Source organism: Xiphias gladius, chromosome 16, assembly GCF_016859285.1.
Source record: "Xiphias gladius isolate SHS-SW01 ecotype Sanya breed wild chromosome 16, ASM1685928v1, whole genome shotgun sequence".
NCBI classification, from domain to species: domain Eukaryota; kingdom Metazoa; phylum Chordata; class Actinopteri; order Istiophoriformes; family Xiphiidae; genus Xiphias; species Xiphias gladius.
Window position 1 is genome coordinate 25148024 of NC_053415.1, and position 144179 is coordinate 25292202.

At 45.0% G+C, this 144179-nt stretch overlaps 2 protein-coding genes across 4 annotated transcripts in view; both read right to left on the bottom strand.

The window, feature by feature from the left end:
* etv5a (ETS variant transcription factor 5a) overlaps positions 1-7925 on the bottom strand; it is an 11783-nt gene extending 3858 nt beyond the window's left edge. For both annotated transcript variants that reach the window (XM_040147599.1, XM_040147598.1), the window contains exons 1-9: positions 7778-7925; positions 5751-5888; positions 5475-5568; positions 5301-5348; positions 4821-4871; positions 2715-2838; positions 2267-2575; positions 1813-2135; positions 1-14 (exon numbers count right to left, since the gene is read on the bottom strand). The exon at positions 1-14 is cut by the window's left edge and continues 49 nt beyond it. In XM_040147599.1, the coding sequence (XP_040003533.1) occupies positions 1-14; positions 1813-2135; positions 2267-2575; positions 2715-2838; positions 4821-4871; positions 5301-5348; positions 5475-5568; positions 5751-5798 (1011 nt within the window). In that variant the 5' untranslated portion in view covers positions 5799-5888; positions 7778-7925. The remainder of the gene's footprint in view (positions 15-1812; positions 2136-2266; positions 2576-2714; positions 2839-4820; positions 4872-5300; positions 5349-5474; positions 5569-5750; positions 5889-7777) is intronic.
* A 13420-nt stretch (positions 7926-21345) lies between these two features.
* LOC120801074 (diacylglycerol kinase beta) lies at positions 21346-113757 on the bottom strand. 2 transcript variants are annotated; one of them, XM_040147596.1, is made up of 26 exons: positions 113607-113757; positions 113295-113521; positions 106310-106386; positions 100681-100701; positions 99722-99872; positions 96322-96588; positions 95056-95208; positions 94522-94571; positions 93999-94073; positions 92350-92469; positions 91454-91571; positions 90782-90870; positions 89938-90054; positions 88662-88760; positions 85075-85185; positions 84887-84960; positions 81959-82033; positions 77962-78047; positions 76640-76729; positions 71945-72105; positions 59524-59588; positions 49601-49691; positions 45031-45232; positions 28395-28515; positions 26189-26249; positions 21346-24921 (listed from the first exon to the last, which is right to left on the bottom strand). In XM_040147596.1, exons 2-26 carry the CDS (start codon positions 113359-113361, stop codon positions 24823-24825), a joined length of 2640 nt encoding a protein of 879 aa, XP_040003530.1. In that variant the 5' UTR covers positions 113362-113521; positions 113607-113757; the 3' UTR covers positions 21346-24822. The 2 variants fall into 2 exon arrangements, with proteins under 2 accessions (XP_040003530.1, XP_040003531.1); XM_040147597.1 differs by lacking the exon at positions 100681-100701 and having other exon boundaries at positions 113295-113757.
* Between the last annotated feature and the right edge of the window lie 30422 nt (positions 113758-144179).

Sequence of the window (144179 nt, forward strand, 5' to 3'; positions counted from 1 at the left end):
ACAGTTAGGCACTTCTGTAAACAAAGAAGATGGGTGTATAAATTTAGACCAGACATCCTCACTGTCATATCAAATGTGTAATACATAAAAATCCACCTCACAGCTGACAGATATATTTGGACCCCGGCCACTGTGCACAGAGATACATCATAGCTTTGATATTGTATCTGCAGTTCGTATGTTTATGGAGACATTCAGTCCAAGTTATATTAGTGTGTTAGGTCACATTGATAAATATGGAAATAAAAGGTCAAAACACACGGTGGCTGCTTTTCTTTCCAACCAATGGCCATGTTCATCTGGAGCACCAACAGCTGGGCTGAAAAATGCCCAACCCCCCCCGACACACACACCTAGCAAAGTGGACCAAAGCCCAGATCCGGGTACGCTGCACAGCACACAACATCACTTGCATTTCCGCCAAGCCCTTAAATGGGATTAGCACCATGGCTGCTGTATTAAATCTCAATGACAATCAAGTTATGCCAGTCTTCCTCCCTGAGGGGTCGAGGCCTGTCTTCTGTTTGCGGTGGCTCGACAGTGCATACCAACCCCCTCCACACCCATCCATTATTCTACAGTATTTCCTGTCTACTGATAAGACAACAACAGATCAATCTTGAGCAAGTCTTTCCTCAAGTCTCTGACTCTTCTTGTCCTCACTCAGGAAAGAGTCTGCAGGAAGTAATCGTCATTGTCTAGTCTTACCGTGCAGAAAAGGGAGGAGAAAAGAGAAAAGAGAGAGGGAATCAAGGAAAAACTTTAGAGACCCCCCCCCCTTTCAAACGCTAACCGTGCAGGGATTCAAACTGTGGCTTTATATGTGCACAAGTGGTCGTGGCGCTGTCTGTAAAGCAACGCCGGGGTAACAATAAGGTAGACGTTGGCACGCCGAACACGCACATCTTCCACCCATCTAGAGATGCGAGGCCTCTGTGACGTCGGTATTTAAAGGCCATAAGAAGCTAAGAGGATTTGTCATTACATCACTACCCAGCCAGCCGGTCATACAACAGCCAGAAAAAGAACGAGTGTATATGAGACTGAATGAGGGAGGAAAGAAAAAAACAAAAAAAAAAGGTTGCAGAGTTTCAGGAAGGGAGGATGTTAATGTAGCAGAGCAGGGACAACAGCTGGGTGCGTGGGCGTCGGGGTCAAACAATGCACTGACCGTGGCTCTGGCTTGTTTGATTTATACCATGTGAGTAAACAGCATTTCTGCTGCGACTGTCTGACGAGGCTTTTTGGAGAGAGCACCGGCACCACTGGGCCCCTTATGTATTCTTTAAAACCAAGCAGACAATTTCCACGCTCTTACAATCAATTTGCTGTGCCGCAGGGTCACTAAGTCCTCTGAGGGCGCTGGCCTAGATCTATTCCAGGTAGGCTCAGTGAAGAGGTTCTCTGCACCTGGCTGGATGACCCATTTACTTTTTGCCCTTGGAGGCTTACGCTGAGCTAAAAGACCCACTTTTACTTTACTGGCGTGACTCTGGAGGAATGATGCAGATTAGGCTTTGAGAGTGTGTGTTTGAGAAACGAGCACCTGTGTGTCCAACCCTCCGCTGCATGCTAAAACTCACGGGCATGTGTTAGTGCCCAGGACAAACATGGCCGAGTACATTCCTCACCCTCTGCCCGCTCTACTCGCTCTCAGGCCCGGACAATTACTTTCACACAGCTAGCAAGGGAGGGGGGCTGGAGCACGGAAAGAGACATGCAGGGAGCACCACAGGGACATTTGGGAGGTAATGCACTCTTCTCAAATTATTTTTTATGCACAAATACCCTTCTATAAGCCGTGCAACTCACCAGAATCAAAGCAGAAGTCACGGGGCTCCTGCTTGATGGCCATGGGGTGGAAAGCAGCCTGACCTGGAGGGCCCGGGTGTGTACCTGGGGGTCCCATGGTGGGAACGCCCTGCTCGGTATATCGTGGGTCAATGAGCTCTTGCTTGAAACCCTGGGGAGGCACGGCCACCAGTGGCTCCGACATCTGCCGGTGGTACGGTGGCCGCCCGTCGCGTGGCAGACTGTTGTTGTTGCCGCTGGGAGGCTGGGGCAGAAACCGGGGGCGCACTTGACTCTCTGATGGGGGGAAAGGTAGACATGGCTCTGACATCTGCCTCTGGAACCTTAGGATGGAGGACAAAGTTCCAAGACAATGTGATTAATGTCATCTATTCGGAAACAGTGCTCACAAACACACTTAAACGAAACGCCGAAAGCAAAAGTCCAACACCCAAATAAAGAGGTGTGTGCTCACCTGTGCTCAGGTGTGAAGTTGTTGGCATCCTGGCTGATGGGTGCACAGGGCACGGCGAAGGGCGGGCTGTGGCTGTGGCTGTGGACCGGGAGTGCTTGCTGGTTAGGAGGACCTACGCTCACTGTTATAGGCTGTTGTACGTGCACCGGACGCGGCCCCGGGGTGGGATTGGCTACATGGGGGTGAGGAGGGGGAGTCCGCTCACTCAGTGGGTGCGATCCTGCTGTGCTAGTGGGGCCGCAAGGAGAGACTGGCGTTGAGGGGGGGGTTAATGGCTTGAACCCTGGAGTGGGCTTCCTGTCGCAGGCACTGCGGATGAAAAGACGGGGCAAAGGTTGACGTGAGAAGTCGGAACTCCTTTAATCTGGGAGGGATCGTCAACACGCTAACTAGTGGCCGCTGTCGTGCTCTGGCTAGATTTCTATATATGTAACGACCCACTGCTTACCTGTAGCTGTAAAGGCACTTCTCTCCGTAGGGCATGGGACTCCTGTCCTGGCGACAGGGAGAGAGCTCTTTGGAGCGAGTCAGCTCTCGTTTGATCTTGGCTGGTGGCGGGCCATGAAACATCACTAGGATGAGGGAGACATAGAGAGAGACAAGACAATTGGGCACATCAGATAAACTCCAGATATCGCCTAATTGAAGCTATAAAAAAAAGAAAAGAAAAAGGCGCAGCAGTTGTCTTAACCGCATTCGGAACTGATGGATAAATGGATGCACGGATAGCGTCTGTGTATTCCCTCGACTGACAGAGCCACTTAGCAGCTATTTATCATCCGCCCTAATGACGGTCGACTCTGCGCTCTGAAAACAGCCATCTATCCACCACTGCTAGGTAGCATGATACTAACTGCGCTATACACACAAAAGCTATCAAACTCCTCATCTGATTCCCATTAGGGCAAGCAATACCAATACCCATGAATCAGTGTGGCTGTAATCTAATGGCGGTGAATGATTTTCTTCTCCCATGCTGTAACCATTAGACAGTAGCTGCAGTTTTCCGCGTATCAGTGGCAGTTTCCGGGGCGCCACATAATAGTCAGGCAGAAACTAGATCCCTGGGCACAGAGGAGCGGGAGCCAAATAAATCACCCAGGGTGCTGATGGACCTGAGCAGAGCTAACAATGAGCACGTGAGCTCCCATGTGTGCGCTGCGAAACCTAATGGCTTGGGTGAGACTCCTCGCACAGAGAGAAAAGTAAATAACGGGGAGATCAGGCATCTTTTCTTACTCTGTGCCGGTGCGGATTAACGAACAGTCACCCAGCACAAAACTGCTCTGCTGTACCACCTCAGCTGAACCATGCCCACAACTCCACTCGAGAGCAAATTGTGAATATGGTCCCGACCTGGGCAAGCCAAGGAGTGGTTCACCGTGGGATGTCCTGCTGATTGTAGCTCATATAGGGAGAATCTGGCAACAGCAGCAACTGCCAAACTCACCCCTCTGTATCTTACACACACCCACACACACAGTGCACTGACGGTACAAGGTCATGGACTACACCACAACAACACTTCACAGTGAGCTGGCTTCATACAGTATAAACCTACATATGTACACAACCTTGGATGGGGTACACACCCTCCGATGAAAAAAAACACACACATAGTAGTCAGTGCATCAAATCCAATAAAGTGATACAGCAGTGGAGGCTATTGGTCAGTTTGCAGCTCGCTGTGCCACATTAACCAAGATTTAAAAGCAGCCCTGACAAAGGGACACAACAACCACACCCTGTCTCCACCTCCTACGCATCAGACGAAAACATAAACTCAGAAAGGGAAAGGGGGGGGGCACATAAAATGCTCCATTGGGCATAGTTCAAATATATCCCCCGGCTGCAGCCTAAAGGCGATGTGCAGAGACAAACAAGAGGCTGCATGGAGCAGGCTGGAGGAGGCGGTGCAGGCAGTTTTGGGGACGTTAGTACTGGGGAGCAGAACTGAAACAGGCAGCTCCGAAGCTGCCCTATCCACTGGAATCCAGCCCACTTCAGCAGCAGGGCCTGAGTGCGGGAAAGTGTGAAATCAGATTAGGAGCTTGGCTCATGTGATGCCCCATGCCAATCGGCTGATTAAACTCAAAATGGAGGAGAGGGAGGGAGGGAGGGGAGAGCAGCCTTTCCCAGAGCTGTGTTTTGAAGAAGAAGAATGGTGTTTGTTCTCGGCAGGATGAAGAACTTCTGATAAAAGGAGGGGTGACCTGGACATCTTGTCAGGGACAGTAACTCGGAAAGAACAGGAGCAATTTCCTCCAAGGAAAAAGAAGCCTATTTAAGTCTTTTTGTGGTGAAAATTTCTGATGCAGCGCTGCTAAAAACACAGCTCCATCTCCATGCTGATTTGCCACTGTTATTTGAATCTCTGCCCAAATCAGGGCAGGAACCAGGCAGGAACCAGGCTGGGCGAAAACCCCCTAATCATGACCAAGATTGACTGGTATCAAAAAAAAAAAAAAAAAGAAAAGGCAGTTACAGAATCTGTTCAGGGGACACACGCAGACTCGCAATAATCAGAGATGAACAACGGAAATCAAGTACTCACAGCTATCTGACTGGAAATCTGGGACGAACTGTTCGTCATCAGGCACCTGGGCTGTGAAGATACAGGAGAAGAGTGAAGAGGTGTGAGAAAAATCAAAAACGGACCCCTTTTGATAGCTAACAAGCTACGTCTAGACAAGACAAGAGGGCTCTTGGTCAGCAGTTGCTCCCGCATAGGACTTTGCTCTTCTCCTGCTAATTGCTAACTCAAAAATGGTGATATTTCACATTCTTTTCAAGTTAATCTTTCATCTTAAAACTTGCCCAATTTCATCATGTTTGCCGTCTAGAAACAAAGGTCTGAGAGATTGACATTACAAAACACACCCTCCAGTGGCTGGAGGCAGTGGAGGGATATTAAAAGAAAAAGGCATAAACTTTAACAAAACCCAGTGCAGTGTTTTAATATATGGAGGAGGAAACATTAGCAGAAATTTTCACATATTAACTAAACTATTATTTAAAAAAATGTAGAAGTCACCTTCTGCAATCCAGATCTCTTGGAGCTGACTGAGGTCCTGGAAGAGTTCTGGAAATCAAAAAGTCAAGAGATTCTGAGTGCAGGTTCCGACCAATCCAACTCTACATCTACTTTACAAGTCAAAACAGGGTTGTTACAGGGATACACCTGGTTCGTCCGCGGCGGCGACATTACCTTCTGTGTCCTGGGCGAGTTCTGTGTCCACAAATTTCCTTTTCCTGTCGGCGAGTGGCCTGCTGTGAGACGATTCCTCCACGTGAGACTTGTGCTGTCGGGAAGACGAGAAGACGGGAGAAATGTCAGAACATCAACATAGGATGTCGCTGCACTCCCAGCGGACGGTGCCGACGGTATGCAACCGCACTGTAAAAGTACAGAGACCCACGGCGACCACATCCACATCGCAGAGCCGTGGGCTCGGAAGTGTGAGGACGTGGTGTGTCCACTTACACTGGGTGGGACCATAAATGGGACTTGCTGGTCGTAGAATCCGTCCATGTTATCCGGGCGACTGGGGGGGCTCCAATATTCGGGGGAGGGGGAGGTGTTCGCTTTAAAGCGACAGCGCCTGGGTCACCTTGTGGGTCACTGGCAAATAAAAGACCGGGAGAAGACTCATGCAGCGGGTGTCACGATATCAGTTTCATGCTTACACTACAAGAAACACTGCCCCCCCCCCAAAAAAAAGTCACTTTAAGTGTCTCTAAGTCACTTTAATGTCTTGATAAGCAGTGGGCAAAACTCTAAGTCCTCATCATGTACTACCAGTCCAAACTTGTTTTGTGGAACCTGAGTGTTTACCCGTCTGGGGGCACATTCACATTTCTTGTCATGTCTGAAGCCACACCGCGCGCCCGGCTCCACTACACGGCACAACCGGTCCTCATCGACCTCTTCCAGCCCCTTGTTTAACCAACAATCAGCCCCTTTGAACCGAGCCGTGCCGGGCCAGGGGGAAGCGGCGCAATGTAAACACACGGTCATTACGGAACGCATGTAACGCAGTTATATAAGCCGCGCTCAACTGTGCCATCTGTGGGCACTGCTTTCCACTATAATCAGCTTGGGGGATCTTGAGCAGAAGACTCGGAGAGAGGAGCCCATCTCAGCGGAGAGCCCTTGAGCGCGCTCCACGACGCAAATCCTCCCAAACGAGATAGAAAACAAGGGGCCAGTAACAGAGCTGATTAGTGTCTTATGGAGGCTTGAACCCCACTGCCGGTCGATTCAACTGGTGTTACACATGGCCGAGCCTGACCTCCTCGCCCCCACGCGGTTAGAAACACTGGGAACAAGACAGATAAACACGTACATAAAAATTTCCTTTGAACAACAATGGCAGAACATCGACCACTGCCCTCTACTCCCAGACCCCCCCCCCCCCTGCAGAGTGATATGACTCACTCCTCAGTCCCCGGTAATGGACGACGAATGGCTACTGGGCAATAATTACAGGCACCACTGGGGCAGAATCCGAATCCACTGTACCTGTCTACGTGTGGCAACACCAGCACCTCGGCCAGGAGTGGAGAGTTCACCTTGACAGTTTAATTGGATCTACACTGGCCCACTATTCAAACGAGGTGGGGGAGAATAGTGTACGACCCCAGGGACGGGAGATCCCGAAGCCCATGTATTCAAATATGAAGTAGAGTTACTTCGTTGTACTTAACAGCTACAGCATCGACCTGCTGATGAAGGGCGACTGCTGCGTAGACTATGGGAATATTATAATTGGGTTGGACCTCGGGAAAAACTAAAAAAATAAAAAAATACAACGTGCGAACCCACAAAGAACCGGTCAAAGTTCAGCACAAACTTAGAGTTAGACCGTATTTGTCTATTAAAAGGGTCTATTAATAAAATAAAATACAATAAAATAAAAAGGGTAAACAGTCAAACTGTGCGCTGCGTAGTTCAGGCCAACTTTTGTCACAGAATTAGCTATTTCTCGGTAGGACTTCTGCGTGCCGGCCGAAAACTGGGGGGCCGCCGCTGGGGGAGGAGGATCATCCGACCCCCCCCCCTCCCACCACCACCACCCCCACCCACTCCTCCTCCTCCCCCTCCCCGCCCTTCCCCCACCCATCCCTCCCTTGTTTTTCTCAATGAAGTGAAACTCGATCCGTGTGGAAACACAGACAGAGGGAAAAAAAAAAAAAAAAAAAAGCCCGTCCATTCATAAAAAAAAAAAAAAAATCACAAACAGTCGCCTGACCGCGCTGATAAGCCGAAGCCAACATCCACGCAGATAAATCAAGGGCTAGAAACAACACACGCCGGGGCATAACACGACACAAGGCGTCTAGTTCACGCAGGTAGGAGCCGATTTAAAATGGTTGCCAAAGTAAATATCTTTAAATAAGATGGCGTTGCGTTCGTTTGAACTCTAAAGAGAAAAAAGAAAAAAATGATCCAGCCACGACACGGCTTCACACGGGCAAGTTCTCTCGCCGAGGGAAACACTGCAGCTTTACCTCGTTTGCGTGTGTCTCCGTCCTGCGTAGCGAGAGAATGCGGTAGAAAAATATCCACAAAGAGCAAAAACAACGTGTCGACAGTCGCGTAGTCGTCTGCGCACTGACACCGCCGACGCGCCTCCTTCGACTCACAAAAACTCGACTGAGCTTTTTTCGTTAATGGCCCCGGTTCTGTTTGCCCCCCGCCCCCCCCGTCCTGGGCTCCGGCGGCAGGCGGAGGCGCGCCGCTAATTGGCGGCCCGGGCACGTCCGTCACGGCCACCGGCCAATGGCGTCTCCGCAGCTCATGAATTATGCACGGGGCTCGGCCTGGCCAATCGCAGCGCAACGGAGGCCCGTATTTATGAATGGCAGGATTTCATTCACACTTTTTTTTTTTTTTTTTTTTTTCTCGACCGCGGTGGCTTCGACGTGCTTGTTAAAGGGGCCAGCTGCGGTGGAAATGTACGAAAGGTCGAAAAAAACCTGCACAGAGACTTTCCCTGGACGCTAATGATGGACCGTTACACCGCGGGGACCAATTGGATTAGCTGTACTCAATCAACTGTGCTACTGGCTTTGACACACTCTACCTGACAGTGGTGGAAAGTACCTAAGTACATTCAGCCCCAGCACTGTAATTCAGTACAGTTCTTACCTACTTGTGCTTTAATCCGACTAATTCCGCTTTATGGCGTTTTACATTTCGGGGGGGGGATTACTGTACTTTATTCTCCACTACATCCATCTTTAAGGCTTTAGCTACTTTGCAGATGCCTGTCCGAATTTTTAACCGTTCCGCGATGCACCACCCGGCATAATAGGCTTGACCTTCGCAGAAGATCACGGGACTGCATTAAACTATCTGCAGCACGAAACGGTGGAGAAGTGACACGATACAAAGCAGCACAATGTCCATTTATCTTTAACCCAATCCAACTCATTAACCCCTGACACGGTACTTTGCTTCGTGCTGAGTGTACGAGGCGGGTGTCGCGACCGCGCTGCCGCGAAACTGCCGAAACGGTTCTACCGAACACACACACACACACACGACTGTATCGTCTGCATATACCTGAAAACCGGCCGCTGGCCTTGTTCCTTTTTTGCTCGGTTTTTTTTCTACTGGTCCGCAAACAGATTTTTCCATCCGTTAGTCACACGTGTTTTGCATGATTGTATATTTTAAGTCTATCTGTCAAAGCAAAACAAAAAAATAATTGCGTTAGCAGCGTTATCCACGCACAATCTGATTAGTTTACCCGTTGGAAGTGGAGATGATGAGATCAGTCAGTCCGTCCATCACTTTGGCCCAGAGCAGGATATCTGAGCAAACACAGGTCAGATGACCTTAAAATGCGTTATAGACGTTGACTGACCATGGAGCCCGGTAATTAACTCTGTCGACCGGCTGACCTTCCGTGTGGCGGCACCGTTTTTTATCATCCCGTTTCCACTGTTTTTATACCGTTTTGAACTTGCAGTGTGATCCCTGCTTCATACAGTTCATGCTTGTATTGTTTTATTTTATCACCACCATACAGATACACCCACTCACTCACACACGAACACACATACACACACACACACACACACACATTATATATATATACAGTTTGGATTTTTCCACATTTTATTTATTCATTTAACTCTTTATTCACTTTAAATATTTTATATATTATCTCTGTGGGGAAATCCTGAATTTTTTGGCCTTGAAGTGGAAACAATTATTACGATATTATTGTATATATGGAGTCTACCAATACTCGAATAAGCATCTGTTATGTGTTATTTTTAAAAACCTGTAAATGTAACTTCTGCCCAATGTTGCTAAAATACCTAAATTCCCAGAGGGGGCACCGAGAACATGTCTGCAGTCCTCAATAGCTTTGTTTAACCAACCCTTCGGTCCTTAATAATGTATCTCCTGAACCCATCGGTGGATATTCACGTTTCTGAGAAGATCAGCCCAAATGTTTTCTGTTGTCGCCGGTGGGCTGAAGATTTACTCTTGTACCCAAGCAAATGAAACTTTAATTCAGACATAGTTCATGGTGGCTTGGTACGAAGCGGCTTCCCAGAAGATAAACTACCTCCATTGTTTTTGGGCCATCAACTTTCCTCCAGCAGCAATCCCAACATCAGACGGTCGACTTTGTACACCAGACAGTCAATGGTGGAATGTACCTGAGTACATTTTCTCAAGTACTGTACATAAATTCAAATGTGAGGTACTTGTACTTCTCCTTTTGATACTACCTTATAATTCTGCTCCACTACATTTCAGGGGGTAGTAATTAATTATAAACAAAACTACCCAAAAGTATACAAAAGTAGAGCTGAAACAATTGGTCGACGAATGGATTGCGCTTAGATAAACAGAAAATTAACCAGCTACTTTTTTGATAATTGTTGCTCAGTCATTTTTCATGCAAGAATAATAAACATTTCGTGGCTCCGGCCTCTCGAATGTGACGATTTGATGCTCTTCCTTTTAATTATTTTAATCGTTTTAACTTATTTTCATGAACTTTGAACTTTGTGGTTTGTGACAAAACAAGCATTGTGACGATGTCTCTTAGGGCTCTGGGTAATTGTGAAGGGATTTATACGTAATGATGAAATCATTAGATGTAGTTCTATGCAGAGTATAGAGTACATTTTCCTGATTATACTTAAGTAACATTTTCAAAGCAGGTTTTTTCTTATTGCGACTGAGCGTTTTCACAGTGTGGTATTAGTACTTTTACTTAGGTAGAGGACAGAACGCTTCCTCCCCCACTGAGGACAAGTCACAACCTTTATAACGCTTGAATTTGCTGAGCACATTCATATTCACACACACACACACTCGTTCACAATGAGACCGTGACCCGTTTTTGGGTGTCGCCACAGTTTAAGGCACACCGCCGGTAGTGCTTTGAATAAAGGAACACAGTCGGTGTCAGTCTTTTGTGGCAAAGTGTCGAGCCTAAAAAAAAAAAATCTAATTCTAAACCCAGGACCAGCCTTGGCTGAGTCAGCGGTGGGAGCTAAAACAGATCTGCTGTGTGATACGCCACCTTCTTTCTTCAACTGTCGCCGTGTTAAAACGACAGTTTCAACCAGAAACCAGAGAGACATAAGATATTACCCTTCGTGCGCGCGTTTGCTCACAAATGTGTTTGCGAAGGAGCGGCTGTCGAAGCCCAAAGGTCAGAGGTCATAAATAAATAACCTTTGTCATTATCACCTCAGGGGCCGAATTAGGAACCCCTCATATAAACTCTGTATCACTGCAAACAAATTCCGGCAGCTGGTATGAAAACTGTAATCCCCGGCAAATCCCGGCAGCCTCGACGCAGAGCTGATGAGCCTGCTGCGGAGGCAATAATAGTAGGAACGGGCAACACACACATCTAGCTGTCGCATAGGGCACAGTGCCGTCTTCGCTGGTGTGTCACAGAGGTCCAAGGCCAAAGGCAAACAGCTTGTGTTTCAGGAGACGGGCTCCACTTAGAGACGTAGCTCTGAAAAATGTGGAGGTGAGAGGGTTTAAAAATATCCACCTTCAAATTCAATCGTACGTGTGCGCGAGGCATTAAATAGCCGGAGGACAGAGAGTATCTCGGTGAGACTATTTCAAAAGCCGCAGCCCGCAGGTTCACTGTACGCTGCACCTCCTCGTTTGTGCGGATGTGGTGGGTGGTCATTTGGAGGCGTGTGGAGAGAGAGCACATTGTGTTGCTGTTCTGACTCTTTCCTTAAATAAATGTGCCATATGCAAAGGGTGACACGCTGCTGGTGTGTATGCGCCGCATCGCTCTCTCTCTCTCTCTGGATGGCTGCGAGCGTGAGAGCGGAAGCCGCGAAGGCAGGGCAAGATTTAAGGCACCAATCTCCTGTTTCCTTGAAGACGACTAATGCAGGTTAGTGTGACACTGACGTAACAGCCAGATCAGCAGCGCTGCCTGGGTTCAGTGTGGGCTAATCCCGATACCAGGGATCCTTTTCTAGACCAGGTGAGAATGCGGCAAAAAAAACAAACGGCATTGGTGGAAGAAGTAGATCTTTTGTACGCTACATGTGAAAGTCACGCGCTTGAAATTTGACCTGAATAACTGAGTAAAAGTAGAAAAGTATTAGCATCAATTTATACTTTAAGTACCAAAAGTCAAAGTCAAAGTCATTCTCGTTATGCAGAATGGCCCATTTCAGAATATTACATAATTATCATCACTGGGTTACTGATGAAATAAAGTTAAAATCACTTTGAAGTTGCAGCTGGTATAAGTGGAACTAATTTCACCTCTTTATTTACTACTGGGTAACTCAAGAATTTCCCCTCGAGGAGCAATAAAGTCTTATCCCAACATAACCTGTAGTAATATGAATATAAAAATATTATCATATTTTTTATTATAATTCAGAATCTGCAAAGTAACTAGCAACTACAGTTATGAAATAAATGTTGTGGAAAAGGTGCAGTGTTGGCCTCTGAAATGCAGTGGAGTAGAAGAATAAAGTAGCTTAGAATGGAAATGCTCGAGTAAAGAACAAGTACGCCAAAGTTTACTTACAGTACGTGAGTTAATGTGCTTAGTTGCTTTCCAACACTGGCAAAAATAGGACGCCTTGAATCTCTGAACCACGATCCTTCTTGTACGTTCTAAGGCCACGCTGCCGGTCAGACAGTTGAACAAAGTCTTGAGGTTCAAAGTTCATTTTTTGCCCCTGGCAATTCTGCACATGTTGGCTTCAAAGAATACCCCAGAGATTTACACCTCTACATCACGCTCAATGCAACCACTGACAGTTCAGGCGGAGAGTGCGTGTGTGGGTTACGTGTGAAGCAGCTAACGCGGCCCGGCGCCTCTAGCGTAGAGCAAAGATGAGGAGCAGGCTACAAAGGTCTGGTAAGCTCACTTCCCTCTAACTCCACAACCCCAGACTTTGTTTTTTTTCATTTTCAAACAGACTTTGATGTGTGAAGTCGATGGAGTTCCCCTTTAAGAGCTGAGGTTCAAAGTTCATTGTTGATAGGACCGAAAACTCCAGAACGGCCTCTGCGCGGACTCTGCGGTGAGACCGTTTTTTATCGACTGCCTTTTTCAAGGAAAAGAATGAACTTTGACCCTCAACATTTTCGGCCGACATGGATGAGAAGTGCTCAGGAAAAAAATGAGGATTTCCACATCAGCGAGTCCCTGACGAAGACTCCGGGACAGCCGCTAAATGGACCCTGCGGTGAGGCTGTTCTTTAGTTTATCCCATCACTGAACCTGACCTTTAGTCTCGTCGGGGCTTAAATAACAGCCACCACGACGAAGCGCAAGTGAGTGAGACTATTATAACCGAGAGTCTGGGCAGTCTGTCCCAGCTTGCAAATGTCTGTCAAAATGCACATTTTAAAAAGAGTTAAAATGGGAAAGTGGTGCCTCTGGGCGCAGGATGCTCTCTCACTGAGGGACAAGATGTGACTTGCCTGCTATTAATAGCACTTTGGGAGATAATTCCTGCCTTGTTATCTTAGCAGCTGTACTCAACAAGCCTTGCCAAAGGCAGACTCTTCTGAGGCTCCGAGTTGTATAACCATGCTTTCTTTTATTATCTCTCTCTTGTCTCCCTCCCATTCTTAATTCAAAGCCTCCTTCTTCTTTGACATTTTCTTTCTTCTTCCCGATTCTTTCTTTCTCTCTCTCTCTCTCGCCCTAGCTCTGCAAAACACGAAGCACAGATGAGGCTGATAGTTTTGCAGGATTTTGGTCACAAAGGGAAGCATTGGACAAACGACAAATCTAACCTGGCGATGTCGCTAGAGGAAAAGGTCACACGCCGTGTGGGCAAAACGTTTTCAGCACATTTCGTTGCAGTCAATGTGATAGTCGAGACGTAGTTTACTCAAGAACAACAAATGTCCACCCGCTGGTGGCAACACACGAAGAGTCTGAGGTTTACCGAAGTGAAATTTCATGGCACTCCGTCGCGTAATTTTCAAGACATTTCACTTAAATTTCACTCACCCAAATTGCCGACCTCATGCTGGCGCTGCAGGAGAGGGCGACGGGTCACCAAAGTCCGTAGGATTCATCCTCTCAGGACCACGAAGGTCAACAGTACAGAAATAAATGACAATAAATACACATTTGTCCGTGGTGGAATGTAACTAAAATGAACTTAAGGTTGTGCATCTACTCTAGTACTGTACTTAAGTACAAATTTGAGGTACTTATACTTTACTCAAGTGTTTCCATTTCATGCTGCTACCTCCACTCCACCACAGCTCAGAGGGAGTTATTGTACTTTTTACTTCACTCCATATATCTGACAGCTGTATCATTTTTACTTTACGGAATAAAATTTTACATACAGAATGTCATCAGTTCATTATATAGCAGTATAATAATGAGTTTATAAAATACGATGCACTGTTAGAGATGAAACTTTCCCATAGTAAATTAAAATAGTTAGAAGTTGTTCAGCCTCAACCTACTACAACAGGGAAATTCTACTTACACATGACTTCAGTAATAATAATCTAATAATATAAGATATAATAGTATAACACTCACAAGGGCCATTTTTCTGCATGATGAGTACTTTTACCTTTGATACTTTTAGTACATTTAGCTGATAATACCCACAAACTTTTACTTAAGTGACAATTTACATGTAATCAATTGTTCTTGCAGCGTAGTTCTTCTATTTTTATTGAAGCAAAGGATCTAAACACTTTCTCCACCACCTGTCATGTCCAGCTCTGCTTCCTATGTCGTGTTTTCTTTGTTCTATTCAGTTGTGCCTTTCCGGTTTTATTTTGTGTCCATCGCCCTCGTTTCGTCTCGTTTCAGCTCGCCACTTCCTGCCCTCACGCGTAGCCTCCACTGTGATGGTCTGCCCCGCCCCTGATTTAGTGCACCTGTGCCTCATTTTCTCCCCGCTCCCAGTGTATTCAGTCTCCGTGCTCCTTTCCTCCCTGTGCCAGTTCGTCTTTGTTCCCTGCAACAAGCGTTCCTTTCTTCCTAGCGTCAGTGTTCTCCGGTGGAATCTATTCTGGTTTTTTTGACCTTGCCTTAGCCTAGCCTTCTGGTTTTGTCTGCCTGTTCCTGGTTGCCTACCCGTGTACCGAACCACTCTTCTCAGTAAAGACCTTGAGGGTTTTTTTTGGGATCCTTTTTTGTGCCTGAGTCGTCCATTTGAGTTGGGATTTTGGTTGTGATATTACTGACCTTTGTGAATTTGAAAATGTTTTATTCTTGTTGACAGTGAACCAGAAAAATTGTTGGTTCAGTTCTAATAGGTGTTTCTGTTGTTTTGGCCAACCCCCTGGACACTGGAGTCCAGTGAGAAAGCCTCACCTTTTTCTCAAAACCATTTTCTGATCCTGTGTTCACTCACTCGTCAAAGGTTTCCTCTCAGTCTGAATCCATCACACGTGTTGTCTGATGTGTTTGTCTTCAGCCGATCCATGAGGATAAAAAATAATCAGGTGTCTGTCTTTATCGGCCTACGCTAACAGACGTACGTAACACATTCGGATCATATCACAAGTGAGCGAATATATGTTGAAGCAGCTGTTCGTAGGTTCAAACCTAAGTGGAGTTTTATGCAGCCAAAAGTATATAGATTAGTTGTTACTAAAGATTTACACCCACTAACTGCCAGGCGTTCCTGTTACGTACTGTGAGTTAATTGAATCAACAGTAGCCCTTTCTGATGAAGCACAATTTACTCATGCTATATGGATCACTTAAAAGCCACTGATAAGAACAAGTTTTGGGTGGCCAGGTTGTGGAAAATCCTCCCCCCAGCACAACATTTTTCTAATCTTTTTAGCTCTTTTATTCATTAGTGAGACCTCTCCAATCGACTGTTTGACCACTGATCTTCTGGAAAAGATTTGCAGGACAGATGGACTGAAATCCATTTATAAACTGAGTATTAAAATGTCCAAATGCAGACTTTTGTTGATAACTGGCCCTCTCTGCTTTGCTTCTCAGCAAATTTGGTTTTATAAATATCAGCTCATCATCTCCTAAAGCCTTCCTGATAAATGATTTGATTCTTCAGCATAATCTGGATATGATTGGTTTATGTGAAACATGGCTCAAACCAAATGGTTTTTCTTACCGTTAAATGAAGCCTCCCCACCTGACTATATCGATGCCCATGTCGCTCGGTCCCCTAAACAAGGCGGGGACGTTGCCTGAATCTACAATTTACCCTCCACACTTGATATTACTTTTAATTCTTTTGAGGCTCTTCAATTAAAACCCTCTCCATCAGCTGCCAATGACTCTGTCCAGGACAACGGACTCCGACCATTCCGCCTTGTGGTGCCCTTTAGACCACCTGGCCCTCACTCACAGGTTTTAGAAGAATTCGGAGAGTTTATCTCAGACCTTGTTAATCATTTGGAAGATGTTCTAATCGTAGGTGAGTTCAGTATTCACCTGAATAAGGCCTGTGACCCTCTAGCTAAAACCTTTCCGGCACTCATTGCTACTTTTGGGTTCACCCAGTTTGTGCGTGGACCTGCTCACTGCAGTGGTAACGCGCTTGACCTACTTCTATAGTGGTTTCTGCCTGACTGTCTCGCCCTATCCCACCCGTGATGTCATCGCCACCTTATCAAATCTGAAGCGATAGCCTGTCCTCGTCACGTCGGTGCCGACGCATTTACCACTCGACACACTGGTCCGTCAACTTTAACCGCTCTTGGCGAGCGATTGCCGGTGATCCTGGCTCCTTTCACAGCAGCGACAGGCCCCGTTGAAGATTGTGCCAGTGACTCAAACACAGCTCTGTCTAGTGTCCTCGATTCAGTTGCACCTCTTACCACCAAAACCAGACTGTCAAAGAGGTCTACACCCTGGTTTACTGAAGAAACACGTGCCCTTGAGCAGGCCCGCGGGAGACTGGAGCGCAAATGGTGAAAATCTAAACTAGAAGCTTTCCACCTTCTAGTGGCACGAGTGTTTACTGAAATAAAAAGTGTGCTCTGTGCTAGAGCAGCATAATTCTCTCGCTTAATCAGAAAAAAATAAACATAATCCTAGATTTCTCTTTGACACTGTAGCCAAACTTCCTCAAAAGCAGCCGCCTCTCAACTGCTCGCCCTTTACAGCTCATGACTTTTTTTTTTCTGCAGTAAAATAGAATAGGTACAAAATTAACTCCAGCTTCTTCTGCAGAACCAGGTGAATATTACGCTGAATCCCAGATAGTCTCTGTTTAACAAATGTTGAGACTATACAGTATTCCCTCAAGCACATGAGCGTTGAGGCTGTGTGCCTCCCTCTCTGTCTCTCTCCTTATTTTCTCCTCCCTGTCCTCTCTTTTCAACCAGGCTCTCTGTGCAGGACCGTCGGCCGTCCTGGAACCTCTCTCCCTTCCCTGGCCGTTGGTGCCTCATTCCAGATGTTTGATGTTGGATCTAGACCTTCATCCGCCAGGAGTCCCAGCTTCCTCCTCGTCTCTCCCTCTCTCTCTCTCTCTCTGTCTCTCCTACTATTTCCTTCTCCTAAACGTGTGAATGATGTACCTGGTTTTGCCTCTTGAAGGTTTGTGTAGTCTGTTCTCTTTCCAGGTCTTGTTGGCAGAGAGGAGGTTGTTTGGCTCAGGTCTTTTGGCAGCACCCGGAAGTTGCTTGACGTCCTCCCCGAACATATTCTTCATTACTGTTTACAATCTATAATGTTGTCCTCCTGTTTGTCCACTCTGTAAATCTACTATGTTGCTCCGTTCTGTACAAACAACATCTACTGCATGTCTGTCCTTCCTGGAAGAAGGATCCTTCCTCGGTTGCTCTTCCTTTGGTTTTCTCCATTTTGTTCCGTTTGGGGAGATTTTTCTTGTCTGATTCAAGGGTCTAAGGACAGCGGGTGTCCTAATGTTTTGGTAATAACATGACTGTGTGTTATAAATGTGGGTAAACCATTAAAAAGTATTCAGGGTATCTCACTTTCTAATAAGTCATCAGGTTTGCATTTTTAAAACTTAGTAATTCATTAATAAACAGTCTTGGGTTTTTAGATTTCTAATGAACCATCAGCAAAAGTTAGTTTCCGGAAATCATAAATGTTATTAAAAAATGGGTTATACAGTCCATAAAGTCTGCAGTTGTAAATGTTAATGATCAGTTTATAAATGGATTTTGGTCCATTTGTCCTGCAGCTCTTTTCCAGAAGATCAGTGGTCAAACAGTCCATTGGAGAGGTCTCACTAATGAATCATAGAGCTATAGAGCTAAAGAGGATTTTCCACAATTGGGCAACCCAAAAGTTGTTCTTATCATTTGCTAATAAAATGATCCATAAAGCATTAGTAAAGGCTATAAACCCTTTAGGAAATGGTGCCTTATCAGGAAGCGGTGCCAAATTAATTTACAGCGCTAATGTTAGCATGCTAATATATGACCCCTGGTATGAGGTGTAAAAGAGGGAAGATCGTTTGCATATCTAAACTGAAACTTGATCAGAATGCTTTCCAATAATGGCGTAAAACTTTAAATTACGCTTCACACTGTTCATACTGTTGGTTAGGTTAGCTTCGTCAGACGTTTCCTGCTCACTCTCTATCAATACAACAAGGCCATCCGCACATTCACAAAGGATTGTCAGTCAAGTCTAATAAATCTTTTGGCCTCCTGAAAATGTTCATTTCGAAGGTTGTATTAAAGCTTTTGATCGTACAGCGACACAGATGTTTCCTAGCTATAGAGTTACACATTACCAAAGTCTTTACTATCTAGGATATTTCTTAAGTTTTACTGGTGCAACCTAATTCACTAAATCACTAGTTTGAAACTAGCTGGTAAACTAAGACTTTAGCCACAAGCTTAGCAAATAGCTGGTGCAACTCAGTCCTGTGGAACTGTACGGACTTCAACGGTCCAGGTCAAATCCAACCAGCCTAAGTACAAATCCAAAAAGCACCAGAGTCCGCCAGAATCTGCGGTTATTGATTTGTGTGATTAAAGCAAAATAAAGGGACAAAATGCATATTCAACCTCTTGTGTTTATTTGGTAAAATGTTCAGTCCATCAAAATGCCAATAGCTAACAAACAGTGAGGGTGACATACTGTAAAGACAGACACAGGGCAGACTGCAGAGGCTGGGCATATTGATTCCTCAACCTCTTTCATCCAATCAGGTCCTGGACAACACGGGGGACGGTCTGCCCTTGACCCTCTCCGGGCTGAGAGTCCCCCACCATACTGACCCTGAGGGGGGACAGAGGGCTCGTATCACAGACGTAGAGTTTATGAAACGGATAATTTGATTAACTGTCCTCTTGGTTATACAGTAGATTTTTCCTACTCGGTAATAATGCCCTGAAGCTGTGTGATGACGTTGCTGTTGCGATATGTAGGATCCGATTTTGTGAGTCGACTTCTACGATTTCACGATTTTATGTACATGTAGAGCAACAACACGCTGCTGGGGCTCTCTGCTGCATCTGTGCCTCTGATGTCGCTCAATACCGCTAATCAGTCCCAGGATGAAAACTGGATCACACTAGTCAGGGCTGCAGAGCCACCTTTGCCTCAGCGGAGGGGCAAAGGGTCGGGGGGAGTTGGCTGAGATAGCTCCGCATAGGGGGAGCAGATGAACAGAGACGGATGACTGTGATTATGATTCTGTTGATTAGCGAAAAAGTGCTGCTAAAAACGAACACAGAGTTGTGTGGTGGTAGAAATAAAATCCCACAGGAACCCAAGTGTTAAATATTGTACAGTAACTGTAATATTTAAAGGAATAGTTTGACATTTCAGGACATATGCTGATTGGCTTTTTGTTTTGTTTTTTCTTCTGAGAGTGGTTTGCCATCGCCACTCTCATGTTTAACGATGGTATCAATCTTCTTATCCAACTCTCTGCAAGAAAAACGAATAAACATATTTCCCCAAATGTCAAGCTATTCCCTGAAGGGGAAAAAACAAAGATTAATCTTGATTTACAAAAGCAGCTAATCTGGACGATGCATTTTCTTTGTTCTTGACGGTATACCCCGTAAAGATGTTTACAGTCTGACTACACTATATGTTGTGTGACAGAGAGAAATGTCTAAAATGTCACAGTGAGGCAGGTTTTACTGAATCAGAGTCCAAGTGCTTCTCTGTTGACTCGTACAAGGAGAAATCAGAGAGGCAGAAATACCTTCTCCATCAACAGTAACTTGACTAGTCTAGAGGGCAATGCGGCAAGTGCCATGTTTTGTTTCTTACATTAGGCTCTCCCTTATTGCAGCCGGAAATCCGTCTGGTAACTAGACATATAGCCCTCTGCTGAATGTGACAAGCCGGTTTCCCTTCACCGAGAGCTGTCGAACACCATTCTATAACACAAGAAATCTCAAACTGAAGGGAAAAGTAAACCAGGCTCCATGTTTTTTTGTGTTCAATTGTGAACAAATCACAAGAAAAGACCAAACCAACACCAAATTTATCTCACTTAACAAGTATTACCAAGGGAGCCAAAGCGTTGGTGATGAATCCTCTTTGCCACAAACTTACTTTTTATCCGAAAACTATTAAAAACGAGTAATGAGTCACACTCTTGCACTGGGTGACACGTTCCTTCATTACCATGACCACGGGCACTGTAGTTTTCTAGTCAATCCCACGTACACCGTCCTGCTGCCGCATATACTCAATGGAGCACCAAATGTGTATTAGTCCGCAGCTGAAAATAGTCCACAACAAATTTACCATTTACTCCTGTCAAAGAAATGTTTGTTAAAAACTACAGTGCCCAGCTATTTTAGGAAATTATTATTTTAGGAAATTATCTAAATATATGTGACCGGTTTTTACAGATTTGTATCCAGTCTGTGACAGGATAGTGGCCACATTAAAAAAAAACTACTGAGAGACACAGTAACAAATCATTGGCTTTGGTCTTTTTTCATGGGATTTGTTCCCTTATCTTTAAAGACAACTTGCCCTTAGGAATATCAGCCTGCAGATAAAGATGGACAAATATATCACATCCCTTGTTTGCTAATTAAGGTCAGTTCAGTGGCAGTAAATCGCATCAGTCCTTTACCATGACGGTAGCCAAACTCTGCTGTCAAGGGGTAGGACGACACAAAAATATCTTCACTGGGCTGCCGAGTATCGATGAAACTGTCCGCTCTTTGTTTGTCTAAACGCTGTGGGTCAGCTGTTGACGTCAGGGTTTGGTCGTTCTTTAGGGCGATACGTTACTAAAAATGACGCCACAGATAGTCGTCCACTCTATGCGCTGTGATGATTTCTATTTTTCTCTTGTCTTCTATGTGAGCACACAGTGGGTCCATTTGTTTGTTAAGGCAATTGATGACTTCAAAGGACAGGAATAGACATGAGTTGTGACACACATTGGAAATTCACTCAGACAGGCTCTGTGTGGGCGTCCATGTTGCTGCCCTTTGATCCAACAGTAAATCACAAATGGTTTTTGTAATGGTAGAAACTTCATGTGGGAATTCTTTCTTTTTTTTTTTCTTTTTCTTTTTGAATATAACAAGACGGCGTCTCTTCTGCCTTTTCTTTAACATGCTACCCAAAAAAAAAAAAAAAAAAAGGGAAATCCACAACAAATAAATATATCAGATAAATGGAATTTTTAAGCAAAGAAATAAGTTTGAAAAGTCTGATCCACGCTCTCCTCTTTTGTTCACTCTCCTTTTGTTTCAGCAGGCATGCGGTGATGTATGTTAACTTCAGATAAAATATTATAAACAAATATATACACTTGGTAATATAGCTGTCTAAAACCATTCTTTCAATAAATGTAAAGTTACTGTAAACATGCACTCTTTTACCACTGAGTTCTCTTGGCGCCCAGGCTCCATTAGGGACAGCTACAAATAAAGGATTATGATATGCTGTATTTTTCGTCTTCCGACATCCCACAATGTTGTTGTGGTATTAAGTCTGTGCCAGCTGTGTGAAATGGCATTGCGCTGGCGCGAAATGAGAGTGACCTGTAACTTTCGGTAACCTGAACTCCATCCCAGCTGATTTTTCATGCCGTCTGGAGGAACCCAAAATCAAACTGGACGTCCCGTCTGTTTACATGGGGCCTGGGTGCGAGAGCAATGATTCAGTGTGTTTTAAAGGGAATCAGGGCGCGAGAGGCGTCAAAGCCCGGCCCTGCAGTGGAGCTCAGTTCATACCATCAGAACATCTCACCAGTCTCACTCTGCCCCGCACCATTAACACATATATATTTCATCAGGGTGCAAAACAGTTTTCCACAAATGTCTAACTCACATTGCATACAGTTTATCTGAATTCCAGCGTTAACACGTTGACGTTCTCTTTAAGTTTTGCCTCTTTTCAGTCGTCAGCCTGCATTAATCAGATTTCCTTTAATTTTCTTGAGTGTTAAATTTCATCCTTCACCTCAGGATCAGTGTGTTTGACAAAATAATGTCAACTCAAGGTCTATGAACTAACTTTATGTACTACTTTTTTCAGAGCTTGCAGCAAAAGCCCGACTGATACTGAACTTTCTTTGCCCGATAGTGATATTTTTTAGAATATACATAAAATACACATTTTTGATAAGAATCCCTTAAATGAGTTTTTTCAAGATATGCGAGATATGAGACCTGCTAGGGTTGAAAAACAAATTTAGTGGACTAACTATGTAATGGAGACAGTGGTTTTAGCCCTGCATGGCTCCTGGGGCGGCAGTTTCACCACTTTGGTCCAGACTGAAATATCTCAGCAAATACTGAAAGCCTCGCCATGATGTTGTATAGACATTCACGTCACCAGAGGATAAATCCTTCTGAATTTGGTGATCCCCTGACTTACCCTCTAGCGCCACCTTCACATTCAGATTTGTCCATTTTGAGTGAAATATCTCAGCCGCTATTGATTGGATTGCCATGAAGTTTTGCGCGGACATTCATGTTCCTCTCAGGATGAATCGCAATTGCATAAATATGTGATATTAACCTTTCATCCAGCGCCAAACAAATACCTACGAAACTAATGACGTTGCCCATCAGCCTCAGCTGTTCGTTGTGTTTGGTGCGAATTAGCAAACATCTGCATGGTAACAATTCTAAACTAAGATGGTTAGTTTAGATTTCTTGCTTCTTATCGACCGACATTCGCCCACACCGATTTTTCTGCGATGGGCTGACCGATTCATTCGCCTACCTCCGAAAAAACCTGAGCGCCAGCTTCATCTGCTGACGAGGATCGCGTGCCGCCGTCGAAAGCCTCGAAAACAGCTCGTAAGTGGGCCTTGAGTTCAGATTATTTTGTCTGGCCGCCGAAATCCGGATCCAACCTAATCCGAATGAGACACAGTGGAAAACTGCCTTCAGAGAGCGACTGCAGCAGCTCTGCACAGAGAGGAATACTGATCTGAACCCCCTCTAAGCTAAAGTTTCCACATTAACAACGATAACATATTAAAAACACATGTGTGTACAGTATATTTGAGCTACACCTACTTCCCAGAAATATACATATACTCTGCCTGCACATACTGTATAATATAATTTGCCATATTTGTGGGGATAGCAATATGGATACATTCTTTATAAAACACTGAGCTAAGCTCCCTGGTCAACGGTTTCTGAATGCAGCATCTCCCACCTCCTGTGATGAAAACACAATCCCTCCCATGTTGTCTGTTTCCTATATTACCATCTCATCTTTATTTGGTAGTCAAACAAATCCTGGATGCATTTCGGTCCGCCGCTACCGGGATTTGCACTCTGACAGCACGCTTGACATTGTGAGTCGATGTTTGACACGGTAATTAGGCGTAGGGTTTCACTGGGGGAGAGACAGACCCTCCCTGAAATAGAGGGATAAATTTAGTTCCCCTGTCAATGCTCTGGTAAATAAAAACCCCGGGGGGCGGGGGTCTGCTCTTGTACCCTTGATGGGATTTATTTCAATCTTTGACCGACCATAACTGTCCTATGGCGTAAATTGTGCAGGAGCTGTTGTTGAATCAGTCTGGATGGTAGTGTTTGAGTGCACCCACCACAGAGGACAAATTAGTTTCTTAGGAAAGCGCAGATGAACGACTAATGTCTCCAATCTCTACTTTCAATCTAGACCCTGGTCAATTTATATGGCGATAACTGTGCACAACTGGACAGGCACTTCCTCTGCCTGAAGTCTACAGCCAGATCATCTACAGAGTCCGTAAATATGGTTTAAAGGATTGTTGTTTTTTTTTAAATATTTGTAGGTCAGTGACGCCAAGGGGGCTAAAATCATCCCCGTATGTTTCCACCCATTCCGGGCCAATGCCAGCCCCACTGGCGTCAACCCATAAACAAAATAAGTCAATAATGGATGAGGCTTTTCCACTCCTCTCCTCGGCTGCACCGTGTTGTCAGTCTGTGGGGAAGGCCCTGGAGCGAGCACGCTTACAAGCAGCCGCTGTTTCATTATTCATACAGGTGTTTTAACCAGGAGGTGGATCTTACTCTATTTACTCACCGGCCTTGTAAGCAGCCACGATTACTGCCATTACTGCCGCTCTCCTTTAACCCTTTTCTCTTTCCCATTGTAGTGTGTTTGGAGATCTTTCTTCCTCTACTGGCTCATCACACAACCTGCTTTCTTTTACCCTCCACCCCCTCACTATCGCCTTCCTCATGTCATTCAAGGGGCCGCGAGGGGAGGGAATCCCAGCAGCCAAAGTTGGGTTTAGCAGGCAGTGCAGTACTGGTATATGGCTAATTTTTTGGGGCAGGGGTGGCTTGGACTGAGAGACTGGACTGCTGCAGGTGGCTGAGACTAAATCCATGACTGGGACCCGGAGATTTGGAGACAAGACTACAGGATGACGGTTACACAGGAATAGGTCAGTGCTGTATGCTGAGAGTCAGGTTCCTTTGGGGATGAACTGTCTTTTAGGCATCCTGACTTTAGGAATGTTCCACTTGTCGGATGGGATCCTGTAAATGAACTTCCCACTTTCAAGCTCTACCTTGGAACAGTGTACCAGTCGTCTGATGGAGCTGCCCGTACAGTGGGAGGCATGTTTGGGTGCATATATGTACTGTATATGTGTGTGTTTCTGTGTTTTTTTTTTTGTGTGTGCATGCATGGGTCCTAGTCGCGGCTCCGGTTGCGTTTCTTGAAGAAAAAGAATGGTGTCTTCTGAGGCGGGCCCAGTAAAATGGGGACCTGGTTCTTGTGTGTGATCCTGACCTGTGAGAATCAGACAGAGAAGGGCGCGGTAAAGGTGACAGGTTTGCACAGCATTCTCACAGTCTGGACAGTCATCACTTCCTGGCTTTTCACAACAGACTGTTATAAAATCAGTCACTGCGACACTGCGAATAACCCACATAGCACAACAAAAAGCTCCGTATCTTCCACCCCCACGAAGGTTTACTAGGACAAAAATGAAAGATAGTTGAAATGCTCTGAGGATGAATAGATAATGGTTGATTTCTCCCCTTTTATATGAAGAACATAGCCAGGCTGTGACATTTGATGGCAGGACGGTGTGGGAGGTTGAGGCTGGGGGTGTGCAGGGGAGGAAGATGAACAAAAGAGCAGGGAAATGAGCCAAGACAGGACAAAAGCTGAGTAGCACTCAGCTTGCTCAGGCCTACAGCTGACTTTATCAGCTGTCGAAGATAAGCAGCTCTCCACTGGCATCCAGGGAATGCTTAGAGGACCCTACAGCCCCATCCTGACTAACACAGTGACGCCTGGTGCGGTGTTTACAGGTGAACTGACCACATCCAAATGGCATCAGTTCTCCTCTTATACTAGCTCTGGCTCCATACCCACCAGGGCGGTGACATTACATCGTCCGAATAGCCAGTTTTTGTAGCCGGCGGTCTGTCAGCCAAGGCCCGTGCCTTTGCCTGTCTCCTGACTAGCAATGCACCAGACCCCTAACCTCCCAGATGGGAGACCCCGGTGGTGGGGTGGGATGAGCCTGACCGGGCTTGACAGCTACAGGCTCAGCCGTCGGGGGCTTTCCTGCAAGTTGCCCTCCGAGGTGTGTCTCCAGGCCTGGTTTCCCTGATGTGGGCAAGGTCACTCCTGTCTGACACCGCCTATCCTTACTGATCTTTAAATGGCTCTGTGTTTGGCCCCTGAACTAAGATTTGCCCCGGGGCAACCCACCAGGAGCTTTTGCCCCGAACAGCGCTGCCCCCAGGGGTTGCAGGGGCATGCAAAACCCTCCAGCAAGAAAAGGCTATGTTCAGCATTAGCACTGCGATGGCACAGCGGATGTGCTCTGGCAAAAAACCCCGGCAACTGCTGTGCCTGTAGTACCGTATGTTATGTGCCGTGCTGGTATTGATTCTAACTGTGCTTCCCAAAACTGAACCGAAACCTATGAACTTGGTTATACAACACCAAAAGTCTTAACATGCAGGGGCCTCAGGGGCAACAGTTATATTTTCAGCGCAGTGACTGTGATTTAAAATGCTACAGCGGTGGTGTTCGGTCTCACTGTGCAGGGGGGCTGCATCCAGGGCTCGCCGTCAATCTGCATGGGAAGCCGCCGGGACGTCCTGCGAACAGAGAGCAGAGGGATGAGCAGGAGAGGTGGGGGGAGGGCGGAGAGACAGAGAGAGGGGGAGAGGGAGGGAGGGAGGGAGGGAGGGGGAGAGAGCATGGGGTGGGGTTGGAGGTTGTGAAGGTCAGATCACACACACCTCAGAGGCACGAGAGGCCTGTTCACACTGTCCCAGGACAGGGTCAAACACTGCACCGTTTGTTCCCATGAGACCCGTTCCCAGACAGGCCCCCACTCTTTAAACTCACAGACCCACTGTATATATACACAAACGCACACACACACACACACACGCACAAGTACAGACACACACGTACATACACACAGTCAAAGTTGATTTAAGACTTTCATGCATGCCTCTCCGGCTACAGAAACACAGTATGGGAGAATGACTGTGATGAATGCTCTTTTAATTCTGGTCTAGGAAAATATTAGGGGCAGTTTGCTGAACGAGCGAGAGAACAACTTGTAAATGTCACTTCTTCGGTACAGTAACTGGCGCGGTGCGGATGTTAAATGGGCCGCGTCTTGCAAGAGCAACAAAAATATCTGGACTAAAACCACTTTCTTTGAATAAAAAAAAAAAAAGTGTCAAGCCTCGAAGAGGGGGCCACGGTGAACTTGGACGTCTTTGACAGAATCGTATGGAACCTGAATGCAGCATCTAACACCAGCCCTGCCTCCTAGAAATGATGTTTCTATACAACTTAACTGCAACTGGCGGAAAAAAAAACACGTCGTCTGTGAATATTTTACTGATACGTTCGGCACCGACCTATTTGCGACTTGCTAAATATGTAAATTTACAACGTTTCCCCATTGCGTTCATATGCGATTACATTTTGTACAGAACGTATCTGCTGTTGCAATTTAGCCACATATAGGCATCACTTTTAGGAGACAGGGTTGCAAATACGCTTAACGTATCCAATCCCTTCTATTTTACTACTGTGTCAATTTGGGTCCGTTTTCAACCAACAGTCACAGGTAAATAACAAAACCTCAGAGACTCCCTTAAGATCAGTTTTGAGTGGGGACCTAAACAATGTTCGCTTCATGTAACTACAACCTGAAATTGAGATGAGAAACGTAACACGTACGTGACTTTGCTTCTGGCCGTGGGCATTTTTTTTTTGAATGTCACACCTCGATCTATCTCTCCCCATGTTTCCTGTCTCTCTCTGCACTTCCTTTAAATGTGCCCCAAATCTGGGCACCTTCTAAATCAGAATTAAAATCTCTGCTGTTCCCCTGTGCCTCTGACTGATTGGTTTCTCTGCTGCACTTTTATTTCCTTGTTGCATTTGGGGCAACCTACAACTTTATCTTCATCTATTTGCGTTTTATTTTTCATTTATGTATTTTATTTCATTTTACCTTTGTTTTTTATATCTCCTTTTCTACGGTCTTGATTGATTTTGTTCTGGTTTTTATGGCTTTTAAGTGTCGTTCGAATACTTTCCTTTCCTATGTAAAGCACTTTGAATTTCCTCTGTGCAAGCTGCCTTGCCTTTCATTTTGGTGCAAAAATGCCCAAAAAAAAATCATCTAAAAAGAATTAAATAAAAAGAATTAATATTTAACAGCTACAGCTGATATTTGCAATAACATAAAAAGCTAAAAATGAGAAACTTTCTACCTGGATGTTATTACTATTTGGTAATAAAAAAGCAAGGCAATATAAGAAATTTGTTTGCCTCAGAGTTTATAGTGAATCCATGTATTATCGAATCAGAATCCATCAGAACCCCATAGACAGATCATTTCTCATCCCGTGAATTTGAGTCAGTCCTCTGCTCTGGCAGCTCACTTAGTAAAGCATGAAGTCGATATGTATAATTTAACAGGTACGTGTGTGTTATCGTTCGGATACTGCAGGGATTTTAGCCTCCAACGCACAAAAACACTCTAAAGGAATACATTTTTGATCATACATGTAAAGAATGGAGGTGGATTCAGTTTGTGCAGTTTCCAGTTGGTTCACCAGAAGGACGCTAATAGGAGGAGAGGGTGGTGACATGAGACAGATGAAGGGAAGGATGGAGAACAGAGATCATAAGGTGACGGGGGGGAAGGGAGGAGGACGGATTGAATGTGAGGAAAAGACGGAGGAGTCCGCTGAGAGGCAGGAGGTTCTTACCTGATGGTGACGCTGGCACACTGAGCCAGTCTGCGTCCTGCACTCTTCAGTCCAGTGTAGATCTGTCCCATCTCTATCGCCCCTTCCAGGCCAACCACCTCCAACAGCTGGTCACTGAAGTCTGGATGGGGAAGGTTACAGAGAGAGTGTGTTAGAGAGATAAAGAAACACAGAGAGATGTTATGGGTTCAGTTACAGGCCCTCTGCTTGAACCAAACCTAAAAATAGAGGTAAAAGAGAAGGTTTTTATTTTTTGCACTAATGATAATCAGCATGTGTCAAATATGGAAAACAAGATGCACCATGATATTAAAGTCATTTTTCACAGTTATTTGGTGATTGAACACATACTTGCTGTCCTCTAGAGAAGGAAAACTTTGGACTATGACCTTCTCGGGCATGTATTTGACTTTTGAGCTGCTCTTCACACTGCTACTTTTGTTGTGTGTACAACTGAGCACAACACTGTGAATACCTTCGAGAAGAGACTGTGCGAAAGTGTCAGCTTTTATCCCCATTTATATGATTCATTGCTTCTCAGCCCTCTCTATGATGGCTGACCCCCCCCAGACTCTGAGTGTGGCCAATCAGAACAGCTATAAACACTTTCATGCATTTTTAGGACTTTGAGGGATACAAAAATGACTTGCAAAAAGGATTTTTTTGGCTCCCTTGGGGGCAGTGGAAACACAACACTGACACATCATAAACTTTTAAGTTGATATGATGAACTTGTTGGCAGACAGTTGCTTCTTTACACATCCAGCAGTTATGGAGCAACATGATCATTTGTTTGGAGTCGTGTTTTGGGCCAACTGATGAATCTAACTCCAAGATTCCCTCTCTTTTAGCTCTGTTTTTGGTCTCCACCGGCTCCTGAGGAGAATCTCTGGCCCTTTAGCTGCTAAATGCTCCACCATGTTCCTCACTTCTTCTCTGACTCTCTCTGTCTGCGAAAATGTCCTCCCCTAAAAAAGAACCCTATAGGTCGTCCGTGCAAGCAGCTTATTATGAACCATGGTTACGTTTTATTGTTAGGCGAGCTCTTGCGGTGGCAGTAGTTATTACACGGGGGCAAAGGAGGAAGTCGGGTGACATTGTTCAAAGAGCGACCAAGTCCACATAGGGAGGAGGTTGACAAAACACAGGTCTTGGTCCTGTTGACACGGGAAACCGCTGTTTACTGCGGTGTTAACGGCGCGTTTATTATTGTAACCATGACGACAAAGCTCCTCTAACCTTAATGAGGAACTTATTTTAACCCAAACCACGATCTTTCCTTAAACCTAACCAAGTAGTTTTTTGCCTAAACCTGACCGAACCGCGACCGTTCCCTAAGCCTAACCGTGTGTTTATTATTGTAGCCATGACAACGAAGGTCCGGTACACCTGCCGCCATAGGGGGGCACCATGTCATGAGGGGCTCCTGTGGGTTGCCTCGGAGGGTGGGCACAAAGGACCTATATGGTGGTACTGGTTGTAGGACTTGTTGCTGGCTGCTGTTTGCTGCTGAGCAGGTAGCGCACAGCGGGTTTTTACGGCTGCTTCTCCGAAAAAGCTGCCTGCCGCCGCCGAAAACGACACTATGAGAGTAAACCGGAACAGTTCAGATAAACTGAAGCTGTCATAGAGAAACTGAAACTCACTATAAATCTCCATATAACCGAGAGGAGCTGCAGATTCAAGTGGTAATTCTAGGCTCACCACTGCGGGAGACACCTTTCACATTGCCACATTGTTTTCAAATTGTCATCTGATAGTGTGTTATTATAAAAAATATTGATTATAGTTGCCTTATGTGCGGGGCAGTAAAGCCAGCTCCCCCAGCAACAAGCCTCTTTACCCCAACAGACACAAGCCCTTAACATTCTCTAAGACTGTAGGGGTAAACTGTCATTTTGGGATACTGTATTTACCTGGTTTAGTCACCGCACACATGCACACACACTCTCACCTTAACATAGGAGTAGGAAATAAAAACAACAACAGCGGAGGCGAGGAGTTGTTCAGTGTAATTCTGAGACTGTGAAACCTTTTAACAGGCTGTGCTGCCTCGTTATCTTCTAATCTATGAATCTCCCGTCGTGTTGTCGCTCTGTTTGAAAAGCGTGAGGCCTAATAGTCAATATTTACAGACATGATCTTAAAGGTCGGCGATGATGTCATCTGACATTTCCTTTTCAATGCGCTTCGGCTCATAAGTAACCTAATACGATTGAGCAGTGATGTGTCTGTGGGGCCCCTGCAACTTCACGGGTTTTACCAATGCTTTGCGGAGTGGACTTATTGGAGAGAATTCTGAGAAATGTTTCGTCCTCGCCGTCAGTGTGATAATTTTTGAGGCGCCTTGGCAGAATCCAATCTCATACCCACTCATACAACCGTGTTGGTGGCAAACCCGTCTGCACACATTCACCGCGGCCGTGTACGGATCCCATCCTGCCCAAACGTGGTGACAGGGACCAAGCTGGATGAGTTGACCGGGCTGACAAAGACTTTTACTTTGATGGTTATCATTAGATTTTTTCTTCCCATTCTTTTATTCTTAGCTTAGTTTTGATTGCTTTAGTTTGTTTTATCTGTATTTTTTAATTACTAGAGCTTCTCATTATTCTTACTTTTCTCTTTATTCTGACTATTGGACGGTTTGGTCTGGCACCAGACACAAAAACAGACCCTGAATTGAGTCAAATCTGGGGTTGCAGAGGCTGCTCTGAATCCCATTCTCCACTGCTAATCATGCAGATTAGTGTGGAGCTCTGAGACTTGATTAACTTATTCAGGCAGGCAGGCTGGTGCCAGTTGAACACCTAAACATATTCCAGTCCTTTCTCATGCAGGCAAGAGGAGCTGGGTTTCCCCCTGCTTGGCTTTCTGTCTTCACTCAGCACTGAGTCACAGACATCTCAAAATGTCAAACGAAAACTGACAATGACTTGTCTGAAAGTTCCCGTCCATTAAATCTGCAACTCTCCAAACTGTGGATGGTTTCTCATGATTGCATGTTCCTAACGTTGATGCCGGACGAAAAAAAAAAAAGCCCAGAGAATCTAGATAAATATGAAATATAATAGAGTCTGCTGGGTTTGATGGCTGTAGCAGAGTTTTATTTCAGTGCAGCAGGAGAAAACAAAGTCAAATTTGTGAGAGGCACCCGGGGAGCCGGTGAAACCATTCCCCCGAGGGTCTCGATTCCCCATCCAGCCCAGACGAGCCACGACCGGCAGCGCTGCCTGTTGTGACTGGAGCTACGGGCTGCAGCTCTGTCTGTCTCGTACAGAGTAAACAATGTTACTAATTTCCCAACGCCGTCGGACCTCGCTGCCCCCGTTGGCTCGGTTTCAAGCCACAAACAGCAAACTGTTGTGTGTTTTTCGCTTTGATCTGGGGAGGAGGCCCCACGCAACACAAGGCTCGGGACAAGGCTGACTCGTGACTTTTCACGTTCAGGAGAATTTCAGAAGAAAGGTACAGTACCTTAGCAATGTGGCATAAGCACAGACACAGTTTAAATGAGTGTTTCTTGCTCCTTTGTGCGTTGTAACTGTTGGAAACACATTTTGTGTTGTTGCCCATCAAATTTTGAATTATTGAACGTTTAAAAAAAAAAAATCCTCTCCTGATTGATTTGGAAAATTAGGTGTTCCCTCTTCCTCAGTTATTCTCTCGCTAGGCAAAGCAGTTGGGTCGCCTCGGCTCTAGCAAATGGTGGACATGCAGCTTGTCATAAAGGCGTGAGTGCGGACCTGCATGTGTGACATTTGAAAAGCGCTGCCATTTTTGTTCCCCGGCTTCAAAGACGATCAAGGTTTATAAAGGGAATAACTTTGCTGCTGCTGAGTCACTGGCACTCTTTAATATTTCAGATGACAATTCAAAAGAAAATGTCAGAGCAGAGTGAGGAACAAAAATTTTCAAATCAATCAAAGGCTGCACTAACACAGTTTTGTTAGTCCCCTTAAGAATGAAATGCTCGGGGCACATGCATCAGCACAGAGGAGCTCGAGAGGGAAAGAAATAAAATGCGACTTACTCTGCACCTCATTACATGAAGATGTGCACGTTAATATAAAAAGGCGAAGAAAACTATTTTTCAAACGTTAAAAATTACAGCCTGATATTAGTGCGATGATGTAACATGTTTCATATCTGCAGAGGCAGATTACATTAAACAACTCTTCGGGCTTCCGGTTCATGTGTTACTCGGAAGTTTGTTGGAGTGAATTACATTGAAAAGCTCGGATGAAATGAAGTATCTGCAGTTGTGGTGCATGTATATAAAAACCCTTACTGCTGTATTTTACAACGGTGGCTCCCCCTTTTTGGCATTTCAAAGCAGCACATAACCATTTGATCCACAAGTAAGTTTTTAGTTGTAGACTTTAAACCTGCGATTACTGATTTATTTGGCCGCTTGGCGGCAACAGAAACAAGCCGTAAACATACAGCAGACTTGTTGGCAAACACCCGCTTATTAACACATCCGGCTCGGCAACATTAGACTTCTTCTTTAGAAGTAATGTTTCCGGCCGACCGATGAACATAAGTCCAATGCCAACTCTCCCTCTCGTTCTGCTTTTGGTCTCCACCAGCTCCTGAGAAAAATACGTGGCTCTCCTGCCCCTACATGCTCCAAATGTACCGTATGTTCACCAGCTGGTCGCCGGTAACTCTGTCCAGTGCACAGTGGGTTTATCGGGGGCCCGCTGGAGACAGAAACAACAGAACAACCGGGAGATAATTCTCTGTGGGTTTGTCACTGCAAGTCACCCCTTTCCCATCCAATTGTTCATATGGCAATATTGTTAAGTGCAGCTTTGACTGTATGTTTTACCAGATATAAAAATCTAAATGCTGTTTCAGAGCTTTCTCCACACTGCCAAGGATAAAACTCGACGCTGGATCACTCATTCATTTAGATCCCGCAAATTCCAATTTCCACTGAGTCCGCACAACACTGGAATCGGCCTATCAAATGCAGTTTTTATTTGTGGGATTAAGTTCCCACCGGGCTGCTATTATCCCCAGATTACCAGAAAAAATACTCAGGACAAGATCTCAGTGTCCTAAATGGCAGCTACAGTCCCGATCACATGCGCATTATCCCGCGGCAGATACAGAAATGATGCCTCTCATACTGCATGCTGCTGCACAGGCACAGACACGTATTCGCCATATGCATCTCTCTGTCTCTGCAGAGCTTCCCGGGAAATAATCATAATAGGATTGGGCATCCATTAAGAAAAAAAGTGGACAGTTGGAGACGTGAGGATCAAGGGGAGGAGGGCGTGGTGGTGGTGGTGGTGGTGGTGCCAGTGACACAATGGATACACATGACAGATGGGGATTAAAATGAAGGCTGGACGTAAGGATGGATGCTGCAGTTGACACCTGGGAGTGTGTGAGTCTGTGGCCTGGTGCTGCTGGGTTTGAACGAGGAAGAGGTAAATATTTCCAGTGAGTGTTAACATGTCCTATTTTAGGATTTTAAAGCAGTACTATTCATATGTGCCTTTCCTGTAATATCAAATACATAAATCCTCCACCCTCGCACACCCACCCATACACCTCTACTTCCTCCGAACACCAAAAATGGGCATCCCGTCCTGCCCGCGTCCCGGCGTGAGAGCCCGATGGCAGCGTAGCCCACTGTGCTGGTTCTCACCTCACTGATGATTCCCGCCTCATCAGATCTCTGCGCCTCTGACTCTCAGGCAAACCGGCGCTGTTACTTCTCAGTGAGGTAGAGCTAAGAATAGACTAGAACAGCCTCTTACATAACGCAGCCACGGTGCATTCTGGGACGGGATGGCACTGGTTTGCCAAGCTGCACTATTTTCTCTGCTGGTTCTCTTCTCAGGCAACTCACTCATTATTTTGAACCACATCACGTTTCATATAGTGACTCGTGAGAATCTGTCTCAATACATTATTCCATTTCTGATATTTAAATATTCAGAATCTTTATCAAATACAAGACATATACATTCTGTGTTCTTATTAATTTACTTGTATCCTCTTAATTATGTCTCTTTTTATTCGATCACTCCTGTGTTTTCACTGAATCAAATCATCTCATCATTTCATCTCTCACTTTGTTCAGTGTTTGTTGTTTTTAAAAGTGCTCCATAAATTAACTGACTTCATTAAAACACGGTTTATTTACGATTACATCTCCATATAGTTAGATGTAAGAAACAAAAACTAGAAAGAGGAAGATGAACATATTGATCAAAGGACAAAGCTGGGGATATTCTATATTTTTGTTCCTGTCAACAGATCCCATGAAAAGACCAAAAACCAACAGTATGTTTGTCTGTTCAGTAATTTCTGACTTCTCTGCCCTGTCTGCAGCTCTCAGCCTCAAGCCCTCTGGTTCCTGCTGAAGACATACGTGTTCATGTACCGGTCACAAATACGTCGTCAAAATTTTTCCGCAACGATGAGAAGAATAATCTGCCGCTGCTTTGATAACTGATCAATCTTTAAAGCAATTTCTCATGCAAAAATGGCTTAAATGCTGTTTTCAACCTCTCAGATATGGAGATTTCTTGCTTCCCTCTGTTTGATATAATAAACTGAGGTTTTGGACAGTTGGTCAGACAAAACAAGACATTTAAAGATGTCATCTTGGACTGGGATCGACGTTATTTACCATTGTTATTATTATATTTAACAGACTCAGTGATTAATCATCAGCAGAGTAAGTGATAATGAAAATAATCGTTAGTTGCAGCCCCATATAAGACGTTTCCCACATCATCAGATATTCTTTTTGGATGGGGAGAGTGTTGCATTATGGTATGTTTGTAGCCTATATGTTTCTAGGCTAGAGAGTTTCTTTAAGTCCGTTTATAGTAGGTCTTTTAGGAGTTAGTCGGACTTAAAAGTGTTTAGGAAGTCCAGTTAAACCTACAAGAATTTCTGGCGGGTCCTGTAACAGGTTTTGCTGCCACAGGGGAAATAAATTCCTTACAAGTGAAAGCAAGTCGAGCGCGTCTCCCGGCGTCTTCATGACAGAGACAGATGATTCGGACTGGGGACTGAATCTTCTGTCAAGTAGCCCAGAATTACTGGCGTCACTGAATGTCACGATGGGGAGCTCAAAAAGCCTATTAGGAAAAATTATTCTGACTGCTTCAGGAGCCTGACAAGGGAGTGTGATTATGTGACAGGCGCACATAAACGCCAAGTTAATACTTAAATGGCAACATTTCATGTTGCACTTTAAAAAGAGACAAGGCTTCAAGCATGAGGACTCTCTTCTCCTTGGACTCATAATATCTCTGGGAAACTCCCCCGACAGGACTGGGCTGAAAGTCTGTTCTATCTTCACAAAAGCACTTTTTCAAAAACATCGCCAGGGTCGCCACATATCCAGGGTAATAACGGTAACTTCCTACGGGCGCTGGGCACGGTGCTTTTTTAAAACACGTCATTCAGACAGCAGGAAACAGTGACTTTGTTGGAGAATATTTCCGACCCCAGATGAATTCGCTTTCGGGGCTCTAGTGAGCATTTACCGCGCCGCGACACACCAGTCGTCGCAGTGAGGAATCGCGTCGCACGACGACAGCAGCAACAACTATGGAGCTCTATGGCACAGCGGAATGAGCCACAATACTCGATAGCAGGATGACAATAGCTGAACTACTAAAAGCTTAAAACATCAACAGCTTTATCCTTTATGATTTAAATTCAGCGAGGAGTTATTTATAACAAGACTTCAATTAGAAATTGAAAGATGAATTATAAATGCCCCCGAGGAATAGCTGCAGCTTTCATTGTGCATCGGCTCGAGGTGTCGTGCTATAATTATAAACAGGCATACTTGTGTATCCTTCCTCCGCCCACTTGCCCTCCCCTCCCTACCCACCCAACCGGCCTGTTATTGTCTCAGGGTGGCCAGAGTCATGGCAGATGGTCAAGAGGAACTGCGGCTCACCTCGCCAGCCCCGACGGAGGTAAAGGTACGGGGGAGAGCACTTGGCCATTCGACAAAGAACACTATGTTAGCATGATGCAGTACAAAAATACACCGCGCGCACCATGTCGCTGAAATTCTTGCATGGACCGCAAGCACCCAGATGGTGAATTTTTTTTTTTTTTTTTTGTCCAGAAACAAATCGTCATGAGGACTTTCCAGATGGGAGAAAACAATCATGGGAAAAAACACATCATCGTCCTGTTTAGTTTTCAAAGAAGCTTACATAAATTTCTCATGCCATCTTTTCCATTCCCATCCTCTTTGAAAGTAACTGGCCTCTTTAAGAGCTGCCATTTATTAACTCTGAGTAAATGTATCACTGGAGGGTCATCCACTCTCCCACCATCCACTGAGAGCGACTCGGCAGCTTCATACAAGAACTATTTGCAGCCACTCAGACCAGTGGGGGTGATTCAAAGTAATTATAGTCCGCTGCCGCTGTTGTGTGAGAAGAAAACAATATGCAGACTGTGGATGTGATCGAGCCCAAAATAGCCTCCTTCACTCGTGTGTCACGGCTTGACTGATGTCGGGGAGGGTGGACAGGGAGGTTTTGTGGGCCTCGGGAGGGCAGGGAAGGAAGAGTGAGAGAGGGCAAGGTGAGGGGAGGGGGAGGAAGCTGGGGGTGTGATGGGTGGAAGAGGAGAGGGAGGAGAAGGTGGACTGAGCGTCAGACGAGCGGGGAAAGAAAACAAATGAGTCACGAAGGGGAGACAGAACCTACCTGAAAAAGCAGCGCCAGCGTTCTGCCAGTGTTGCGCGAGGTTATCTGAAACTCAATTACTCATTAAAAATGGGTTTACGCTACTTTACTAATGACCCTTCAGCACGAGTAAAAGGCGTGCAAGCGCAATCCAAGGTACTTTCCTACGACTCCAGTAGAAATGGAAAAGAAGTTACCGTGGTTTAGTGAGCTGACTATTTACTGGGCATCCACAGCTAAAGTAGCTTAGCCCCTGTGACCGATGATTTGATTCCTTTTTTTCAGGAACAAGTAGCGGAAGGGATTCCGATTCGCGAATCTCTAACTAACGCGTTCAATCTAACCCCCGAAACAAGCGTTGTTGGGGTTGGCCTGTTTGCTGTCTTTTCAGGGGTTAGACGAAGGAAGGCTGATATCTTTCTCGTCTCCGGCCCCGGGACGTGTTTGCATGGCACAGGGGGCTGGAGCCGTGGAGAGGTGGCTGGCCAATGCCAAAAGAGGAGGTATATAAACCTTCCAGCCAATCCAGAGTTGGCTGTTTACATGTTGCATGTTCTTACCGGGCTAGCTAGCCGCCGGTTTCGCTACGTTCAGAACAGCGCTGTAGCTAACGATTACGGTTATAATTTCCCACGGATCAAGGTGACGCCTTGAAATGTCTTGTTTTGACCGGTCAAAAACCCAAAGATATTCAGTTTACTATCGTGTCACCAAATAAATAAATAAATAAATAAAATCCTAACATTTGAGAGGAAAAAAAACATCAAATATTTGACTGTTTTTCTCTGAAATAAAAGACTAAAACGATTAAGGAGTGATCAAAATAGCTGCTGATTAATCTCATGTTCGACTAATCAAGTAACGATTAATCGTTGCTGTTTTTTATATTTAATATTGACATTTAACTTTCTTTCTTGCCTAGCTTAACTGAGCCTTCACACAGTGTCGCCTAGTTTTTAGTATCCTTTTATTTGTGCGCCTGATGTTTTACTGTCCCGTCTGAAACTTGTGATGCTGCCTTCACGGGCAGGACTCCCCTGACAAAGAGGTTGCTAGAAGGTTGGAATTTCGAGATTTCGGCTAGGTGTTTCCGGGTTATCCGTCACTGCCAAAGTACTGCGCACTCAAGATCCTCCCAACGTCAGCTGACCAAGTCACAATGCCCCCTTACTCCGACGTCCCAGTCCCCAGGAGTGCTGCGTGGTCACATCCGCTTTATTTCTGTGCATCCTTTCCTGCTACATCCACCGCAGGAAGTTGAGGAAATCTGATCCAGGAGCAGGGAGGAAATAAACAGGGGCGGGGAGAGATGGCGCAGAGATAAAAGTCGGGGAGGAGCAGGGTGATGGGATGGGCAGACACCGGGGCCTTCGCACGTGAATCCTGTTCCCGTCAGCTGCTCTTGCCCTCGCTGTGATTTCCTCTGAACCTTTGCAGTGTTATCTGTCTTCACCCAGCTGACAGCGCTGGACTTGTGGCTCCGCTTCATTTCAGACGGGTTGACTATTTCTCCCCACCGCCGCTCAATCGGAACACCTCAAGCTTTAATGTGCACTCTAAGATTTTTCCTTGTCCCATTTACTGAGTGTAATTACCACCATGGAGTCAGAGCAGCAGGCACGCCGGACGACTTAGGGACACAGGGAGGCACATTTCAGGACGCAGTCTGTGTCTGATGTTAGGAGTTTCTCCCCTCACCTGATATGTAAATCAGGTGACTGCTTCCCAGCTAACTGTCTCCTCGCCAATTAACAAAATGCTCAAAAACGATAGAGAGAGTAATGATACAAATAAACTTCACTGCTTTCCTTCTTAATAAAGAATATGTTGCCCAATGGCTCTTGGATGATTTCGGGGGGGCTAACATAAGCCAGTAATTTCACTTGGTCCCTATTTTATTGTTGTGACTCGTGTTGCTCGGTATTAAAGCGGGCGTCGACCTTCTCCCAGCAGGGTGGTGGCGAGAACGGCTTCTTCTGACTATCTCACCTGAGCCCATTTGAACCTGACTTGCCTCAGTTCTTTTCCCTCTTTACTTGACCTGAGGCTGAATTTTTTAAAAGGTGCGTTCAGGTGACTTTTTTTTTTATTAATTGTTTGTTTTGGGGGGTGTTTAATGCCTTCATCAGACAGAGACGGTAGAGAGATGGCGGGGAGTGAAAGGGGAGAGATTGGGAGTGGACATGAGCCGGGGACCTCATGGCTCTGTCGCCTTAACCCCCGACCCACCGGGGGAATTTTAAAGGTTTCCATAATTGCACGATTCGCTCTGGGCAGTGTGAACTCTGTCAAAAAAACCAGAGGAAAATATTTCGTCTTGAGCCAAAAAAAATTCCATTAATCTTAAAGGTTTATAATTGTAATCCATGAACGTACAGGGTCAAAAAGATAACTGCTAAAATTAATGCATCTGTCTGCAGCCATGTCTCCTACTGTGGGCGCAGCTGGTATATAATCAGAAAACTGATCTTGAATGAAAAATACTGTACATTAGTAAACACTTCTACCTGCTTACAACTACATTATGTAAGCAGATATAATTAAAACATTTAATAAGCCATTTATCTAATGTTTATATAGTGCTTATAAATGCTAAATAGGTGGATTTAAAGTGAAGAGATACCGAAAAGAAAGTGACGTGGAGTGAAATAAGAAAAAGAACTTTGAGTTTCGTGGTAAGTTTTGAGATCCAACAGAGTCTGGGACACACACACACACACACACACACACACACACACACAACTGGTGTGTGAAGGTTGTTGTGAAGGTTTGTTGTGATTGAACATGGACTGCAACACTCGGGCATTTAATTTTAAAAAGGCAAAAAAATTCGCTTTGTCATTCAGTCTCACAGAGGATTAGCAAGAGCTGTTGTTTAAACCAGGCGTAAGATGCAATGTTTAAATTTCAATGACTCAAGTGATTCTATTACGGTTATAAGTCACTATCGACTGTCGCCGTGTGTCTGTCTCAGTTGTCGTTTCTGTCCATGCAGAACGAAAGCCAGAGCAGAAACACAGTGACTCAGAGGACTGGAGTTTCAGCGCTGAGGTCACAAGTGCCTTGGGCTTCTTTCACTCTCTCTGGGTAACCCTGGCTGATTGCATTATCTGCAGCAAATGGATTTAAAAGCTTGAGTTTATTGTGCCAGAGAAAGCAACTGCCATAAACAATTAGTCGTATGATAAACATGCAGGCACGCATTCACACAGACGGAGGCACGCTTCTACACACACACACACACACACACACACACACACATGCACGGAGGCACGGAGGAACAGGGGCACATAAATGCATACCTATCACTGTTTCTCCCTGAAACTAGAGCACTCGTCTCCGAGTCCTGTTACCAAATAGCGTTAGCAGGAGAAGCTAATTTAATGAGAGTTCAGTCCTGAGGGACAACTCCGGAAAACAAAGATTCCATCACACACAGTCAAACATGCATAATGTGAACGCGGCCACACAAAAAACATTTGCATGCATGCATGCGCGCGTGTGAAAAGTGTTAAAAACATCTGGCTCAACGTGTCTTTTCGTCTTAACGTCGAGGGATGAGTAATGTGGGAAAAACAATATTGCAATAATAGATAGTAGGATGAGATGCCGGGTGAATATGAGATAATAATCATCTGTGATGTGACTCTCTGTAACTGTTATTTGAACACCATCAAATATAAATCCCTGCATGTTGCAACTTGTCCAAAACAAGTGCAATGTTGTGAGTAAACTTACGCAAAACATCTGCAACTGTTGTTGCCACTGTGTCAGAGAAGTGATGATTCAACTGCGGGGTTTGTAGGCTGTGGTGTAGTTGTGTCGGACTGGATTGAATCGTATTTTTGCTCCTGCGAAGATATCAGTTACACAGTTATTCGTTTTTCGATTCATCAGTTTTAAATCAAGGTTTATAAAAACGTGGAAAATACCACCGAAACATAAACACCCACATGGACCAAATGCTTGTTTTGTCCAAACATCAGTCCGAGACCGTGTGTTTATCATCGTCACCATGACAACGAAGGTCGTCCAACCTCAAGGAAGGACTCGTTTTAACCCCGAACCTAAGCAAACCATGAGCGCTCCACGACCTCAACCGCGTGTTTATTGGTGTTACCGTGACGACAAAGGTCAGGGGCGTCTGCTGCTGGTACCCAAGCCGCCTATATGGTCTTTTAGGTTGGAGGACCTGTTGAGAAGCAAACACGTCACTTTGGGGCTTTTGCTGGAACGACTGACGCCGTTTCACACGACCGCTAGATGTCGCTTGGCAATAAAATGTAACAATGGGTCACTGTAAGCTGCTCACACAAACGGGTGGTTTTTATGGCGGGAAAGTCTCGGACGAGGCTCCGTTTATGAAGAGGTACAGTCCTTCAACAGCGAACACACATAAAACGGAAAGTGTCTGATCTGAGGAGTTCCTCCTCCTCCTCCTCCTCCTGTGCCTTCCTCGTCTCCTGTCTTTTGCTCTCTCCCCCCTCCGGTCTGCGCTTGAGTACAGCCCTGAGATCTCCATGGAAACAAGGTTTAGTTCAGTCAGCAGAGATGTAGAGACAAAGTGAAGCGAAAGAGACAGAAGAGGGGTGAGTCGGGTGAACAGCCGATACCAGTGCCCCTCCTTCACCTTGCTGACGCCAGGCTCGAAGTGGCGCCCGGTGTCCACCAGCCATCCAGCCACGGGCCCATCAGTCTGGCCCATCAAGAGTCGCTCTCATGGCGTCTGTCCATAAAGCCTTTGAAAAATCTGTCTCCCGGTGTTTCATGGCCCCATCTTGATGCTTCCACTGGTGAGTGTTGTTCAGTGGAGGTCGCGTTTCAGCCTTCTTCGCCTCGGCCATGTGCTCTGAGCGCCTGACACTTGGCTCTCCCGGACACTCCAGTCAGGCTGCAGCCCTGGAATATGGCGGAACCGCAGGATAATGGTTCCTGGTAGCGTCACGTTCAATTCTGAGGTCTTCTGCAGTCAGTTTGCACCGTTTCTTCTTCATGCAGTTTTTTTGCGACGCTGTTGACTTTTCGCAACAAAACGTTCGCTTGTCCGGCGGTCACGCCTCAATAGTCTCGCTATTTCTAGACTGTGCCTCCGTCTGAAGGCATTTTTACAATTTTTGACTTTTCAGTGTCAGTTAAATCTCTCTTTTGGCCCATTTTACCCAAGGTTATGATGCTGCCTAGTAATTATGCACTTTAGGCCAAACTCCCGCTCATTACACAAATACATATCACCTGAAAAGGATTAAATCCAATAAGCATTCAAGTTTATAGATATAAGTGCATAGAAATAATGATAAGGTCAGAATTCTCGCTCACAGAGGTGCACGCCGTGTCCGACTGTGTCCTGAGGCGGAGTAGTGCTCTTTGTGACGAGTAAACTGACCTTTAGATGTACAGTAGCAGCGGATAAACTCAACACTCAGGTAGCGAGCATGCACAGCGTCTATCCACTGATGTCACACACACTGCTGAAATGTCACCGTCCAGGCCGACACGACCGTCAAGGCCTCCCAAAAATCAGTCATTTCTGACGCGGACTGGACTTTCTTAACGAGGGGAACAGCAGGAGCAGAGCTGTGACGCCACCGTCCGACGTGCGTGTTCCGAGTTCGCATCTGTAATTTCAAAGACGTGCGCGTTAATGAGCACCTGCTCCAAAATGTTGGTGTCTGCCACATACGGCGATTAAAAACCAAAGCACCGAGAATCCGAAGGGGGCCAGCTGCGACGGGGTGCGTCGAATGACGAGCAGATGGATAGCACCCATCGGCCGCAACATTAAAACCAGTTGCCCATTTCTAATGTTGTGTCTGATCAGAGTCCAGAGCAACAGTATACAAACATTGTAGAATATATTATATAAAACATGTACGCAGCCGGTCCTTATGGGAATAAGTACCAACTCAGGTACCTTTCCGTCGTCTGAGTTCCTGTATTCGCCGCATCAAACTTACAAATGGAAAAGTGTTGATTTTGGAAACGGCGTCCATTAAAAGTTTGCTCTCTGCTGGAGAGAACAACCTTATCAAGAACGCTTACTTATTTCTACAAGTACAAAGTCAATTTTGAGACGGTTATTGCTGTACGGGAAAGTGAAGGGCAGGTAACACTTTAAATCACATTTACTTGGAGTCTGCACTTGTGCTATTTCAGTATGAAGCACGAACGAGCCGCTGCCACACATCAAGCCGCCACTAAAGGGGTCAGACCCAAGGGGTTTATGTCCCAAGAACTCTTTTATTGTAAGCTTGATTTAATATCACATCACTGAATATGTTCTATATGTGTTTCCCACAGTTTTATTATAGTGGAGGTGCAGTGATTGCTCCAATTAACGTCTATAAAAAAAAAAAAAAAGACTAAAATAAAACCCACATACTGTGCTTTCACGAATGTAAACGTGGAGACAAATGGCTCAGTCCGTGGGTCGAAACGGGTCGAGCGAAAAAAAAAAAAAAAAAAGCAAAACACCCGGCAGTTAGTTCGAAGTTTAATAATCACTAGCTGGACAAGCCTTATACTTAATGCAGTTGGTCGTGAGTTGAAGTTAGTTTAAAGTTCTTGACCACTGACCAGCTCGACTTGTATTAATGTCAGAAAGATTCACGTCTTGACTGCGGCACTGTCTCCAATAGGAGACCGGCTCAAACAGAGACCGGCTTCATATACACGTATAAATCTGATCTGCGGCTCTCTTCATTTATTTACCGAACATCCTCCTCCCGTTTCCTCTCTAACGCACGGCGCTGGAGGCCGTTTCGTGGCATTCCTCAACGTTTGGTGGTTGTCTTAGTCCCTAAATACCGGTCCTGCCGGCACTTCCTGTCTCCAGGGACACGCGGATGACAGAGAGTGGCAAACGTCAGGGCCCAGTGGAGGCGGACGGACGGCACAAAACACGAGAGTGTTCAAGTCTGACATCCTAAAAAACTCTGCTCACGTGGCATCACGACACTGTGACACGGCTGTACAGCACTGAATTTATCTGGTTTATATATTTTTCGTGTATCATCGTAGAAAAGGCATCAAAATCGTTGTCAACACAACAATACAGACAGGAAACAAGGATGGAGACCCCTTTTAAACTAATTCATTCATTTATTAAATATAGAAACAAGGTCAAGGTGTTTTATCCTGTGTTGTCTCCCCACAGGTGAACGCACTCATGCACGATCTCGTAAATTCAAGTGCCGATTAAAAAAAACCAAAGATATGTAAATTTATTTTCCAGTATACTAATGATTAACACGTGGTCTCCCATGAAAAACGGAAAATATGTTTTTCAGCCGAGTGTTAATTATAATATAGCCTCCGTGATGCACTGTGGATTAAAGGCAAAGGCACTGAGACACTCGGCATTTCTCGACTGGAAAAACCCAGATGAAGATGATGTTTTTTTATCCACACAAATTAAGTCAGTGCTCTTCAGTGCCTTCATCCTGGCTGCATCGAAGTTTAGTTTCACGGCGACGGTCGCGACAAAAGGCTCACTTTTTAAAATGTGATGCCCAACGGCACCCCACCTGGGGGTCGGGATCCCAGGTTAAATCTGAGGGGTCATAAGTTGAATGAAAGGACGGAAAATCAAAAAGAGAGGAAAAAAAAAAACCTTTCGTTGGCCTATCAAATCCATTTTAAGTGCACGTTGCTGGCAGATTATATCGTAATGTGACTGCTGAGAAATGCTCAACTGTTTAATAAAACCCCTGTGCCAGTATTATAAACTACTGTGCAGTGTTTTTGCATCAAACACGCCTTTAAATGCATTCATCTGTTTCTCCAACTGGAATTCCCGCATCGTATTTCATGCAGTGTAGCCCCACCAAGTTTTATTTTGGACCAGGTAGCTGGTGTGTCCAGGTGTGTCCAATTCCTGAATTTTCCTTTTCCTTTTCCTCCCTCAACACCTTGGAAGGTGCGTCCTTCACCTCTCTGCACCGACTCACCTTGCATGCAAAACTTGAGCTCTTTAGCGTCTGTGACGGTGCTGGCCGGCATCCTCTCCGGGACCTTCTTGCTCATTCGGTTGTAGTTCCTCCTCTTCTTCGTCTCGCCCCACAGGTTGGAGCCGCCGTGCATGCTGGGAATGTTGAGCACGGCGATGCCCTCCAGGGAGGTGTTGCTGAGGTCCAAGATGATCCCGTCGCACTGGGTGGAAAATTAGGATGGGAGACAAAGAACAGCCTGCTTATCACTGACCCACAAAGGTGAAAAGGTTCAGTACTTACGCTAACGGCCAATTCCATACGACCGGGCATGTGTTGCTTCCTTCAGCGCGGGGATTTACTGGTGTCAAATGTTTTCTGGTGGAAAGCCATTCCTCGAAAACTTTATTGCTGTTCTCGACGTGTGAGCTCGGCCGTGTCGGCAGAAATTTCACTAGCAGATCCATTATCTCCAGACTGTGACAAGTCACACAACAACCGCAGGGATGAACAGACAAAAAGAATTTTCTCTCAATGTTTTGGCCTGGTGTGTTGCACTGTAACCACTCCCAGGGTAATTAATGCAGGATTTACATGCTCCGTTGATGTAAGAAGTCACAGCTGCTTTCAGGGACAAGCCGCAGCGTATCAGTTGCAGTAGCGCGGGGTAAAACATCCGTCCCTGCTTGGACCCACTGATTTGTTTATGACTGCAAGATTTGTTTTGTCCTGATGCTCGACTTGTACGGAAGCCAAGCGTGCAGTTCCGTCTCTATTGACAGCAGGAACATACAGTACGCTGGCCCGCTGCCTATACATAATGTATGGAATTAACAGATATAAAGTAACACTATCTGGCACTCTCGTCTTATCTCTGAATTACAACGTGTCTGGCCTCATCTGGATTCAACAAATAATTCAAACACACATGGGAGAACGTCAACAGCCCGCTGCGGTGACTCAGCGTGCAGAGTACTGAGTCAAAGCAACCACAAAAATGCCGGACTTTGCTGCACGTCCCCAATGTGCACGCAGACCGCAGAAGTGTGTGTGAAAGACTATGCAATGCATCTGGAGTGAGACACATACGTACAGTGGGGTGTACTATATGTTCAGCGCTGCATAATCTGTCACCTCGGTGCTTAGGAGGGACAGCGCGGAGACACGGGACAACACGACTGTCTTTAAATCCCTTCCTCTGCTTCCCCAACGCAGCCCGTACAGAAATGCCAGTGCTTCAGACTGAGGCTTTCTCAACAGTATGTCGTGCGGCTCACTTCATGTGTTTAGGTAAGGAGTAAGGACGGCAGTTTATTTATTTATTTTGTTTCACTTCTTTTATTATTCGGTAGTTATGTTTTTTAGCTACCTTCCACGAACACCATTTCCCATAAGCACCCGGGGCGGCCGCGCCTTTTCTGTGCTCACAAAGAAATCGTTGTTTTAACTTTGTTAAAATCCCGAAGGTTTCGGTTCCTCATAGAAAAAAACGCCGTGGTGGAACACACTTCCATTTTTTCGGGAAGACTGACGACAGGAATGCTGAATGAGAGACTGCGCCGGAGAGGGAAGTCGCGACTTCGGCTCCCTGTAACCGTCTGTGAGAGCGTGATACACCGGCAGGAATTTAAACTGTACTCCTAAGTGTACTATTAAAACTGGCAGAACTGATACCGACGTAAAGTAGTCTCCACTACTATGGGTAATGACCATAAAGCGTCTGGTCAATGACAGTAGGTCCCGCCGAGAGTTACATTTTAATTTAAATGTAATTATTAAATTGTGTAAATGGCATTGCTAGCTCCAACGGTCCGATGACTGATCTGGTCGTGAAACACATTTAACTCGCTCCGGGTCTCTCACATACATCCTGTATATTTTCGCTCACCTACATATACACACTCTACATTCAAACACAGGCATCTTTCACTTTTGGGCCTTCGCTTTAGGACAACCGTTGTCTGTGTTACCATTCACCTGACAGACAGTAGCCTCGCTGTCTTCTGCTCCGCTCCTCCACCTTGATGGGGGCAGATTGGAAGTATTACTTGATAACATGAAATGTGCATGACTAAGTAATTAATAATTGAAGCTAAAAACACTTCCAGTATGTATAATTTATTTTTAGTTTGACACTCAAAATTTCCGATAATCTGCTTCATCAGGCGTGGGTGTGGATGTGGTTTGATCATATTTCAGGGGCCGGGACCAAACAGCCCGCCGACTGTCACCAGAATCCAGTCCAGATGTTGGGCCGGGTCTGAATCACTTCCTCACCCATTCACTCACTGCCCTGATGTGACGGTTTTCTCCATGGCGAGCAGAGACACTGACAAAACGCAGACCACTGCATCGAGGGTTCGTCAGCAGAAGGTTGTAGCAGCACTGTTTCTGATTGGACTATGTAGTGGACACGTTCTCACACGCAGAATTCAAATAAAACAACGGGCAGTAACCGCAGTAAATAGGGATTGATTGTGGACACACCCTTGGTAAATCCTGACTGGTGCATGCTAGTATGTGACATCAACTTTTTAGAAATGAGCCCCACCCACTTCAGACCAGTATAAAGAACAAAAATTATAGCGCAGCAATTATGCAAAAATCGCAAAACCTGTTCTTCCTCTGGCAGAGAGAAGTTTCTTCATGAAGGACTCCGTTACTCGTAGTAAGAGGCTGAGACTGAGAAAATAAATTTTCAGGGCCTCTGAAGTCATAGTAATTTAATCTGAACAATAAACGCAGCTGCTTCAGAGTAAACGCTACATTTATTTTCCACGTCCACCGGTACAGGGTTCCTCTCACCGGATGCCCTCCAAAAGTTTCCTGCCCGTGCCAATAACCCGATCGCCCTCATGCGCTGCGGCCCGCCTACACAGTTGTCCCTCACTTTCACACCCGCCTGAGTGGTAAACGTTCCGGCATCTTCCACGGTGCCTTCACATCAAAGAGCTGTTTTTGCAATGGGCTGCACAGACAGATCCAGAAAGAATCCAGGTGAGAGCGTTTACACACAGAGAGGAAACGTTCTGTGATACTTCCTAGGAGGCTGCATTACTAACAAAGTACGTAAAGTTAGTTCTTCTGGATCAAATGTAATTAAAATAAAAAAATTTTTTTACAAAACTGCCCACACAAAGGAAGATTATGCTTTAAACTCCTTAAGATTAAATCATGGTTGAGAAATTTTGCTTCAAAACAGGAGATATATGGGAAAATATGACATAAAAAAGTGATATCAATCAGCACATATCTGACTGGCATTAAGAAAATCCCTTATAGAACCATCTAGAGTATGGTTCAGGTCAGAATGGGTTGTTAGTGATTACTGCTCTGCTCGATCCAAGGGTTTAATGAATAAACAAGCCAGAGTAACTCTAGAGGAAGTTGGAGAAGTTGTTTTCGAGCGCTGCGACTAGTGTCTTACGAACCTAACACTAGAAATCGGTCCTGATGTTGAAAATAGGAACCTATCATACACTGACAATTATCAGAAATACTAACTAACTGTAGTTATGGTGATGTTCTACACAATGAGTCGATCATACTTACAAGTATTGTCCGTGTGATGTCCCTTCATTGTGATGAACGTGGGCACTGTAGTTCACTTTAAACCAGTCCTACACGCATCGTCCTGCTGCTGTAAATGCCCACCACGGCAGCAAATGTGTATTAATCCGCCGCTGAAACTAGACCCCAACAAATGCCCTATTTACTCCTGTTTAGGTAACTTTTGCTAAAAACTAGAGTGCCCAGCTGTTTCAGGAAATTACTGAGCCTTTTTTTTTTTTTTCATTTTTTAAATTAATCTATGTAAAATATAAAGTCTCTGAGCCTTTAAAAAAAAGAGCAAGATGTACATCTCCTCAGTAGAAACAAATGGGCTTGGGGCTAAGTGCCATACACAGGGTAGGGAAGTGAGAAAGTAATAAGAGATGGACTAACAGATGGTTGTTCTTTTAATTGGATTCATTAACAAGGTCATTCACTCCAATTCACTTACCTAACTAATGACGTCTCGAATATTTCTGTCTGAGGATAAGCATAAATAATTTTCCAAAGTTGGTCTGACCGGATTTTTTGACCTGACCGAAGGTGTGGCGGGTGCAGGGCTTGAACCCTTTGGGATGCCATGCAGCTTGTTTGCATTGGCTTTCCAAAAAGTTGTTTTTCCGGTGTGTTTTACTCGGGAGTCTCGCAGTGCTTCGAGCACCCAGGTGACAGATTATGCAGTGCTGTGTGACAGAATGAGGCAATCAGTGACTTTATGGAGCATTAATCTGATGATGTGCTAAGAATAGCCCGCCTCATTAATATGGCAAAACTACTTTGGTGTAAATTTCTGCAACAACTAGAAAAAAACATAAAAGAGTAACGGCACTTAAAAGCCTGTCAACGAAGAGACAGAAAAGTAAACTTGTCAACATGTAGTGTACACAAGATTTTTCTCTTTTTTTTCATTAAATGTGGTATATCTTGAGTATTTAAGGATATTTTGCTCGTTTCTCTCAGCGACAGAACCAGTCACTCTTTGTAGCCACTCGTCCATTCGGCCTCAGGGAAAACAGTTTTGGATAAGACTGTGACTCACCTCCACTTCTATGCATTCGTTGAGTTTCTTGCAGGTGGCAGATATGGTCTCAGTGGTGCCAAACTCAAAGTACCACAGCTTGTTCTTCATTCTGAGGAGAGAGAGGGGGAGACAGAGCCCGCAGACATGTTTTTAACTAACACATTAGAAAAAATTCCCAGTCCCAACTTAGCTTGCACATGGGTACAGTGTTGTGAGCCTGCGGCATGATTTGTTTCGGGTGCAGTGGACACATATTGAAGCAGTCCGGTGCCTTCAGTCATACTCAGTTTGAAACTGACAGCCCAGGACAGCTAGCAGCCATGTGACCAGAGAGGTCAAAGCACCCTAAAGCCTTAAAGTGGAGACACTGGCACTGGCAGCACTGGTGCTTTAGATAGTGAACCACAGAAAGTTAACTCCGCCATCTGTCAAACAGGCCTTCTGCTGCTGTCCGCGCTTTCATCAAAGCAACGCGCATATTTTTTCGCCTCAGTGCCCTTATGACAAGAGTTGAAACGTCAACGTTGCCTCTAGAGGGGACACGGGGTGAAACATTGCTGGTGGAGACTTTAAGGTCAAGGTAAATGTTACTGTGATGCACAACATTCAGTGCAACCCACAGGTCTGAGTGAGCAATGCTTCATTACTGCCCCGCAGATGGATTTGTCAGAGGTGACCTGATAGCTGCAGTTTTGTTTATATCCCGATGACATTTGCGGCAGTTTTAGAACTGGAGAGTGGCTGATCAACACAGTTCACAGTCAAGGTGAAATATCTGCTTGACCAATCCGTGAATATCAACAAGGAACTGACGAAACCCTAATGACGTGTGTCATCAGTCAGAGTTGAGAGCGGGGAAAAAAAAAACCCAACGGGTTCGCTAGCTGAAGAGAACTGGAGGTGACTGTGGAAATTCGTACCACACGTCGCACCAGCTGTACGATTCACAGCCCCCAAATTAGTCTTAACCTGTCTGCAAAATGTGTGTGATAACAAGACTGAGAGTCAGCATCCATGCTAGTGACTGTGAGGCTGTGTGATATTCACCATGTTCATCATCTTATTTTAGCGTGTTAGCATGCTACTTAGCACTTAAAGTACCGCTGAGGTCGATGTTGATGTCATTAGTTTAGCAGGTATTTGGTCACAAACCAAAGTGTTGGGCAAACTTAAGATTTTGACCAGATGATGGCACTAGATGAAAAGTTAAGGGATCACCAAAGCCAGTACAATTCGTCCTGAGTGGAACACAGACGTCCGAACCACATTTCATGGCCATCCATCCAGTAGTTGTTGAGACATTTCACTCCAAACCACAAAAATCAACCTCAAGGTGGCGCCGGAGGAAAAGTCAGGGGATCACCGAAGTCAGTAGGCTTCATCGCCTGGGGACCATGAATGTCTCTACAAAATTCTGTGCCAGTTCATCCAATAGTTGGTGATATATTTCAGTCCGTACCAAAGTGGTGGACCAGCCAACCGAAAAAGGCGTTGGCATCCATAGGCCCACGTCTTCAGTGCGCCTAAAAGTTATAAACTAAGTTTTCACTTAGGCCGTTTTCAAACCTGCGTTGTTTAGTCTGGTTGAATCAGACTCTGGTTGGTTTCCCCCCCCTTGGTTACGACTCATTTGGGTTGATCCTAACACAGCTATTGCACTCGGGCGTGGACCAAAATAAGCCTTTGAAGGAAGTGGTCCCTGTCTGATCACTAACGAATTCTGTAGGGGTTCATTTGCGGTGGGATCCGACGGGATCCGATCTCATTCTAACCCAACTACAAAACGTACTCTGCAAGTTTGAGCCAGGTGTGCTTTGTGTGCTCTGATGCGAATGAGCTACGTCAGCGGTTGCTAGCAGCGGGCTGGAGAATGAATCGAGGTCTGACCTGGACTACCAACAAAGCACATTGCTTGATATTTGGACGTGTAGGATCCTCTTCGGAGCCTTCTTCCTGTGTTTACTTTTCACTCAAACCCCAGAGACATCAATCCAGTGAGCATAAAGATCTTTCTCCTGTGGCTTTTAGCGAAGACTCCTGACCAAAATACCCCTGAAAAAAAGCTAAGCAAGTGAACCTTGAGTTTCGAATTTTTATCCCAGATCAGTGTTTAAAGGCTTCAACTAACATTTAAATTTCCTTATCTATTAGTCTGCCTTTTATTTTTCTCAATAAATTGATTTGTTGGTTTGTATATAAAATGCGAGGAGAGAGTGAAAAAGGCCGTAAGGACATCCACAGATGCTCACGCTCCGACTGACAACAGTCCAAAAACCCAAACATATTGAGTTAACTATCACGTATGACAAAGAAGAGCATGAAATCTAGAGACGTCCCGAGCTCCGTGCCGATCTGGGCATACTTTAATGGATTGACATTGGCTAGAATAACGCTGATCAAAATCTGATCCCTTCATTACTGTGCTCGGCTGTGTTTTGTCCACCTCAGTGAAAGCTGCTGGTGTTGCAGCTTCTCTCCCTTGAGACAGATGGGGTCCACAGTGCAGCAACCAGCACCGCAAAGCCCGTGAAAATAGGCCAGCGAAAATTAGTGTGTGTGAGCGTGAAAAATTATTTGGGTGTAGCAGTGCGGGACTCTTGAGTTCAGAGATTGAGGTTGGAATAATACACAGATTCACTAAGCTGTAGCTTCTCATTTTTAGCCGCTGCTGAGCTTCGCTTTCGCCGGTTAAAATGAAAAAAATGCCGTTTAATGACAAATGAAACTTTAGGCCTGTCAGGCTGTGGGCCCTCTGCACGCCGCTGTCAGTACTTGTCAAAGATAGTTTGTGAGGGAAGAACCTCCACCCTGTAACACCACCATACAACCATGAGTGAACTGAGGGGTTTTTTTTAGTTCCAACAAATCCAACAGAATGAGACTTCTTTCTTTCTTTTGCATCATATAAAAATTTAACCTTGTAAACTCTACATTTCTGAACTATGACTTTCAGTATTTAGATCAAGAAGCTCATAAAAAATAAGGTGTGTGAAATTAACTCATCTACAGCTATGTTATGTCAATGTGTCAGATCCTTAGGCAAATTTGATCAACATTTAAGCAACATAAATCGGATCAGACTCGGTATCGGGGCGAAAAAAAAACTAGATCGGGTCATCCCTGATCAAATCCTCACATAGGAGAAGCTGAAACCGGCAAATGTTTGGAAAATGCCGCCTAAAAAAGTATGCCTGAAATTGTAAAAATCTTTATGTGATAACTGATCCATCGATTAACTGTCTGCTCGTTGCAGATCTGATGTGTTCCAAAGAACCCGAGTGAACCTCGACGCTCAAGTCGCCAAAATGTTTCGCTTCACCTTTTTGTAAAGGCTCATAAAAAAAAAAAAAAACACGACTAGCAGCATAAGTGATGTCTCACCCTGCCTTACTCCAGACTTTACACATATTTCATGATATGACAGCGGGTGCACTGGCGTGTGGATACGCTGCTGATACCGACAACACAGCTATTGACACAACAGCTCTGTATAATGTGGGCTTGCCAGCGCCAAGGTTATGAGCCACCACGGCACTGAGGAAAAGAAGAGGACATCAAACATTCACGCAGAACATGACCTAAGGAAACACTGCCTGAAAACTTCCGAATATTCTCAAATAAATATTCACTCAGTTTCACCATAAACCCTTGCAGCAGACTTCAAACAAAGCATTCAGGTCTTTAATAACTGTTTACTTTACTTTGAGTGTAAGTAAAATGTCTTAAGCCGCTGTACTTGCTCACATGTTTTTCTCCCTGCTAATTGTCTTTCTGTCCCTTGTTCTCTCTCTCTCACCTTAATACCTCCCCTGAAACCTCTGCTGCTGTCAAATCAGGGGATTATGAGCATATTTGAGATCACAATTAGGAGCGGTTGCGATTCTCAACGAGGCGAGCTGCCCAACCTCATTAAGCGGCTTCCACTTGAGACGGCCTGTAAAAAATGCAATTAACTCATGTTTTTCCCCTCTCTTATGAACACAGAGTGCAACAGGGAGACACACTACTTCCATAAGTCTTTCCTCCGTTATTCCCATGGTTCTGCACAAAAAAAAACCTAATGCAAAACTAGAACAAAAGGGATTGGGGGTATTTTTCCAATCATTTTTTGTCCCATTTTTAGTCTCTAGTTCGGCTTGTGAGGCTGGCTTGTGCTGAACCCCGGGGCTTTGACTGGTAGGGAGATGGTAATGGGTTTAGCGTTGAGAAGTGTGGTCGCAAGAATTAACGACGGACTCCCTAACAAAGAAAAGTACTCATTATCTCTTTCGAACTGTAGCATTTCAAAGAGATTTCAAAGACCAGGTGGAGTCACATTTTATCTAACAGAGAACCGAGACCGGCACTGTATTAAGACGGAAAGGGGGGGGGGGGCCACGTTGTTGGGAAAACACGGTTCAGGCGCTTCAGGCGTCCAGAACCCTCTAACTGAGTATCTGGCCAACCCCTTGCCCAATACCACGCTACCCCTCCCCGCAGATAAGCATCTCTGTTAATCCCCCCAATATCAGCAGTGACCCCATGACCCCACCGCCCTCTTCGCTGCCCCTCCTCCTCCACCTCCTCTCTCATACCTGTTGTGAAATCAGGAGGACGCGAGGGTGTACTCTGACGTCACTTTGAAAAAAATAAAAATAACCGTAATCGACAATGAGCCACACGATGCTCTGGTCAGTCAGTGGTCCGAGGACACTTGAATCTGAATTTGCAGTTTCCGCGCCTCTCTGAGTTGCTTGTGGACAGGCCCGTAAAACTATTTTTGATTTTATTACGCAGCGCTTTCAGAAATCTTTGCGTTACTCGGCCATAAGGTTTTTTTTTCCCCGATGTCAAGGCATGGCAGTCAGCGGATGCCGACTGATGCATGTTTGCCACTCGGGGGAGGGTCAGTGGCAGCCACAGCATATTACATACAGCTGATCACACATATATCAGTTTAAATTTAGAAAGGGTACAGGATACCTTTAGTCGTCTGACAGCCGCATGACGCACACAAGCACGTCATCGCCCCTAAATTCCAGTCAGAGGGAACTTGGGAAATTTGAGAAATAATCTTGTCAGTGCTCACTGGGGGACAAGCTATGTAATGGCATAAACTTTTTTTTGTAAAATCTGACCGACCAGAGACTTAACAGGTGATTATGTCAGCGTTGTGTTCAAAACTCGTCACCGCTGCTGCCAAGGGGCCAAAAAAGAAAGGCCTTGTGATTTCGGGGTTTTAACCTCAGTCCTCGGATCGTCGTCAGAATATAATCAGCTGCTTCCTCGGCTAAGGCAGATCTGTCCTACAACTCAGCCTGAAATCCGTTCCATTGGTCTTTGAAGAAAAGGGCAAAATTTCAAGTTCACCAGGACTTGTATTATTGATTTGTTTTATCTAATTTTATCCCCTTTTTAATGTCAAAAAACAAAAAAAAAACAAAAAAAAACAGCCACAAAACGAACATCTTGAGTGTCGGCCTTGGGAACACATGTCAACAGTAAATTTTAAATAAACTTAGCTACTGTGTCTGAAAGCTGATGAATAGCTAAGTAAGTGAACCTTGAGTTTATTTATTGTTAAATCACGGGAACTGTATCCTGTATTGTCCCACCAACTGTTTTCGGTCAAATGAAGGAAGTGGGACATACCTTCAGAAAGGCGTGGATATGAGACCATCATGAAGGGGGAAAAGATGCATTTTTTAAAACGACTCTCTCTCCCTCAACATTTCCAAATCCAACTCTTCTACTCTGAAACTCCCCCACTTGCGATGACAGACACACACTCACGCGTTCACATACAGAAAGACGGCATTGTCCCCGGTGTGAGAAGTCATTAGCACCTGGGCTTCGGGCTCCTGGAGGTCTGGCTACCGTGACCATTAGAAGCTGTTGGAGCTCCACAGGCTGAGGTGTCAGCAGTCACACATCCCCTCTGTCCCAACAGGCCCAACAGACTGGGGGTTGGGGGGGGTTGACACAGGGAGGTGGGGTTTGTATGTGCTAGTAGACAAGCGGGGGATGGTGTGTGTGTGTGTGCGCAGACAATGTGGGATTTTGAGTGGCAGGGACATCGACAGCAAGGCTCTGAGCTGAGTGCTGCATGTGGCTACGGGCCTCTCTCACCGGGTCAAAGGTGACTTATCATCTGCTCGCCCGTAGAGAGAAAAAAAAACTGCCCCATCTCCACACCGACGCCTTTCCATTCAAGTGGCTGTAAAAACGGACGGATGGCTACTCTGCCAAGACATCAGTCAGACTACAATGAAACAGTTGTAGCTGTCCATCAGCTGTCCGCCGCCCCGTGGAAGTCCTGAAGAAGGAAATTCACACGAGAACAATAACCTCCAGTGCTGGCTTCCAGCAAATACTGTACATTAGACTGGTGGTATTATTTTGTGTGGGGCCGAGTGTCAGTACAGTTCATGTTTTGTGAACCCTGTCGCTTGGAGCTTATAACTGGACCGGAGCCACGAGTGGCTCACACAGGGAGGGAGCGAAGCAGTCCGCGGAATTTAAATAGTCTGAACCGTCACAAAGCCAAAGCGAAGCACATTTTGTGGTAAAGACATGGCTTTTTAGGTTACAGAGAGGTTAACCTCTCTGTTTATGTACACTGAATATGTCCTGGTCTTCACATAAACGCTCGACATCTTTTAACTCTGGCCCTTGTCTAATGGATCAAAGAGATGGCCCCTGGAGAACAGAGGTATCTTTGTTTTATCTTACATCACCCTCTCTTCCTTCTGCCTGTGATGCTGGAAACAGATAGGGGACTAGGGGTGGAAACTTCAGCATTAATTATTGAATTTCAAAGAGTGAAAAACACATCTCTCTTTTTCTCTCTCTCACTCTCCCTGCAGTTCTTTCTTTTTTTTTTTTTTTTTTGACGGTACATGGACTAATTATCTGTAGAGGGAAGCGGCAGCATACATGTTGTTGCCATCATGCAAACAACATGAAACACCGGCCAAACATATAGAGCTGCACAAAGACCCAGTTCCCAAGTGAGTCGGTGGCAAAAAAACAAGATTTTATACTTTACTGAGTGGTTCAACATAGTAAAAGTTAATTGTGACCGAGGCGGCGGGGAATTCCACACCGTGCCCTCTGTGATTTGTGCTCATCACTTACGCACAACCACACAGAGTCAGTGTACAGTGTACACAGAATGGCTTTTAAGCAACTGATCGGGGCAAGTCTGCATGCAGCCGGACCAGTGATACCAGCCGGTCCTTCGCATAGGGGCTGCGCTTTGAGACGCTGGAGAACATAATCGCGCCGACAAACACACACCTCAGCCTCGGGCTGCAGCAAAGACAACAGGCCGGCCACAGAAGTGAGCCAAGCAGCGCCATATACTCGTCTACGGTCACTCACCTCGGGGCTACAGTATCTATCCACAGAGGGTGTGTGTGCATACTGCTGCCGTTTGTTTCTCCACTGAGTCTGGATGAGTCGTCGGAGAGAGGCGCGGCCACAGAAAAAGGCTGCCGGAAATGAAAGCAATGAGACATCAAAGATTACGGTTCCTCCTGTGGGCCACTCGGGATGAACTGTAATCACTTTGGTGACTCCACTTCTCTTCTGGCACCATCATCAGGGCAGAATTTCAACGACAGCCGTATTCATTAAATCTGGGTTTAATTACAATGTTTTTTGGCAGATGTGAGGCATTTACATCTAAATATATAGAAAATGCACCCAGACCGCCGCCAAGGCCAATGTCTAACAACATACACCAGACTTCAGAGAAAAAAATTCAAATTCATAGTAAAAGATCCAGACCTCCTCCAAGACTCAATGGGTCCCACCCTGGCCCGTGCCCCATCCCCCCACCAAGTTCAGTGCAAATCGGTTCGGTAGTTTTTGCGTAATCCTGCTGAGAAATAAACCAACAAACGAACCAACAAACCAACAGACAGACACCAGTGAGCAATTAACCTCCTTGGCGGAGGTTCCCAGTCGTAAGCACGACTTGGATGTTGCAGTGATCGCTATTTACAATTCGGAAAACTAGTAATTATGATAACTCTGACGTGACATGAGTGTGGTACAAGTGCATCCTTAGGAAACAGTCCTCCTGCTACTTCCGGCCGGTAGGTGGTGGCCAACACAAAATGTGTATACCACCACCCATTGGGCAGGAGGATTTTCAGATTCCCCCTTTTTGTAACGGGCCACCCCGACGCCATAACCTAAACATCAAGTGTGCGTACGGAAATGGGAGGCCAGCTTCAAAGAGCTGCTAGCATGGCTGTAGACTCGTAAGCAACGCAAGGGGTTTAACGGGAGCCCTGCCGTAGGAACTGTACCTATGTCGCAGGTTTTGATTTGTAGTTGACAGTCGCCTTTTAACCTGTTGATATGTGCTGTATGTAGACTGATCAGACAGTAACTGTGTTTACACTCTTTCATTTACTTTTACCTCTACTTATTTATTGAACTGGAGTTACGTCCGGGTAACCGTAACTTTATTTTGCTGTGTGTCGTTACTGAGTAGGGGACTACCGTCGGGAAGTCGCTGTGTTTGCACTCATTCGTTCATACAGGTTCGCAGCGTAAACACTTTGTTAGACGTCTGCTGCCGAAAAGGAGAAGACTACTCAACAAACTCCGATGCCGTAAGAAACATGTAGGGAAAAACATAAGCAGCCAGTCACAGTTTTAGGGTCCCCACGTGGGGTCTCCGTCGACATCTGTAGCCCTGACATGTAGTGACATTGTTGGGCAGAAGCAGGTCATCTTACGGCCTAGTCTATGGCGTAACCTCAGAGCCTACCCACATAGCCGCTGTAGGTACGGTGTAGCCTGTCAACGCCGTTTTCGTATAGATCAAACTTTAGTCTTGTTGGACACCAACGGCACACAGGAACAGAGGAACAAGATATATCAGGCTCTGGCACACAGACTATACATGTTAGTAGGATTCATTCACTGATGGTTTCGGTCTTTTCATGGAATTTGATGAGTGTTTTTCCACACATGAGGAACTGTGCATTCACAGGAGCACTCCGCCGATTTTACACAGGATCAGTTTAGTCACCAACAGGAGTACTACTCAGCCTGGAGGGGGAGGATATGTTAAATCTGAGAGAATAACCCTAACAACGTTATCAGGGTTAGCCCAGATTGCCTTTGGGACTTCTGACTTGCAACAGGAAGCCTGCATTTAACACGCAGATGAAGCTTGCGTCTCGCTGGTGTGACAAAGTTGAACTCAACTTTTCTGAACTTGTGCTGCTACGGGCGGTGCTTCATCGCCCAAATATCTTTTCATCCGACTCCGGATCGCTGCTGCTCTCTCCGGCGACCTCTCTCACTCTGCAGTCAGACTGAGGCATTCCGGCGTTATATAACAGTTAATGAGACGGCTCTGCGCTTGTCCTCATGGCTTGTCATTTGACGAAACCTTCTCTGCTATTAAGATGAGGCTGACCTCCATTTATGTCATAGTTGTCTCCATCTGCCTTCATTCAGCTCTCCTGCAATGTAGTTTCTAGACAATTTACTCCTCATTTGACTTTGTATAATTAGTTGGAAATTGAACAGACGACTAATAGTTCCGAACATTTGTGGCAAGACTATGGAAACCATGGCACCGGCCCAGTTAGACACTAGCTTCACATACTCTCACGTCATAGTTCAGTTCAATTTAAGCACAAAACAGGCACTGCCGATGCACCGATCCCACGTTGTAGGCAGGCTTTCTCCCGCTATTGATTAGTGACAACGGCGGCTCAGCGTGATATTGAGTTTCCAGATTAGAGTGCGAGGTCTCCAGCTGGTTATAAGGTTGCTCGTTAGCTAATGGTGTTAAGACAGTGGAGGAGGGAGGGTTAACTGTCTTTTCGACCGGCGAAACATCACGTCAAGTGCCACTATCCACCTCATCGACTGCTCAGTGCCAGTGTGTGTCCCTCCTTGTGGCTGTTTTTCAAAATATGCCGTTCAGTTACCTGCTGTTGAACTTCTCGGGGTGCTTTTCCCGCATCAGATGAAAGCGATGGGCAATGGAGGCGTCCTGTAGGAAAAGAACAGAAGAGACAACATTACCGGCAGGACATCAGTAAACCTTAGACTTTATCACAGCCTGCTACACAGTTGTTTGCATATGTTTGGGCAGCCCTTGGCAAACTCCTTATTTTGTTGATTTTTGAAGCGAAAAGGAGTAAATTCAAACACACATAAAAATTGACACTTTCCTCAAATGTTAATCTACTGATTTTGATTAATTGTATCTGTTCTTGGTTTAGGCATTTTCACCCATCCTCCCATCAGATCACTTCAAGTTCTGAGATATTTTAGGCTGTTTGAGATCTAGCCCCAGGTTTTCAGTGATGTTCAGGTCAGGGGTCTTCGAGGGCTCTTCCCAAAGCTTCCACTTGTGTCTCTTGAAGCAGTTCATGGCGGATTTTGAGATCTGCTCTGGGTCATTGTTCTGTTGTGCGAGCCAAGCCTCTTTTCAGTTTCCCTTTCGTGGCTGACTTGCAGGACATCTGCATCCAGAAGTTGCTGATATTTTTAGGAATCCGTTCTTCCCTCTTATCAGTGCAGCTGCTCCTGTGCCACTGGCTCCCACACACTCCCACAACAGAATATTTCCTCCTCCATGCTTAACAGTTGGCGAGGTGCTCCAAATGCTCCAAACACACTTTTGCTGACTGCGTCCAGAGAGCTCAGTTTAAACTTCACGTGTCCAAGAACCACTCTGACTTCTCCAGATGTTGCTTTGCAGACTTGTGGCGAGGACGCAGATAAGGTTTCCTTCTGGTGACTCCTCCACGCCGACGCCATTTGTGCGTCGACGCTGCACAGTGAACGGTGCACCTCCGTGCACCTCGCTCCTGTGTCAGCTAAACCTTCCTGCCGCTCCTCTGCAGTCGTATGGAGGGTTTGCGTTGCCTTTCCGCCCAGCAGACCTGCAGTTTTATCTGAAAGTTTTCTTTGTTTTTCCAGATCTTGTCTTGACTTCCACAGTTTCCCTTATCTGCCATTTCTTAATGACATTTCTGTCAATGGAAATTTCAAGGCGGAAGCTCTTTGATGTCTTTTTATAGCCTCTCCTGCTTTGTAGGCATCGATTAGCTTCATTTTCAGATCCTCAGTCAGTGGCTGAGAGGAGCCCATGGTTGTTGAGTGTTACCGCAAGCTTTGAAGAGTCAGATAATTTATCAGCTCTTGAATTGTCATCAGCTGACAAACCTTAGCGGCCGTTTTTGACCTGCATTACACCTGCCTCAGTCAAGGCCTAACAAGTTAATGTAGTCTGAGTGTTGTAAAAGTAGTAAGGTGCTTTGCACACGCTATAGTTGCCGTTTCTTTTCTTTTTTTCTACTTTTTAAGTTCATGAAATAAAAAAGGAGTAGTGCATTAACATTTGAGGCTCAATTTTAATGTTTGCTGTCTGTTTCCTGCAGAGGAAGATTGGATTTACTTCTTTTCACTTGCAAATCACCAAAGAAACATGTAATTTGCCCGGGGTTGCCCAAACTCTTGCAGACATCTGTAGGTATGCAAGTTTGAACGATATCCAACCTTTTTCTGTCCTAGTTTTGGTCAATACACGGCACCTACAGGTTAGAATATCATCGTACTCACTACCGTCACTGTGTAGATTGTGGACTTCAGCACTCTACTGGACACATAACTATATAGTGGATAATTTACCTGAAACGATCGATTAAATGATCTGTGTAATTAGTTGACTGCGTTTAAATTGAATCAGCAACTATTATTTATTAAGGATGTGTCCTTTCTGTCATTTTCCAAGCGACAGTGCCAAACATTTTCCGGTCCTGGCTTCTCCAGCGTGATGATTTGCTGTCCTCTTTGTCAGATATGATAGTAAAGCTGATGAAATCTTTGGGTTTTGGTTTATTTACGGCCCTACTACGTACCGTGTTTATGTCTGGCACTGGATTTTATCACCTGACAGTGGCACACAGGTACACACAATTTTAAGCTGACCAAACGGTATTTTGGCCAAAACTACCTCAATAAGACCCAAAAGTGTGAATTTTCCCTGTAATTGTCGTTGTCTTTGTTACAAAAGTGTAGCTCTGTGTAGTTAGTTAGTCTCTGTAACAATGTCACGTCATCTACTGAGGTAATCCAGTCAAAATTGGGCTGACAGCGTAAAATACTAAGTACAATAGAGCTCTAACTTATGTCACAATGCAGCATTGAGCTAAAGGTCACAAGTTGATCCGAGCAGGACTCAGACTGGACCCCGCCCTCCTCTCCCCGTGTGTTTAACTCTTGACCTCTGGGGCAGGGGGTGAACGTAACCCTGATCAGTCACAAGAGCGGGCTCAGAATGACCTCTCGTATCGGCAAACGTTAAGAGCAGCAAGGGACCCACGCTGTCACAACAGCACTAGCAATGCTCTGCATCTTGAACCCTGAAGAAATGTTGCTTTCCTCCAGTCTTTATTCATTTATTAACAGATTTATTCACAGATAGTGCTTGGCAGTCACAAGAGCCTCTGATAGCGCTTCATGTTAAATTACAGAGTTCCTAACCTTAAAATATACTGAACTGCACAAGTCAAATAAAGGGGGATTAAATCTAAACCGCTGTCATTTATTTGACTTGTGCAGTTTAGCATTTTCAAAGCAACTCGACCGTTTTAAAAGGGTAAGATCTCTGTCTGCAACAACTCCAATAAGGCTCAAGTCTAAACTGAACGTAGTCAGATTAACATATAGACTCAAGCAGTGCGAGAATACCATGAATATCCAGCAAAACGCCTCGCAGCATGTAGACATTCAGCGTGCACACAACATACAGCAGTGCTCTGGACACTTGAGCTTTGATTGGATGTGATCAATTAAACGGAGCAGCCTTAATTTGACCTCAGGTTGAGCCTGACCAGAGCTGCTTCTGCTCGTCTCAGGCCTGAGGATGTGATCTGTCTTTCGCAGATAAACGTTCAGTGTACATTTAAAATAAGATCCAGATGCATGTGCTCGGAGATTAAATCAACTATATGTCAATGGAAGTCTTATGGCTAATGTAGATCCAACTGCTGGACGCGGCTCCGGTGATGTCGATGGTACACAGCACCGGAGCACGGTGAATGGAAAGTGTCACTCTGACGCTGGAGTCAGTAACGACGTTAACAAATGAAGTCAGAGTTAAGGGCTCATCCTTTTACTCTGTCACTGTATAATATCATCATCTGGTCCGGCTTAAAGTGCTTAAACGGAACAAGACACATGACACAACCGGACTTGCTGCCATCAGTTAATGCATAAAGACAATAAGGGAAATGCTATAAGCAGAAAAACTAACTAACTCCTAATATAATTGTACTTTTTAAATTATAACCGGTTGCAACCAGCACGATAAGAATCTTTTTTCTGTGCCAAATCCATACTCGTTACATGTGGAGACAGAAAATATTGAAGGAGTCTTTCTGTGCATATATCTCATCGTGAGAGAGTAAAGAAATACGCAGTTCTCACATGCAGCCGTAACACAAATAGCAGAAGGATAAATTAGCTTTTAAATTCAAACAAGTGGTTTACACAGTAAATGGGCCTCGAGGAAGTAGATGACGCTAGTAGAAATCTTCCATTTCTCATTCAGCTTTTGGAGATAGGCTGTTTTCATTATACTATTTTCATAGGCAAAGCATGTGTCTTGCTCACCACACAGAAGATCGGCGGCTCATCCACTAAGAGTTTTAATTTTGTAATTTTCCTCTTATTCAGCAACAACACTTGGACAAGTGGAGGGGAAACTGGTGACTAGGCATCTTTAATTGTAGAGATATTGAAGGTTTTAGATTTTTATGAGATAAATAAGAGACGGGGCTGAGGTTCAAGCTGTACTTTTCACAACAGCTACACTTAGATTCGGCCTAGGTTCACAAATCAGTAGAAAGGCTTCAGTAGCTGAGGTCTTAAGTCGAATGTTAGGTAAAGCTCAAATTATTATACACAACACATATTTGGTACATTTTGAAATGCAGGAAAGAAAAACGTGGAATGTAAAAGTGGTAAAAATCCTAAAAATAAATATCAATGAGTATAAATTATGCAATGTGACAGTAGTATGCTAATATTAACGACCTGGCTAGACACTAGGTGCTAAACTGTCAATAGGCTGAGCTAGCTGCTGTTTAAGAGGCAACACGTGTTTGGCTCCTTCATTTCCACTTTCTGGAAGCGTATGTTACCCACACTTTCTTTCATTCCACGGTAAATTTACGGCATCTTAGTCAGAGAGTCTATCTGTTCTGCCTTCTTTTTGTGATCTGGGCTGAGAAAAGAGGTGAGTATTTACAGCACAAGTGTTGCATCCTGCAACTTTGACAGGCAAAAGCATCGGCGACGACAGGCCGGCATCCTGTCTGCCTGTGCAGGTGTTTCTGCAACAAGGAGAAGAGAAGGTTGTGACAGGTGCGATTACATGCATCCTCACTTGTCACCCTCGAAAAGCATCCGCTGGTGCAACCGGCCCGCTGCGACGCACCTCCTCAACCAGACCCTACGGCGATGTGCCGAGATCTCACAGCAGTCAGCGAATATCAGATCTTAAAATAGAGCTGCATCTGCTGCTCTAACTGGCTGAGAATCTGATACTCGAACCCGGGGGAGTGAGGAGACATCCCAGGCAAGGCCGCTTTTCTGCAACGAGCTTTGCCCACAGAGCTCAAACTATAAAGCCGATTCTCATGGCAAGGTTGCTCATCGCAACAACACGTACCAGTGGGAAACATGGGACATTTCGGTGAGGGAAAGTCGTAAACAATCTGCCCGAGGATCCTTCGTCACGCGTAAACTTGTGTTTATGCTTTTGGTTCAATCGTGGGCAGAGTGTCCGGCACACAGCGTGACGATCAGGGCCAGATGTCACAAAGTGGCCGCAAACCTTTCCAAAACATGACGGGCTGCTTCATGTCACTAAACCCGCCCTCAGTCCCCCGCTGCAGGCAATCACTGGCCAGCCCCACTTTTATGCGTTCTGTCCCCCCTGAAAAATCTGCCGGTAACAATATGTGACATTTGCCATCGCCTATAGTTGCCTGCGTGATGAAGGTTGTTTTGATCTTGCCGTTTGAAGTGTTGCACAGGAGGTGCTATCGGATGGGTGATGTGGAAAGAGGGAAAGGGAAGAGAGAGGGACAAACAACAACAACAACTAAAAAAAAACAACAACAAAAACACTGGCTGGAAAATGTCACCTCAGTGGGACCCGCAGCACCCGGCGGAGAAATAGGCTGTCAGTTCACCCCTATTGTGTTTCACTGGCCTCTGGTAAGGGGCTTGGTTTGCTTAATGTCAAAGAGAAATGTCACAGTCGGCTTCGAATCTCTCATCTCCAATGATGCCGTTATACTGAGACGCTCAGGTTGGCACGCATGATACAGAGCAAGCTAAACACACACATGGACATCGTTTCTATTTTGATCAAATCAGCAGTACTTTGCAAATGGTAGAATTGTTTTCCACGTTTTCCATCCTTGTTGCAGTTGTTTGCCTAAAAGTAGGTAAACGAGGCTGATATAGGAATGTGGATATGAGAATGAGATGAAAAAACCAAAGAACTCTGGTTTTTGGAAATCTAAGGTCTGCGAAAAAAAAGGGAAGTTACGAAATGCATAAACGGATGATGGATCGTAGAGTATGTTAATGGTACCCTGATGAATTTTAGACCACTAGTAGCACTCTGGAGCAATGTTTTTCTCCGCGGGCCCCTGTTTTGTTTGTATCCTGTGTATACGCACTGAGACGTCGGCGGCACGATACGCAGTCCTGATGGCAGGAAATGAGGAGATGCAACAAAGGCCCCTGGCCGGTCTCAAACCAGGGGACCCCTGAACCCCAAATGTTTGCATACAAGAAGGCTCCGCTGGTTACCTCTAACAGCTCTGAAAACCGACAAGTCCTGCAACAGCGCCCCTACGGCGATAGATAAACTGTTAAATATCGCTGTTGAAGGATAAATAACTAACTCTTTAACGACGTGCTATATTAAGGTCAGGTTACGTCTACTGGAAAGATCACGGTTTGGGTTAAAACAAGTGCTTCCTTAAGGTTAGAGGACCTCTGACGTCATGGTTACAACAACAAACACGTGGTTAAGGTTAGAGAACGATTGTGGTCATGGTTGAAAGAAACTGACTGGAAACAGGAAACAGCGGTCCCCCGTGTTAAAGTCCAATGTCTCGTGGACCCACCCACGGGCTCTGTCCCTTTAACCAAAAACATGTTTTGGGGCATTTGCTGAAAAGACAAAAGATTTATCGCCAAATGTCGATAAATCGATAAAACTTAACTACGGGTCCTGATAAGCTGCTTGTACAAAAGACCTAAAATTTAAATCAGAATCTGAATGACAGTTGTCACGTTGCTCGGTCACTGTCAATCAAATCTGATCAAAGCAGGCCAACGCAGTCCTGATGAAGCTGATTGACAGAGGTTTTTTCTCAATAATATCGAAAGATGTTTTGTTTTCTTATGTTGCTTATTTAGTCGTGGATATTTATTTATGTTGCAGAAACACACTTGAGATGTGAGCAGAGTTTTTAGGGGCTTCACAGACTGTCCAGGCGTGCGAATGTGTTTGTGTGTCCTCGTGTTTGACCGTGTGTGTGTGTGTGTGTGTGTGTTTTTGAGCTCCGATTCCTCCCATCTTTAAGACCAGCCAGGTGTCACTCAGCACGGTCATTTATTACCGCGGTAACCTGGCCTGAACCTGGCAGACGCTGACTTCCTGTCACTGATACTTCCCCTGACCTTCAGTCAGTGCCAGCAGTACTCCATCTCTCTCAAACACACACACACACACACACACACACACACACACACACACACACACACACACACACACACACACACACACACACACACACACACACACACACACCATTTTATATGCACACCGTCTCTCCTTGTGGCCTTGCCTGTTTTCTGAACAAACACAGAGACACTAAATATAATAGGGCCTTTGTCTCTGTCTCTGCACTTAAACCCTCTTAAAGTGTTACACACAGGCGGCAAGATCAGGGAGTAAGTGTAACATCCGCACACGCTTCTTAGTTTAAACCATGAAAAACTCTGACGTGGCCGATTAAGCGTCGAAGGCTAACAAGTTCAAACTGACGCCAGGTATGTAGTAATGCAGAGACAAATGTGCTGGTATGAGAAAAGTCTTCGCTAATTCATGGGTTAATTGGCTTAATTAGGAGGAGACAGACATAGAAACTTCATAGTTACGCTAAAGGAACTCCATATGGAGCACATGACCTCATTAGATTTTGGTGTGTTTTGCTGCATACATTTGCATATTAGTGAGGTCAAAAAGTGATTTTTTTGTTTTTTAAACTTGTATTCGCATTCTTGATGACAAACCGCTCGCACCGTGACGTCTTCTTCTGTCACGGACATCACGGCGGGACATAAGGCAATCCAAGCGCCCTCTTGTCGGCTACAGAAGTCGACCAACACAGTTTCGCCACCAGGTCCAATCAGCGGCCGTCCTGCCGCTTCCGACCGGCCCACACGATCTTCCTCGGCAGATGGAGTTTGTCCAGTAGACGTGCAATTGTTTTTCCGGGGTTTTGAATGAACTTCAGATCTCTGAGTGGTCACCAAAATAGAAATTCTCAAACATCCGTCACAACAGGACAAACTCCATGTAAAGGAAGGAAGATTTTTGTGATATGACTGGCAGCTCCAGAGCAGCTTGTAAATGGACCTTGTGGTGCAATTGTGTGTTCTTCTTAGCCTGCCGTAATCCTATCTGCACTGGGAGTCAAGAGTCTCCAGGTGGGCCTGCTGTGAACCCCTCCATGTCAGTTGTCCTGGTGCAACTCCTGACCATCATGTGAAAGATGCAGCCAGCGACTTATATGTCCATCAGAGGAGGCAACAGGATAACTTACACCCTCCTCGCTAGAAGCAAAGTCAGGGATTGTGGTACGCATTAGCAATTGGCCGTTAACACTGGGAATCATCTTGCCGGGCACGCAGGGGCACACACACACACACACAAGGGCGTGTGCATTCAAGTGCATGCACATACATACACATTTAGACATGTGCACCCATCCAGAAAAGCTCCTGCGCGGAGACACGTGCTGCAGAGGGATCATCTTCCTCACTGCAACATGAGGTGGCATCTTTAATGGCCGCTGACACGGTGTGATTTCCTTCTCCCAAATTCCTCTCACGAGATTCTTTCCAGGCTGCGGGTCGAGTGGGGTCACTCTGGGAGCCGAAAGCGACCTGAATATGTGCACGCAGACGGTTAAAATCCGACGCCATTGTTTGCGAACGAAACGTTTTTCATCAGTTCTACAGGAAGTACCGTATGTTTCGAGACAAACGCTTTAAACGAACTGCATATTATCTAAATATCCGCCACTGAGTCGACTTCCATTTGCACATTTCGAGCAAGGCAGGAAGTGTCTGTTGTTGTAACCGACGGAGCTATAAAATGCGACAGTATAGATTTATTTGGAACCACGTGAGAGGCTGAAACCTGAGGAAGAGGCTGCGCACATTTTTTTTATTGCTACGCTTTCTGCTGCCAGCCCCCACAGTGAGCCCGCTGCTCAGAGCACCTTCAGACAGCCAGTCGCTCCTGCCAGTAGGACGACGGTCGAACCTTCTAAATCCTCATCTCCTATAATGATGACATACACAGCTTGACGTATGTTTAATGCTTATTTCCCAAATATCGAAATGTTTGCACTTACGGCGCGCAAACAGAAAAACGTACTTTTGCCTCGGGGGATCGATAAAGTCTTACCTAAAACAAAGGCTTGGATTGGAACAGAAATCACATGGTATACCTTCTGAGTCCCGAGTGCCACGGCTGAGCCAACCACATGCTCCGCACCATGTCATCCACAATTAAGCCGGCGAGATAAAGGACAGATGACTGTGAAAGCTTTCAGCTTCGGCCTTGCCAGCCTCCCGTCTCCATAGCAACCGAACCCTGAGTAGCAAGGTCTGCAACGGGATGGCAGGAAACGCAAACCCTGTATGGTTAGTAAACCAGATTTGAGGGGTTACTGATGGCTAGATCATCGGCGTGAGTCAGAGACTGGTTTGCTCAGGTGTCGTGTGCGCCCAGATACTCGGCCATCTGTCACCATGGCTCCTGGAGGCACAGCGATCTGTCGCTTTATTTAACGGCCCTGCCACATTGGAGTGTTGTCAGAACCCAAGGGAAACAGTCGCCGTTTCACAAAGATAACCTTGACTTTAAAAGGATAAAGTTGGTGTTCTTCTTTATTTTCCTTATCGTTAACAAATCCCATGATAAGATCAAAAACCCACCAACGTCTTGGTCCGTCTCTCATAATACATTACACCTCCCTACCCTGTCCCTGTCTGTCTGTTTCTATCAGCCCCATGTCTATTCTTTCCCACTGAAGATGTAAATCTTTAAAAATGGGTCACAAATATATATAGTGTTATATATAGTGTTTTGTTTTTTTTAGCCGGCAGATCAGTTTACATTTTTAATGCTAGTGAGCTTTTATGACAGCAGAAGGGTTTTAGGAGGGGAAAGTAGGTAATATAAACTACAGCGCCCATAATTATGGTAATAAAAATCAGTAAAAAAAATAAATAAATAATAATGATAATGATAAAAAGTGTGGCTTACTGATTGTGTGTTTTTGGACAACAAGGGTGGCACAGACCTATAAGTTTTGGCAACACAGAAAATTCTTCAGCAGGATCAATTCATTGTTGCTTTGGGTCTTTGTGGCCAGAATAGTTTATTAAATTTGCCTCATTCCTAATGTAAAAAGATGTTTTAAAAAGTTCAAGCGTTAAAGTTCAAGCGTCAAAATCAATTTCAGTGCTAAACATAAAAGAACTCGTGGTAAAGAGCGGCCTTTTGACGTCGTAGCTGGTCCAGTGCCTGCCAGTTTATACGGGTGGTCAGGTTTAGGTATAGCAATGCATCACATTTATGATCTCTTGATGTATTTTGTGTACGAAAGCTGTATCTAACTACCCGGTGTAAAAAGTGCAATACCAGTGGCGGAGTGTTGAACACGCGGGAAATATTTCTTTCAACTCAAAATCCTATTAAGTATAATCCTTAGCATAAATTTACATAGCTCCTTCCCAGTTCCCGAGACTGCTGCATCTGACTACACGATGATGATACACAAGCTACTGAATGTGAGAGATGAAACGGACAAAAGGTACCAATAAGCATCATTAGACCAAGACGGCCTGTCAAATACTATTGTCTAAGCTCTGTCTGACACGCTGGCAGTGCCAACCGTGCCACAAAGGGAACACTGCTCCCCCCACGTCGGAGAAGAAGGAGCCATTGTTTTGGAGAAAGTCAAAAGCTGAGTGAGTTTGTGCTGCTTCTTTGATCCAAAAACGGTTTAGCCAGAAATGGGAAGCGGTGACATATAGATTAGCATGCCTTTGGCGTCCTGTGTGCGGCGGGGTCGATGCTAGCGTGTTGCATGTCTACACTGACACATGTGCAGACGGGGGGGGGGGGTTGTGTAACATCGCTGTGCTTCATCCTCTCCTGCCAAAACCCTCCTCTAACGTCTACCGCCGCACATGTCATCTTCACACTTGTCATTTCTGTTTATTTATAGTCATATCTGCTGTATATGTAACGAGTTTGACTGTTATTCCTCTTTATCAGCTTAATGATGCTTGAACGTTTGGAAGGGGTGGGGGGCAGCATATGGCTCCTACCTTAGCTGTTATGGTGATGACTCAGCTCAAAGTTTGGCAGAACACCAGGGTTACCGGTCTGGTTTCAACTGCTGCACTGAAATATACGACACCGGGCTTCTCATTACCAGCCAAGTATGATGGTGTTTATTTTGCTGTGCCGAGCGGCTATGCGTGGTTAAAATTAGGGTGCGAGCTATTTATGGGAGGACCGTAAGCCGGTGACAGTGGCATTCATTTAAATAAGTAGGAACTGTTGTTGTGCAGAGGTTTCAGCCAGATTTCTGTCTCGCGCCTCTAAACCACAACACGGGGGGGGTGGAAAGCTCTGGTAGCTTCGTGAGGTCCTCCGTGGCTGCCATAAAGAAATACTGAAGCAAACGCGTCACCCACTTGCAGCGGGGACCCAGTCGTTAAGTCGGCACCGTGATAACTTCACGGAGGCCGTGTTTGTCACCTCTGTATAAACGTCCCTGAGCCTATATACCAGTATCTCCATCAGGACAAGATTAAAAAAAAAAGGTTGCTAAGCAACTGGAACCTAGCAGCATGTTTCTCTCCTCCAATTAAAAGACGAAACCTGCTCTGAGGGAGCAAAAATTCACTAATGAATCTACTAATTGCTTACGTCCACATAGACCAGATAATCTTTCCCACCGTGCTGTTGTTGTAAAAACTATGTCTCAATCGGACAGTTTGGGGGATAAGGCTGATCCACGTAACTGTCACCTACAGAGTTGAATGCCAAGTAACCATATCTAATGCTATACTCTATAGTATGTTTTATCTGCGATATTGTACTTTTTTTTTCACGGTTTTTAAATATACACTGGTTGCTGGTTCCAATTTACATCCCAGTGTATTACTGAGATTACATGGTTGGCTCAGATTTATGTCTCTACAAAGGGCAGACACGTTTTCAGCCTTTTGAACCACCGTATCGACTCGGAAGCTAACGCATGTTGGTACTGATCATTGGGGTTTGTACGATCAAATCAAAAAAAATTTAACCGGCAACTATTTTGACTCTGGAGTAATTGTTTGAGCCATTTTTTAAGAATAAAAAAAAGATGAACATTTGTCTGTTCAAGCCTCTTCTTTTGTTTGTCACGTCGTCATAAACTGAATATCTCTGTCGGTTACGTCAGGAATCTCTTACTGTTTCTGTCATTTCGTAGACAAAACGATTAATCCGAGAGAATAATTGTTGTCACACCAATCGGTAATGAAACTAATCATTGGTTTCAGCCCTACTGACCATGAAACACACACAGGAACGCTTAGATTGGTTGCCACCAAATCAGAGAGGTTTTTGATGTTTTGGCTTTTGTGTAATACCAGATTAGATTTCAGACATGAAGGGCTTGTATTTGGCCGATACCAAGACATTTTGTCAAAGTTGATTAAGCTAAATGTTCAACCAATACCTGTTGGCAAATGGATATTTAACTATATTGCTTTTTAAAGTATAATATGGCATTTTAGCAGAAGAAAAATAATATCATTTTAAGGCCTTACAATTATTACTGGATGTGATATTTTTTCTGGCTCGTTTAAGTTGCAAATATCGTAAATAAATAGAAACCACACTGTGGATTTCTGTCAAGTATCCACCACTGTCAAGTCACACAAGAAATAAAGTACAGAATTTAAATCCGTCAGTCATATGTAATGACAGTCTCTATATATCGGTCTCCTTACCACTCCAATAGAGAAATAGTTGTTGACGATGCTGTAGGGGACAGGGTCTCCCTTCTCCTCCTTGTCATCGGGGACAATATCTATGTTCCAGCGGTCCAGCACCACCTCTGTGCTGTGCTCGATGTCCCGGAGGAACTTCAGCAAGCTTCCGCCCTCGTAACCTGCCGAGAAGAGCCAGAGAGGAAGGTCGAATCGGGTGAAAACACAAGCAAATTCACGATGAAGGAAGGAATACACAATGTGCCCAAAAGTACCCCCTTTTCTACTGTTGTGTTACTTCCAAGGAAGGGAAATCCTAGTGCTACAGCATGCGATGATATCTTAAGGCAGCAGTGTGCTTCCAACTTTGCGGGAATACCTTTTCCTGACCTCAACCCTATCCAACACCTTTGGGGTGAACTGAAACACCAGCCAAACCCAGGTCTTTTTGCCCAGCAATAGCGCCCAACCCCACTCTTGCTCCGAACCAGGGCAAAACCCTGCAGCCAGGTTCCTGAATAATTTGGAAAAATCTTCAGAGGAAGAGTGGAGGAAGTCAGAGCAGCGCACCAATGTCCATGATTGTGTAATGAGATATTTAACAGTCACGTGTCGCTGCAATCCTCGTATCCAAGGTGTTTCCGCTTACCTTTGTCCAGGGGTGTACATGCACAGAGAGGATTAACTTCAGCTCTTTTTGAATGGCTTATCAGACCAACGCTGCAATCAGTTCTGTACTATTATACTGCATATTTATTTGGCGACATAATATCCTTGAATTTCGTATTGTAGAATAGTTTAAAGTTAAAAAGTTGGTTCGGGGAACAAGGTGGGAAAAAATGTGATTTCTTTTCTAAATACACCAAATCCGCATCTAAACCCCTACATTTAACTGGTGAAATGGTGGATTATATGGATTCAAATATGAAACACAATGGCACTGATTAGGCTGCCATTTCACAGAGCACCCCCCCCCCCCAAAGCTCTGAACCCAGAACACGGGCCAGGCCTGACAGCACCCCGGGGAGCCCTCTGGTTTTGCTCCGCAGCTTGACAGTCTGCTTCAGCCGGGCATCTTAACAGCGATCAGAGGTGGAAGTATGTTCCAAGAGCGTCACGAGGGCATGAGGCATTAATGAGTACCTTCACACTGGGAGCATCATGTGTGAAATACGAGCGCGTTTGCATAAACACATTTTCTGACACGCTGATAAACTTAAGACATAATAGCAATTTCAGGGGGAACCATTTCGTTGTCATATCAAGACAATTGTTTCTTTCCCACAGAATCCCTCACCGCACTTTATCCTGAATGACTGCACACACACACACACACACACACACACAAGCTCTGTTCTTTCATTTGTTGCACAACTATCTGTGGCGCTTTTCATGTGTAGCCTGAATGAAAACTATGAATATCTCCCTAGAAAGACAATTTGAAAATATTATCTCCATATTTAAACAATAGCGCATCTCCCCCCTCTTTGTGACGGCCTGCTTTTCACCGCGCCGCCAAGGTATGAACATTTTTGATTTGCCGACGTGGTCAGACTGCAGTTCATATGAACTTTTCTTCTACAGCCATGCCAGGAGGTATGCGTGGCTGTGTTTAGACCCAGCAGTGCTTCTAGCGAAATGCTAACGTGGGGAAGTTAATATGCTCCCACAGACAATGTTAACATGCTGATGTTAAGCAGGTATAATGTTCACTATGTGCACCATCTCAGTTTAGCACTGCTAACATTTGATAATTAGCGCTAAACACAAAGTGCAGCTGAGGCTGATGGGAATGCCATTAGCTTTGCAGGTATTTGTTCATGAAACCAAAGTATTGGCCCTATTGAAAATTTGAGCTGATGATGGCACTAGATGAAAAGTCAGAGGATCAAAGTTAATACAATATTATCTTGAACCAGATGTCACGGCAACCTATCCAATGGATATCGAGACATTTCACTCAAAACCATCTGTTAATCTCATGCTGATGTTAAAGGAAAAATCTGGGGACCACCAAAGCCAGTAGGATTCATCCTCTGGCAACCACGAATGTCTGTACAAAATATTGTATCAATTCATCTTGTAGAGTTTGAGACTTTTCTACACATGATAAGTGACCTGACCTGTCAAACTATAGAGGCAACAGGCTAGAGGCAAGTCCAGGGATTACAAGCGTCATTAGGATTCATCCTCTGGGTGCCATGAAAATCTCTACCAAATGTCATGACAGTTCATCCAAGTGTAGTCAAAATATTTCACTAAAAGACAAAAATGTCAACCTGCTGATGGTGATAAAAGGAAAAGTCAGGGGATAAGCAAAGTCACCAGGTTCCATCTTCTGGGGACCATGAATATCTGTACAGAATTTCATGTCAATCCATCTGATAGTTGCTGAGACACTTCAGCCATAAAAATTAATTTGCAACTATTTTGATAATCGAATTCTTGGTTTAGACGTTTTTTAAAAATGTTTAACATTTGCTGGTTCCAGCTTTCTATGAGGCAATATTTTATTTTATGTGATTTTATGTTCATGTACATTATAGTAAACTGAGAATGTTTGGGTTTTGGCCTGTTGGTCGGACAAAACAAGACATCTGCGGATGTCACTTTGGGAAGTGGGAAATTATGATGAGTTCTTTCATTTCATAGACAAACCGACTAATCAAGGAAATAACTGGCGGCTTAATCAATAATGAAAACAATTGTTAGTTGTAGCCCTGATCTGGACCGAAGTGCTGGACTAACCGACCGACCGATATTGTCATCCCTAGAGCCCCTAACGCCAGCGTGGCTAAAAATCGACTATTCGTCTCCACACACAGCTCTGCTTCGCTTACACTGTCTGGCCAAGTTAACATTCGTCAGGAAAAATGGCTGCAGAGACTCTCTGGCATGTTCACCTCAGTGTTTCTTTCTGGGAAAGATGATCTATTCAACAAAAGTCCCAAAGCCCCCTCTGGACCGGGACCAGCTTATTGACAAAATATCATTCATAAGCCTGGTTAAGTGCTCAGCCGGTCCTTCAAGCAGCAACAATCAAAGTCACAACCAGCCATTCTAGTTACCGCAACAAATCAATGGCTGGCAGAGGATTTACAGCACAAGTGCTTTTCATATTAAAAGTTTTTAATTTGACACACATTAGCCCCCGCCTTCCTCTTCCTGTCTTTCATTTCCCAAAAACTTGCACCCACACATGCCTGCGTTTGTATTTTACTATGCGTCTGAGGCCCTTGCTGAAACTACACTCATTCTTTATACACTAAAAGGAACCCAGACAGGGTTGAGACTGATGTGAAGTCAATCGACTACACATTCTAAGCCCGTTTTGCATTTAATGAGCCAAGATGAACCTTCACAGATAATCTCACATCTTTCTCTACTGTTGCTAGAGGAAAACTAGAAAATTTATAAACGAATGTTTTTCACTTCTATGTTCCAGAGCTTCCCCGGCACTTTGTAATTTCTCTATTCAACACCTTAACATCATGATTTCCTCTTCGAATTCCTCTCAAGTAGCTGCTCTTAAGTAGTAGAGTGAAATCATCTAATTTCATGTATTTCTGTACCAGCTTTTTCCAGATCTTAATTTAAGCTACGTGATATATTCACACTGTATGAAATATTCAGCCCAAGGCATGTTTTTCGTGAGTGCATCATTCCATCAAATGGATATATTCCATCATTTTATACACCATTCCCCAGTCTTCAGCCTAACGTATCTGTTATCTTTGTGAACTTTGGATTCCCAGCCAAAATTGAAAACAAAGTTCTGTTTATTCAAACAATGTTTGGCTGCACAGCATGAGTTTGTAATAACTGAGCCGTGAGTGGGTCTAGGAGAAGTATTGTGGCCTCCGCTGTTGATTTAAATATAAGTTACTGTTTATTGTTTCTCTCTACTAGATGGTTCCCATCTTAAGACAGATGTTAATTTAGATCCCACAGCTCATAAATAAAGAGAATCGTTTTTTCAGCTGACGGAAGGGAGAGTATATTGCGGGACACAAAACAACACTGTGTGAAAATATTCAGTTTTTACTGGCCTGTGCTGGTCCGGTCTGCTCTTGTATCAAATTACAACGTGAAAACATTATTACAACATGAAAAGTGTCGCTCGTAGTGACGAACTTACAGAGAATAAACAACTGAATCTGCAGCTCCCATCAGGTTTACTGAGCTTTATCGTGAGTTTCAGCTCATTGTTTGTTTGTTCTGGTTCACTCTCACCGCATCATTGTGTTGTTTTCAGCTATTTGTTTTCAGATATTTTTCAGAGAAAAAGCTCTAAAAAGCCTCTTTCCACTACCTGCTCAGCAGCAAAACAGCAGACAAACACAGTCAGAGACCAGCTGGTGGACACAGTGGAGCATTTAGCAGCTGAAGAGACAGATATTAACCTCAGGAGCTGGCGGAGACCAAATACAGAGCTAAAAGAAGTGGGAATACTGGGCTTAGATTCATCAGGTGGACACAAACACCACTCCAAGTGAATGATAATGCTGCGTCCTTAACTCATGGATGCGTAAATAAGAAACTGTTCCATATCAACTTAAAAGGTGATAATATGTCAATGTTGTGTTCACAACTTGTTAAAAAAAAAAATTAGCAGCAGGTTTAAGTTTCATAAATGTATGCGCAGGGATGGACATATTGTGAAAGGTTACACAAAACACACACACACACACACAGATGATTGAGCGAGTGCCTCACCTCCTCCCCAGCGTAAGCAGCGTGCCAGGTCGTTCCCTGTGCCCAGAGGGAGGATGGCCACCGGAGGGTGCCTGGCAAAGTTGCCTTTATCTGCAAGAAAAGCAGGTCGACCTTACATAGGGTTGGTTGAACAGACCTTGAAACGACTGATTTTAGCTCGACGGATGAGTTAAAAGAAAAGTCAGATTTTGGTGCAACTTGGGTCTTGTTTTTGTCGCTTCGGCCGTTGTATCGACCGGTTACGATAAACTTGTACTCACCAAGTTGCTCGCTAAGATTTGGGAACGAGGTGACATTACCCAATCAGACGGGGTAAGCAACACGAGCACACAGACGATCAGACAGATTGTAAAGTTTAGTCAGATTAAAGTGTATTAAAGGAAATAAAGTCTAGAAACTTTTATTTAGAGAGTGAAGTTGTTGGTATTAATTCCTCATTGCACAAGAGAACTGTGTGGGACTATGATAACAGCGAGTATGGTGGGTCAAAGTTGAACGTGGTCTGTAAACTGATGTTTACAAAAGATAGTTTGGGTAAAAAAATGTAATGTTTGCTTTAATTTCTCTAAAAGAAACACCTGCACACAGACTTCTGATCTTCATAAGGTCAAAAAGTTTAAAAACAGGCACCAGACCCATGTATGGCTCTCTAATGACAGGTCCGTTTAACAATCCAACTATCAACACATCCGAAAATAGCAGCAATCCATCAAAATATCAAAAGTAGTTATCTGCTAAAAAAGGGGGGGAACCTTAAAATGTTGTCTGTAACCCAATAAAGTCACTTCAGAAAATCTGCACAGCTATGAGTTTTATCTTAGTTTTAATATACAGTAAACAAACTGTGTGTGATGGTCGAGGATATGAGGAGGTCAATCTGAATTCGAATTTACAAAAAATGTTTTGTTTCATACTCCCCACTCAGCTTTCTCGGCGTTCGACTGCGATTGAAACGTCGTCTTATTGAACAAGTTTTGTGGCTTGGACTCACAGTGCACAGGTGTTTTTCCATCGACGCTGCTTTTCAAGATCCCCCGTAGGTGATGTGCATATAATTACACCTCTCAAGTTTGGCTGACCTGGGGGTTTGTTTCCAACCTGTCTGATCTGCTGACTGTTCATATTTGTGCCCCGACAGATTTCTCTTTTTTTTTTTTACAGATGACACAGCGTTCCCAGATCTAAGCAATAATGGTACAGTATTATCAAAGCAGAAAAAAAAATACCAGGTCAAAGTTGTAATAAACTGGAATGGTCCTTTGACGTGGTGAACACTGTCGTCAGAATCCTACGGTGACATAAACTGTATGTAATTGTTGTACCTATGCAGTCGAGGATCCAGCCCACAGTGCCGTCCCCTCCACAAGCAAGCACCCGGAAATCAGGGACATCATGGAAAAAGTTGAGCCTGAGAGAACAGAAGATCCGGTAGACTGAACCAACACGTGCAGAAACAAGGGTTTTACAAAAGGTATTTTCTTTTTTTTCTTTTTTTTTTTAAACACAAGGCTCCTCGATCTCAAAGTGTACTCAGAGTCCCAGTGCTTATCGATGATAGTCATGATGGTTACGACATCGGTTTTCTAAGCTCTGAATGATTTAATATACTGCACTGAAAAGCTGAAGGGCAGAGGGCCGTAGAGAAAGACAGAGGGAGAGAGAGAGAGAGAGAGAGAGAGAGAGTTTAATGAACGTGTGCCCCCTCCAGCTGTGTTCCCTCCACTCCTTTCCCCAGAAACCGCCGTCGCAGAGTGGTTCACAGAGCGCGCGCCCTTCAAAGGGACTTTTAATGTGCGTTGGGACAAAGGTGTCAACAGTAGCTTTCATCCGTCTCCGTCACGAGGCAGCTGCATACAGGCCACCGACCCCCTCTCACACTGACCACCTGGTCCTGCACAGTTAACAGCCCGTAGACCCTCCAAACCATGCCTACATTTTAAAATGAATCCAACACGGGTTATGAAGCAGTGTTACACGTCCAGTGGACAATTTGCTCTGGACAATGGGGACGTGGTGGCACTCGGTCAACAGTGAACCTCTAATCCTGCGTCCCTGCTTTAATCCTTCATTTATCTCCTTGTTAAATACCTGTAAAACGCAAAATAGTCTTGATGACTCATTTTAAACTCTTAGATTAAATTCAGTAGGTAAGTGAACCCCACATCCCACGTGACATCACACTTGATGGGGGGTCAGGAGTAGTCGGTAGAGTGATATCGCGGGAGGTGTGGCGTGTGGATCAGCTGGCAAAAACTCAGAAGTTACATTTCCCAAAAATGTGGCTGAAGTCTAATTCGCTCATTTCTCCCTCGTCTTCCTCTTCCTGATCTAATCATGTGGGTGAGGGAGGTGCTGTACCATATCTGCAATCCAATCACATTTAAAGAATTTGATTAAAATCCTACTTCTAACAATACCTCATACGTTTCACTCAGAAATACATCACATTACAGATAAAGATGCTCTAACTTTGTATATATATTCTATATTATTCAATTTTTTTCCCTATTTTTCTTGTTGTCAACAAATCCCATGAAAAGTCCAAAACCAACAACCAATTAATCCGACTAACGAGTGGAGTATCAAAAGTTGCTATAGCTTCTGTCGTCCACGAAACCCATCAGTGAGGTTCGACCGGGAGACGCCTTCCTTCATTACAATACACGTGGGCACTGTGGTTTATTTTGTGCCACAGACAGTCCGTGGCCACTTTCGTCCTGACTTTAGGCCTGTTTAAACAACAGGCTGAACCCGACTCGTCTTTTTTGCAGACCCCAATGCGACAATATTTGGCGAGGTGTTGCGTTAGGCAATCCAACACATTCCCCGGCAGATAACCTTTCACTGCGAATGCCTTATTTCTGCTCCTTCCCTTGTGATCCTCGCAGTCAACGATAAAATAGTTGCCACCTTCAAGACTTTCAGAGTTTTAAAAACTCGCGTCAGAGCCATATAAACTGCTGTGCTGTGTCTCTGGTCTCTGATACGCCTTCATACTAATGGATCTATTAAGCAACTGGACTTCCTGGATTAGATTTCACATGTCACTCGTACCCAAAACAACAACAACGCCAGCTTTATTCTTCTAAGGGTAAACCGACTAAACACACACTCCTAAACAGCCCCCTTGGTTTTCGCTCTGATGTCCTCAGCGGTCCACTCAAACGAAGGTAGGTGGTGGATTATTTCTGGATCAGGTCAGACGATGTGGAGGTCATGAGGCAGACAGCCCTCTCTAATGGCCATGCAGAGAAACTGCACTGGCAGTGGGCTTATTTTCACAACATGGAGCTGTGTGTCGCATCCAACCAAAACGTGTCTGCGTTAGCATCCGATTTTAATGAGGCCACTTAATCCTGACCGTTTGTGGCCATGCTTTACTTCTGGCAGCTTAGGGGGAAATATGCGCATCGACAAAAAGCCCAATGGAGGTTTACATTAACGGAAGGGCTGAAGCAAAGTCTGTAATGGCTGTAAGTCCGAGCGAGCTAATTGCATTCCCAAAACAAATTTCTCAGAGTGAGCTGCCTCTCACCGCAGAGCCTGCTGAGCCCGTTGCTAGGGAGCCCGTGGCCACAGCTGTGGAGAGTCCAGCTGAGAGCAGGTTAACCCTCTACGTGACAGCGGGCCCTCGTTTTATTTGTGAGCATGTGTTTATATTCACTTGTGTACACTGTAGAGCCTCTCTCACCCTCTTAGCGGCACCAGCACGACTCTCCCGCTGCTCAGCCGTAGCGGTTTTACATCGCCTCATTTAAGATACGAAAAGGCCCCTGCACTCTGACTGGTGTTCCTGGAATAACAGGCCGTGTGCACTTGAAAAGATGGAGCTTCTTTATTAATGGTCGGAAAATTACTAAGGAAACCGCTGTCCCGGTCCCAATCACGACAAAATGTTCCCAGGGAGGCCAGGGTACCGAAAACGTTTGATCACGAGTGGAATGAAAAAGGTGCTGACAACAAAACTGAGGATGAGCATCAATATTTCACCGTTTTCGACCTATAGTAGTGATGAGATTCTGGAGCAGCCTCTTCACCGAGCGAGTGCAGACGGATTGTTCATTTCACCGAACAAAAACTCCGTTTAGTTCAAGCTGTTTCGCTCGGCCGTACTGCAGCCAAGCTATGGCCTATGCTGATTTTACCGCCGCTAAACTTCCAAAAGGCGGCGTCTCGCCTCACGCCGCCGAAATCCATCTCCAACACCAGTCCAATACCACATCGGAGTAACAGTCTTTGTGCCTGACGCTGCAGGTATCAGCTACAGCACCGTCCCCTAAGACCTGAGTGCGTCATTAGGTCATTTTTCCTAGAGCGGGCTCCCTGGGGCAGCAGCTCTGCTTGTCGTGACTGAGAGAGAGCGAGAGAGAGAGACAGAGAGAGAGAGAGAGAGGAGAGAGATTCACACACATGGAAGTGAAGGGATGGTGAAGGGAGAGCTTCACCTTCAAGGTAAAGCATTCAAACGTTGTGCTGCATAGGGCATTTTTCTCCCATGAATGGGCAGAAGGCACAACAGCATTCGTTTCCAAGTACAGGCTGAGCTCAGCTCTGACGTATGTTTGAGTGTGTGTGTGTGTGTGTGTGTGTGTGTGTGTGTGTGTGTCTCAATGGGTCAGATGAACACCGCGGCAGTAATGCAGTGTTCCCACTGCCCTTGACCGACCTCCACAGCAGTTTAGCCTGACATGAAGGAAAGAGGTGCTTTAACAGCACGGCTGCCTGACTGAACAATAACCAACTGTACTTCTACTTTATATTCATGATGTTCTCCTGATGCAGCCCAAAGTCACGGTAAAATAAATCACTAGCACGCCTGCCTTTTCATCTATTAATAAATGATAGCTTTGTTTCTTCGTGTCGGGCTCTTTATGTCAGTTCTTTATCCGGTGAAAGATGAAGTTTGCATACTTTTTAATATGCTCTAATGGGCTGGTGCAGGCCTGCCTCTTCACCCAAAAGACCCAAAAAAGATTACTGAAGCCCCAGCAAGGCGAGATCAATCTTTCGTCAGGGCATGCGGCAACACTCAACTCAAGAAAAATATCCCGTCCAAATCAGCCTTACAACTGATATATCGATATTTGTTTCACGTCTGTTACGTAAAAAAAATAAAAAAGAACAAGTTAAATTTGCTTCTCCCACCAGGTTCTGACGGAGAGAAAACAAACGTATGCCCTCCTCACATTTACATGTCAACTTGACAACACTCTGACTGCTGGGTTCTACATTACAAACAGTGTCCTGGGACAGAAATGGTTCTCATTCCACTCACTAACGTAAAGGGAGGCGATGACAGGACGAATGCCGCACACTTACCCTACCATTGGTCCCCCGCGATCCAAGCTGTACACCTGCCTGGGGTTTAGCAGGTACCTGAACTTCCTCAGTACCCTGGAAGGAGAGAGCGAGACAGGACACAGAGTGAAATACAGTGACCAGCGTGTGTAACAGGCCAATCGCTGCACCGGACTCATTTAAGCTGAATATTCCAGGCTAGAGACTCCGGAGGCCCTTGAATGCTGTGAAGTGACAGCGGTCTTGCAGTGCGTGTCACACTGTGGGTCTAACAAAATCTTGGTCGCAAGCCGCGCCGGTTGGAATAATATCAATTCGGAGGCACGTCAGATTGCGCGATAATCGTATTGCTGAGATCTAAATAGCAAAAGATTTAATTTAGAAAATGCAGCAACTCAGAAAACAGGATTTGGCCATAGTGCCGGCAATGTTTTTACATTCAAACCAGTTCATTCGGTGTCATTTCATGCCATTTCTTGACTGGCTGGTTCGTGTCACAGTTCATTCAGTCGTTCACTCTCTTTGCCTTTTTTTTTGGACTCTGCCTGTTGCCTGTTCCCTTCCAGTCTTCCCGCCTGTTTTTCCCGCCTGCCTGCTGACTTCGCCCCTCGCCCAAGCCCTTACCTGCTCTCGCCCGTACTGCCTTTGCTGCCTGAACTTTTTCATCTGTGTCTCTGAGTCGTGAAATTTCCTGAAGGTGCGACACCTCCTGTACAATTGCAGGGCCGTCTTTGGTCACCAAAGCTCCAAATCGGCCGTCAGCGTGATCAGAACCGGTTCCCTTGGATTGACAACCAAAGAATCGCCACGTTTCCTTCGCCACTGTCAACTTTCATCTGTGACAGCGCAAAATCGAATAGTGTGCATCACAGACACTCTGCCAGGATAACTTGATGGGTCCATCTTTATAAGCTGTGCAGCCAAACGGGGTTTTAACTTCTGTATATTTAAAGCTCTACGTGCAGTTCCAAAGCTTCCAGAGATGCAAAATACATGCGTGTCAGGTTGCTGCCATTTAAATCACGTCGTTGTAAGCATCATATAGTTTCACTGAACGCGTTTGAAATGACTTCTGTGCAATCTTAAATAATCAGTTCTGAAAGCGTTGCTGCAGTTTCCGTCCGAATTGTGCGGAAATGATCACTTCAGAGTTTAGGAACAAGAGGCATGATGTGAGAGAGAGAGAGTAAGAAGTGGAGAGGTGTCGTTTGCAAGCTCTTCACTCTCCCGACCGAGATCTTTTTCGCTCTCACAAACTGTCAGCGTGTTAGCGAGCTGCACCTCGACACAGCAGTTTCCTGTAACCTTGTGAGAGTTACATAAAATGCTCATTGAAGCCTGCGCAGTCATCTCCTTGCACGTCTCATGCCGGTAATTTTACTTGCTCCTGATATGCTTCTAGTATCCGACGGGAGACCGGTCGGTGTATTTCATTTAGACTACTTGAATATATTGAATATAGTGTATAGATGCCTAAGCCTGCCTGTATTGGAAACGCATGATGCAGAAAGGCAGATGAGGTATTGATATGTTTGAATTACCGGATAAAACTGATAACAATTAAGCGAGCCGGGGCTTATACAACTTCTGATAAGTTGCTGTAGTCATCAATTAGATCGAACCTGTCATGCGATTGAAGGAAAAAACTTGTTTCAGTTTTCTCGCCGAAGTAAAAAAAGCAGTGAAATAGTACAACAGCCTCTAGTTTTCTGTTCAAAAATTTTTTTTTGTTCTTGTAATGTCTATTATTAGAGGATTATTTCCTTTCTAATGGGAATAAAGAACATGTTGCTATGGTGATGTGTGAGGCTGAGGCTGAGGCTGAAGCAGAGCAACAGGGTATGATTGGTCTCTGTTGTGAAGTAGATAGGGACAAAAGCAACAATGAAGATATGAAATGCATTTAACACTCGTGTAGCTCTCTTCATCTTTAAATAACAGCATTCAGCGGGAAAGTGGTGGTGGGGGGGGGTTTGCAGAAACTACTGTGCTCCCTGTGACAGAAATCAGTTTCCTAAAAAGGTCCTGTGATTTCCTGATAATGTCCCAAGACACCTCTAATAATAGTGTGATTTAATCATCCCATATCTGTGTATCCAAAAGGACTGGTTACCATTAAGTCCACATACTGTGTGTGATCCTGTAGTTCACCGTTCCACCAGAGGAAGACACTATACTTGATGTATAAATTATCTATAAGGCTTACAGCCTAAAATTCTTGTTTCCCGTTGCAAGAAAACAATAATTGTCACAGCTTGCGGTAAAGCACGGCCCAGGAAACGCTCCAGTTGATAGAAAGTGAGGAGGAAAGTGAGGAATGGGGGTAAGGATGAGCTGCTAGCTGATCGTGCACCAGAGGCCTCCAGAGTCACAAAAATTACAGTTAAACAAAAACATGTTGTAAAGGTTGTAGTGATAAATAAACTATCATCATATTGCACTAATCTGATCATAATTAGATGCTAAAAAAGAAAAAGAAACTGAAAAAGGAAATTGGATGTTGAAATTAAAGAAAAGGATAGTGTGAAATGCCAATTTGAAAATAGACAGGGAAAATTCAACCTCCTGAAATGGAAAAAAGCTTAAAAGAAAGTGCTAAAATTACAAGGTTAAATGCAAAAGCTTAAACTTACAAAAACATACAAGGAGGTTATAATGGGAAAATAAACTATTAAGACAAAGTTATCGTTTTGTTTTTCTGTTTTCATCCTAAATTATCCACTACATTCAAAAGAAAGGTTATTATTACTAATAAACCCAAAAACCTACTCATAAATACCATTAAATTCCACAATTTATTTTGAAAAATGAAACCCTTGACCTATAAGACGATCAGGTTTCAAAGTGTTTATTTTGAGTCAAGCAACTGTCAGTACATGATACTGCAAAAACTGTAAAAGTATAAACAGTGGAGCAGACCACGTGACCAAAGCAGTAGGCCCAACTTACCGCTCCCCTTGCCTCCCTCCACTCTTAGGATTGACCAGGACCAGGAGCGGATGAGTACCTGGGAGAGGGGTGATCTAGAGACAAGGAAGGCAAAACAGACTCAGGCATCTGCTGACCAGCTTTGTGCGCTCACCTCGACAACCTGCGGGATGGAGGATGGATCGATGCCGGGCGACGGACTGGCTTACCTGCAGTGCTTGTCCGTCTCCGGGGGAGAATTTGAAAGTCTGATTGGTGTCGTCAGGGCTGGTGCTGGGCGGCGACTCCCCCTCACCACGCTTCACCACAGAATGACGGTCCTGTGAAAAGAGCAAGTCTGAGGGACTGGCCAAGGCTCGTATTTATGACATTACACACTGATCCCACACGACGGGATACAAGAGCACAGAAGCAGAAAGATGCAGACTAAAAAATATCATGATTATTGATACTAGACCTATTAACCTGCATGCGTGTTCCCTTTATTAATCAAGACTTCACAAGTCTTGAGCCTTGCATTAAGGTACGGCACGCCCACTGTGAATATGGACAGGCACACAAGTCAACATGTATGCATTTGTGGGGGGAAACTGAGAAGTCAGACCACAAAAATAGAACAATCACTGAGTGTGAAATTGAGGCAGGTGTTCGGCGGTCATGGGTCTGGCACGAGATGGTAGAGGAAAGCTTCTGAATGGCAGCGTGACATTAATAAAGCCAGCTCAGTCATCAATCCATCCACTCTCCACCGCTAATCCAGGTTGTGTTGGCAACAGGCGTAGGAACATAATCGAAAGGTCCTACTTATCCTTGGTTTTTTTTGAACTCCTGAGGTGTTCCCAGGTGGGATCTGGGATCCGACTAGCACCATCTATGTCTTTCCCAGGTTCTCCTCTCATTTGGACCTTCCTGGAAGGTCCTGGCTTTCCAGGAGCCATCGACCTTTTAAAATACCCCGTCCCACCTGTAGGACACTTCAGGCTTCGTAGCGCTGTTCTGTACCAGACTCAATCTTCACACAACCTTGACAAATTATAGGTTGTTTGAAAGCACTATCGTCTCCTGATTCTGTCTGGGCAGCGCATTTTTGGATCCCCATATTATTGCAACAGCTTATTGACACAGAATAGGTGAAGACTTATGGCTTCAGCTCCAAAGTGTTTTCCACACAAAGAAGTTACAGTCCTTAATTCTCTTTTTTTACGACAATAAAAAGGACGAAGAAAAAAACATAACATTTCTACCATTTCATACCTCTACAACTCAGGTTCAGTATCACTCTTACTCATTCTGACTTTTTGGCCATAAAACTTAAAGAGTTACCTTTCAAAGGAGAACAGGGTTATGACTGTAATCAAAAGGATTGAAGAACGGTAACCTGTTTTCCGGGTTCGTTGTTTTCGGGCTTGTGCACAAAAATGGGTGTCTGGTTACAGGTTAAACCATTTCGGAGTGTAAGATGAAACGGTTGCAAATCCACAAACAAAGTGCATTAGCAAATGCCTACAAAACTAAAGCTCTGACAAAATATCTACCTTTAGAAAAATGCTCGGTAAATTTAAATATAGTTTTATTACTGAAGTCATTGTTAAAGGTTGTGTTGTACTGGACTATATTATATCATATATACAATAATATATCTAGATATATCCTAGACTTTATGGCAGAACAGTTGGAAAGGACGGCATAAGACTGTACAAGTGTACCTAATAAAGTGGCCACTGAGGGTAGTTTCCTCATTAACAGCTGGATTCATGTCAGTCACCGTGGATATTGAAGCAACTGTCTCAACTGACTAAAAAACCTATTTCTGTTACAACTGTAATCCTTGTTAGAGTGACAGGCATGATACAGAAGCAGTGCGTTTAGACATTCGCTCAGCGAGCACTTTATTAGGAACACCACACTAATACTGGGTAGGGCCTCCCTTTGCTCTCAGAACGGTCTCAGGTCTTCGGGGCCTGGATTCCACAGGATGTTGGAAACTTTCCTTTGAGATTCTGGTCCATGTTGACACGACTGCATCACATCATTTCTGAAGATTTTTCAGCTGCACATTCATGCTGCCGCTCTCCTGTTCTATCACATCCCAAAGGTTTTTCTACTGGATTCAGATCTGGGGGGCATTATCCTGCTGGAAGTAGCCATTAGAAGATGGTAAACTGTGGCCATAAAGGGAAGCACATGCTCAGCAACAACACTCAGATGGTCTGTGGCATTGAAACGATGGTTGATTGGTATTAAGGGGCCAAAAGTGCTTCAAGAAAACAGACCCACATCATTACACCGCCGCCACCACCAGCCTGGACTGAGGACACAAGGCAGGTTGGGTCCATGGATTCATGCTGTCAACACCAGATTCTGACCCTACCATCTGCTGCCTCAGCAGAAATCCAGATTCATCAGACCAGGCTACATTTTCCAGTCTTCAACTGTCCAGTTTTGGGGCAGTCTGTAGCCACTGCAGCCTCAGATTTCTGTTCTTGGCTGACAGGACTGGAACCTGACGTGGTCTTCTGCTGTTGTAGCCCGTCCAGCTCAAGGTTAGATTCTGAGATGCTTTTCTGTTCACCGCAGTTGTAAAGAGCAGTTATCTGAGTCACCGCAGCCTTTCTGTCAGCTCCAACCAGTCTGGCCAGTCTCCTCTGACCTCTTTCATCAACAAGGCATTTCCGTCCACAGAACTTCTGCTCACTGGAAGTTTTTTGTTTTTTTCACCATTCTGACTAAACTCTAGAGGCTGTTGTGCGTGAAAATCCCAGGAGATCAGCAGTTTCAGAAACACTCAAACCAGCCCTTCTGGCACCAACAATCCTGCCACGGTCAAAGTCACTGAGATCACATTTTTTCCTCGTTTCTGATCTTTGATGTGAACATTAACTGGACCTCCTGGCCTGTATCTGCAGGATTTTAAGCGCTGCTGCCACACGATTGGCTGATTGGATAGTTGCTTGAATAAGAAAGTGTACAGGCGTTCCTAATAAGATGCTCGGTGAATGTATTTGGCTAAACTTTTAAAAAGTCGAGATTATACTGAGCTACGAACTGACAATCGAAGTGGATAGTGCTCATCTATTTATACATAAATATACACTCAGTTGGCAGTTTTTTAGTTGCACCTAGAGCTTCAACTGATGCAGTCTAGCACAACAGTCCTGTGATAAATTCCCCCTTTATAAAGGTTATAATGTTCAGTTTTTGCTGTAACAAAGTGTTTATTGTCATTTTGGAGGCTGCAGTTTGTGGTGCTGTTGAACTGTATTGCGTTACTGTGTGTGTTATATATCAGTGAGGGTAGGCTAAATAACAGAAACACCTCTCTGCAGCCTCCAAAATGATCATATGCTTGAATCAACACCTCTCCTAAACAGTTTGAACAAAAACTGAACATTACAACCTTCATGCATACAGGACAGGTGTACTTGACTTCATGGGTTTTAGCTATAGGTGTACCTAATTAACTGGCAACTAAGTGTATAATACTAATGATGTTTCTATGAATATTTTGATACGCTGTTGGAATCCAAGGCATGACATACTATTAATTCAAACTGGGCACAGTCAGTGTTCTCTGTCAACAAGGAACCTATGAACCTTTTTAAAGTTAAACCCTCTAAGCCAAGACTGACAAAAACAGTTGTGAAAGTGAGTCCTACTGTATGAGTGCAATAGTCAGCTCATGCTCTCTGAAAATTACTTTTTTTAGCGAAGGATTTCTTCTGTGGAACAAAGTATTGTTAGGTGTTGTACATGTGTGTAGTTTCGCTCGTGGACAGCAGAGAAAAAGCACTCTCACCAAGACAACAGGGCAGATGTACGAGGGCAAGAGAGTGTGGTCCCTCAAGGCTCCTCCATCACACTCTGGCTTCACATTGGATGCACACTTATTATGGAGCTACAGAGGAGAGGAGAAGCAGAAACATGAGAACTGTGGGCGTAATCCATCTGTGAGCCTGAGTATATCAAATATTACCAGTATCAAATGCTACACTTTTGAGGTCGCACTCCTGACCGGACATACCGACCGTTTGACAGGCCATACGGCATCTATCAAGAAGTTACCTATTAGCATATGTATGCAGAATATTTTTCATGTTCCTTTGTGAATTTCAGTGTCTTGACAGCAGGATTACTGTTGAGCAAACTCCAAGTCAGTGGCGACATCTAGTGGACGTGAAAAGCAACGCCAAGTAAAATGTCTGAAGGAGTGTGGGTGCTTGTATTGAAGACATTACGGGGACATAAAAGTTGTTCACGCAGCTGCGCTGTGGGGACTTGCCTCATATTTGGGGACAAAAGGAAGAACGCTATAAAGTAAACCATTAAAGGTTTGGTTAACGCTTCCTGTTTGGCTCATAGTAGCAGGTTAAGGATAAGTTAGTCTCCAGGAAGTGAATGGTCACTCAGCTGGCAGTTTATTAGGTACACCTGGCTGGAACTAATGCAGTCTAATCAAACACTCCTACAATAACGTCTACCGTCACAAAGGTTATAATGTTCAGTTTTTGAACTGTGTTGAACATCCGGACACAGATAGGTGATTCTGTTGTCTAGCCTACCCTCATTGATGTGCATGGGGTGGACAAAATAATAGACACACTTGTCAGTGCAACGCAATACAGCTCAACAGCACCACAAGCTGCAGCCTCCAAAGTGAGTACAAGTTGAATCAACGCGTCTCTGAAACAGTCTCAACACAAACTGAACATCGTAACCTTGGTGAAGAGAGGATGTATTGCAGGACTGTTAGGTGTGTAGCTACGTGCATCCAATAAACTGGCGACTGAGTGTAAATCAATGCAATGCCCCAGCGTCCAAATGTGTGTTAGAGTGAGAGAGACAGACTTAGCAATGGCCATACCTGACTGTGTTTGCATTTTTAAAACATTAAGCACCAAGAGAAGGGTAAACAACAAAAATAATTACACTCCAAAATTACTCTATTGACGCTACTGCGTACTTACAATTCTTTTCCATTGGTCAATACAGAGTCTGGAATATGCCCACTGCGGATTACAATGTTACCTGGAAAGAGTTCATCTGTGTCTACTGTACATGAGGCAGCAACTCACAGTGATCTGACACCAGACACAGTGCAGGCCCGTCAGGCCCTGGTAACACTTGATGCTTCTGTGACAGCGGTCGCACTTGGTAGGAGAGTTACCCTCCATCCATACATGCTGCATAGCCTGATGGTCAGAAGAAGAGAGCAAAAATTCAATATTCATTGTTGGCATTTTGATTAGTCGTTAAGTCTGGATGTAAACATCATTTAGGGTTCAGGACATTATAATGTTTGAGACAAAATGAATGACCCGGTTATCCATAACACGTTCAAGCACATGTAAAAAAATAAAGATAAAAAAAAAAATGCAATATTGGTTTAAACTGAAAGTAAAAGGAACTTGAAAAAGAGAAGAGGAGCAAATCCACACATTTTGATGGATGGGAAATAGCAAATGATGGGTGTTTTTGTTTGTTAAATTATTTAAATCAGTAATCGATTATACAATATACAATAAATATACAATACAATATATACTATATACAATATATAAAAACAAGCAAAACAAGGAAAAACTTTTACCAGAGGCCTGGCAGTAAATTTTGGTCACGACACAGAAATGAATAAAAGCACAGAGCTCTACAGATCATAATCAGCATGTGACCTGAGGCAGAGAAGTCATTCTCACTGCTAAAATACAGAAGACGTTAACCAGATAAGAAACCTTGCATGACCTCACAGACCATCCCATGATCCTCGCTGCTTTGTTAAACAGGACCATGAGCCAGTGGGAATCTGCTCAATAGACCGGTCAGTGTTCCCGTCTCATTACCCTGCAGCACCAGTCCATGTTACCAGCACGACGTTCCATGCGCAGAATGAACCCTTTCATGCGTTGTTTTTGTACTTACGTTGGTGTGTCTACGTGACTTGGCGTAGGTGCTGATGCAGGCAGCGATGTCTTTGGACACACAGCGTTCGTGCACTGTGTACTTGCATACTGAAGGAAAACGGCAAGAGAGAACGGTGTGTAGAACTCTTCAAAGTACACTTCACATCACAAAACAGGCCTGACATACTCCTCATGTTTTATATTTAACGCTTTCTTAAACTTCTTATTGGTCCTCTCTCATCTTAATAAGTGTAACTTAAAACACAGTTTGCAGGGAATTTAATAAAAATTTTACCACATTAGAGATCATTTCAGACAATAAGCGGTTACTTGCATTCAGCATTGACATCAACCTTGAGAGCCGCTCCCTGGCAGAATTCAGTCAGTAATGAAATTACACATAATGGCACTGTTAACGTTTTTTTTTTTTTAATGATGACTGATGAGGACTTTTAATTGAAAACAGCACTGACTCAGAGGCACTCAGGCACAACAAAGTACTTAAATTTGAGTCAGATGCAGAGAGTGAAAGAAAAAAAAAAACCAGATAATGATGGAGGGACAGACAAAGCGATAATGACAGGGACAGAGAGAGGAGGACGGAGTCAGAAGAGAAGAATAATGGACACGAGGAGACGTAAACAGAAAAAGACAGAGGCAGACAGACAAACGGGCGGCCAGGGAGACTCACAGGAGCAGCAGAGGCCCTGCTTGCGAACTCCGAGCAGCATGGTATGGCAGTAGTTACAGTAGGCTGGTTTGTTGAAGTGCTTCAGTCGCCAAACGTGCTGCCCGTCTTCCTGTACATTCTAGAAAAGAGACCACAAAAGGTACATGATGCATGGCAGCTATTCTTCTAATGGGACAGCCCCGTCTTTTGAGGATTTGGATTGGATCGTTGCTACACACCACAGACCAATCCAAAACCCTGGTTTACTTAATTTGTGCGCTAAAACTGTTCCATGCTCGAAAGCAGTTCAATTAAACCTCAATAAAAATAATCACCTGCAAGATATAATTTTTTGCCATTTTGTCACTGATTAGAAGCAACTGACATAATAGTGTTTCAACCTATAGTGTGTATTGCATACAGTTAGGTCCATAAGTATTTGGACAGTGACACAGTTTTCATAATTTTGCCTCTGTATACCAACACAATGGATTTAAAACAAAGCCATCAAGATGTGATTGAAGTGTAGACTTTCCGCTTTAATTCAAAGGGTTTAACAAAAATTATTGCATCAGCCGTTTGGGAATTACAGCCGTTTTTATACATAGTCCCTCAATTTTAGGTCTTGGTTAAGAATCAACAAAAAATGGACGGTTAGTGTGAGAGATAGCCAACAACTGTTACACCGACAAAGGAGAGAGTGCCACCTGCCGGACTTCGATAATCTCAGCTTGAACAAAAAAAGATACACTGAAAAGTTCTTACGAACTATTCAGGTGGTGCTGCTACCTGAGAGCCGAACTCTGAGAAAAAAAAACAAAAAAAAACTCCCCTGCACTAAAGGAAAAAAAAAATAATAATAATCGGCACACCAGTTAAAAAGTGTGAAGAAAACCCACACAGACACTAATATGTACCGTATCCATGCCCAGCAGGACCAGTAAAGGGATGGTGGTGAGGCCTCCTCTGATCCACTCCTCCAGCGTGACTGTCCCATCTCGGTTGTAGTCGATCTCCTCCATCATCTCCTTCAGTATCTAAAGCCGCAGGGACACAAATCAAATGCACAGACTGTGCCTGCGCTGTGGACACTCAGAGGGAAAGGTCAAAGTCCCTTTCAGGCAGACTGCAGCAGTATTAAAAATTCTGGTAAATAATGTTCCGTAAAGGAAGCTTTTTAATGGCTAAAAACAAACAGAAAGACATTTTCTAGATACTACTACAGGAACTGCAGATGGAAAGGAGCTTTTACCTTTATATTGCTGGTGAAATAAATGTATCGTGCATTGTCCCCATTTAGGTAAACCGTAAAATAAATACACTTCTATAAATAGACAAAGATACACGTGGAAATTTCATAATTAGTTTGGATACTGTGTCATGGTAGAGGTAATTATATACTCAGCCCAGGATTTGGCTCAATTCAATTTACAGGCCAAAGGGTTTGAAACAGTAAATGAGAATCAGTTATGATGGAATAAAACTCTTTATCAATTCCTCCATGACCATAAAATGCGCCAAAATTGTGTTTTCAGTTTTGCCTTTTTTTTTGCTGCACCGCTGTTCCAGTCCTATAAACACGAATGCCTGTGACTGGCGGAGTGACTGACTGAGTGCGTGATAAAGTTACGCCATTGGTCAGCTGGCTGAGCGTTGCCGTTGCTCTCTCAAAACGATTTGGCCCGAACAGTTCCTAATATGTCATCAGGGGGGCGTTTAGAGGTAGTGTTGACAACTTAGCGCCTTCGTCGGTAGATTTACCAACTCTTCACGCGCCTTTAGCGAGTCACTTTCACAAACGCACATAGCGACAAATCCAGTGACATTTCGGACAAAACCCAGCAACGTTCCGTAGGAGCGAGTGGCCAGCGTTGCCCCGCAAGCGCAAGGTAAGGCTTTCCCTCCGCAGGCACACCTCTCTATGCGTCTCATGACCGCACGCCAGCTGACACAGACACGAATGAGCTTCTAACTCTCTCTCAAGTAAATACGGCTGAAATCACAGCACATCCACTTTCTTTAACTTATGTGTTTGGTGAGTTTGTCAGACGACGTCGTGGTTATGAAATCAGGATTTTAGCAGAGCAGAGCAGCAGCTTGGAAATGGCTTGGAAGTGACTGCTGGTTAACATGTCGTCTTAATGGGCTGCGTTTCAGTCACTGTTTCATAATTGTTCCGTTGTCTGACAACGGAAACAGAAAAACATGTACATGAGAACAGCTTTGTTGGGACTTCGGCTGCATTAAGTTACTGTATATGTGAGCACGGAGAGTAGGAGAGAATTAAACAGATAAAGGGCTGGTCCAGCCATTTACTAGGCTTTGAACTGGTCTTGCTCATTTTTGTTTCAGATTTTGTTGCATTTTGTTGCAAATTGACCAACAAGCCGATCCTTTGCCTCTGTAGCCCTTTGCTGAGAAAGCTGTTTCGAGTAATTTTTGTGGCTGTTTTTCTACCTTTTTACGTGGAGTGAAAAATGACGACACCTTCACAGAGGTGGGTATCTATGTTTGTCTCTCTGTGTTGTGTTTAGAATTTATTGCAGTTGAGAGTGTGTTTGCTCACCGGCCGCAGTTCTGTTGAATCCCACTCCAGGTACTCTGCCACATGCACCATCTGATTGATGATGCGGTCCAGCTCCTACAAAAAGAGAGACATACAGAACCATACCAGGCAAAAGGGATGAAACCAGCCTTCCGAGCTTTGCCTTCTGCTAAAGTAATCACCTCTCATACATTTCAAACATGAGAGGCATGAGAAAGGTGGAAATAGAAAAGTGAAGTTCAAAGTGTTAAAAAAAAAGCCTATGTGTACCACTGTAAGAAATTCCCTGACTACATAACCTATTCGTGTGTTTATGTGATCACTTCGGCACATGGCTAATATTAAACTGAACAGCACCATTACAAATGATCTCATGTAAACACAACTGCTGTCACTGCCGTGCTCACGTTACTATTCTCGGAGCTGCTGTGTGCAAAGGGCAAAGTGAGAGGAAAAACACAAAGAGAGAAAAGACGAGGGGGGGGACAAGGAGACAGGGAGACAGGGAGACAGGGACACACAAAGACAAAGAGAAACCACTCACCGAGCTGTCCAGAACCCCGTTGCCATCTGTGTCGTACAGCCGGAACATGACTAGAGGGAAACGAGAGAACAGAGATCCCATGATGACTCAGATACCATCAGATAATTAGTAGCACTCTGAAGCTGTAACATTCGCCCTTGGACTCTCTCCAGATGGCCATGGGGTTAAAGAAGTGGAGCGTGCTACTTCTGTGCCGTTGCATGGGGACCAGTTAGCAGAGATTAGCCTTGTCAGTGTGCGCCAATATAGCCTTAGTCACCAAAGAAGTCAATAGGGCACGGCAGGGCTTAAGCACGTCCCTGAACTGCCCTGTGTGGGAGGTGTAATGGACGTATCTAGGGCCCTGGGGAGGCAGCCAGAGAAGGAGGGAACAGCCTTATTACTCTTGCTGTCAACCTGAGCTGACATGCTAGTGAAACCAGCAGTACTAGCAGCCCGAGCACCGACACACATTGCATACGACAGCTGCTCCCATTCGATATCCCTCTGAGCGGAGCTGACCCTCCGCCTACATCCACCATCCCCGCCACTCACACTCCAGCTTGTCCTCCGGCGTCCCCCTCTCGAGCAGGGAGAGGTAGCAGACGATGTCCTTGAGAAAGACCACCTGGGGCGACGGCAGGGGGGAGCCTTTCTGTGGCGACGGGCTCCTCCGCAGTGACAAATGCTTCTCAGAGTGGCTCCTCTCTGTTGATGTACAACACAAAGCTACTCACAGCACCCATCACACTTCCTACTCCGCTGGTGAAATTAATGGAATGAAGAGAGTAAAAGCACCTGTAAATTACACATTTAAGTATTAGTTTGACAGTTTTAGAGAACTCTGATCCCAGTAAAACACGAAGAGACAAAACAGAACAGTGGAGAACAGGTTGACAAAACCCTATTTACAGTACAGACAGAGGATGGTGAAGCCACAGGCTGCTGACCCAAAGAATGTGACATCATGTGACAGAGATAACGAATCTGAAAGGCCATAACTGGATTAGCAGCACCTAGATGGAACGAGCTGTGTTACAGTCCGAAAACTGCATTCAGACGCCATTGTTTAACACAAAGGCACTCAAAACAAACCTCTCACTCTGTCACCTTCCCCCAGGTTGCTTGTAAAACATTTGTCTTCATTAGAGATTGTCGTAAAAAGGGGCGTAACGATATTCTGTGGTACAACGCGTGACAATACACATCACCGAGGTGAAAAATGAAAAATGGCAACATTAACTACAGTGTATGTTAACTAAATCTAACCAGCCAGGTTTCTGATTTTAATCTGCATACATTAAATGTTAGTAGTCGCAATTAAATGACACCCATTAATAAAGTGTCAGAGGTCTCCACCGTTGCCTGAAATGTTTATTTTTTGAAAAATTTCCCGCGTCAACTCTAGAAACCTAAAATCGATTCCAGTAAAGACGTTTAATTTGAGCCTTGTGGCCATCTTAGACAATCTAGAGGCTTTTATTCTTAAAGTTGATATGCTTTTTTCTTTTTATCTAAGTGATTCTATTTTTTGGATGCAGTATTCAAACATATAATTAAAAAAACAACTAATGCATGTCGCAACTAATGACTTTTGTTGAATCTATGCACGACACAACACTGCATTGATTCAGTAATAACCCGTAGGACACACTACAGGTTTAACATTGGGACTATTCATGAGACAAAAGGGACCAAACGTCCTCCCCAACACTCGTTTTCGGAAATAAAATCCTGATTCTGGCCCAAGTTGCCAAAGTACCACTGAGAAGCAAACTGGACCACCTGCTGTCAGTCTGGTCTCGGCGTGGCTAACCTCACCTGGCGAAAGTTTGGGGGACACCGGCGACCTGGCGGGACCAGCGTTGGGGGTCAGTGCATTGCTGCTGCTGCCCTCTGAGGTGTTGACCTGGGTGCAGGGTGATAGGTGGGGCCCCGCAGGTGTGTGGCCCCCAGTCCCTGAATGCTGCGAGGAGGAGCGGGATGAACAAGGGGAGGTGGTGGCTCCGGAGCCCGCTGTGCTCATCACGCTGGAGTGCTCCGGTGTGTGGCGGCCCATGGCAGACAGGATGCTTTTCCCATTCATCCCTGTCGGGGGTGGCCACCGCGCGGCACGGAGCGGATAAAATGACAGATAAAAGAGAGACAAGAGGGACCGATTAATCAAAGAGAAATCATGGAAACGGTGGAGGATGAGGGGAGGAGGACGGTAGATGCACAAAGAGTTGGTTCGCTGTAAGGAGCGACGTAAAGAAAAACTGTAAAACTTCACAACAACGACCCAAATACAAAACAACTCAGGGTGCAGAGAGGGACGCCAAGCGGGTGTGCGTTAAAACCTCACGCAAATTCCATTCACAAAGCACCAAGTCACTTTCATCCACGGGCAAAATACCATGAACGCACGTCAACACAACAAGAACACGCCAGCCAAGGGAGGGAGGGAGCAGCGGGTTACAGCCAGCAGGACTCTCGCCCCGCTAGGGCGACGTCACCCTGATGATGCGGGCCAGTCGGCCTGCGCTGGTACCTGTAACGGGGGCACAAGCCACTTCGGTCTGAATAGAGATGCCTGCGTCAATGGAGCGGGCTTCTGCGGTCGGCCGTTGTTTTCCAGGCAAAACAGACGCAGCAAGAATGAGTGAACTTCAGTGAGGAAAGAATACTCTTTGTGTCCTACAGTTTCAGACAACAACTGTTTACAGGAACTGGATGGGCCCAGGATTAGAAGGAAGAATATTAGTTACGTCATGTCATGTTAAGTGAGTACATCAAAATAAAAGTCCTTTTTTTTTTTGCAGGAGCAGAAAGCTACATCGTATTAGTGGACATAACAGAGGCCTTTATTGTACAGTATGTTGTAGGACAGGAAGACGGGAGGCGGAAAGCGACCCATCACATATTGTGGAACTTTCTCTACGGTTGTCCAGGCAACACAGTCGGTGGCAATATTGTTCATTTTATCTGTGTCTTTGTTCCGACCTAGTGCAAGATGAAAGACGACAGCCAGTGAAAACATCACTGGAAGACACGAAAAGGGGTTTGACCAGTGCAGCCAGGTTACTCGCGATCGCCAGCAGGTGGCAGCGCAGGCTCTATCAGCTGTCTGGCTGTGGGAACTTGAGCACCCTAAACACACGCTGAGGCGGCTGCAGACTCCACCTCAACCACTGAACTCCCTGATCATCCCCGGGTGAAAGTTTTTCGAGTGAGTTCATTATACTCAGTGTGTCACTCGTGTCCGAGCCTCCTGCTCCAGGTCTGTGTTGCTGATCCACACAGAAGCAGCCGGGGCTGCTCACACACTCGGCTGTTTAACTTGTTTATACCTGGAGGAGCAGAGGGAATATCCACCAGGAGCAAATCGGGGGCAGAATAATCTGCAAATGATCGAGATTTATTTTGTACGATGTGCATTTAGCGTAGCTGGATATCGTGGCAGAAAAGGCGCCGTAGGATTAGTTTCAATTCAACTTCTGCTCCTGACCTCACATCATAACCTGATAAACTGCCCAGAGCTGAAACAAGTGGTCAGTCAATGGAAAATTACGCAGCCTTCTATGATCGTCTGATCACTATTTTGATATTTTAAATTGATCGTTTCAGTCATTTTTCAAGCACAAATTCCAAACATTCTCAGATTTCAGCTTTTAAAATGTGAACATTTGCTTCTTTGTCACATATAATAACAAACTGAATATCGTTGGGTTCTGGACTAATGGTTGTTAATTCATTTAGAAATTAACTGCCACATTAATAGCTAATGAAAATAAGATGTAGGCCGATAAAACTGCCCCCCTCATTGTTCATGGGCTTCATTGACTCGTGTTGACACGTAGCATTAATTTTTAAGGACGCTAACAGGCAAACCCCCTCCTCTGAGAGTCAAACAGCTCACAATACACCAGTAAGGAAAAGATGACTCTGCCATCATCACCGCTTTCAGCAGATCATTTACAGTGAAGACGGACAAGAGGGGCGACACTGAGAGGGACAGGGATGACATGCAACAGAGGTCTGTGGATGAAGTCCGAGCTGGGAGGCTACAAGCTAAGCTAACTGAGAGACCGGAACGCCGTCGCCCGCATTTAGCCTCTCCACGTTTGTTGCCTCTTACTTTTACGAGCATTAAACCACGGAAATAGATTTCTAATTGAACGGTCCATCTGTCTCCTCAGCTGCTCTGCAGTGAGGAGCAGACAGGCAGAGCCCAGTGCCAGGGCCCACGCAGCACTCGCATGGAAGGACGGAGGCGGGCACGGTTTGGTTACCGCACAGAGCTCGGTGCTAGAGACTACCTGCAGCGGCCGGAGGACGCCTGTCTTCTGCTCCTCTCAGTGTGGAGTTTGACTTTTTTTTCAAAGAGAGGGAGTCAATATAGACTAATTTGCAAAGAGACAATCAGGTGAAAGAGGCCATCCATGCAATCTCGCAATATTTTTCTGTTTTTTGTTGACCTGTCTTGTTGTCTAACCGAGCAACTCTCATGTATCTTCTGTTGAGGATGTTCACCCGCCAAGAAAACTAGAGCAAGGAAAGGCCAACTGATCGAACTCTTTGAACACAAGGGATGTATTCTCAAGGGAAGGCCACCAACAAAGCCAGGGACGGGTTCCATTTTGGATCCGGTTCCAAGTTGGTAAAAATACTCGTATTCGTCTGGCTCCGTGGCCAGTAAATCCCTCACTGAATCTTTCACTAATGTTCTCTGTTTTGTTTGTCTCTTTTGGTTCTCTCACTGACACTAAAGGAATTGGCAAAGAAGAAAAAAAAAAGACAGATGAAGTAGAAAAACAATTGGTACCAAATTGCTTAGGTCTTTCTTAGTAGTGTCGTAGTAATTAACAGCTAAATACCGGCAAATGTTTGGGAAGTTATGAGGAAAACGTCCAGGAAATTAGCTGGAATATGTACAGGACCCATAATATAAAGCATTATTAGAAGGGTTTTGATACAGCAGCTTCTGGAGGGAAGTTGCTGCATCAAAACATCTGTGGAAGACTTGGATTTCAAAGCGAAACCGCATGGATGAAACGGCTGTGAACACCTGAGGAAAGACCCGCCCGACACCGCGCGTTAAGAACAGACAGATCAGGGTGGTCACTGGATCCTTGCTGTGTTGTAGCAGCAAAAACAAAACATGAAATGTGAAGGATTATGACTTAAATTAAGCGATCAGTGGGGTTCAAAGACGCGACCACGACAAACACATGCAGCCTACCCAGTAAGCTCGTTCCTGCTTGAGACTGATCGGGGGAGCAGCCTCCCGTCTTGCTCTTGAAGGAGGTGAAGAGGTGCTGACACAGCTCCTCTGGGATGTCATTCTCCAGGTAAGTGGCCATGAAGAGCTGGAAGCCCTCATAGTCAATGGGCTGCATGGGGAAGGAAAGAGCAAACAGGTTAACAGAATTACCGAGGTACACTTCTGCAGAAAGTTTACAGCGACCACGGATGGACGGTTAGTTTATTACAACAATGAGAAAAGAGAAAAATGTGACGAACATTCAATTCAAGTTGATCTGCCCTGAAATGAAAGTCTGCAGCCTTGATTTGTGGTGACATGCCAGTTTTTCTTCTTTAAAGAAAAATAAATATATATATGAAACAGCGTAATGACAATATGGTTTTAAGCCATTTAAATGAAAACATTCTTTATAGATTTCATAGCATGTCCTGGTTTAAAGGTCAGCAAAATGTCAGAAGCACAGAGTCTGTCAGACCAGTCAACTGACCGCCAAAAAAACATCTCTCTAAGGTTAGCGAGGGCAGGATGGAGGTGCTGGAAGCTGCGTCCCGATAAAGCCTTGGGGTTTGGAGGCTTCATGACTTTACAGAAAAAAAAAAAAAAAAACAATGTAAAGAAAACAATGCAATGGCAACACATGTTATATCAACATTCCTGAGTTGTAGTGCTGAATACATAAATGTAATGACCCTTCCATTCACCTCCTGCAAACCCCCACCCTCCCTCAGCTGCCCCTCTCACAGCCATGTGGCGGATGCACAGTAGCACTCAACTCAAGGACCCCACAACCTTTGGCCCTGTCCCCCCTCTGGCAGGGGGACTGACCATCTGTAGTGGATAAGGCGGGGCTATGCTATGTTAGTGGACAGAATGTGCATGCAGTCTGCCGACACAGACACCACACAGCATGCAGAGCCCGCCGGGCTGAGGCTTACTTGGTTGAGAACGTCTTGCTTCTGTTTTAACAGTTGGAACAGTGAGGAGGAGAAAGGAGGAGGGGGTAAGGATGGGAGGAAGGAGGAAAGAGTGAGGGAGGAGTGGGTAGAAGAAGAGAAGGGGTTAGCTACTTTGTGTGAGGTAACATCTTCAGTGAAGATGCTGCTGCTGCTGGTGGTGGTGGTGGTGGTGGTGGTGGTTGGGGTGCAGACCAGGCTGGCTGCTCCTCCTTTCTGCAGGGACTGTCTGGTTCTTACTGTGCTGCACGCACCCAAGCCCACTCAGCCGTGGCTGAAGCTATCTGGTCCCACAGTTCGACGTTTGAGAAAAGGGTCTCATCGCGTCACTTTTTCATCAAACACCCGCACGACATTTATGATGGTAGTTATTCGAATGCCGGCTCCCCGGCAGAACGTACGGACACACCCGCGATAACCAGAGCCGTTGTCAAAGCTCTGTTTGGCTGATTAAAGCAGCATGTTGGACGGAAGACGTGAGTTTTGCAGCTGAACTCCGGTTCACTTGGAGAAGCCCACGCAGAAAGCTAGATACGGTTTAATCGTTTCTGCTCATTATGTTGAAATGAATCGCATCTCATGCGCCAGCAGACGCCAAAAAAACTACAGCATCGAGAACACCGTACGTCAGAGTTTGAGCTTTCAGTTTTTATATTAAAAAACAAAACAGAAAACAAGTATTTGATCTGTGGCAATTTCACCAAATTCACTGTGTACTCGTGCAACTAATAAGATGCTAATCCTTATTTGTTCAAGCTATTTTTTGAAGGGACAACCCTCATCAAAATTGGTTCATTGGTTAAATGAAGCCAAAAGCTCCGTGACATCCTGTGGAAGTCGACTACAAAGACTACAACACCACCAGTGAAAATAGTAATGGTAATGTGTCCTTCTTAGCAATGTTTTGTTGTTTTGTTAAAGTAATGACCTTGAGCCTTAATGTTGGTAGTTACACCAGTGCTTTTCCTACCATCTGAAGTCAAAAATTCTGCCCTGTACTTGTCCCACTCTTGTTAATTCTCAAACATTTCACCACTAGACTTTTATTGTGGAATACTCAGTAGTTTTACTTTGTTTTATCTGCGGTTTTATGTCACGGGTATTTATGTCTTAGGTTCTGTAATGAGAGTTGGTTGATTAGAGTTGATTAGGATGGGCGGATTTTATTTCCACGATTTTCTGGATGAAAAAAATGAAAATTCGAACCTCGGGATCAAACAATTGTGCAATTTTCCATCTCTTTGTGAAACCACATTATCAGTTTATTGCCCTGTTTTTCCGAAGCCACACCCAGGTCAGCCACATCAAACTTGTACAGACATCTATGTTTTTATCATCCGTTTGTCGTCTTCCCATTTCTCCACCACCATTAGTCTCCAGGACCTCAGCTGGCTCAGCTCTGGAGGGGGGGGGGTCTCAGCCAGGCCCCCGAGTACATCTGCTCGCCACTTTCAAGTCTCATCAGTCCGTTAATAAATCCAAAACGTTTGAGCCGGTGCATAATGTAATGACTGACGTGTGACCCCCACCACTGAGTTCACTAAACTTTATTCTGCCAAAGCCCCGTGACCCATTACCCAGGACCACCCGACGGTTCTCTTTTTGTAACAGATACCGCAGCTACTGCTCTCAGGACATGTCCTCATTCATGGGTACGCTCAAACTCTCCTTTTCCCTGCGTGAACCCCTGGTCATGTTGTCATGTCAGTCTGGGTCAACTATTTATTTTTACATATGCTCCCGGGGGAAGGAATCGCATCAGTATCACGAGCGTTTGCCAAATCAGCTTCTGGTGCCTTGTATGTGGTCAAGATTTCCGAATCTGGTGCGAGTAAATGCATATAAACTAAGCAAACATAATGAGGCTGTAGCACGGTCTACCTAAACCCTCATCCTCCCAGGGAACATCTGGTTCCACACCAAAATAGGACAAAGTAAAGCCGATCCCTTAAGCACGTCAAGACCTAGTGGAAATATGCTTCTAATATGCTCCTGTTCGGCAGGTTTGGAGCGGCTGCAACCGACGCCCATCGTGGAACAACACACCGTGATGAGGTTCGTCCCTCAGCTCCAAACGGTTGAACTGACCCCGAGAGCTCCCAAAGCCAGCCAGGCATTATTCATATCACTCGCCGCTCCTTATTTGGCCAAATAAACCACGAGGCTTTAATTCGCTGCGCTTCGTTTAGCACGTCAGGTTGAGACAAATATGCCGATGTGCACGCATGCCATAGAAAACACACACACACACACACACACGCGCGCGGTCTTTTCGCATACGCTACAGGTGGACTATATGTGATGACTGAAGAAAAAGAAAAAAGCTGTGTTCATAGTTTGACAGACTGCCTTGAATGTAAGTACACCCACGTGCGTTTGTGGAAATTCTGGTCCCCCTGGAAAACACGTTTACCCCAGAGTCTGAGCGACGATTATATTCCCTGTGAGCGGGCTCAGATTCAAGGCTGCCAGTCTGTAAATATCTCCCGAGGGCAGCCATGACACATTTACATGGTTCGTTTAATCTTTTTTTTTTTTTTCTCATTTTGGCAAGGCTGCCGGACTGATTTGATTGACTTCCTCTTGGCATTAAAAGGAAGGACTACTGGGGGCTACTGTCCCGTCTAGATCCCAGTCTGGCAGAGTAGATCTGCCCGTCTGAAGAACAATGTTATCAGACTGAAAAATGAGAATTGCATTTGACGTAAACTGCAATCACCTGACCAGTCTGAGACGGGCTATAGGCCAGACATGAACAAAGGAGGATAAGAACCTGGGATCCTTGGTGCACTTTAGCTTAAAGCTTAACTTCTTTTTTTTTTTTTAATGTCAAAGTTTTTGAAAGGGAAACTGATTTTCACAAAAAAAAAATGTCCCACTGATCCAAATGCATGGATCCTGATGCAAACAGACACTGTTTCCCATAATTTATAGGAAAGCAACGAGGACAGAGAGAAAAAAAATGCTTCCTAAAATAGAAAATGAGGGGAAAGATACAGAGAAAGCTGCAGATCACACACCAGTGAGTCAAGGTAATAACAAAAATAGTGTTTGTGCTCCAAGGAGCATTTTTATAATCCAATTTTCATATGGATTTTTGTGTTATTGATTTGTTTTAATCAGGTTTTCATGCCATTTTTAAAATTGAAATTGAACAAAGATAAATAAGAGACAAGTTCTAGAAATGTGCCTCACATTACTTTGTTTAATTTTCTTCTTCATTTGGTTTGAATGGTTTGGTCTCTATTCAAGTTTTATTTCCTTTGGGCCTGCTCCTCTGGGTGCACCTCCCCTAAAACAACGTGCTTTCAAAAGGCTTTGCGTTGACCATGTTTGACTCTTCTTTTTTTTTAAATGAGGCATGATCAGTCTCTGCTACAAAAACAGAGCCCAGCTAAATGACATAGTGTTAAATGCGTCACATCTGGTGTAGAGTCCTTAACTGCTGTGAAGGGAACAGCCGCCGTCTCCCAGCCACCCATCAGTCATTGAGAGTTATGGCGCGAGTCTTTGTTTGCTAATCTGTTCTTTTATTTTTATCTGTTGTCTTTAAGCAGTTTTTCAAACTCCTTCGGAGGAGGCAGGAACGTACTTTGGCTTAAAATAAGTCTAATAAAAGCACTGAGTGGGAAGAAAGGTCGCAGTCTTCTTTTGTCACCAGCTGGCTGAGCAGATTCCACTACAGCTGGCACAACGGACCGATGAGTCATTGGAGGTACATGTACACACACAGACACACACACACACACACACACACACACACGTGAGCACTGATAAATGGCAGGAGCAGGGCCGCGGTGGTCACCGTGGCGCCAGGTACAGGGACAGTGTGGTCTCAGAAATCCCGCGTGAACATAAATTTCTGCTTCCTGTGGCGCCGAACGTCCCGCCGGGCTTTCAGTCATGTCATCACAAACACTGAGGAGAGGCTCACGGCCGAGTGGAGGAGATAATGAAGAGAGGAGCAAGAGGGAGGAGGGGTGAAGAAAAAGGAAAATATAATACACACATGTAAAGAGGACGGAGATACTAGGAAGAAGAATACCGGACACAACGGAGAACTTACTATGCGTACAAATCTGGCTGATGTCTGTCTTGTGCTCTCTATCGATGGTGAAATCCAACGCATTTTTATTTTTTCATCATTATATGAGACCGGGCTGATTGCAGCCATAAACTGCCCCCTCCTACATACAAAACGACTATTTAATTATGCTAAATAAATGTAAATTCATTCTCAAAACACTAATGTAAAATTGATGATGACAGGCTGTGTTAAAAAACAAAACAAAACAAAAAAAACCAACACATTAATGCACCACAGTCGTCCGACCTCTCTGGATGTAAAAATGGTGCTTGACTACTCGGCGCTACTTTCCAGTTTATGATTATAAATCAACAAATTTACATTCCGTAACTTCTCGGACCATTATCAGACGAAATGCGACATTTCATAAAATCCATGTGGTAAAACAGAATTTCCGGCCTGCAGCAGAATAACGCGGCGGTGGGTGAGACGCATGCAGAGATCACGCTTTTAGACAGAGCGTGAGGTGAAAATTATTTTCACGGAGGCTTGCGGACTTCGTTGTGAAGTTTATTGTGGGAGCAGCTGAGGACAGTGCAGCCCAGCAAGCTTGGTTTTGCTGATGTGCAGGTGAAAAGACGTCGAGCCGTTTAATAAAACTGGGCCGAAACTGAAAGGTTTAGGTTTTTAGCGTTTGAGTCACTATAATTAGTCAACTTTTAACACGTTCTACAGGATCTCCTGGAAGATTTCTTAGCAAAAGTGGTTAAAAAGTAAATAACTGTTAGGGCTCAACATTTCCACCACTAAAAAAAAAATCTGAAACACCAGTAATGTAAATACATTAGTGTTCGGTCCTCTGCTATCAAAACTTTGTCGGTGCTAAAGGTGACAACCAATAAGACAACCAGAACAAAGCACGTCGGTCCGTTTCAAACGCTCCCTGGTTAGCTGGCTGGCTAAAATGCCTTTACACCGTGAGACGACAAAGACAAAAAAAAACAAAAAAAAAAAGGGGGGGGGGCAAAGTTGAAATTCTGACTCTGAATCTGCTCACACCGCTTCCCTTGAGTGTTTCACCCAGGATCAAATCATGTACAAAAAAGGTACAAGTAACTGGCAAGTGTCTAGTTTACTTTACGGGGCCTCGGCAACCGAACCCAAGGCTCACGTCAAATGCTGGACGGGTGATACTGCGTGTTAGAGAGAGAGTATGTGAAGAGAGACGAGCGTCGACGCTGAAGAAAAGCCAAGAAATTAGAGGCACTGTCCAAAGTCCAGACGACAGTACAAAAAAACAGTCTACAGCACAGCTGGGAGCTGATCTGCTGACGTCAGGCGCCAAAGTTGATGCTGGGGGAGCGTCTCCGTCACAGCCTTTATCTAAAAATGGGGTGGGGGGGGGAGTGACTAAGCATCTCCGTGACCGATATTACACTGAATCAGAGGCCCTGATAACGTCACTCCGTGTGCGTGTGACGGTAGCTGTGTCAGAGTGTGAGTGAGACGGAGAAGAGAAAAGAAAAAAAGGAAGATGAAAGCGGATAAAGGGTAATGGAGTAAGGAGCTGTGGTGCAGACACACCTGCTCTGGATTGTACTTGGAAAGGACTCCTTCTCCGTGAAACTCCTCCAGCACGTCCTTCAGCTTCTTTGTGGAGTCTGAGGAAGAAAGGGAGGGAAAAAAAAAACACAACTCTATTTTATTATTACATCTACAGCAATGTGTTTGCTTTGATACAACCCGACTCGCTGAAGAAAACCTTGCCCCATCACGCTGCGCTCACACCGAAAACACTGCCTCGAGCAGCTTCTATAACCATATCTCTTAGTCGAAAGTGTCCCTTTGGATGAAATGCTTTCTCGGGACTGAAGAAACGTGCTGCACCTCGTTAACGGACGCCCTGATAAATACATCTTATGTACCAGGAAGCGTCAGTTGCACCAGTGGAGCTGAGCCGGCTCTGTTAGTTACAGGTAAAAGGGTTTTTAGATGGTAATCCCATATTCATTCAACACACACGTACAGCGGCTTCAGAGAGTGTTTAGATCCCTTAACCTTCTTTATTGTTGCCGTCGATTTAATTGTAAAAAGGGTAAAATCAATAATCCATGATGACAAAGTGAAAAAATGATCAAAATAAAAAGCTGAAATCTCTTATTCACGGAGGTATTCAGACCCTTTGCTCTTTCCGCTCCAGACTGTGGTCAGATGCATCCTCTTCGCTTTATTTATCCTTCAGACGTGTCTGGAACTTGGCTGGAGTTCGCATGTGATAAACTGAACTGACTGGACACAGTTCGGAAAGGCTCACACCTGCGCGTATATAAGGTCCCACAATTCACACGGCCTGTCAGGACAAAAACCGAGACACGAAGTCCAGGGAACTCTCTGTAGACCTCCGGGATAAAGACTGTGGTGAGGCAGAGATCAGGGCAAGCGTATAAAACCACTTCTAAAGCTTCCAGTGCTCCCAGGAGCACGGGGGCCTCAATACGTGTGAAACCACCGGGACTCCTCCTCGAGGTTTCCGTCCGGTCAAACTGAGTAACCAATTACAGCGACTCAAAGCGTAAGGCCGTACACGACACTGGAGCGGCTTCGGGACAAGTCTCCGGCTGTCCTCGACTGGCCCGGCACAAAGCCCAGACCTGAACCCCACAGAACGTTTGTGGCGAGACCTGAAGACGGCAGTTCGCGGGCGCCTCCCATCCAATCCGACGGAGCCCGAGAGGATCTGCCGCGAAGAACGGGATAAACTGCCCACATCCAGGTGAGCAAAGCTTGTAGAGACTCACCATATAGGACTGGGAGCTGGAACTGCTGCCAAAGGGGCTTCTACAAAGCACTGAATTTAGGCTCTGAACACTTTTGGAAATGGGAGATTTCGGTTTTTGATCTTTCAAATCTTTCACTTTGTGATTATAGGTAATTAAGTGTAGATTGATGGGCGAAACTGGCAATTTGTTCCATTTGCATTCAAATTTACAGCAATGAAACGTGCAAAACGTGAAGTGGGAAAACTTTCTGAAGCCCCTGTCGAAAAACTGTGATGACGTCCTCCCACAATCATCTGTCCAACAAATGTACATGGGTACACGGGGGCACGTCACCACCACCACCACCACCATTACCATACGCACTCACCTGCGCACACACACACACACACACACACTCATGTTAGCTCTCTCAATCAACCATCGTTTTTAGTTCCCAGCAGCTTTGCAGCCTGTATCGCTTCCCTGTTTCTCTGCCTCATTAGACGTCCGCAATGACCGGAGGGGACGAGCAGTAATGGGGGAGGTGCAGCCTCAGGTAAGATGAGAAACGTGACTAGAGATCCAGAGACTTGTTCCCCGCACGGTCGCTGATCCTCAAGCATGAAAGAAAAAAATTCCCTATCAGATGCACTATTTTATAAAATCATTTATTTATTGTTGTGTCGGTAAAATGTCAAATTTGGCGTTTTTTGCTTGAAGGAAATTACCGACTCAAAACAGTTGCAGATCATTCGGTAGCGATCGACTACTCGATTAATCGACTAAACGTCGCAGCTCTGGAAAATGATCAAACCATCGGAACGAAAAAATATCTACGGATTTTTCCATAATGAAATGAACTGCTTCACAAAAAGTCACAAAACCAGGAATGCCACTGAAATCCCATCTGTCCCTTCAGCTTGAGGTTTTTAAACAATTAAAATTAATTATCGACGAATCTGACGGTAATTTTCTCAATAATAAATTAATTGTTTGATCTATAAAATGACAGAAAATAGCGATTTCCTCAAATCCAAGGCGACGTTATCAACTTGCTCGTTTTGTCCAACGATTTACCATCACATGTAAAAGAAAGTGGGGAAGGTTTGGCAGTTTTGCTTGAAAAAATAATTAAAACAAATAATCAATTATCAAAATAGATGCCGTGTATTTTTCGGTCAATAGATTAATAAATTAACCGAGTAATCGGTGCAGCTCTAATTCAGTTTACAATCTTATAAAACAGATTAAATCAGCAAATCCTTGCTGTTGAGTCATTTCTGTTGAATAAACTAATTGTTTTAGCTCTGACTGATTATATTAGGACGGAAACTAATGATCGTTCTCATTCTCGGTTAATCTGCTGATTGTCTTCTCTGTTGATTGATTAATCGTTATGTCAGTTTCCCAGAGCCCCAGTGCTGACATTTCCAAGACACAAAGATATTCACTTTACCGCCACAACACAGGGAAAACCATCATATCCTGACATTTGAGAAGCTAAATCCGGTAAAAAAAAAAAAAAAAAAACACACTCAAATGATTAATCAGTGAACAAAATGGCTGTGACTGATTAGTCAATTGATTGTTTTAGTTCTATTTGATTATATGGCTTATTAATGACACTAACCCTTCTGCTCCCTCACAGACCCCCGTCTCTACAGAAAGGCACAGCCGGTGTCCTTCATTAAGTCCTTGATTGATTGGCTGCTGATACACAAGCCTTCCTGTCTCTCCGCTGCTCACCGTCGGTGAAAATGAGACCGTCCCAGCCTGCGGGGGGATTTGTCATGTTTCGATTATGGTCCCTCTGCAGCGCAACCTGACTCATACACCGGGAAAAAAAAAAAAACCTGCTGGACTACAGCAACGTGAATGGGGCGAGGGGTTACCCTTGATGATTTCGTTTTGGCGTCCTCTCCTGCACGGGGTCTTGACCCGTGCGGTGCAGTGTGACCTACAGGTGGCCGTTAAGCTGCGCTACCCTGACAAGTTCATAAATAATGGAGCAAAATAAAAATATCACTGTAATAATATAAAATACTATTCATTATTAAACACTAAAACTGCCCTTACAGCTGTCCCTACAGGGCTTATAAATGCTGAGCAGGGGGACTTAAAGTAACGTGTCACCATGTGATCTAACATACGTCTATTTCTGGCCAGCGTTATGGAGCGGTTTAATCCGGCCTGCCACTCGCTCCTCTCCTCCTCCTCCTCCTTCTTCGCTGGACGCACGTCGACGTGCGACAGTAACCCATAGAAAATGAAAAATATTTTATGACTTCATGTGCCGGACCATGAGAACACAAGACGACGCAACCCGCTGCAGGTTAGCAGCTAAAAGGCTAACGGTGAGATTTTCTCGCCCCCCGACGTTTGCGTTTCGGCGCCGTAAGCGACCGGGTCGCAGACCAACATGTGCGATGCTGAAGTCACGGTCTGGGGCAGCTCAGACAGAGGATGTAGCCTGAGTACACGAGCTAGTCCGGGTACATGTACCAGGTGTGAACAGAGCCTCTGTACGGAATATTAGTCTACTGATTTGTAGGTTGTTGCGTTGCTTTGTGGATAAATTAATTTCTTTTTCTTTTTTCAAATTAAAATAAAATAAATAATCACTTATGTGCCTGTTCCGTATTTGTGAAAGTCTTCAGTAGCCTAATTATTTATTTCGAACTAATTCGCTCGCGTTATCAGGAGCCAGGTGGAGGAAGCGTTTTGGAGAAGTGTGAGGATAACAAAGCGGCTAGCGCTGAAAGGAGGGGGCGTTCTTGCTTGCTTCTTGTAATGGGGACGTACTTAAGTCATGGCATGCAAAGGGGACATCTGATATATCATTTCTTTGAAAACGATCCGTTTCATTATTTACGCAACTGCAACAGCGATTGGGGCCACTCATCTGTTCAGACATTTCAAAATAAGACGCCTGATTAATTCTACCCGGGGGGGGGTCTTAAACAGCCTCTTCTGAACTAGGTTCTAGTCCTAATAACGGTAAAAACATGGAACAGACACATCTGAAAACATGGACAATGTCTGGCTGAAATGGCAACATGCCAAATAGAAATCTTTTAAAGAGCACTAAGCGTCCATACAACTGATCCTTTCTAAGATCCTGCATAGGATTTTTATTACACCCCGGTGAAGATGCATGAAATGAACATCGATGTGTCAGTTTTGTGTTGGCACTGTAACAAGCTAAGAGGTGGGTTTTTCGCATATGCTTTGGTCTGCGTGGCTCATGTTGCTGTGATTGCATCATGAAATACCACTAAATTCTAGGCTGTGCCTGTTAGGTAGGGATAGACACGTCAAGTGGACCCCTTATGATAATATATCTACATATTGATCTTGCATTGTTGGCAGCTGGGAAGGGCCCTGTTATCCAGTGCGGATCCACTGTTTTGCCGACTGAGTTACAGAGGTGGACGCTTGATGAAGTTTTAGAATTAGAATCCAGTGTTAAACCATCGAAGGGAAGACCCAGACGTTTTGCGAAATGTTGGCATTGCGTGGATTTCGATCTTTGGCTCATTCGGAAACAAGTTCATCATCATCCTCCCGCCTGCATAGCTGTTAAGTTACATGACGATCCACTGCCTGGGTGGGCAGCCACGCTCATTCTGTAGGTACAAGTCGACACAGTCAAGATCAACCACTTCAGTGGCCGTTTACTCCATCAGAGCTGAGTAGTTAGAGCCTCCCCCCTGGTCAGCGACCTCCCGGTCAACCAGTGAATCTGACATAAGCTGTTGTGGTTTTACTTCCTATACGGGTCCATAAAAGGATGATTTATGCATGATTGAGTTATTCCTCAACAGACTAGCTTGTGTGAGAGAGTAATACTCTATTCATCATCCGCACTGACAGACACGAGGAACCAGAGGACAGATGCTCTTTTGACTAGCAAATGCGGTTGCTGGCCGGGGGGGGAGAGAGACCGGCACGACGCTAATCCGGCGGGCTAATAAGTGGCATTCAGGGGGGAAAAAAAGAAAAAAAAAATAAAAAACACGGAAGATTGATGCGACAACAAAGATCCAGGCTGAACGTCCACACTGGCTTTGATTTTAGAGCGATTCTGTGTTAATCTGTGAAAGGCGGCGTCCCAGGAGTGAACTAGTGTCACTGACAGACTGATGATCATGACTACGCAACCCTCCGACCCCTCCCTCTCCTCTCCTCCCCAACCCCCCACCAGCCACTCTCTCCCTCTAATCCCCCGTTCCCTTCCTCCCTTCCTTCCCTATCCGCCCTCCTCATCTCCTTCTCTGCCCACCACCCACTCCCAAAAGGACAATGGCATGACCCCACCCGTCCCCGAGGTCCCAAGCCCAGTGGACAGTCCCACCCCGACCGCATCCCCAACCGCCCCAGCCGTGACGACCAGCCAGGTGAGACGGCGGCTCACCGGGACCGGGATCAACCTGCTGGCTGAGATGCTTTCTGTGATGAACTGTACTGTCTAGCTTGTTTTGCCCCCCCCCCCCACGGGAGAGGACAGAGCAGGCTGTCCTGTCAGAGGAGGCTCAGGTCTTTCAATGTGGGCACTATGCTGCTACGGATGTTCTACCTGCAGCAGCCAGTCTTATCTTCCTCATCGCGGTGTGCTGGGGAGGTGGCACTGGGACTTGTGGTGCTGACAAACCGGGCAAGCCGCTGAGGAAGGCGAGCGCAGCGGGACGACGAGGAAACAGAATATTCGCAGTTTGCATAATCCCGTTGAAATTCATACACGTTTTTTTTTTTTTAAACGGTTCAAGATCCGATCACCGCTGAAGCGTGGGTCACGCGAGAGCGCCATCAAAAACAAATGATGATCAATCATTTGACTTTTACTGGCGAAGGATCAAAGTTGTCATACTGACGTTTAGGGTTTTCGATTGATTCACAGCGTCAACTCGGTGCCCGCACTGCGACTCAGAATGGACATTTCCAATGTGCATTTGCTTGGCACGGGTAGGTAAATGAAATAATTTCGAAACCCAAACTGCTTGTGTTCATTCACCTGTAGCCTGTGCTGCTTAGTGCCGGGCTGATTACGACCTACTGCGTCCATGGTATCGTCTGACACTGTTTAGCTCGATGCTTGGCCGACTGCCACGTGAACACGACGAAACTGCTCATAAAGTCAGTCTAACATTTGATCGTTCGTCAGTTACAGTTGACGGATGTGTGAACAGCGCTTACACAGCCTCCTGGACGGCAGACCCACTTAGGCCTCTGGAGTCACTGGTAAACACACTGAACGTGTTTTATTTATAGTAACATCACTTTATTTATATATCGTGCGGAGACAAGCTGAGAAAACCAGTTGTGCTGATGCTGGGCTTTCACACAACACGTCGTTAACGTCTGTGGACCAGACTTATTCCTATTTTCAGTCATTTGCAATGTCATGCGAGCTGGGATAAAAATCACTTTAATGTGAATTAACATTAGTGTTATTTCCTGGTTCTGTTGTGTGTGTATACAAATAGTGAAAAACAATGTTCACAACTTTGAACTGTTCCATAGTATTTTCGAGTGATTATGACTAAAGATCTGTAGGTTTTCATATGTTGGTGTATCGTTGTGTTTTATCTCGTGTTTCTGGTTCCTGGCAGCTTCATATTTTGTTAAATTGACAAAACGACACGTCAGACTTCCGGCTTGCAAAGACAAAAGACAAAACTGAAGGCATAAAAAAGTAGGTAAGAACTGGGCATCATATGCGCACACTCGTGCTGTTCGGATCAGAAACTCATCATCCGCACCACAATCTCCCACACACAAAGAAGCAAAACCAAATCCGGAGCTGTACTCACACTCGCTGTACTGTTGCAGCTGGGTGAACTCAGCCGGGCTCAGACATACCCAGCTCCCGTCTCCCATACTGCCTGAAGCCAGGGCTCGGGCTCTGTGTTCCGGGAGTGCGTCGGTCCGCGAGTGCTGCCGGGGGGGGGGAGTGATGGTTATCCTTGGGCCAAGTTGCGTAAAAGGACTGAGGCGAAGACGTTCTGGGATGTCATCTCCGCCTCTTCACGACGAGCACCTTGCGAGCACACAGGAGGTGGAAAGTTGAAACAACTGAGACCGCATGAGTAGTGGCGGAGGCAGAAAACTGGGAAGATGCTAACGTTGAAATCAGCAGGGTTCAGCCGAAGTGTTTCGCTGAGGTGAAGCCGAAGGGTGGACGCTCTGGCGTCCTGAATATTGCTGAGGTGCTCCAAATATTGATTTCGTCACTTTGAATGCCAAAATACAAAAACATAAGGATACAAAAATATATATATTTTAGTCTGCTAGTAGATGTGGGAGCAGTTAAATGTGGTTTCAGCTCCCAGCGATGCGGTGAGGATAATGCCAAGTCAGATGTATGTCCACAAAGGCGACGCTCTGTCACAGTAAGTAACTACTGCTCATGACTCAGAGATGCCACCGGGTTTTTCAGCAGATCTGCAGCAAGGAAAAAAAAAAAAAACCTTCGCTGACCTGCAGAGAAAGAGAGAGGAGCAAACACAAGGACAGGAGGGGAGAGAAAAACAGCCAAACATAAATTCAGGTGATCATCGACGTTCTCTGGACCGTGTTGTAAGGAGGAGGAGGGAGGAGGGAGAGGAGCAGCGAGGATGACCGTTAAGTGTGAGCAGAGGAGATTTACAGCAGAAAAGGAGGTGAAGAGTGGTGGAGCACGTGAAGCCGAGGGAAATGCCGCTTAGACATACAGGACACTGGCGTTCCTACATCACTGGAAGGAATTTAATGTTTAGAATCCCGTCCGATATATTTATAAACGGATGACAAATTAAAGGAAAAAACCAACATAAAGTCTCTCGGTAAGGTGTCGGGCCACCACGAGCCGCCAGAACAGCTTCAGTGCTCCTTGGCGTTGATCCTACAAGTGTCCGGTACCCTGCTGGAGCGATGAACACCCTCCTTCCCAAAAATATTCCCTCAATTGGTGTTTTGATGGCGGTGGTGAAGAGCACCGTCGAACACGTCGGTCCAGAATCTCCCACAGGTGCTCGACTGGGTTGAGATCTGGTGACCGTGAAGGCCGTAGCGTATGATTCACACCGTGTTCACACTAATCGAACCGTTCAGCGACCCCTCGTGCCCTATGGACGGGGGCATTGTCATCCCGGAGGACTCCAGTCCCATCAAGGGATCACTCACAACAACTTTTTATTGATTTGGGGTGACCCTTGCCTCTAAGGGAACAAGTGGACCCAAACCATGCCAGCGAAACAGCCCCCCCCCCACAGCATCACAGAGCCACCGGATCCCCTCCCTGTATGGGTCCAGGCATTCAGGCCCGTACCGTTCTCTTGACGTAGGGTGTCTCGCCCACGTGGCGAGAACATGGTGAAGGGTGACTCATTTGACCGTATCACTTTCTCCCCACATTTCTGTAGAGCTGGGGCCTGTGGTTTTAGCACCTTTGAACTCTCCAATGTGCATTCGTCTTTGTAACGAGTTGTTTATGCAGTGCAACCCTGCTACAACATCCCTCTCTGTGTAACTGTCGACGGACTGTCGTTGCTGACGCGGTCCGATCACGTCCTGCAGTGACATCCTCGGTCGCCCGAGGAGGCGTTTCCCGTTCAGTCTTTGTGACCGAAGCTCCCGCCATCCTCCGCCCCAGCGATGAACCCTCTTTCGGAGTCACTTAGGTCCCGTTCCTCTTTCCGTCTCGATACAAAACCAGAATCAACTGGGCCCGCGCAGCATTTTTATACCTGCCGCAGAGCACGATTGGGTGTTAACTGCTTTATTGTACCGTGCAGTGCACGTGTATGGAAGCATCTGCATTGGTCATGTTTCCCCTCTCATTTCATCTGTCAACCGTCTGTACATTGTTATTCTTTCTTTATGTCAAAGCACATTTCATTTCTACAGGTGACAGGGACTTGAAAACTAAACCATGAAACGAAACTACAGAGATCAAAGTAGGTGTAAAAATACATTATGATATATTAAAAGCACAGCGGACGCCTCTTCAGGCATAATTTGTCCACCCAACCCCGCACTCATTGGAAATTTACAGTCATTTGTATGACAAGCGCTGTCGGTTAACCCCGGTTGACTCAACCAGGTCTGTAACCGAAACCGTTTACCATAACAAAGGTTACTCAGCGTAACCTGAAACAGCCAAAAAATCGGTTTGTGAAAACTTCAACAGCAACACCTCCCACCCCCCCCACCAAGTGAAACTGAAGTGACAGGTCACGTTTGTAGCCGTTGCTCATGCTTTCTTTGTGCATGCTGCTTCGCCGGGACACTTGAATGAAAGAGAGCCATCATTAACGTTCCAGGCTGAATCTGTGCTCCTCTGGCACGTCGAAATAGTCTGCGGTAAAAAGAAACCTTGTACATCAAGTTGTTGTTGAGAGAGAGACCGATGGGCCCGGCTCACATTGAGATCCTGGAACTACTATCAGCCGCTTCCAAAACAAACACGTCCTCGTTGTAAAAGGTATAAAAATTTTTTTAAATAAAACCCCCTCTGTCGTGACGTGATCTATCTTGGCTCCAGTGAGACTCCTCGCTCGTGCGTTTGCGTAAACTGGAGATAAGACGACTTTTGACTGATGCCAGAGTACACACAGTCCCAAGAGGAGAAAAAGATAAACGCACGGGTGACGAACTCCAATTCACCGAGGCAATAGCAGCTTATTTTTAGAAACTGAAAGAAATACAGGCAAACTAAAAGTTTTAATTTGTTCTTCAAAGCTCAGATTGGCGGAAAAACATTCCACTTGTGATTCTAGTCACTGCTCTACATATGAGTCAGTTGGAATCAAGGCAAACTATTTAGTTGCTTTAAGTTATAGTAGAAGCCCTTTTGGAAATGTTTGGGTTTTTGAATTTTCTTTTCAATAAAAAGCAAATTTAAAAAAAAAACAAACGCTTAATTAATCATTTGTCAAGTTACTTTTTTTGGGGGGGGGGTGGTATAGACTTCAGAGGAGAAATTACAGTAATCATCAGTATTATCATTTCTACTGATGATAAAGTTATCTGTGTGTATCTGTAGCCAGAAAACTACAGGTGTGTTGCTCATACACACTTCTGCCCAATGCTTCTCATACCTTTTACAATACAGCCCGTGAATCACAGGGTTATTTCACCGTATGAATCAGGTACTAATAAAATACTGGCCGGCTACAGCTGATACTTTATTTATTTATATTTTTGTAAATACTGGGGCACCTCCACAAAAAAAAAAGGGGGGAGTTAACAACTCTGTTCTTGTCGTGTAATTAAAGAGTAAAAAAAGGCAGAACAGCTGCACATTACGGCCCACAAACCTCCTTCTTACTGTGTGATGTCAAATACACGTTGTGGTTTCACTCACTGACAAACAAACTGTGGTGTTTAGGAGAAAATACTGGACAATATGAAAGAGCAGGGCTTAGATAGTCCCACACTACCGGGATTTATTATCGTGTTTTTTTTAAAATTTCACTGTATGATTTGGAATAAGGACAAGTCGAGAGACACGACTACATTTTTGAGAAATTTGATCCCAGCAGGCAGGTTGGTCCCGCGCTGCGGCGGCTCGTAACAGTCAGCTGGAGTAGAAAACAAACGTACCTTTCTCTAATGCTCAGCTATGGAAGGCTGCGACTGTCACCTGGGGAGGAAAAACTGTAACATAATAAAGCCTGGTGATAATATGGCGTATAGATGGTCGCCCATTGGCTGACGCTCTTTCAAAATGAATTGGTGCAGACAGCTCCTAATCCGTCATCAAGGGGGGGCATTTACAGGCAGTGTAAACGCCCCCCTTGATGCTAGATTTACCGACTTTTCAGGCCCCTTTAGCAACTTTTTTTTCACAAAAGCACCAAGCGACAAATCCAGCGACTTCCTGGACGAACCTTCGCTGCTTTCCGTTGGAGAGAGTTTTGGCCAGTTTCGCCCCGCGAGCGTGAGGTCGGGCTTTCCCTCCGCAGGCACACCTCTCTATGCGTTTCCATCAATTGACCCAGCGGCGGCTAACACAGACGTGAACGGGCCTCCAACTTTTTCTCTGAGTGATCATTTAACAGGTAAATACTGCAAATACCACCGCGAAGCCGTAACTATGGTGATTCTGTCAGATGATGTTGCGGTTATAAAAATCAGGATTTTCGCAGAGCAGAGCAGCAGCTTGGAAGTGGCCGCTGGTCCCTGTCGCTTTTCTAAAAAAAACCGGTTTGAATGAATTAGAACTGAAACGCAATTGATTCAAGCTAATTTGAATACAATCCACGTCCTGCATCCCGCGCACATCCCTGCGCGTAAATCTCGCTACGTTATCGCTGATTGCCGTCTTACCAGCGACGGCGTTTTTTTTACAAGCTTCTGCCAAGAGTCCCGAGGATAGGTGCGGCGAACGGTATAGGCAGGCCGGCGAAGTTGCACACTTGACCTTGCGCCGTTTGTTCCCGCAGGTGAGTCCTCAGACTTGTTACCGTCGTAGAGTGATAACACCCTTATCTTTGTGGATAATTTTACCGATCTATGGCGAAGAACGCAGAATACTTCGACACCACGCTCCTCGGATGCTTCGGCGTTGTGATTATCCAACCAGCACGGCTTTTGTTTTTTTTGGTTGTTTGCTCATTGGTGTAGTGACAGGCCAATAGGTGAATTTGAGCGCCTCCCTCTGGGCTGGAGGACAAGCAAACAGTTCTGTCCTAATATAATATATTATTTCTTTTTTTTCTTTCATCTTCCCCGGTCGACTGAATGTTAGAAAAAAAAAAAAAAAAAAGCCTACTGCAATCCCTATGCCCGCCGCTGAAGTTGGCTAGTTTTTAGTTAAACAGAGGTGTTCTCCTAATGCCCAGAAAAACAAATACGGTTTTTTTGAGCTCTGTGGCAGAGAGGAAAAAAGCTACGTCAGGCTTTGGCTAAGTCAGGCTTTGGCTACGGCGGCGATACTTGTCGGTAGAGCAGGATCACGTCATTGTTGGTGTTGGCCTTTTTCTGGGATTTGGTTGACCTCAGCTTTAGAAGTGAAGCGGAGAGTTCTACTTTACCCCTGAACACCCCCCCCTCCGGTCCTACCGGCTGGGGGGGTCGGGGGGGGGCTTGCACGTTCATCACGTTCAGTCAAGTTACAGAAGGGGAGATCCACTTTGGACGGGGGACACGCGGCGGGTGGCTGACTGAGCGAGAGGGGCACGTGTCAATCAAGCGCGCGGGGCCTCCCCCTCCGAGCGCGAGAGGGATTCTGTTTTGCTCTCGGGGTTGCCCACGGCGACCGTGACGTCACCGGAGCGGCTCCCCGTGACAGAGACAGACTCGGAGACGGCGGGGACGAGGGGACATCGACGCCGCGCCTCAAAGTGGCCGCATGCGGTGTGTCACACCGACGATACTGAACGTGTCAGTGAAAAGCTCACGGGCAACGCGTTCGTTTTCCACCAAAATGTCCGATCTCGCGGCACAATGTCCACCTGTCGCGACCGCAGCATTGTCAAGGTGTTTTGTGGTCCCGTTTCGGGTCTCACGGCGCTTGGTGGAGGTTCGGGAAAGACCGCGGTCTGGTTTGATGCGGACGACGTTCTCGGTGACCTCAGACGAAGTGTGTTCGCTCAGTGAGAGCCGCGGTCCTACTCTGACCTGAACCAAAGCGCCGCTGCGGCACTTCGGACCGCGCCCGGCTGCCGGAGCAGGTGGCGGACAGGGGCTCTTTCACGACCACCACGGGCAACCCCGTCTCCCGGAAGCGGCGTTTCCACGCGACTGAACTGCAACAGCACGCGGGGTTTTCGGGGAGCGTGTTCGCGGGACGGAAACATGGCTTTCGCGTTTAACGTTAAATGTTCCACTTTAACGTTAAATGTTCCACTTTAACGTTAAATGTTCCACTTTAACGTTAAACGTTCCGCTGGGAGAAAACGGTTCAGTCCGCTCATTTCTCACATGTCCGACGCTTTTCTTCTCTCCCGCGAAAGTTTTCGTCGCGCGCGTTCGAGTGCGTCACGATTTAATCGCCGGGTCTGTTTTCGTCGCATCAGCATAATTTCCCCCCAAAAACATCAAAGTTTTCCTTCCTGGCGTCTCTGCGGCTTTTAACTCGTTCTCGACAATAAGCGAGCGAAAAATAGACCCGGGACCACGAAGGACCGGTAGTTGTGTGAGCCTCCGCTCGAGTCCGCTGCCTCCGTGCGGGGGTTTTTCGACAGGCGCCGACGACTCCCGGAGCCTCCCGGTGTCGAGGAGCAGGGGACGGGGAAAAACAGAGGGGTCGCATGGGGTTCATCACAGCTCTCCGTCTGTTTCAGCGGCAACTTGAGAAAACCGGATGCAGTGGGGGGGATTTTTAATTTTTTATTTATGTTACAAAAAATGAAATTTTGAAATAACGAAAGAGACATTTTTAACACGTTTATGCAATATTTTAAAGTGTCTTCTTAATCTACTATACAAACTTATTTTAAATCGAAATCCTTCTACAGGTAGTTAATGCGTGAGGTTTTTTTTAATCTTCACAATCGATTAACGTTATTATTATTTAAAAATAAATAAATAAATATGGTATATTTTGAATGCAGCATTGAACTGATGCAGGCTCAACAGCTCCTCAGTCCAACGGGTTGTGTGAATGTTCTGCTCGGTATTTTGAAGTGTGTCGCCTGCGATCTGGGTTTGGGGGAACATTTGAATGACTGTGTGCATTTAAACTCAGGTTTTCGGGGAGAGAATATTATAATATGTAATTACTGTGACAGCGTAAAAGTAATTTTTGTGGATGGTGTGTTCATGGGAGCGATGGCCCTTTGTATGGGAAATAACCAAATAAATAACTTCCTTATTGATTATAGAATTCAGGTTGTGAAAGATAGCTAAAACGTATTGGGTATATTTACGACTCTAAATAATTTGTAGAGAAAACACATTCTGAACCACCAGTGGAATTGAACAGTTTTGGACTTTCCCAAAACAGGCAAAACCAACAGGTCTTCCAAACTAAATGACAAAATACAAAACGTGTCAAGTGTGTCGTGTCAATTTACATATATTAGCATTTTCTAATCTGGTGCCCCGATCGGCAGGACAACATCATTGGTCAGGGGCTTCCTAAATGATTAATTGGGCCGTTTTCGGATCAGCCACCACTATGATTAGGGTTTGGTCAGGTTTAGGCACATAGCTATGGAAAAAGAGCTAAAATAAAAAAAAGAAAAATTAAATGGCAGTTTAGGTTCAAACAATATTAACTGAACTTTAAAGCAGCTATGAGCATTATTTTACAATAGCACTGTATCATGTGACAGTGTTAAAGGAGTCTCTGGTGGTGCTGAACCTCCAGAGAATCATCAGCTGAATCTGCAGCTCCCCCCTCGACTTCACGGAGCTTTGCAGTGAGTCTCAGCTCATTGTTTATCTGTCCGCAGATCGTTTTTCGGCTGCAGCGGGCAGACGTTTTCTGAGAAACAGCTGTTAAAAAAAAAAAAAGGCCGCTGTCCACTACCTGCTCGGCAGCCACCAGCGGACCGACCCAGTCAGAGGCCAGCTGGTGGACGAGGTGGAGGAGTTGAGCAGCTGAAGAGGCAGATGTTAACCTCTGGGAAAGGCACAGAGCTAAAACAGATCTTAAAGAGAGCGAATATTGGACTTGCATTTGCCAGCTGATCAGAGACACCACTCCAACTGAGTTAATAGTGTTGCTCCGTAACTGCTGGATGTGTAAATAAACAACTGATATCAAGTTCACCGTATTAACTTATGCCAGTGGTTTTCTCACAACTCATTTACTTTGCCCCCAAGTGGGCAATAAAAATTTTTTTTTTAAAAATCAGTTACTGCAGGTTTAACTAAGAACACATTGAAAAAAGGTTAGGTCATCAAAGTCAGTCACTTTGTTAATCCAGGAGTCCACATCCACAGTCATAATTCACACGAGTCATCGGTGTCAGGAGAACGTAAACAGGTTGTTTTAGTCACTGGAACATATGACAAATGCTGTTGCTCTGGTGAGGACAACCTCGGGGAAACACAACCTGAAGACAGGAAACATGCTCACTCCTCAAATCCAAAATTCTTATCATCAAGCCCAGGACACCAGGAAGCTGCGTGTCATTTAATCCAGTCCGGCACACCGCTCCGGTCTGCTGCTGTTGTGTCTGCACGTTCACCACCGAGACGTATTCCGAGACATAAAGCAGGTGGAGAGAGCGGCACTGCCAAATTAGGACACTGATGATGATTGCAGTGGTGATACCGACGAGAGGGGGAGGTAAACAGAAACAGGAGTAATTATTATGTTCTCGGAGTTAAAGACGTGGGGGGGGGCTGATCCAGAGTCAGTCCGGCCTTCAGAGTCAGAGTGAGTCCGGCTCAAAGTTGGCGGAGCGCTTCAGTTTGCAGCTGGGAGCCAAATGCCGTACAGGATGCCTCTAACTGCCATTCCCCTGTAGAGTGCTGGGCAGGATGCTGTGGGCTAAGCGGGCCCCCTCTACAGGAAGAGTGTTTAGAAGCTCTGATAGCAGCAGCGAAGCTCTCCACACACACACACACACACACACACACACTGGGAAGCATTTTAACTGTCTGTCTGCTAAAAGGAAGCCATAGGGTCGTGCGACCAAACGATTAAATGGATACCGACGGCAGCTTTTCTGTGTCAAACATCAGTCAATTACAGCACTGAGATAATCTTCATGATCCAAGCACATTTGCTAAATATAGACTTCGGCGCTATAACTGGGTCAGTAGCTTACTGAACAACTATAGAAACCTATAATTCATGCCCCAGTTCACACTCACGTTATGTGGTGGCTCCTACTGAAATTTTGCATTTGTCAGTTATATTTTTATTAACTGGGGCTCAAATTTATTGGCAGCGTTTATGGTGCAAATGCTCAGGATTTTTTATTTTATTTTATTATTTTTTTGGTCCTCAAGATTAAAACTGTGGGATTACACCTCGAATCTGCACCGGCACAAGAGTCCAGCCGCACGGTACGCTTCGGTGGAGGCCTTTAGGCATTAGTCATTCCTGTGAAGCAATCTTCTATGTTAATATGTATGATGGGAAAACATACTTCAGAAGATTCACACCCATAACAGAAAGTGCTACCGTTTCAGAGCTTTTTTCGATACCAGCCAGCGGGGAGGCGAAAGACGACAAGATGGAGGTTGAGTCAACCAAAACTTAGTGAAGTCAGAGAATTACCAGGAATCTCTCAGAGGTTTTGGGGCACACCGCTTGTCTCGTAACAACACGCAGGCGAAGCGCGATCTCCGAGTGCTCAGCAGATGCAACTGCAAACCCTTAAACACTGGATCATGGGGGCTTTCTACTCAAAACACTGGGAGTTTGCATTTGAACCTTTTCACCGACATCGCATCTCACATGCAGAATCCTTACACCTTTGAGCACTGCAGCACATTCCTCCAACGCAGTGAAGGATTTGGCAGCGTGGTACCTGACTACGAGAGCGGTGCACACCTGCAGCACCTTGTGCCTGCCTTGAGTTGGATTTGTGTGTTCCTGTGACCCGTGTGTGTGTGTGTGTGTGTGTGTGTGTGTGGGCGTGCTTGTGTCCGAGATCCACGCCTTTCAGCCGTCATCATCGCGGTCTGCACATTCGGCGCTTTCTATAGAGCAAGTAGATCAAACAGCTCAAATTAGCGCCTGTAATGGCCCGTTAGGCTCTTTGTGGTGGGTTAGGACGCTTGAGAAAATGCTCGGAGTGCTTGAGCAATAAGGCGAGGCCATTAGGAGGAGCGACATGATTGGAAAAAAATGACATTAAATCATTTTGAACGGGCTGTCAAACAGCAAAGTAAACGCTGGAGGTCCGTGAAATGCAACGTTTTCCATACAAAACAAAAATGAAAAATAGAAAACTGCAAAATTCCAGAAAATTCCTATTTTCCATTTTTCTATCTGACACTCAATAGACAGAAAATTGGAAGGAGAAAAAAACAAGTCCAAAATCCTAATTACACATTGATCTGACCTCTGACCTTAGAAAATTGAATTCAGTTTTCCAGTTTTCGATTTTTCACTTAACATATTGGAAAACGAAGTGACGAGTGTCACACGGTCGACGGCGCCGTGGCCCAGTTCCAGCGTCCGTCCGAGGCCACGGGCGCTGAACCCTCACAGGCCTGAACCGACGTCAGCTGTGATGTCGCTGTCCAGTAGGCCTTAAACTGCGTTTGACGAATGGGACGACCCCTTTCGAAGTCACGTTACCTAGGCGGAGACATTTCTGTGGTCAGCAAGGTGTGAGGAAGACGAACTGGGCTGTTCATAAGCCAAAAAAACAAAAAACTGGTTTACGTTGTTATCATCCTCTACCTATATAGAAATGTTATGTAAGGTCATACAACAGTTTATGTATATTTTGAATGGTATATTACAGGTGGACTATGATGAGCTCATGTTTGTATTTGCTATCTTCTATCTTCTATCTTTAAGTGCCAGAATGCGGGTGGATGTTCTCCGTGGGGCAGTTGGCAGTTTGCATGGTTACAGGAGTCTAGGAACAACGCGGTGCTAGCGACATGTCGAGACGTCTGCAGGACTCTGGATCGAAAACCAGCTTTTGCCATTTAATGTCTTGTTATGGGCCGTGAAAAGGTGCAACAACGGGTAGTTGGTGTCACGGTAAGAAAAGAACGTGGAGTCAGTAACGAACCGGGCTGAGATGTGAGCCTAAATAAGAATCGCCTGCCGTGATGTTGTAATCTGTCTTTAGATAAACCCTCAATCAACCTTTGCCCTGCCTCCTGGATTTGTGGGTGCATTGGTTTTTCACAAGAAAAGTTGGATTTAATTCAGTGGAACATGAGTCCTTGTAGATACTTTGCAGAGTATCTGCCCTGCGAACTCAAACCATAGCGAACTGGCCACCACAGACATTATTAAACAAACATGTATTTGTAATAAAAAGGAAAAATGTCCTCTTGTCAGTCTCTTTCATATTTTGTTCATGTTTCTTTCTTTTTTTTTAACAATACAGAGTCCCAGTGAAAGTCTAGATTCTGGGTTATTCTCTTGAGCGAACTCCTCAGAGTTGTGTGAATAAAGAGCTCAAAACGTCAGAGGGCCCTCAAACACTTGCTGATTTCCCAGTGGGACAGCTCTGAGCTCTCGTGGACTTAGCAAATTGAAGTCTGTGACTGGAACTGGGCCAGTCTTAAGCACTTCTTTTCTCCCCGGGACTCAAAACACTGCTGAACACTCCCTTTAAAATTTCTCTTCTGTCACATTAGAAAAACGTTCAACATTTTGAGCCCAAATTGACTCTTCATCGGGTGCAGAAGTATGAATTACTGTTCAGTTTCTTTGGACTCAGCATCTGGACAAGAGAGGTGTGTGTTTTGCACTGTTAAATAATGCCCCCCTCACTCGTGGGGGTCTCGGGGGGGTTTGGAGACTGTCCTTCCAGGAAGAAGGGCAGCATCAGTTGGTTCAGCAAGTTCCCCAAAATTACATACGTTCATGTTCACGCGACACAGCCCTCTAGCGACCATACTACCCATGACGTTGCTTTCAAAGGTTCGGGTTTGGTCGGATGGGTCAACAAAACACTGGACCTTAACACGGGAGACTTAACCATTTGGTTATTAATGTAACCATGACAACAAAGGTCCATTAACCTTAACAAAACATAACCTTTTGCTAAACCTAACTCCGGTGGTTTTTTTTTTTTTTATCGTGTGGCAGTTCATGTACAGGGGCAACAGGGAAGAGGGCCCGAATGCCATCAGACGGGCGGGCAGGCGCAATGCATTGATTGTAATGGAAATGTCGACGACAGGGCAGGAAGGTACAGGAGCAGGTAACCGGGACAAAACGGGTCACAGGATGGCAAGAGCAGAATCCACAACCTGAAAGATACAACCATGTGGAAAAAGCACGTGTGGAGCTGGGTTGGTTTAGACACTTAGAGGGGTGATGGGGCAAATGAGAACAGGTGCGTAGCTGGGCGGGGGAAAGGTGAGGAGATAGGAAACGAAGAGAAAGTCCGGGGGGGGGGCATTTGGTGGGCAGCTGAGGAAAGACAGTGCAGGACAGAGGGGTAGACCGGGTACCATTAACAAGGCCGAGGCAGGAATCCTGACAGCTTTTTGTGGCTACACCTCACCAAACCTGATACATAAAACATTCATTTTTCAGCGGGGATTTGTGACGGCTTTGGAAGGCGCAGAGAGATGACGATGTCCTGCTGATAGAGGCGTCGGATCAGAAAACGCTTCTGTGGATAAACCAACGTATTTTGTTGTTACATTTGAGGAACCTGTTGGAGAAGAATTAGCCTCCACCTCTGCACTTTGACCTGTAACTGCCTCTTTATTACCTGCACAGCCTTGCACTTTATCTTATTCTACCTCTTTAAACCACACTTTTAATACCATGCATTATCTTATTGCTTTATTGTGGGGTTTTTTTGTTTTTTTTTACTGTTTTTTATTTTTTTATTCTTCCTTGCTGCAAAATGATTCGTTTCCTGTGGTTTATTAAAGATCTGAACAGAGCTGGTGAAGCTTCATCCGGACGAACAAGCGTTGGGGACACATGGCTGTATGCACCCTCCCCTAGGCCAGCAGAGGGAATTAGCAGTGACCACGGCCACAGTACACGGGGGGGGGCTTTTCCTAATTAAGGGTTTTTTTGCTCAGAGAGAATAATTTAGTCCCAAAACTCACCCCCTCCTCAGAAAGTGGAAATTGTTTCTGCTGAAGTGGATTTCCTTTTTGATGTTTTACACAGGTTAGCGTTTCCTTCGGTAGGGGGTTTTCAGCGGGGGACATCAAAGGTCGCGGGGGGGGGGGGCACACAGGCCAAAAACAAAGTTCAAGAGAAATTTAGTGGCTAATATTGTTTCAGAGAATGAACTGCATGGCGGCATGGTTAACCTTAGGGGCTGTAGCCTGAGCTCCATCTTTACCCATAAAAGGACAGTTGCTGATCCCTTGTCAAGACTTGACAAGACACACACACACACACACGCACACACACGCACCGTACAGACAAAAAACAATCACACACACTATTCCTGCTTCTTGTCCCAGTCTATCTTCACATCTTGCCCCCGTTATCACAGCTCACTGTTTCCACTCAGTCCCTTTTTTTTGTTGTTTTTTGATTCGATCTTTTTCTGCGATAGTTCTTTCCATCTTAAGAGGATGAATCATCTCGGTTTTCACCTCTGTTTTTACAGCTTGCAGCGGTAATGATGAACGTCACATCTTCCTCGGCGTCGTTAGTCATCCAGCGAGGTTCCACCGCTCAGCTATGTGCCTACAGCAGGTGTGCGCTGTCATGTTCACAAGGAGGAGAAGGAAGGAAGGAAAGGAAACGCGTCGTGTGCTGCCATCCACTGTGGCGACGGTACGCCGGGCCGGCCCCGGGCTCGCAACGGGCCCTGTGGCCGCCAGGCTACCTGAGAACAGCTCGGACCGATCTGCGATGAGCTCTGCTGCAGGCGAGGCTCACATAGGGGCCCTCGGCTTTTCTGTGCACTGGGGATGTAGCCTCACTAATACCAGGAGTATTTATGGAAGGCCTGGGTGTCATGGCAACTGGGGGATTGTGTGTAAAATGCAGAGGGGAATGGAAAGGCCAAGCTTCACACAACAACTGATTGCACGGTATTTAAAGGGGAATGCCAACCAATTTGACAGAACTTACATGCCCTTCCTCGGGCCTGTGGCGGTTCGGCGTCGCGGACGTGAAATGTGAATCTGTGTCAACGGTGTGAAAAGGGAAACAACTCTTTCCCGGAGCCCGTATCCACAGATCCGGGACTTTTCCTCCGCAGTTCGAAGGCTTCACGAGCTCTAGCGGGGGCAAATGAGAAACTGCTACTGCTACCTTGAATGACACGTTAGTGTTAGATTTCAAGACAATTAAAAAAGCTCGGCTTAAATAATAACTTGTGTCAGATACACATCACTCTGCTCAGCGAAGGTCAAACATCCAAGCGAAGCAACAAGAGGCAAAGCACATTTTTGAGTGGAGGACGGACTTCAAATGTAGCCTTAGAGGAAAAAACTCTTTTTCCACACTGTGTCACATGGACAGTGTATTTGGTATCTGTTGGTGTGGGTCCCACTTGGATTAGATTAAATTCCTGGCTCTGAGTTTGGTCATTTTAAGTATTTGAGCGAAACATTCAGTAAATAAATAAATGGTGAAATATGCTGAAAGCAACAACCCGCTTTATTTTAGCAGACTGTTCAGATGATCGTTCCATGTTCAGATATTTAGTTAATCTGTCGACACTATGGGTCCCACCAATCAGGCAACATTGCGACAGGTAGCGAAGTCGAAAGGCGGTTCTGTCGCCCTGTTCCCGCCCCGTGCTCGTTGCATTATCGAACGGCATCCGAAAACGCCTCTCTGAAGGTGGAATCAGAGAGAGGCTCGTCCCATCTGCTGCGACTTTGTCCGAAACCGTCAATCAATACGATCACACCCACTGCACACACGTTGGCAAACGGATCTTGTGCAGAGGAAATTAAAGTGAGGCAAGATTTGAATCTCTCTCTCTCTCTCTCTTACAAACGAGGGCAACATCATAGACGCCCTCGAGGAGAAGCCACAGATCTCCGAGTCAAGACCTAGGAGGTGAATAAAGTTTTGAGGAGAGAACGGGGAGGCGGAGGCAGCAGGCCTTTTTGCCCGGCTTTACACATGGCTGAACGACGTTTCATTTGACCTTAACCGTCTGAAAGCATACCGCGACTTTGTGTCGCTGCTCCACAACTGAGTCTCTCCACCGGCCCACCACTGGGAGACTTTTATTGTGAAAAAGCTGCAGCCTCGCGTCATTTCTAGCCCACTGGTGTATAAAAACCGGTTTGCTTAAAGATGCAGAATCAAGTAGGACCGAAGATTTTTTCTCCGCTTTCAGCGAGATCCCATGACACCGGGACCCGGAAAACTGTTCTATCCTGAAAAAATCAGTCCAGCTTCAACAGTGACCTCATACTGCACTAGAAAAAAAGTCCACCCAATAAAGCCATCACGAATATTCTGCGTCAGACTTAATGCTCCACTGAAGGCGTATGATATAATGTCACTGCAGGCCTGTTATTAAGAGCCAAACAAGAGCACTGCAGTAAGTCTGGTGTGCAGAATAGATTCAGTCACTGAGACTGGGCCTGTCCAAAATCTACTGAATGCCCTTTATTCATATAACATATTGGTCCAAATTGAGTCTGTTACTTTAAGATAGAGTTGCATCATGGGTTCGTTTTTGCCTAAAAGTTGGAAGGCCAGCGGATTTCTGTGAATTGAGTTTGTCAGCCCTAAAAGTTTCCAGTAAGCCCGGTTGAAGCTAACAGAGTTTTCTGCTGGCTCACGTCAGCTGCATGTTTTACTGCCACAGAATAAATCAATTTCCAACAAGTGGAAAGTGCCTCATTAAGTCTTTACTGCAGAAATGGACTGGACAGAGTGAATTAGAAGAAAGAAAAAAAAAAACAAAAGCGCGGTGTCTTGAAATGCCATGCCACAAGACAGTGCGTCCAAAAACCAATAAAAAACTTAAATAAATACTAAAAGGCTTCCTGTGGTTCCAAAGTCGACTGCTGAATGTGCGAGAGTGACGCATGTGAAGAGCAGAAAGAAGGAGCTGCCGCTGAGCTGAACACTTTGTAAATCACCACGCAGCTGAATTCAGCGAGTCGTGCCCATTCTGTTTTACGGGGTAAAGAGGTAACTAGACCAGTGGGCAAAGATCTGTCATGTTGCTGGTTGATGACTCAGTTCGATGTGGAAATTACAAATCGGGCCGCTGATTCAGATCTTTCTGCTTCCGGTGTCATGTTGTTTTTTTTCGTTATTTTTCTAAAGCGGCGTTACAATCTAGATTTTATAAGGACAATGTGAAAACAGCGGGATAATGTGAAAGAGGTCACTTGCAGCAATGAACCCCCAGAGCATTATCAGCTGAATCTGCAGCTTCCCCTCGGCTTTCACGGAGCTTCCCAGTGAGTCTCAGCTCATTGTTTATCCGTCCGGACCACAGCTTCGCTGCTCTGGTTCACCCTCAGCGCTCTGATGGCGCCGTTTTCGGCCGCAGCAGGCAGCTGTTTTCAGAGAAACAGCTGTAAAACGCCACCGTCCCACTACCTGCTCAGCACTCAGGACACTCGGTCCAGCTGGAGGTTTTTGGTGTTTAAAGATTCATGTACAAAGCCCCTCTATTGTTTGGTTTTCTGAGTGATTTACATTTTTTTTTAATCTAAATGTCGCTTTTAAGTAAAAGGAGACTCTACGTTTAAAAGACGTTAAATGCGTCCACCTGGTTTTGTGTTTTGTGTTTTCACAGTGTTTAGTCTCAAAAAGAAAAAAACAAATGGTGGTGGATGGTGTCTTATAATCGGGGTCATCTTCTATTCAGGTCACTACGGAAATTAAAGGAATCAAATTGAGTGGGTCTGTGGCTGCTCTCGTCCTAATCACGCGGGTCCGTGTTCAGACAGGCGACCGTTCACCTCTTAATCCGTGTGATAAATGACCGTCTGATGGCAAAACGGATCAGATCGTCATCCACCTTCCTCGCAGACCCTCCACTGGCTCCCCACCAGCTGGCCTCTCACGGGGGACGTTAACACGATTTCGACATGACTAACGGGCTATGAGCACGCATGGCGCTGTCACAAAGACATACCGAGTACACACAGGTGCTCGTGTGCTTTCCTGCGACTCAGAATGCGAGCTGCGTATCGGAGCACCGCTAAATGGTCCTCTTCCCTTCACCCTCTATCCTTACACTCGCCGCTCACATTCCCACTCTTCTCATTTGTCCCCCCCCCCCCCCTTTCTCTCTCTCATTTTCTCTGCTGATCCTCCCCTCCTGGTTCCCTCGGCTCTGCCCCCTCTGCCTCGCTCGCTGTGCTCTCACAGACGAATCCCTAATGTTTATCACCGAGCGAGAGGATGCCGTCGAGGAATAAATAACCATCGCATCTGGTGATTGCTTGATGAGATGTAATTAGGCGTGCCGGCTGGAGATTAATCACGAGAAGTCAGCCGTCTCGTGCTAGAGCAGCGCTCTCAAGGAGGCAGCCTGGGATTAAAAGGGAGTGACATTAAGACGTGCAACATATACTCAAAAACCAAGACCGTTTAATTAGGGACTTGAATATGAAGTGACAGCGTTAGAATCATAGTCTAAGGTGGTCAAATATCTCCACCTTTCAGCACCTCGCCTCTCCTCCTCAGTACAGAGGAAACAAGATCCAAATAAATAAATCATAAAAGTATAATAAATAAAGTATAAATACAGCTTTTAAGTCAGTTACTTCTGTTGATTCAATATATCCTGCTTGAAAATGGGTAATAAACACTATTTGGTTATGAGACCAGGAGTCCATCATTATGCCCTTGGCTCGCAACTCCCTGACAAAGGTCACCGTATCAGTGAACCATGTTTGATAATATTATCAGGCCAATATTTTCCTCAATTCTTTTATTTTTCCAAGAACAGAGGGACGTGACCCTGAGAGATGACGTCTGACAGTGTCACCAGATACCGGCTTACAGCTGGTTAGTTGAGGTATAATGAGTCTGAGACATTTTGTTTTTAATCCCATTTCCTCCCAAACACACATCGCATCCAGCGTTGTTCTAACCTCCTTAACTACAAGACAAGTTGGGATGCCGTTTAATGACAAAACCTCACCAAAAAGCCTCGTCAGCATCAGTGGTTCAGATATAGTAAATGTAAAAAAAAAATAAAAAACTTGGATTGAAAAAAAGGTTACGGCATATCTGGAAAAACGAGCAAAAATAAAATCGGGCTTGGTGGCAAAGGGGTCAGAAAAAAGAAAGGGAAATGTGCCAGAAACAAGGAGGGAAATGAGTCTAAACAAAAATATTTAAGTGCTGAGAACGTCCTGAAAAAAACAGAGACAAGGACAAAACAGCAAAGACAGATCAAAGACAAATACCCATCATGATCAGCGACATGGAGGAAAAAAAGGAGGACAGAAATGGGAGAAGGTCGGACAGGAGGAGCAATCACAGAGAAAGTCTTCCCTACCTCTGGCCATTGCTGCTCCCACTGTAGTCCATGTAACATCCCTGTTTGGTCGTTGAGTGAGGACCCGGCCAGTCAAGCAGCCAGCCAGTGAGTCAGTGTGCTCCAGGATGTGGAGTCGTGGCTGGTCTGGACTGGTGTCTGGTTCCCAGTAAGCAGCCGGCAGCCGGCAGCCGAGTCGTCCTCTGCGCTCACACAATCACTCGGCTACATGCAGCACGACAGCGGAGGCACTGAAGCCTCGGCGGGGACAGCGGCAACATCCCTCCCATCCACCCTGAATTAATTAAGCCTTTTTTCTCCCTCTGCTGCCCTCCCTCTCCCTCTCTCTTCTCTCTCTCAGTCTCTCTGATTCTCATGTGCGCATGGTTATGCTCTCTCTCTCTCTGTGTGTGTGTGTGTGTTTCTGCTTCACCCTGTGTTCAGTTTCCTCTCTCGCTCTCTTCCCTCTTTCTGACTCACTGATCAACAGCTGCAAATTAGTCTTTTCCTCCTTCATTTCACCTTAACCTTCTTTTGTGTTTGTTGTTTGTTTTTTTTTGCTGCAGTGAATCGGTGAACAGGAAAAACGACTTAATCTACATCTTTATTTGCGCCTTTTAGGTTTGCAGTGTTTTGCAGGGAACACCTCAAACCTAAAAGTACCTACATCCAGAGAAACTTCAACACTTGTGACTGAGGCTTTTCTTACCTCCAGAAAGTCTTTATTAACAAAAGGCTGTCAAAACACAAAAGTACATGAACAGGTGCTGTACAATTTAAAATAAAACAAGTATTTGAAACAAATTCTGTTCACCAAAAAAAAACACCATTCTCTGACTTGTCCTCCGAAGAGGAACAGCAGCATCAGTCGTTTCAGCAAATGCCCCAAAAAACAACATATGTTTAGGTTCAAGTGACAAAGCAAAGGGCATCATTATAAAAGTCCACATAGGGAGGTTGGATGAGTCAACAAAACACGGGACCTTAACACAGGACACTGCTGTTCCTCTCTCTTTTACAATCAACAATCAGTGTTTTGTTTTTTTCTTTAGAACCACAATTGGTTGGTTTTAATTTCAAGGTTTGGGAACAACCACAATTGTTCCCCAACCTTAAAATGGTGAAACGGACTGTACTTCTATAGAGCTTTTCTGGACCTATCGACCACTCAAAGCGCTTCACGCTACACGTAAGTGTACGCGTGTCTTGGCCAAGGACGCTTTGACATGCGGACTGGAGGAGCCAGGGATCGAATCTGCCGACCTTCCGGTTGGTGGACGACCCGCTCTACCCCCTGAGCCACAGCCGCCCCTTAGAAAAAAAAGAAAAAAAAAGGCGAGTTTATCATTGCGACCGTGGCAACGCAGGTCCCGTAAACTTAATGAAATAGCCATCTTAACTCAAACCGAGATCTTTGCGGGAACCCAACTAAATGCGTGAACCTAGCCGAACATTAGCCATAGCATTGTCACGTCGTAAAATTGATAGTGATTATTGAAATAGTATTTAATTGATATTGAAATTGATTGAAATCGGGTGAAGATATGGCAAGAGTCATCGAGGGTTCAACCCTTTTACACCTTCTTGCAGGTCTACGTTCATTATATTATAGTATTGCTAATGCATGTTGTGAAAGTTGTCCAATTTATAACAATCCAGAATGTAATAGGACAAAAGGACAAAACTTGGTTGCAACCAAATAATCAAAGAGCTTTAGAATGCATGAAGTGATTAAAATGGCTGCAACCATTTTATAGCAAGAGTCCAACTTCCCTCTCAGGCTGAGACAAAAATCAACATTTACTTGGGGAGAAAAACTGACATTGCTATAGACGCAGCAAAAATATGTCGAAGCCTGAGGGAGAACCAGCACATAAACCTACCGAGCTCCTTCAAAATCTGCCTCCTCTCTTTTGATTTTTATATTTTCTCTCTTTCTCCTTTAGTTCTCCCCATTGCCATTACATTATCTCTCTCTCTCTCTGTTTCTCTTTCGCTCTCCCTGCCTCACACACACACGCACACACACACACACACACACACACACAGACACACACACACACACACACACACACACACACACCCACCCACCCACACACACACACACACACAGAGAGAGAACATCCTGCACAGTATGTCACACAACTCTAAAGGTGTCACTGCAATGTGTCGGCCTGTTGTTGTGCTCCCAGCTATTTCTGTAGTGAAGTCATTGATGAATAAAGCCTGTAGCGTCCATCCATCTATCCTCCCCCCCTTTTCTCACAGCTCCTCTAACAGCACTCACACACACTTACACACACACTGTACATGTACCAAATTTCTTTATTTTTTTCTTTGTCTTTCACATGCGGTGTGTTGCCTCATTTCACAGAATCCTGCGTAGCTTCCTGCTGCTGTAGATGTGAGCTAAAAGAGGCCGATCCCCAGAGAAGCGAGAGGAGCGTGCATTATTTTTCTCCCCGCTCTCTCCCCCTCCCCTCATGCTCATATTTCCATCTTCCTGTCGCGGTGGGAGTTACACCGGCCTCTCGTCAATTTCAGTCAATAAAATTCCTGCTGCTCCTCCTGGTTCGTTTGTAAAACTCTGTATAATATGAGAACAGCAGTCAAACAAAGCAGAGGAGAGAGGGACTGGTAAATGAAGAAGAGGCAATGAGCAGAGGGCGTGCTGCTAAGCCACAATCCAAAGATGGGGACAATCCTGACGATGGGAAACTCTGTGGAAGGACAAGCAAAAAAAATAAAAATACAGGGCACAAACTAATCTTAAAAGGGAAATTGGCTCTACTGCTGCCTTGGTTCTCCTAAGTAGCCCAGAGGAATGTGATTGTGTTGGAGGAGAAAAACACAATTTGCTCCAAGTTTCTACCACTTCCCAAAGAATGTCTGACATTCACTGATAACTTCCAAGCGCTAGTTGGTAGATTTTGAGGCGGTGAGGGGAGGGAAGGAGAGCCTGTTGTATGTCAGTGATGATGGCAATGTAACTGCAGAGGCAAAAGGTCACGTGGCGGGGATAAAGTCACATTCCGCTAATTGAAACTTGAATTTCAGCCACCAGCATTGAGAGGAAGAAGGGGCTTAAACTGCTGCCACACAAAACAAATGACCCTCAGTTTAATTTGAGAAGCAGACTAACAGGATAAAAATAGCAGAATGTCGCCTCTTCTGTGATCAAAAGCAGATTGTTTTCATCTGGCTAACATTTCAATAAAAAAGTACTGGCTTGGAATAACTCAATTACAAGTCTCCTTAAAAAGGACTTGTGAATGTTTTATGCAAACAAAGGTTTATTTAGCCGCAAAGGTTGTGAAGGATAACGTAACCTAACCTGTTTGGATTACTACTTATTATTATTACTTATTTACACATCTAGCAGTTAAGGAGCAACATCATCATTCATTTCAATTCATGTTTGTGTCCACCTGATGAACGTCCAGTATCCTCTCTCTTTTTGCTCTGTTTTTGGTCTCCACCACCTCCTGTGGGAAATACTGTATCTGGCTCTTCAGCTGCTAAATGCTTCGATATGTCCACCAGCTGGCCTCTGACTGTGTCTGTCTGCTGTTTCCTGCCGAGGAGGGGGTGGACAGTGGCCTTTTACAGCCGCTTCTCTGAAAAAACAGCTACCTGCTGCGGCCGAAAACAACACGAAAGTAAACCGAAACAGTAAAGTCGTGGTGCGGACGGCTGATAAAGGAGCTGTAACTTACTAAAAGCTCCGTAAACCAGAGGGAAGCTGCAGATTTGGTCGACAATTCTCTGTAGCTTCATCAGTAGGAGAGACCCCCTTTGACATTGTCACATTGTTTCCACATTCATATCAGTTATAGCTGCTTCAAGGTTAGGGAACGATTGTGTTTTCGGTATAATCTTATTCCCTTTCTCGCTGAGAGTTAGATGTAAAACTGATACCACTCTCACGTCTGTATAGTAAATATGAAGCTATCACCAGCAGCCAGTTATCTTCTCAAAAGGCAATAAAACCTATATAAATATGTTATAGCTTGTTTGTTTTAAAACATTGAAAAACGGAAAAAGTGTTTCTGTTGCCGTTGGACAGAGCCATGTCAGCTGTTTCTCCCTGTTTCCGGTCTCTGAGCTAAGCGAGGCCCCTGGCTGTAGCACCATACCTGCGGTGAAGAAGTACGGTAAGAGCGGCATCCATAGTCTCGTATAACACTCAGCAAGAAAGCCAGTGAATGTATTTCCCCGAAGGTCCCTTTAACCAAAACCACCATCTTTCCCAAACCTTAAGCAGGTACTGTGAGCGCTTAATCGCAACCATAACGAATGTTAATCGTGTTGTAGGGAAACAACATAAACGTGCTGTCAGTAAACGTTTAACTAATACAAAAGTAATTTAATAAAAGGAGTTGTTTATGCAGTACGTCTTTAACTTCCAACTTGGGGAAATAACCGTCTTTACAGCAGAACCTTATCATCTATATGTGACATGGGAAAAAGTAAGCAAATCTGAACAAGAAACCTCTACAGTTCCCCTTTTTGACTCGTTTTCACGGGGGGGGGGGGGTTTGTTTTGTTTTGCTTTTTCGGTTTATCAAACCCGAAGTGTGTGGGCTCGGACACAGGTGGCTTCAACTGTCCAAGTGATGAGGCGAGGGGGGAGACTCAGGGCTTGCTTCATCACAGGGAGAGGCAGCAGTTGCAAGATCAAAAGCGTCATACGGTGCCAAAGCACTCTGAGACCTCAGGAGTGGTTTGTATGTAGATTTAAAAGATGCGACGCTCAGACTGAAGGTCACGAGTCAGTCAGTTTCATGTGACACCTGCTCCAAGGGAGAAAGAGACGGTAGAGGAGGCAGGTACTACCACAAACTCTGGTTCTTTGTTTTACCTCTGGAGACCCTCAGTAACTGCTACACGTCGGGCTGCACCACAACCGGCTGTTTCCCTCCGTCTGAACTTCACGTTGCCCTTCACTACCTCAGAGCGGCCTGTTCACGCGTCACAGCCGGCAAGAGGCCGGATTCGCCATCGGTATTTTTACAGTCTGAGTCGCGGACAGTAGTCCACCTGGCAGCCGCGTACACATCGTTGACTACGCACGCCATCCCGCGCACGCGGCATTTCGCACACACGCACACAGAGTAACAATCAATATAACAGCTGCAAAAGAGGAAGAGGGTGTATAGCAATAAATGGACCAAACCAGATGCAGTGGCTTAAAGGGTGCAGTGAAGAGGGACAGTGACAAGACGGCAACACTTAAAAGATTTTCCATTCCACCGGTTCAGCTCTTGAGCACACTCGGCTGTTTTTCACCCATCAACGTGACAGATTTTTTTCATCCTCGGTGGCTCATGGAAAATGATAGCAGCAGTAGTCATACACCTCGCCGTCTGTCCGGCCTACTCATCTGAGCTCCGTTCATCTGCATTAACACCTCCCCCGGAACGTTTGAATCAAAGAGTTCACGCAAAATCAGCCAGGGAAGCTCTCCAGAGCCGTTGCTAGCGCTTCTGCGCATTTCAGAATGGAGCACACTCACGGCTGTGCCCGGAGACTCAATTATTGAGAGTGGGGGGGTTTTTTTTGGTTTTTTTTCTTTTTGCTTTCGTTTTTTTGGTTTGTTTTTTGGTTTTTTTGGTTTTTTTTGCACAGTTGCCTTGACGTCAAGCATTCAGTCCTCCACAAGCCGGCAGGCACACTCAGAGAGAAGTATTTAGCAAAGTCTCAGACAAGGTGAGTCCATCTAAAAGCATCCACTTTTCAGGAGGCAACCTCTGAATTCAGAATGAAAAACCGAGCTAAAAATAAGACAAAACGTTTTTTGTTTGTTAGTTGCTGGCAGCAAGAAAAGGGGAACAGAGGAGTAACTGTTGTGTGTCTGTTTACAGTGCAGCGAAACAAACTCACGTTGCTTTAATAAAGAAGTCAGTCAATAATAATTACAACCACAATGTGATTTCATTCTTGCAAAAATTAAAACCTCTCTGCTGTCAGCAGTAAGTGCAGTGACAAACACGTTTTGTTTCTTCAGGCTGCTTCACAATCAAAAGTCAGCCCTTGTTTCACCAGTTGAGAGTTTTTAGTGTGAAGCAGCAGCAGGAGGAAAATCTGTTTGTATGAGCAGTAACTTAACGCGGCTCCGACGCAGTGTAAACGGAGCAGTCACAGTGAGGCCGATATCAATCGCAGAAAATCCCGCTGCATTACGCGCATGCATTCTGTAAACCCTGTAACTGCTGTAAATGTGAATCCAGCACGGGAGCGACGGACTCAATTTCACACTCATTGCTTTCCTTGTCATCTGCCTACCTGAACAAAATAAGCCTGTTCCTGAGGTTTTTACAGGAGCTGGTATCAGAAATGGAAATTTTAGTGATCTAACAAAGTTAAGAATGACTAATCTCTGCTGTCTAAACCCCCCCCCCATCCTCCAGTCCTGTCTGTCCTGATGTTATTACAGGCGTGTCTAAACACGCTCATGGACTCGCCCCGTCCTCGTCGAGCAGTGACATCTGGCCCGTGAATGTCTACGGCTTACGGGGAAATGAGGTTCGTCAAAAGCAGCGAAAAAAACTGAAATATTAAATAAAAAACTATTTTAGACTGTTTTTCAAAAAACGACCGTTCTTATCGAAGCACATGAAGTGAGCCAGCTTCGGTTCAGACATGTCAGTTGGATTTTAAATGAGGTTTTTTCACTTCTTAAACAAAAGCGGGAAAATCAGGTTTAACATCGGCTCTCTTTAAAAAAAAAAAAAAAAAAAACCATATGGAGAGGCAGTTACTGAATGTAAATACATTGATTGGCTACTGCAGAAAAAAAGGCAGACCTGAAAAATGAGGTTTGATTTCATGAAAATTGTCTGAGTCCAGCCCTGCTCTGCCTTTTAACTCACCGGTGGCTGAGCTGTCGTAATGTATGCAGCCAATCCAGATACATCACAGCCAGCCAATAATGGGACTCGAATTTGGAATATCGAGCAGCATGGATTCCCTCTGCGGAGGAGGCGGCATTAGGGCGAGTTAACTCTGAGCTATCAATCGCAGCTCCCACGCTACGACGTCTGGGTTTTTGATGCAGAGAAAAAAAATATCTATTTAACTGATGAAAAGTCAGTTTAGTAATTATTCTATATTCTCAGCTGACACAGTTTGCCAATATTGCTCAGAAACGCAAAACTGCCTCCCGAGCATCTTGAAATGAAGTCAACATTAGCAGAGGCGAGCAGAAATGCCAATTTAAAATGCACTCTAGGGCACAGTTGTTGTTTTTTTTTTAAACCATTAATGAACTAACAGGCTCTGTCAGGGCGGAGTGATGAAGCTGCCCATCCGCCGCTTCCAGGAACAAACATTTCCTTCGGGCAAACCAAAACACGACAGAGTGAGTGGCCGACAATCAATTTGCCGATCCACTTGTCGCGTTCTGTAGGTTGTGACATTTTCTAGCCCAATTACATCGGTGCATATGGCTTTTCGTGGGTCGTCGGGGTCCTGATGCAGCGGCTCCCCGGCTCCTCCAAACAGCAGTGAAATGTAGAGTAACTACTGATCTGAACCTCAGCTGACAGATATCACGGGGGCGAGTATGTTCTGGACTTGGTGAGTACAACAGTGTAACAGCTGAATAGAAACGATGGCTGCAACTACAAAAATTGAATAACAGCTGTAATAAACCAGATGAATCCCTCAAAGGCCTATTTTCTTATCGTTGTCTTATTGACCTTATGTGGGCCACTCGTGTTTTTGTTTGTTCCATTTCCAGTTTTGTCCCTAAACATCCGGCGCCTGTTGCTTGCTATAGTGGATACAAGTGAAGGTGTCCTGGTCCTGATCGGTTCAGGTAGCCCGCCATACATTTGTCAAAGCTGGGAACACTCGTCCCCGTTGTTGAGGAGGTCGCATGGCCACAGATATCCAGATGTTGTGTTTTTAGATTTAGTCTTTCTCCTGAGATCAACAGTCCACGTCATGTTTAGTCGTATTTAGTCTATATTTTCAGTCTTTTTTTAGTCGACGGAAACTTTTAGTCTCGTCTTAGAGAAAAACATAAACATGTTTTTCTCCGTCTAGTTTCAGTCGACGAAAACACTCGACGCATTCGTCAAAACCTTGGCTGAGAAAAATGTTGTGAATATTTTAGTCTAGTTTTAGTCAAGACCAGGAATTTGCATTTAGTAAAACGTCAGCAAGAAACTTTTGTACTTTGTGTATTTGAATAGGACCAATTGGTTTGTTACTAAATGCCTGAATATCACTATAGATTACTGATTACCACATGACCAGGAGCATTTTTACTACATAACCCATCTGTTGGCGCTAAAATAAAATCACTGCATACATTGGGAAAATTGTAAAATGTTTATATGTGACAGTGTGAAATGACCATAGGCGTCATTCAGTAAGAAAATATATGGTCAAATAAAATATAATGCATGCATGCGGAGGTGAAACAATGCAGAGATTTCCCGTGCTCATTAATCTTTATCTGGAGCACACGCTCTCTTGAAATCATCCCAGATGGCCGACTCATGTGGGTGGATGCGGGAGCTGCTTGGATGCAGAGGAGGCGCTGAAGGACACTAATATCAAGGACGGCTTTGATCCTACAAGGTAAATCCCTCTCTGATGCCACCGAGCCACTCCACTTTTCATATGCTGAATGTTAATGAGAATGCACAAGCCATGTTCCTCAGTCATGAGGGGTTGAACACAGAGTGGAAGTAGGAATTTAGCTGCATATTCAAATGAAGACACCATGCACATTAAGGTCGGTAATGAATGTGCATTATGCAGTGTGAATCCATCCAAAAAAAATACTACTTGTATCGTAAGACTTGGGCTTCCTACGCAAGAGCAGAAGAACATACACATTTTTATATCGGACAAGCCGTAGTTATCAGCTTATAATGACCCGCTGTTACGTTTTGTCGTTAAGCGACATCAAGCAGTCGCGTGGGATGGCATCAGTTGTTTCCGTAAATCCCCCGAAATAACGTTTACGTTCAAGTGACAGAGCCCTTTGGCTGCAATTATGACAGGAGCAAAGGGGGGGGGGGTCAGGTTACGCCACAAAGTCTGCATAAGGTTCGGGTTGGATGGATGGGTCAACAAAACACTGGGCTTTAACTCGGGACACCGCTGTTTGTTTCATCAATAGAAAAATACATACGCTGGAACTATAAAGCTGAAAATAAAACAGAAAAAACATTTATAATAGAACCACTTAATAAATATCTGCAAATTAAAGCGGCTCTAATCGATATTTTTTATGAAAACACTATATCAAACGACAGTTTGAAAGGTGTTGCTCATAGTGAGGAACCTACAGAGAATTATCAGCTGAATCTGAGGCTTCATGGAGCTTTACAGTGAGTCTCAGCTCATTGTTTATCTGTCCAGACCACGAATTTACTGCTCTGGTTCACTCTCACCACTCTCATAGCGCCGTTGTCGGCCGCAGCGGGCAGACGTTTTCAGATAAACAACTATAAAAAAAAACTAAAAAAAACCCACTGTCCACTACCTGCTCTGCAACCAAAGAGCACACAGACGCAGTTAGAGACCAGCTGGTGAACACAGTAGCTAAAGAGCAGCCAAAGAGCCAGATGTGTGCCTCATGAGTTGGTGGAGACCAAAAACAGAGCTAAAAGAGAGGGAATATTAGGTTCATCAGATGGAGACAAACACCGAGTCCAGAAGAAGGATCATGTTCCTCTGTTTCTGCTGGATGTTGAAATAAGCTACTGCCATATCAACTTACACGGTCGTAATATGTCAAAGATGTGTTTACAGCTTGTTGTGCTGCCCAAAGGTGGCCAGAAATCAATTACTGCACGTTTAAATAAAATGTATCTAATGCTTTATTTTCACTCCAACCAGGTAGCACGAATTACTTGTGAAAAAAAAAATCAAATCCCGGGAGCTTGCAGTGGAGGACATGAACTTCATCCCTATGCCCCCTGCGCGCCCATTCCTTCTGCCTCTTTTCACAAAAAAGATACCTACTCGATGTCCTCTGTGGGACAATCTGCCCAGTGTTTTTACAGCATTGAATGTCTGAAATTTTGCACTACAACTGTTCTTATTAGAGGTCTTTGGCCTTATCCTGCTGACCTCAGCTTTCCAAGCTGCCTATGAATAATTCAAAGGTTCACTTCAATTATTTAATCTTTAATTCAAAAGAAAATGCATAAACTGGATTTAAAATATTCAAATGCATCAGAGCTCCACAGATGCAGCAGCTTGAATGTGCAATACACACAGTAATAAGAGCCGAGACCGAGGTAAAAGAGGATAAGCCGAAGTCTTACCTACACTGAAGTAATCTGGCTGTCAAGTTTGATATCTTACTTATAAAGTGTGTTCACATTTCATTTGGACCTGAAGTCATTGCTTTTCCTAAACACTGACTCCATTTATACCTGTTTACTGACTGAAATCAATACGTGTTGCAAGGAATCCAAAAAATACTTGCATGGTCCACACAGGCATGGCCTAAGAGGTATTATCAACAGAAAACACCTCTTTTAGTTCCAGTTTTTGACGTGCTGCGCTGCAAAGTGAAATCACGTCAGTGCATCATCACAAAGTCAGCAGTCGGTCGACTAAATGGGCATCGGAAAGCACCTGTATCACATTTGATGCAATGCGATCGACGGATTGCAGATACGTTGAGTTTTTAGATGAAACTCAGGTTGATCACAGGCAGGGGACTAATTTTAACCTTCAAAAGTTCTCCCTCATCGCCATGTTTTCAAAGGTTGGATGTATGGTCTTGATCGTAGAGAATTACTTCCCCAGACTGCTGCTTTAGCTGTTCGGCTGCTGAACTCATGTCATGATCTTTCACTATGGCATCAGAGCTCATCTGTGAGCCTGTCTGTGTCTCTGTGTTGCTCAGGCTGCCGCTGACAGGACTTCCACGCTAAAATGATGCCTGACAAACAAATCGACGGGACAAGCTGTGGCTAATTTACCTCATGAATAAGGTTCATGTCTGAATGACCCATATGCGGTAATAACTCCGCTCTTGATCCACTCACGTCAGCGACGTTCGCGTTTAAAGGGTCGGACCCGCCGTTGTAGTCCAGCCAAAAATGTTAGGGACAATTAGGCGACATCCTGAAATCTACGCCCATGGTTCTTAGTGAACTGACTCGGTTTCAGATTCACAGAAAATTCAGGGGGAGTGCACTGTCTGATGACGAGGGTCCCACATAGGGGGCGGAACATTAAACCAGAGGCAGAGGTGATCAATCAGATTGTCAAGTCTGCCTCAAGGGACTATTTTCAATTTGTTTTCAATTCTCAGTTTCATATTGTTCTGCCGCTTTTTCATATACAAAAAAATTTAAAAAATCGGTCACCAACTATCAACTGTCAGCTCAGTTTATGAGGAAGAGCGGAGGTGAGCCTGGCGGAGGGACAAAGACGGGCTCACGAGATGTTCCAGAGCGGAATTTTAACTCCGCATTGGGACGTTCCACCGTTTCATTTCAGCGCCGGACCAGCAGGTCAAAAAGCCCACCAGGAAAACTCCCGCTGCTCCAGATGACCAGTTAGAGCCTCCGGTGCTGGGCTGCCTCTGAACCTGCACGCATGTTGTTCTGCTTCTGGTGTTGTAGTCCCCTCTCCTTCCAAGTCATGCATTTTTATTGAAACGTTTCTTACGCTCCCCCGAAAAACTGTTTTAAGACCTTTCCTACGCCGTGCGATAAAATCATTTGGCAACTCAGACAGAATTGTTGGTCACTCCTGAGAAAGGCAGTGTAGGATAGGAGGTGGGAGATTGGACCGCTTTATCAAACTGTAGACCGGCAACCTGAGAGGCGCTTTTCCTCGGCTTTCTCACCTGTAAACCTCACCTTTCTTCACCTCCCCCTCTCTGAAGGTGTGAGGGCAGGGGCTGCAGGTTCTCTCGAACGTGAAAATGAGGGGAGATGAGCTGATGCGAGCAGTCAACGGCAGGGGATTGAGGTTTATCTGTGACATTAGCAGACAGTGGACATCTGGGCCGAGTGTAACGACGGCAGCAGACTGCAGAATGGCAGAGGGGTCACCGCCGCAAAATGGAAATGTCACAAAGACCTTTGTGCTCACAACGATTTGACATTCAAATCAGTCATTTGCCATTTTTCCCAAACAATGATCCCCAGTGTACAGTACAGACACCCGCAATCACACGAGGACACACACACACACACACACACACACAAACACACACAAACACACAAACACACACACACACACACACACACACACCAACTGCGGTAGAAAGTAAAAATACGAAAAAATATGATATAAACACATCATATTTATTAAACTAGTTACGTTGAGGCACTCAGTTCAAATTAGAGAAAGATTGTGTTCCTGGTTAAATACTGAAAAATTCCACAGTGAACTGAAACGTGAGGCTTTATTAACATTTAACCAAAACTGCTGCTTTACTGTAGGTTTCTGTTAACGTGCGTGTCGTTGTTGACAAAATACATCTTTTCCGCTACTTTTGACATTCGACATTTGAGGAGCGGGAACGCTTTTTGGAAGATTTAATATGAATCCAACTGATTTTGGGGCAGAATGTGAGATCTGATGATGCACCGAACATCTACATTTTTATGTACACTATTAAAGCTCTCTGTATTAATTCATATGTTTCCAGAGATACACCCGATATTTTTTATGAAAACTTTAAGTAAACTTTTAACCAAGTTGGACATTATTAATTTATTACATTTAAAT

Bases quoted from the DNA above. Each gene is read 5' to 3' on its own strand.
- LOC120801074 (XM_040147596.1), bottom strand. From the start codon at position 113,361: ATGGGAGACGGGAGCTGGGTATGTCTGAGCCCGGCTGAGTTCACCCAG. The intron at 91,572-92,349 runs GTACATATTAGT...TCTCTTTTCTAG, and splicing joins TCCTGCTGGGCATGGATACG to AATGTACAGGAAGACGGGCA. The intron at 76,730-77,961 runs GTACAACAATTA...CTTTTCTTGCAG, and splicing joins CTGGATCCTCGACTGCATAG to ATAAAGGCAACTTTGCCAGG.